General features: G+C 52.3%; 7 protein-coding genes across 17 annotated transcripts; 4 read left to right on the top strand and 3 right to left on the bottom strand.

The window, feature by feature from the left end:
• Window positions 1-28,278: 28,278 nt before the first annotated feature.
• On the top strand, window positions 28,279-29,626 carry LOC114509640 (microseminoprotein, prostate associated). Its single transcript, XM_028528076.2, has 3 exons — window positions 28,279-28,644; window positions 28,867-28,975; window positions 29,350-29,626. Exons 1-3 carry the CDS (start codon window positions 28,515-28,517, stop codon window positions 29,528-29,530), a joined length of 420 nt encoding a protein of 139 aa, XP_028383877.1. The 5' UTR covers window positions 28,279-28,514; the 3' UTR covers window positions 29,531-29,626.
• RGP1 (RGP1 homolog, RAB6A GEF complex partner 1) lies at window positions 29,202-33,873 on the bottom strand. 2 transcript variants are annotated; one of them, XM_036021905.1, is made up of 9 exons: window positions 33,643-33,725; window positions 32,946-33,080; window positions 32,225-32,361; window positions 31,859-31,942; window positions 31,619-31,768; window positions 31,196-31,342; window positions 30,858-30,985; window positions 30,463-30,652; window positions 29,202-29,976 (listed from the first exon to the last, which is right to left on the bottom strand). In XM_036021905.1, exons 2-9 carry the CDS (start codon window positions 33,059-33,061, stop codon window positions 29,753-29,755), a joined length of 1,176 nt encoding a protein of 391 aa, XP_035877798.1. In that variant the 5' UTR covers window positions 33,062-33,080; window positions 33,643-33,725; the 3' UTR covers window positions 29,202-29,752. The 2 variants fall into 2 exon arrangements, with proteins under 2 accessions (XP_035877798.1, XP_028383843.2); XM_028528042.2 differs by having other exon boundaries at window positions 29,208-29,976; window positions 33,474-33,873.
• On the top strand, window positions 33,823-46,068 carry GBA2 (glucosylceramidase beta 2). The gene is made up of 17 exons (XM_028528029.2): window positions 33,823-34,472; window positions 37,904-37,995; window positions 38,241-38,356; window positions 40,483-40,701; window positions 41,011-41,250; window positions 41,477-41,579; window positions 41,736-41,889; window positions 41,981-42,106; window positions 42,277-42,449; window positions 42,672-42,776; window positions 42,973-43,080; window positions 43,181-43,332; window positions 43,442-43,548; window positions 43,682-43,824; window positions 43,903-44,018; window positions 44,114-44,305; window positions 44,588-46,068. Exons 1-17 carry the CDS (start codon window positions 34,138-34,140, stop codon window positions 44,861-44,863), a joined length of 2,757 nt encoding a protein of 918 aa, XP_028383830.2. The 5' UTR covers window positions 33,823-34,137; the 3' UTR covers window positions 44,864-46,068.
• CREB3 (cAMP responsive element binding protein 3) lies at window positions 45,021-49,931 on the bottom strand. Of its 3 annotated transcripts, XM_028528063.2 has the most exons (10): window positions 49,298-49,931; window positions 49,061-49,198; window positions 48,841-48,988; window positions 48,691-48,758; window positions 48,491-48,580; window positions 46,770-46,876; window positions 46,593-46,661; window positions 45,848-45,932; window positions 45,675-45,759; window positions 45,021-45,594 (listed from the first exon to the last, which is right to left on the bottom strand). In XM_028528063.2, the coding sequence occupies exons 2-10, from the start codon at window positions 49,196-49,198 to the stop codon at window positions 45,290-45,292; spliced, it is 1,095 nt and encodes a 364-aa protein (XP_028383864.1). In that variant the 5' UTR covers window positions 49,298-49,931; the 3' UTR covers window positions 45,021-45,289. The 3 variants fall into 3 exon arrangements, with proteins under 3 accessions (XP_028383864.1, XP_035877799.1, XP_035877800.1); XM_036021906.1 differs by having other exon boundaries at window positions 45,026-45,594; window positions 48,491-48,586; window positions 48,841-49,198; window positions 49,298-49,572; XM_036021907.1 differs by having other exon boundaries at window positions 45,026-45,594; window positions 48,841-49,198; window positions 49,298-49,566.
• Window positions 49,932-49,949: 18 nt separating this feature from the next.
• Window positions 49,950-81,407, top strand: TLN1 (talin 1). 3 transcript variants are annotated; one of them, XM_036021903.1, is made up of 58 exons: window positions 50,019-50,137; window positions 56,141-56,303; window positions 56,520-56,617; window positions 56,863-56,992; window positions 57,089-57,241; window positions 57,511-57,653; window positions 57,758-57,885; window positions 58,624-58,684; window positions 59,304-59,408; window positions 59,743-59,898; window positions 60,650-60,751; window positions 60,922-60,998; window positions 61,234-61,414; window positions 61,589-61,702; window positions 61,812-61,920; window positions 62,164-62,372; window positions 62,538-62,636; window positions 63,041-63,091; window positions 63,640-63,807; window positions 63,997-64,291; window positions 64,740-64,906; window positions 65,775-65,903; window positions 66,084-66,200; window positions 66,299-66,412; window positions 66,615-66,749; window positions 66,905-67,033; window positions 67,459-67,561; window positions 67,715-67,923; window positions 68,314-68,433; window positions 68,634-68,831; window positions 69,016-69,155; window positions 69,338-69,431; window positions 69,518-69,607; window positions 69,722-69,844; window positions 70,942-71,085; window positions 71,562-71,723; window positions 71,958-72,098; window positions 72,195-72,376; window positions 72,573-72,705; window positions 72,910-73,011; window positions 73,103-73,273; window positions 73,370-73,519; window positions 73,631-73,732; window positions 73,812-73,931; window positions 74,642-74,788; window positions 74,962-75,128; window positions 75,224-75,407; window positions 75,490-75,615; window positions 75,715-75,831; window positions 78,341-78,526; window positions 78,647-78,754; window positions 79,258-79,363; window positions 79,604-79,728; window positions 79,837-79,962; window positions 80,080-80,142; window positions 80,253-80,435; window positions 80,573-80,701; window positions 80,831-81,402. In XM_036021903.1, exons 2-58 carry the CDS (start codon window positions 56,174-56,176, stop codon window positions 80,954-80,956), a joined length of 7,677 nt encoding a protein of 2,558 aa, XP_035877796.1. In that variant the 5' UTR covers window positions 50,019-50,137; window positions 56,141-56,173; the 3' UTR covers window positions 80,957-81,402. The 3 variants fall into 3 exon arrangements, with proteins under 3 accessions (XP_028383897.1, XP_035877796.1, XP_028383887.1); XM_028528096.2 differs by lacking the exon at window positions 63,041-63,091 and having other exon boundaries at window positions 49,950-50,137; window positions 80,831-81,405; XM_028528086.2 differs by lacking the exon at window positions 50,019-50,137 and having other exon boundaries at window positions 56,174-56,303; window positions 80,831-81,407.
• Window positions 81,408-86,475: 5,068 nt separating this feature from the next.
• TPM2 (tropomyosin 2) lies at window positions 86,476-94,774 on the top strand. 4 transcript variants are annotated; one of them, XM_028518547.2, is made up of 9 exons: window positions 86,476-87,464; window positions 87,890-88,015; window positions 91,055-91,188; window positions 91,284-91,401; window positions 91,499-91,569; window positions 92,034-92,109; window positions 92,288-92,350; window positions 92,517-92,586; window positions 93,533-93,868. In XM_028518547.2, the coding sequence occupies exons 1-9, from the start codon at window positions 87,351-87,353 to the stop codon at window positions 93,613-93,615; spliced, it is 855 nt and encodes a 284-aa protein (XP_028374348.1). In that variant the 5' UTR covers window positions 86,476-87,350; the 3' UTR covers window positions 93,616-93,868. The 4 variants fall into 4 exon arrangements, with proteins under 4 accessions (XP_028374348.1, XP_028374340.1, XP_028374335.1 ...); XM_028518539.2 differs by lacking the exon at window positions 93,533-93,868 and adding an exon at window positions 94,626-94,774 and having other exon boundaries at window positions 87,200-87,464; XM_028518534.2 differs by lacking the exon at window positions 92,034-92,109 and adding an exon at window positions 91,710-91,785 and having other exon boundaries at window positions 87,201-87,464.
• A 1,041-nt stretch (window positions 94,775-95,815) lies between these two features.
• CA9 (carbonic anhydrase 9) lies at window positions 95,816-101,522 on the bottom strand. Of its 3 annotated transcripts, none has more exons than XM_036021899.1 (11): window positions 100,938-101,500; window positions 100,032-100,061; window positions 99,584-99,754; window positions 99,259-99,401; window positions 99,082-99,174; window positions 98,032-98,098; window positions 97,019-97,176; window positions 96,776-96,926; window positions 96,638-96,664; window positions 96,138-96,219; window positions 95,816-96,003 (listed from the first exon to the last, which is right to left on the bottom strand). In XM_036021899.1, exons 1-11 carry the CDS (start codon window positions 101,287-101,289, stop codon window positions 95,937-95,939), a joined length of 1,341 nt encoding a protein of 446 aa, XP_035877792.1. In that variant the 5' UTR covers window positions 101,290-101,500; the 3' UTR covers window positions 95,816-95,936. The 3 variants fall into 3 exon arrangements, with proteins under 3 accessions (XP_035877792.1, XP_035877793.1, XP_035877794.1); XM_036021900.1 differs by having other exon boundaries at window positions 96,791-96,926; window positions 100,938-101,491; XM_036021901.1 differs by lacking the exons at window positions 96,776-96,926; window positions 97,019-97,176 and having other exon boundaries at window positions 100,938-101,522.
• Window positions 101,523-106,628: the final 5,106 nt, after the last annotated feature.

Here is a 106,628-nt window from a genome sequence, read left to right as displayed (position 1 = left end):
AGCCCCCGTCCCCTTTGTCTGCCACACAGCACAGGCTAGCAGCCCCTGATAAAGCTCCCGGACTGGCTAAGCAGAATGTGCCCCCAGCAACAGAAGTCCATTGTGTCCCCCTTGGGTTCAGCCCACACCCAGGCTTCCAACCTGGAAGGCTCACCCCAGGCACCCCGTATCTGGAGTGCGGATCTGAATCTGAGGAACGGCTTGTGAGGGATGATACCATGATTGCTGGGAGAGACTGCTACGGGACCTTGGGGAGTTTTTCTCAGTTGTCATAAAAGATGCACATACACCCATTCTTCCCGCTGCGAAGAGCCACGGTTGGTCTCGCCCTTCAAGCCACTTCTCCAGCAGTCACAGTGCCAAGAAGCTCAGAGAGCTCCCGGGTAGTGAGTGGGAGGGTAGGGGGTGGGAGTGCTGGGAGAGAGGAGGGGGCGTAGTTTCTTTGAGATGAAGGCGACACCTAGTGGTCGTGGGGGGAAATTTAAGGACAAAGCTATTTTATTAAGTACGATGTTTATTGAACCCTGGCTGCCATGTACAAGCCATAGAGGGTGAATTAAAAAAAAAAAAAAAAGCTGAATGATACAGCCCTTACTTTTGAGGAGCACGTAATTGAATCGTTGAGGCCCCGAGACCAAAGGCAAGGCCCTCCAAAACTCTCTTGCTCCAAGCCCAGTAGAAATGGCAGTAAGACACTTCTTTTTTTTTTTAAGATTTCATTTTATTTATTTTTAGAGAAGGAAAGGAGGGAGGAAGAGAGAGAGAGAAAAACATCAATGTGTGGTTGCTAGGGGTCATGGCCTGCAACCCAGGCATGTACCCAGACTGGGAATCGAACCTGTGACACTTTGGTTTGCAGTCCTCGCTCAATCCCCTGAGCTATGCCAGCCAGGGCTAGACAGTTCCTTTTTTAACAAGGAGGGTGGTAACTGCAGTTCCAGCTTCCCACACTGGTAGTGAAAGGAATTTCGTTTTATCTGAGCAAGGAAAAGAAGGATAAAATAATCAAAAGGGTGACGGGAAACCTGAAAAAGACATGGTTTTAACTTCAGACCCAGTCAACGAGGTGATACTTTGAAGCAACTACACACAGTTTAATGAGAGAAGCAAATCCAAAATGACAGAATCTCTACCAGCATCACAGACTTTCAGGACTAGGAGCGATCTTATAAATGTATTGTCCAATCCTCCCACTTAAAGATAATTGAAACTGAGTCCCAGAGGGAGAAGTCACACAACTTCCTCTTCCAACCCTACTTGACTTTTCACTGAAGAGCAGAGACTAGAATCAGGTTCGCTGGTCTCCAAGGTGGGCATCTGCACGGATATCCTCTGACTCGTGGACCTCACCACAGGAGCTATGCTTACAGGGTCATTGCCCCCAAAGACCCACACAGGTCTCTCTGGAACACCCGCAGACCCAAGTGAGGACCAGGCACCACTGTTGCCCAGACTCCCAAACAAGTTCAAGTGTGTGCTATGTCATTTCAAGCATCTCTTCCCCTCCCTCTTCCTTCTAGCTGGCCGCTAATACTAGAAAGTGGAAAAGGGCAGAGAAATAAAAGTTAATTGTTCAATGTGTGAAAGGCAGTGAGAGGTTTTTGTTGTATTTTTCATTTGGGGGGAGGGGCTGAACATGTAAGATAAATGAGAACACCAGTTACCTATGAATTCCAGCCACCCAAGCGGCCAGCGCTCTCACTGGTGTGGACAGTAGGACTTCCACTATGTACGGTGACTCCACTGCAACTCACGCAAAGCTTGGAAAATCTAAAGGTCCTGCCGGCCTGAGCAGCTCTCAGTTAGGACCTGACTCTCTCTCTGCAGGGTTCATAGTGCCTCCCTCACGGACCCCACCTATAATTTCTTCTGGAACAGGGCCAGTCCAAGCCCCTCATTTCTGACCCAGGACTAAACTGTGGAGCACAGATCAACCAGTTGCTAGAAGTTGCTGTGTTTTCCATGCTCCCCTGTTCCTTAGTGGCAAGAAATCCTGACCCAGTCACACTTAGGCCAAAGGAACCTCAAGACCCTTGCTCAGTCCTAGAACCACTGAAGGATTTGGGCTCACGCTGATCTGCATGATAAGCCTTGATGCCACAAACTGCCTCCCAGTTCAACACCGAGTGGTTCTGTAATTTACCTGATTTCTGGACCCTCAGGTTTGCTATACACCAGACCATGCCTCTGGGTCTACAGGATTCCAGAGAAGAAAAACACCTCCCAGACTCCCCTCTCCCCTCTGCTTGACTAACCTGATGTGCAGGACAAGGCTCTGATTATCTGTGATTGTCTCCTGCACACCAGACAGACAGGTCCAAGAGAACCTGTCAACAGAGGGCAGAGCATAGCCATGGAAAATAAGATTAAATGGGGCAGAAAAAAATACATTTCAAGTGCAGCGTTTCAGTAAGGAAGAGGAGAAAGCAGTGTAAAAAGAGAAACAGTGAAACGTATTGAAGACAAAGAAAGACTTTACTAAAATTCTGCATTACTTCTTTTAGCTCCAGCCACAGCCAAATAGAATCCTAAAAATAGGCCAAACCCCCATTATTGCTCATGTAGCCCACTCCACACCCCCAACTTCCCTCTCTCCAAGTAGCAGAGCACAGTCTGGTTCTAGACCTGAAGTCCAGTTCCCCTTTTCATAATGTATAACCCGAAGGAGCTGCTGTTATTGCTTAAAGAGTCAAGGGTTTTTACTCTGAATTCACATATTGCTTTCTTTTATGAGTTAAAAAGTTTTTAAATTTAAAATATTGTCAAATCGGATCTCAGCCGATCAGACAGCTCCTAACTTATCTGTCTAGCTAGATACGTATTCTAAAAGTTGAACTGGTACCATACTCTAAGGGCCAGAAATACAAGTTTTGTGAGAAGACAGTCCAGAAAAATAGTTTTTCTATGGAAAATCCTTCATAGAGAGCCAGTGATTCCTAAGAAGGAATTTCAGAATCATCAGGAGAATTTATCTTCAAGATGATTCACGCTCCAGGCAAACCTATTTTTACCCACCTGCTGCATCCGAGCTTGGACCAGCCCCTCTGGAGTGTCCAGGAAGGTCCCAGTGGCTTCCACAGCTCTCCCACATGGGGCCTGTTTCCCCAGATGCATACGCAGCTTCCCTACGTTCCTTTCACCGCCCTGCACCATTATTACCAACCCCAGTAATTACTTACCACCCCTGAGGAGCATCTGATAGCATAAAGTCTCAAATATAATATTCTCTATTACAGTTTCTTCTCTGCTCCATTTAAAATTCTACCATCTTCACAAACTCTTCCACTGAGAAAAAGTGGCAGGTGTTCCCCCACCTCTGAAGTCCTGCGCAGTTTACAAATATCTCTCACATAACGAAGCAAAGGCAGCACGATCACGACAGAAATGTATGCATCAGTATTTCATTCTGCTCTGCTTCAGATTTTCCAGAGAATCCGAAGACTGGGAGAGGAGGGGAAATCTGAAGCCAGATTCGACAAAACTGTACTCTTTTGCGTGACAGCAATATGTCGATACAAACAAAAAGAGGTAGTTAGCCGTGGCAGACGGACTGAAAGCAGGAAGGCCAGTGAAGAGGCTCCCAGAGAAATCTAACCATGAACTGCTAGGTGCCTGGCCTAGGAGGACGGACTAGTAACGAAGAGAAACAAATTTGAGATAATTTGCAGGAAGAAACAACAGGACTTGGTGGCAGTCTCCTGGATCTACTGGATGAAGAGGAAAGATTGCTCTAAGACAGGGGTCCCAGAGGCCAAGGCCGGGCAGGAGATGGAAATGTGAGAAGCAGCTGGGTGAAGAGTTGCAAACCGGGAAGCTCCTGCTCCATCGTAAGTGGATGGAGCCCAGAGTTGTCATTTCTCACATTTCCCCCTTTGGACAGTGTCAACAGCCTCTGTGACAAACCCCTGGGCCTTCCTCTCACCTCCCCCCAATTCATCCTCCAGCCCGTGTTCAGATACAAAAACCTAATTATGTCACTTCCCAGCTGAAAATCCTTAAATGGTTCCCCGTGAAAACTGCGTTTTTCAAGCTGTTATTTTTAGCTGCAAAACCCTTCCTTCAAACAACAGTTTAAGCATAAAACGGAAAAGAAGCCCAGCTCTGCAGGCTGACGGGGCAGTGGTGGGCCCAGAAACTGGGGACCCCTGCCCTCAGGACCTGCTGAGCCCCTGAGCCTCTGGGTGGTACCCTTCAAACAGGGGGAGCACAGAGAGATTTTCCAAGGGGTATGTACGTGCAGTTTCAAGAGAACTCATTTCCAGACCCTCCTCTTCTATATGTTCTCCTCCCTAAAACGGGTCTGCCCGAGGATGGGCCTGTGCGCACAGTCCTTCTCCCTCTTCACACAGGGAAGACATGGGCCCTGCCCGTGCCCAATAATACCACGATGCCCTGCCCTGGGGTATGGAAACGACTAGGACACCGAGCAAACGATATATAAGTGAAGATATTGGTCTAGGGAAACTTGAAGATGCATCAATGAATTTACAGGTAAAGGAATATTTCCTCTGAGACTGTAGGGAAAGATGGAACAATGGATTCAAGGATGGAATTAGTGATTAATAAATTTAACTGATCTGTTGAGCACTGAACTCAGGTTACTCAGGTGAGTGAAAACACAACCTCCCGCCCCATCACAGTCTTCTTCATCTATGCCACGACCAATGTCTCCTCCCAACCATGACAACAAGAACAGATTCCCTAACTCTCCACTCCCTTTTGGTTGTGAGAAAACTCAGCCCAACCCCATTGGTTTAAAACTCCAATGTCAGTTCCAATGTAGAACTCACCTCCTCCCCGCTGCCATCCCAAGCTTGACACATGGCTTAAGGAACCTGAAGTGGGAGGAGACTATGGTCTCTTCTATGGTTTCTCTTCTTCCTCTTCTAGTTCTCCAGAATGTTCTCTAAGAAAGCCCAGCTCTTCAGGGATTGGGCGCCAGGAGGAAAACAGAGAAGAAAAAAGGTAACTGTCTCCTCAGTGAACAGGGAAGTTATTGCAAACCATGCTGGCCATGGATGGCAACAGGCCATTCCAGTCTGTTTCCTGGCAGACATCAAAATGCCAGATCTCCTATGGGGCACTTGCGTGTGTTCTTCAGGAAGTCCCGCGAGGCCTCTCCACTGAGTTGCACCCTAATGTAGACACCCCTGCTCCAAGTCATCTCTTTCAACCCATCTGCCTTCTGTCCGGCAGACAGCCTCTTGGACGGGCTACCAGCAAGATGGCGCAAGTCCAGCTATCTTTCTCATCTAATTTCCTTTCCTCTTCTTAGATAATGCAGAGCTGACTAAGTCCACCATCCAAACACAGAGTCTAACCAGGAGATGAGAAATCAGCCTCTCTTTCATGCGGACTCTCTTTGACACCCTCTTGTTTGGTTTGGGGGAGGGAGGGGAGAGTACTCCCTCTGGGCCCGTGACTCCCGCCCTTGACTCACCCTACATCTCTGCCAGACTGGGAATGAGGTGGGATGATGAGGGAGGGGTGCAGTTAGTGGTTGGAGCTATCAGGGCCAGTTCTGCTACCTCTTTGTAAGCCCTGGAGAGAGGATTTGACACTAATTATTAACAACTCTCTGTAGAGTATGTGGTAATAAGTGCTTCTTTGTCCCCGTTTTTGAACCCCAGTAACCAATTCTGGGGAAATAGAAAAACATTAACTTAATATCTTCTACAGTATATGGAAGCAAAGGAAAGATTAAGTGAAATAAGGAGCTCAGCTGCATTTCTACGTGAAGAGGCAAGGTCGCCTTCTGAGGGAGAGAAAGAAGCTGGAGCCGAAGGGTCGGCAGTACGAAGAAAGATGATAGAGGCAGACTTGGGATGAAAGCCCTGGACACTTTCTTTCTAATATATAATAATTTTTAAAAAGGCACAAATGCACCAAAAAATGTTTTGCATATCATTTCAGGGATGATTATTAACATGCATACATGCATATGTATTTGGATGAGAAGCAGGGGTCAAAAACAACAGGTATGCTATACATGGCTTCAAAGTCTCCGTGTAAATAGTTGAGTCCGTCATTGTCCTCAAACACCTGCTAGGTCCCTAAGGGAGAACAATGGAGTGGAAATGTGATGCCAGCTGCTTCCACCAAATGACAGCTGAGAACATCTTTCATCGACTATTGAAAGCAACTGAACTGCCTAACAAATAGGGCAGAGAAGGTTGCCCCAAATCTGAAAGAACCCTAATATGTTTCTTTCCAATATAAGCTGTATACGAACTTGACAGAGGTCAATAAACAGGTCCCGAGATCCCCAGATTAAAACCAGTTTACAATGAAAATAAAAGTAAAAGTACTTTGTTAATTTGTAAAGCATTATATAAGTACTAATTATTATGGCAATTATTAGGACTACTTTCTACCACAAAAGTGAAGTAGACCATACCATCAGTAGTGTGAGGTCATATTCCCAAAAGGTGAAGTATTCTAAAAGAATAGTTTGCCTATTTTTCTAACACTGTGCAAAGGTTTTCAATTTTTTTGTCTCTTCACTGAAAAGTCTAAGAAGGGGAGACAGTCTGAAAGAGAGGTCATGTGTTTGCTGAGGGCCTGCAGAAGACACGAAGATAAGTCAGAATTTGATTCCTTGCCCCGCACACCCTTAGGAAATCTACTACCATGTTTTGCCATGTATAGTGCGCACCCATGTTTTATGCACATTATACTTGGGATCGCCCACTATTATATCCATGGTATGTAATCGTTATTCCCATGTATAATTCTCATCCTTATTTTCCCTTTAAAAATTGGGCAAAAAAACCACACATTATGCACAGCAAAATACGGAAGAGACGAGTCAGTTTATGGGACAGAGTGATTAGGTGTCTGTGTGAAGCAGCGAACCCACGACGTGCTCCTTCCCACCACCACCGGCTGTTCCTGCCCATCCCCCCTTCAGTCCTTGGCCTGTTTCTGATCAGATCCACTCCTCACCCTCTCCTGTGAGGCTGCACTAGAAGACTGAGTCCTCAGTTCTCTGAGTCCCTGCTCAGTCCAGTCAATGAGAGGCACTGGCCAAAGACTGGAAAGTCAGAAGGAAGCCAGGAGCCAGATTATTTCTTCTGCTTCTCCCTCTGCCTTAGCCAGCATCTCCAACAGAAGCTGGGGGTCCCCTGGGGCTCCAGCTCCCCTAAGGTAGGCCCCCCAGAGATCCAGCTTCTAACTTATCCCGGCTTCCTTCAGCCTGGGAGTGTCAGAAAAGTCCTGCTGTTGCTAATCTCTGGATCACCTCTCCTACCCTTTGAATGGCTTCCCAGCTCTTTCTTTGCTTTCATAGTTAATTCTCTGGATAAGGTTCCCCATGGCTTAGATACTTAGACTGATTTATGGTCTTCCTGGCTGGACTCTAGGTGTGGCTTCTAAACCAAAAATGAATTTACCAATATTGAGAGCAAAGACCTGATTCCAAAATTGCTAAATTCAAAGTTCAGTGCTGTTGGTGTGAGTCCAGACTGAGTTATACAGAGGAGTGAATTGATTTTCCTCTTCTACCAAAAGAACACAGGAGAGAAAAAGAATTCGGGCAAAAGACAGAGAAAGGAGTATTATGGATTCCCAGTCCCCCCAGGATAATATGGGGGGAGGGGGAGGCACTGCTGACAAGGATGACATGGACCTGATCGAAGACCCCTTAAAATTTAGGATGAGTCAAAGAGGATCCTGGACCTGCACAGGACCGGATTAAGGACTTTTGAAACCCAAAACACTGAAAGGTTACGGTACTCCACCACCCCCTCCAAAATAAATAAAATAAAACCAGTCCTTTACATGTACAATGCATGCATAAAGAAGTATAATAAATTCAGATTGCTTTCCATGGTAACTACTTTCACATTTTAAAAATACATTGTCCTGGCTGGTGTAGCTCAGTGGATTAAGCACCGGCCTGCAAACCAAAGGGTCGTTGGTTCAATTCCCAGTCAGGGCACATGCCTGGGTTGCGGGCCAGGTCCCAAGTTGGGGGCACTGGAGGGGCGACCACACATTGATGCTTCTCTCTCTCTCTTTCTCCCTCCTTTCCCTTCTCTCTACAAATTAATAAATAAAATTATATACAATATATGTATATATTCATAGTCTCAAAACCTTTTCCTTCAAATGTGTTTAGTGGTCTTGTTTTGCTGGTTCTGTAAGCACACACTTTGTATGCCCATTGGGTCATCCACTGACAGGCCCTTGAAGCCCGCCTCTCCAGATCTCTAGTGGTCAGCTTCCCACAGATGGTGCATGTGCTTCTCTGAGGGTGGGGGTTGCTGGAGGCTGAGTCTCCTGAGGACCCAGGAGTGATGAGAAGGGATTCTTAAGTTTACGTGGCCCCAGAGGGAGCTGTAGGCTTTAGAGGGGAAGGTGAGCTGGTGTACCAACCCCAAGAGGCCTTTCTGGAAGAGCAAGAGGATTGTGCAGGGTACCCATGCTGGGAGTGAGGTATGCAATGGATGTGTCTTCCACACGTTATCCACCTGTGGAAGAAGCTAATGCACCATCTATCAAAACCACCACTAGCCATCATCTTCTTTGAACTAATTGTGGGGAAGGAGAGAACAAGACGAGCTGTTGCAGAGAGAGGAAATGACCAAGATGAGACCAATGACAAGGACACTAGCCTCTTCTACAAGTGCCTGGCTATGTACAAATCACGAAAGATGGAACCAAACAGGGAACAGGCAGAAAGCCCAGAGAAGGAGCCTCGAATTAGACTGGGAGTTGTGCATCTTAGTTTACACACACCCCCACTGGACTGAGCCAAGTACACCTGAAAGATACAGTATTGCCATGGGGAAAATGTCAGTTCTAAAAACAAGAGTTAAAATTTCTGTGCTTCCAGCTCTGACTGTGCGATCTGTACCAATCGCATGTTTATGGTTTTAGCTGGTGCCAGAGGTTGATAAGGCCCACATTTCCATCTCCAGCTGTACTGGCCTTCACATGATTCCAGCTGCCGCCTTGAATGCCCACAGCCCCCTATTTTGCATATTCAAGTCTTAACCACTCTGCAAGGCCTGGTTCCAATGCTGCCTTCTGTGAGAGAATTGTCTTTCACCGGAACCCTCACGGTGTTTTATCTTCGGTGGAGGCGTTCACTTCCTGCCTGCATTAGGGTAACGTGGGTGCTTCTCATCCCTTCTGCCAGGCCCTTGAAAACAGCTACTGACAGCTACTTGAAAACAGAAGACACGTTTTATTCGTCTTTGGATCCCCTTAGCACCTACAGCATTTGTTGATGGAAAGAAAGAACAAGATCTTTCAGAGTCTAGGTGACTACTCTCCCAAAATGATACGTTTGAAAAACTCCTTGTGAATTCTGCTTTGCCGACGACTGTGCCGTGAGCGTTGCGTCTCGTATGTTATTTATCTGCCTGACAACGCTCTAAGACGGGTACTCTTCTAGTCCCCATTTGGCAAAGACACTGAGACCCACGGCAGTTAACCAACTACCCCGAACTACCCACTCAGTGCGTGACAGGGCAGGGAGGGATGCGGCCACCCCTGAGTCACCTCTACACCCAGTTAAAGACGGCGGCACCCAGATGACCGTTCACTTCATCAAACCAATGTGGAATGATTTTCAGCTCTTTTGATCATATCTATCTTCAGAGAATCATTATTTACCACATGTGTATACATACATAATTTTAGAGTGGCTATAAAGTTAAAATGAAGAACTATTTTTTACCTTGAAAGATGTTTTAGAAATAATAATACCTCGTGCTAGCAAGTGTGCAGGAAAATAATGCTCTCTCACACACTGCTAGTGAGGTGCAATCTGGTACTGCTTTAGAAAGCGACTTGGCAATCTCCACCAAAAGCCTTTAAAATATTTTTACCATTAAAATAAATAAATAAATAAATAAATAAATAAATATTTTTACCATTAACCCATCGATTCTACTTCAGTAATTTGGCTAAATAAAATCATAGAGTTAGCCTCAAAGATACCAAAAACAGTGTTGTTTTTAATAATGAAAAATTTAAAAAGATCTAAATTTCTAATTTTGGGCATTGTATAATTAAATTATATTACCCTTACACATTAAAACCCAAGCAGCTCACTAAACATTATTTCAGAGGTGAATGAAATCAAAGACTATTCACTATATACCATTAAGTGAAAATAAAAGGTGGAAAGATGTGTGGAATGAACAGTTTCATTAAAAATACACACACAGCCCTGGCTGGTATGGCTCAGTGGTTGAGTGCTGGCCTGAGAACCAAGGGGTTGCTGGTTCGATTCCCAGTCGGGGCACATGCCTGGGAGTGTAGGCTGGGTCCCCAGTGGGGGGCACGCAAGAGGTAACCACACATTGATGTTTCCCTCCCTCTCTTCCTCCCTCCCTTCCCCTCTAAAAATAAATAAAATCTTTTCAAAAATAATTAAATAATTTAGTGTGAAATTTTTATAAACAATCTAGACAAGCAAGAACACAGCAGAGTTCCTAGTTTACAGATGACAGTGAGGTCCTCCATTATACCTCAGTCACATTGGACACTGTTGACCATCACCTCCTTTTGTGTGTGCTTGTGTGTGTGTGGACTATTAAATGGATTTATTTTATTTTATTTTTTATTTTTATTGTTGTTCAAGTACTGTCATCTTCTTCTTAAAGCTCTTACCATGGCTTCTGCCACAGCTCATTCTCCTAGTCATCCTTCCGTCTCATTGTCCAGTGATCTCTCACTCTAGCCCAGACCCTCCTCCTCCTCCGAACTGTAGGCTTCCCACCCCTGTGCTGCAATTTTCACCTGTCTGCATTGTTCTCCCCATACTCACTTCCTCACTGAGTTCATCCACAGTCACAGCATCACCTCTCACCTCACGGACACCATCCCAGGAACATGACCTTGTTTCGCTGGGTGTGGACATGAGTGCTGTCGTTGCTGCACACAGAAGGTATTTGATATTGCACAACGGCAGTGAGTAGACCTTTACAGTACAGCTCACAAGGGGAAAGATTGCTCGGAGGAGGGAGGAAGACTTGTCTGGATCAATGGCAGTGAACTCCTTCCCCCTCCCCATAAAGTAAACCAAATAAAAACATATAAATAGAAAAAAGTCAGCAAAGCATGTGTTTAAAATGGTCAGGTTAGCCCGGCTAGTGTTGCTCAGTGCTTTGAGCGCTGGCCTGTGAACCAAAGGGTTGCTGGTTTGATTCCCAGTCAGGGCACATGCCTGGGTTGTGGGCCAGGTCCCCATTAGGGGGTGCATGAGAGACAACCACACATTGATGTTTCTCTCCCTCTCATTCCCCTTCCCTTCCTCTCTCTAAAAATATATAAATAAAATCTTCAAAAAAATAAAAAATGGTCAGGTTAAGGGTATCATCCTTGTGTCACCCTTGGTGATGGAAGAACCTAAGTAAATGAAATACCATAATTAGCTAACAGAAGATTTTTTAAAAAGTCCTACATTCTATATACACTTACAAAACTCACTTATATAAACTAAGCACACATTTATATATATTTTTTTTCTTTTTTTTATTTCAATCATTGTTCAAGTACAGTTTTCTCCCCCCTACTCCCGTTCCAACCCCTCCACCCAACCCTCCCCCCTTCCCCCCATTACCCCCCACCCTTAGTTTTTGTCCATGTGTCCTCCAAATTTGTTCCTGTAATCCCTACCCATTCCCCCCTGAAATTCCCTCTTCTCTCCCCTCTGGCCACTGTCAGACTATCCCCTATTTCAGTGTCTTTGGTTATATTTTGCTAGTTTTTTGTTTTGTTTTGTTTTGTTGTTTAGATCCCTGTTAAAGGTGATATCATGTGGTATTTGTCTTTCACTGCCTGGCTTGTTTCACTTAGCATAATGCTTTCCAGCTCCATCCATGCTGTTGCAAAGGGTATGAGCTCCTTCTTTCTTTCTGCTGTATAGAATATATATTTTTTAATATTTTTATTTATCTATTTTTAGAGAGAAGGGAAGGGAGGCAGAGAGGGAAACATCAATGTGTGGTTGCCTCTCACATGCTCCCCACTGGGGACCTGGCCTGCAACCCAGGCATGTGCCCTGACTGGGAATCAAACCAGCAACCCTTTGGTCCATAGGCCCATGCTCAAGCCACTGAGCTATGCCAGCCAGGGCTACATATTTATATCAATCACAGCTTTTTAATTTTTCTGGTGGTCAGTCCTAGTCAGCAAATCACATTAATCTGTGGACTCAGATTTAAGACAAATCTTCAACTGCTTCCCTCCACTTCCAATCAGATTTCCACCCTTAAGCTTCTCCCATACAGGAATGGCAAGACACCTCTAGGCTTGCAAATTTATTATTTATACTCAGGGTATGGTAATCATGTGTCCTGAAATAAGCTAAGCTCTATAGGCATCCCTTGTACCCAGTACCTGGAACATAAAGGTTACAGACTTTTGGAATAGGAAGAGGAAGACAGCAATTTTTGGCTAATTTCTGACTAATCCTGGAAGAAAAAAAAAAAAAGCATACGGCAGAAAGCTCCATAGACTATTACTGGGAAAGTACAGGAGTTAGGAGGGATAAAAGGTGAGTACTGAGAGCAAGAGCAGACCGGAAGAATCTGACCTCACAGGTTTGAGAGGGTCAGGTGTGGTGGATGTGTTTCAACCACACGGTTCTTCCTTGGCAATGGCGGCAGCCATGCCGGGACACTGGTGGTGCTGAGGCAGGTCCACGTGGCTAGGCAGTCCCCTGCTGCTGAGTGCTACCTGGGCAGCTAGACCACATGCCTCTGGCATCTATCCCAGCTTACTCAGATGACCCAATCAGCCACTTTTGGACACAGGTACACAGGCCTACATCACTCCACTTTCAGTCCTGGCTTGCTTGTCAAAGGTGGTATGAGCTGACTGGTACCCTCCACTCAGTTCTTCCCCATCTTCCCCATTGGTGATGCCACATCTTTCAGAAGTCCCCAAACCAGTTTAACACAGTCTGACCCAATCAGTTCAGCAGTCTTTGCCCTGGCCGGTGTGGCTCAGTTGTTTGTGTGTCATCCTGCAAATTGAAGGGTCTCAGGTTCAATTCCCAGTGCGGGCGCATGCCTGGACTGCAGACTCAGTCCCCAGTCAGGGTGAGTATGAGAGGCAAGCGATACATGTTTCTCTCCCTCCCTCTCTCCTTCCTTTCCCCTCTCTCTAGAATCAATAGAAGATTACACACACACACACACACACACACACACACACACACAGTCTTTCAGGCGCTGCTCAGACTCTTGAATAAAAATTGCTTGGTCTCCAAAACAGAGACAGACTCATAGATGGAGAGCAGAGGACAGCTAGTTGCAGGGTGGTGGGTGGCGGGGGGGGGGGGGGGGGGGGGGGGGGGGAACAGGGAAATGAGAGGGTGGAGGGACTGAGCAAAAAGGAAAAAGGACTTAAGGACACGGGAAACAGTGTGGTGACTGCTGGAGGAGAGTGTGGATAAGGGGACTAAATGGTAATGGAAAAAATACAATAAAGATTTAAATTAAAAAATGAAATGATAAAAGACAGTGAAAAAAATTGCTTGGTCTCGCAGATAGCCACTCTGCCCTGCTTCTCTACCTGAGATGAATCTGCGTGTACAAAGGGAAGGAAACTGACTCTGTCGCAGCAGGAAAGAGTGGGACCTGAGCAAGTGGTTCTCTGGATTCCTACATCCCCAGGCCAGTGCTTCTTTGCCCTGTTTGCTGCTTACCCTGCCGGCAATCGTGGCCCAACTCTGTAGCTGCTTTAACTCTAGGATCCCTCTCTGCCTAAAAATAGCCTGAGTGGTGCCCTCTGGCAGAGTACCTTGCACTCTCTTCCCCTGGCATTATTTTTCTGAGTCTGGCTGTGATGCCCGGCACACCCTTGAGATGCCTGCGTGCTGGCGACGGGAACCCTGCACGCAGCCTCTGCACCCAGGCTTCCCTGCTGCGCGGGGCAACTGCCCCGCATCCTGACCTCCAGGGTCATTTTCGAGAAGTCTCACTGAGGCCTCTTTCAAACCACCCCCTTAATGTCTCCATTTCTTTTCTTACTATCTCCTTGTAGTCTTGCCAGACTGTGCCACGCCCAGGAAGAGTGAGTGCCGTGATCAATTAATATATTATCTGCTGTGGCTAGATGATTAGGGGGGCCACCCCATGAATAATCCTTTCTCTTCTTCCTCAGATCCATCGATCCAAATTAATCTGCCCTCTTTGGATCAGCCAAAATCCTACTCATCTTTCGGAATTAGTTCAAGCTTTATTTCTTTTATAAAGGCCAAGGCTCTAGTGTCTTACCCTGCTCTGAACTGACAGCATTCATCTGTTTATTGAATATTAGTGCTAGCTTATAAATATTCATACTAAACAGCACTTACAACTGATACTTGATGTGGTTTGAGGAATAGTGGTATCATTAACACAAAGTACGACTGGTTTTAAGGAATGGATGAATGGTTAGTTATAGAAGATACCAGAAAAGAGAGTTGGGTTTCTCAAGATACTTGTCATGATGTCTTTTGGCAAAAGGATATCAAAAAAATGGCACTGGGACAAAAGCAGACTGGTTTGCTCGGCCGCAGGAGAGAGCATGTGGTCTGGTCACCGCAGGGCCACAGAGGCAGAGCAGGAACTCCCTGATTCCCACCCTGCGCTGCGGTGACACTGCCCACATGGCAGTGCAGCTGGCTGTGCGCAGCCTGCGCTTCCCTTTTCTCAGCAGATCAGTGACCCTTTGTGGGAAAAGGTTCTTCCTGCTCTATCACACAGGAAGATTAAGTAGATTGCCAAAGAACTGAAATTCCTCCTTCAACTTAGGAATCACAGATCCAGACAATAACATTTTCTTAGCTTTGCCAGACAGAGGATGGGGTGTTCACTAAACCACCACCTCCCCCAGAAGATGTGCACTCCAAGGAGCAAGGACACTGTCTAGTATTTCCATCACCATGTCTCCAGCACCAGATTCAATAGGTGACTGATATATATTTTACTAATGAATAGTTAATGCTTAATGAATAGTAGATGAAGACAATACACTGAAAAAGTTATTTCTACTGTACGATGTCTGTTTTTGAGAGAGGTATTCTTTATTTCAGATTCTTTTTCTATTGAATCTGTTGTGTATTGAGGACAAAGTTAAGTGATCAAAATGAATCATACTCATAAACATAAAAAGACCTACACATAGCCCTGACTGGTATGGCTCAGTGGATTGAGCACAGGCCTGCACACCAAGGGGTTGCTGGTTCGGTTCCTGGTCAGGGCACATGCCTGGGTTGTGGGCCAGGTCCCCAGTTGGGGACACATGAGGGGTAGCCACACATTGATGTTTTTTTTCCTCTCTTTCTCCTCTTCCCCTCTCTCTAAATAAACAAACAAAATCTTTAAAAAAAGAGACCTAAACATAAAAGCTAAAACTTCTAGATTTAGAAGAAAACACAGAAAATCTTTGTCACTTTGGTGTAAGCAAAGATTTCTTATGTAGAGCACAAAAAGCACTAACCCTACAAGAAAACAAAGGGAAAAAATAGATTTCACAAAAATTTAAGACTTCTGTTCTTCAAAAGACACCATAATGAAAATAAAAAGTCGATACACAAGAAGCCACATTAAGACTGAAATGTTGATTTAAAAAAATCATTTAAAATAAAAAGCCAAGCCACAGACTGGGCAGAAATATTTTTAATTGATATACTCACAAAGGACTGTACCCAGAATATATAAAGAACTCTTACAATGCAATAACAAGAAGCCAAACATTCCCATTTTTTAAATGGACAAAAGGTTAAACAGACTCAACCAAACATGAAACCCTGCTGGAAGTAAGCACATGAACACACGTTCCACCTTACTACTCACTGAGGAAATGCAAGTTAAAACCACAGTGAGACCCCGACACACACTGAGCAGGACGATGAAAACCCTGGCAGTCCCGGGTGCGAGGAGGACGCAGGGAGCTGGAAGGGGCTGGCGTGCAGTGCTGCAGAGACAAGGACTCGCACAGCCACTCGGGAAAACGGGTCGGCAGTTCTGTTCTTTTTCGAATGAAACATTCACTTACCATCAATCCTAAGATTTCACTCCTATGTATTTATCCAAGAAAAATGCAAATATAAGTCCACAAAAAAAAGGTGCATGTGAAAGTTCACAGCAGATTCTAAAAAATGGAAGACAACCTAAATTTCCACCAGCGGATGAATGGATAAACTGATTGTGGTATAGCCAACAATGGAAAACTATTCAGCAATAAAAAGGGATGAATTATTGATATACACAAAACATGGATGCGTATAAAAAATATGCTGAACGAAAGAAGCCAAACACTGAATCCATACTCTATGATTCCATTTCTATGAGGCTCTGTAATGGGCAAAACTAATCTACGGTGATAGGAATCTGACCAGTGAATGTCTGGGGTGGGTGTGGGGAGGCTGATTGCAAAGGACGGCAGGGAGTTTAGGGGTGACAGAAATGTACTTCTACACATTGACTGGGAAGGTGGTCACTCAGATCTAAACATCTGCCGAAACTCACTGAATTATACACTTAAAATGGTTGCATTGCATTGCCTTGCAGGTAAATTATATTTCAAAGATAATTATTTTGCGAGAATTAAAGAGTAATTTAAGTCCTTTTTGTTATCAGTGGTGGCTGGCCAGCAAATCATCACAGAGGTTCAGCAGTTCATCTCTGAAGAGGATCCTCCTCAAACCACCGACCTGCAGACACATCCCAGAGGAATGGGTTCTCTGTCCGGTGGGATTGCAGAGCAGGGAATGTGTTTATTCACAGAAGTTACAGAGTGAATTAGCACACTCTCTCGCTATCAACCCAATTAATTTTTTAAAAATCAGGTCTAAGCTATAATGAGTTTGTAACACAGCTGCTCCTAACCGGGGAGCTGCTTGCATATTCGTAATATTCTGAAAAAAACCACCCAGAGGACTAGTCGATGTGGACATGCCGCTTATACTCACTTTCCAGGGGAGTGCACCCACAGCAGTGGGGTGGTGCGAGAGGGACCGCCCCTCCTCCAGTCTGAGGCTCACGATAAGGGGTCCCAGACGGAGGCAGCACCCAGACGGAGGCAGCACCGGCCCAGGTTGCACGACCCTACATTGATTGCCTCAGTGTGTCTGTGCAGAAGGAAGGGGTCCAGAAGCAGTCGCAGGACAGGAAGCCACTCCCAAAAGGGGTTAAGGAGGGAATGACAATCCATTTCCAAAACAATGCATTCCTTCTGGCCAGGGGCCCCCTGATCAGCCCTCAGTCATGGGAGGGGGAAGGGTTGTGTCCACTCACCCCACAGAGTTGAAGAAAGCTAATTTTTTCAGAAAGTGAATGCTTCAAAAGTGAGAAACTCCCACTGTGAGAAAACAGAACACTTCTGGTACACACTCTGATTGGAGCCTGGACCTTCCAAAGAGGACAATCACCCGGCATGAATGCTGGCAGGCACCGGTGAATGCACACACACAGACACACGAGGGCGGAGGTGCGCCTGGCCACACTCTCTGGGGTGCAGGGGGAGACCGGCACCGCCAACAAGGAACAGGTAGAATAGCCAGGTGTTTCTATCAGGATTCGATTTGCGAAACTCAACTTGCAAATGTTTGTTACGATCAATTTTAAAACCATCAGGCTTTCTGTGTAAGCACACGAGGGGGAGGAAGTAAAGTAAAACCTGCTGCCTGCCCCCTACCTGCCTGCCCTACCTTACACTCCCCCCCGCCCCCCCCCCCCCTGCCAGTGAGTGGTGAAGTCATACTTGAGAGCTCGGGTTGGGCCACAAGTAAAGGAAGGCCTAGAACGAAGCTATAGATAAGAAGTAGGGGCCCAGGCGATGAATTCAATGGACAGTTGCCATTTGTAGTTTCCAGCATCCACGCCTCCTTCTAAGAGTACTCCGATGTCCTGGTTCAGGCGACTAACTCTCCCACTCTGGGTACAACCTGTTGGGAGGGTAAACTCAAATGCTCGCCCTCCCTTGACAGAAACCAAGGCTTTTCCCTCAGGGCTCCTTCCCCCAGATCCTTTCTTCCCATATCAAGACAATCAAGACAGCCATCTACGGCACTTGACTCAAGCTCGACCAATCAAATGATCTCCTGGGACTTGACTTCTTCAGCTGAGTGACTGGAGAGGCAAAGAAATGTTTTGCCGCGGAGCCAGACAAGACAGTTGAGCAGTTCCTTCTCTGTCAGTTCCAATCCTGGTTCCTTAGGTTTCCTTTCCATCCTCTGAGGCTCTCCTAAGTGGAGAAATAAATATTTTAAGTCCTCTCCTTCCTCCCCTATCCTCTTTCCTTTCTCAATCTCCTTCATCGGAGTGAATATCTGTTACCTGTTTGTTGTGTTTTCTTCCAGACAATTTCTATACATCTCATTCTTTAAAAAAAAAATGCATGTATGTGTACTACAAATAGGATTATATTAAACATATTGCTATGCAACTTCTGTTCATAAGATGTGATCTCCTATTTTTGTATCTTCTCATCATCCCTGACTAAAACTGTACACACAAAAAATCCTGCCAAAGTCGAAGTCTAGGGGTAGGGTGGGACTCAGTGAACCTCATTATTATATAGCCGGCTAATTACCAATAATAGGATGATCTGAACTCAAGTTCAGCTGAACAATGAAGATCCTAAAGAATGTTAACAATGTGTCAGGCCGAAAAGTTCTTTAGGCAATACCGGCAACGTTCTTGAGCAGAGAGGCTCACGATGAAGACAATGTTGCTGGAAGAGTAACATGGCAACAGTGTACGTGATACACACCAGCAGGAGAGCCTGGACCGCAGGGGGACCAGTTCCGCAGCAACAGGGAATCGGAGGGCTGAAGAAATAAACTTTGGACTGCAGTCATGGCCAGGGGAATGGAGAGAAACTTTTACTGAATGATAAGGAGGTAGACTAGTAGACTGGAAAGCAAATGATTGGAACCAGAAGAGCTTGATCTGAATTCCAACTCTGAAATTAATTAGCTATGTGACCTTTAGGCAAGGCATGTCCCTGCCCCACATACATGTCGTTTGCATGTCGATTAAAATGAAGAACTTGGAATATCGGGGTCTCGAAGATTATTTTTCAAAAGAATACCTTTTCTTTCCTGAAAAACATTTTTAAAAAGCAAGATTATTCTGGATGAAGCATGGCTAACAGGCTCGGAACACCAGCTATCCTTAATTTCACCTCATAGCCACCGGGCATTCTTGGGGAATCTCCAGAGGATTAGGGAACATTTGAGAAATTTCTAAAGACTCTGCTACCAACTCTGATATTCAATGACTCAAGGGGGTAAAACGGGCAGAGGTGCCTAGGAAAATAGCAATGACTCTAATAGTTGCCACGAAATCATATAATAGAAAGGATGAATTGACTTCCAATAAATTTGCCTGCTTCTTATAGACCAAACCCAAGTTAATGTCCAAAACATCGCCCAAACCTTGTGCAAATAGTAATCTAGCCTCTGTATAAACGACTCAGTCACAAATAACCCACTGCCCAACAATTCAACTCATCCCAATTTGAGGTCCTCTAACTATTCAAACATTCCTCCTTATCAAGCCAAAATCTGTCCCCGACCACTGTCATCTGAAAAAAAGGCCCACATTCCACCTCTGGAACTAGACCGAGAAAACCTAACCACTCTTCCACAGGACAGTCTTTCCTTCAGCTGTTTGGAAAAGTGACCAGTCTGCCTTATCACCCTTTGTTCTCTCTTGCTCCGGCTTGCCACGAACATCCCGCGGAGGCGGCCTGCTCTGGGTTTGAAGTGATCCAACATCTCCTAAGCATCTAAGTAGGTTTTCCTTTATTCGTGGCTTTAAAGACTTCATCAAACCAGATGATCTTCCTTAAGGTAAATGTCTAGCTTTGCAATGAAATGTACATAGAACCCAAATTCATTATATGTTAGTTATTCTTTTCATGCTGAATGTGAGCTACTCCCAGTGAATCAGAAGTAGATTGCTAGATCTTTTGATCCAAAGCAAACTAACACATTCTAACCCGGCATCCAAAGAGACTCAAGATCCAAGGAAGCCAGATAAATGATGCTCATAATCTTATGAGCTCTCAGGGGAATACAATTCTCACCAGTACAAAATATTCAGTTACCTCAGAGGTAACATGGAATATCGGTGTAAGAAAGCTTCGTTCACCATTCCTCACCCCACCCACTCCATATTCCACTCCCAGGTCTGCACAACCAGGGTCCGAGCCTTGGGTCTAGGCAGCTGCCACTCTGGGTGGTTTGAGAATGGGCAGTAGGAAGCGTGACTGTGTCCCTGAAGAGAAAGCAGGCTGGCAGAGCCGCGGCCTGTGATGCCTTGTGGGAGCGCGGAGCCTTTACGGTTTCCTGTGCTCCAGTCGTCCTGGTAACCTGAGGCCTCCCTATTTGTGTTGGCATCATGAGGCCGAGAGCGGAAGCAAAGCCGGAGCACCAGGAAGACTCGCAGGGAAAAAATGTGGGCAATGCAGCACTTATGCCACAGGGGGGTCAAGCCCAGGGCATAAAAATTACCTGTTTGGGGAGGGGCTGGGGGTACCATCTTGTAAAAATTTGATTCTCAGATTCCAGTTCCAGCATTTCTGATTCAGTAGGTCTAGGATGAAATCAGGAACCTGTAATTTTAAGAGGCTACCTCCTACCAAGTAAGACAAAGACCACACTTTTGGAAATCCAGGCTAAGCAAACAAATCAATAACTGGGGAGAAAAGTATACCCATGCATCAATTGTAGAAAGGTGACATTCTAGAGCAGTAGTTTCCCACAAGGGGTGAGCGCGGGAAAATGTTGCCCTCCAGGGCTCATCTGGCAGTGCCTGGAGATATTCTGGTTTGTCAAAACTGAAAAGGTCCCACTGAAACCTAGTGGGTGGAGGCCAGGGAGGCTGCTAAACATCCTACAGCGCACGGGACAGCTCCCCCCACCCAACAAAACACTCCCTGGCCCACAGCGTGAGTGCGGTGGTTGAGAGGTCACTCCGCCCCTCAAACCCCACCCCCAATCCACAGAAACCAATGCTACATACACAGTCATATGTCACAGCGCAGAGGCTTACAAGAGATCCCCTGAGGAAAAAAAATGAGACCCCCCAAAGTAATTTTCTTTAAAAATAGTGAACGTTGTTGAAGATACGGATACGCAGATGAAAAGCGACAACAAAGGGAGCTGGGCCTGGACAACGACGGTGAGCAGGAAGGCCACACGAGAGAGGATGCAGCCCTGGGCGGCGCCCGTGGGGGATGCGGGCTGCTCCCCCAGCGGACACAGCCTGTTCGTATGCAGAAGACCGGCAAGGGGACGGTAAACTTGTTGAAAAGAACATACAAGCAGGAAGAAAAGACAAACAAAATGGAAAGACAAGGAGAGAAAGAGACGATGAAGAAGCAGCTTTAGGGTTTGCCAGCCGTAGATCTGGAATGAAAAGATGGTAGAGAAACTTCTGCCAAAGAGTGCCAGAGACTCTGCAGCAATAATAAGAGAAAATGCGGGGACTCCTAGAAGAAGGTTAAGAATTGTATGAGGAAGGGGGGAAAGTGATTTATGACTTTCTAGCTGCAGCACCCCCAAGAAAGATGGGTCCAGAAAAAGGTCCCTGGTTTTCCTGGGCAGAGATAATGAAAGGGAAGGGGTGTTGGAGAGACAGGAGCACCTAGGAACTCTGGGGGTGGGGTGGAGGAGCGGAAGTGGTGCTCAAAGAGGAGGAAAGTTGTTTGTGAAAAAGAAGAGAAAGGGCGGGGGCAGCCACTGTAAGGAGAGAGACTTTAGGGACTCTGTCTCTTAGGGAAAGAGAAAGATATTGAATGAGGAATTTTTTTGTAAGTTTTGAGTTATGGGAGCTAAAATCTTCATCTTCTACCCCTTCTAAGAAAACTTCAATAAAACCGGACATTACTGTCAGGACCCTGGAGGTTGGGTTGGGTTTTTTTCTCAGTTGTGACAACTAAGACCGGCCTTCAAAGAGACTGAGGGCCCCCGTTGTGTGTGGTTTTACTGTGTTTGAGGTGACTGTGTTTTTTGGGAACAGCCAGAAGACAGCCACGTCTTGAGGTACTAAGTCCCAGAGTTTTTAGAGCTGGCTAACACAAGAGTCACTCATCTCATCTGGGTGTTTAAATTTAAATTAATTAAAATTAAATAAAATTAGAATTCTGTTTCTCAGTCACACAAGCCATATTTCCAGTGCTCAATAGCCCCAAGTGGCTGGGGGCTGATGGCTAAACAGGACAGATACAGAACATTCCCATCACTGCAGAAAGTTCTGTTGGAAGGTGCTGGAGAAAACAAACAGCTTAGACAAATAAGCTAACAAAAGGCAAACACTTGCCAAGTCTTTAAAGAGCTGTTACACTGAAAAAGCAGTAGATCTCTTCCATACTGTTTCAAAGAGCAAAACTAAGGGAAAATATGAGATGTTACAGCAAGACAGACACCAGCTTAATGACTCTAATAACTAAAGCTACAGGACAGCAGGATCGGCGACCTCCACTGGGAGCAGAAGCAGCCCATCCCAGTCCAGAGACAGCCCAGCAACACCCGCTTGGCCGTGCTTCGGAGCAACTAGATGCCTTCTCCTGTCTATAGCAGGCAGTTTTGGGTCTCCATTTTTAAGAAAAGAGCAATTTACAAATGCAATACAGTGAGAGTCTCATCAATAGAATTTTAAAAGTCACTACTACAATAAGTAGATTGTGGAGCAGGCAGGAAAAATAAAAGCAAATAAACAGATAGGGAATTTAGTCAAAATTGGGAGGGGGGCGTTAATTATTGGTGGTGAGTGGTAAGGCCCTCGGGAATAATGATTTGTAAGCAGAAAAGAGAAGTTTGGTGAGAGTTGTTCCAGGGGCACTGAGACGGAGTAGGAAAGCTGCAACATGGGTTTTCAATGGACACTTGACTACAGTTGAAATCAGGGCTACACCCATGGAACCTTTTATATTCTCTGCCACGGACAACGTGGGGCTGTTCGGGTCCAGCGACTGTGTGGTCTTGAAACCCTGGCCCCTCCATCCCATCCACCTGCCGTTCGCCGCAGCCTCGTCTCCCTCGGCTCCTGGGACTCCGCCTCTTTCATGAGGTCTCTTCGTCTTCAGAGGAGTGACTCGCCTCCATCCTTCTCCGGTCTGAATACAGAACGCCCAACTTCTACCCGAGCTACAAATCTGCCTTATCTTCTCCTCCAAAGTGTATTTGGCCTAATTTGAACGTAATGTAGTAAACACATATTCATACTCATTCATACTCATATTCACTCATATTCATATAAACTTACGGTTGTATGATCTGTGCATTTTAGTCTGTGTGTGTGTGTATGTGAGAACATTCATGCACACGCACGTGATAACACTACTGCTGGCGAGCATTCAGGAATCTGACACTACGATTATGAAATTCACCCTTCAGGGCCTGGTCCACCACCAAGCTTGAGTGGTCACTCAATGGACTTTACAACGATGGCCATATCATGCTTCTGGATGCAGAATGTGGGAAGAAGAGACTCAGTGGATGCGAACTTGAAAGCATTTCTTCTTGTAGGAAAAATAATGAAAACATAAGCATCTTTTGCTATATTTACAGGAAGGCTGTTTAATCCCAAAGGGAAGGCTGAGGCTTTGCTGAAAGCAAGCATAACGGAATTCACAAACAGTCGGGAATACGCAGAAGTGGATAGAAGAGGAAAGAAGGTGGAAGTGGATCGTGCAGAATAAATAAAGCATAACCTTTTTAAAATCTGAGGTCTTCCCAAAAGAGAAAGGAGAGAGAAAAAAAAAAGATTTCAACAAGAGAGTGTTAGAGATGGAAAAGAGCCAGGAAGGGCTGTGAGCTTTAAAAAAAAAAAAAAATCAGTGAAGAAGCAGTGGTGTATGTTGGCAAAGAGAAGTGCAGAGCTGAGGGCAGGGAGGATTTATGGTGGAGGAAGTCGGTGTGAAGTTTTCCTCTGAAGACGCCCAGCAGTGCGAAGGAGGAATGAAGGCAAAGGCCACCGGGAACGAGGCAGGGCTGGAGCTGCCGCAGCACAGCAGAGAGCAGTGGGGCCCAAAGCAGTCGTTTTTTTTTTTAATTAACTGACCCAGATTTTCTTGTTTGGGGCCAAAGGCAAGTGCAGGGTTTAAGGATCTTTAAAATAAATTATAAAGATACTAATCCTTGTCATTGCCGTTGGCCCAAGATGACATAAATGATAAAAATCACAATAGAATTAGACTGAGTTTCTGAGACACGTACCAAACACCATTTTAGAGTTGATTTTAGAAGAGAAATTAGACTTAGAAATTGCTGTGTTGTAGAAATACTGGATATTATGTGGATAAATATCGCAGCGTTAGCTTTCTCTCTTTGTGAGACACAGGGTAAATACAGAAACTTTGTAGCTACATACAAACCCACAGAAGATAGTAAGTAGCCTAACACGCAGGGTGAAACTGAATTACTTGTCTTTGTACACTGGAGCCCAGTGCCCCCATCCCGAAAGACGTGTTACTTAGTTTAGGATACATAGGGCAGGTGAAAGGGCTGCACAGAAGGAAATTAACAAAGACCATCACGTGAGGAAGCGGGAAGCTGGAAGTGCAGGCTGCTGACACAGTCAACGGAGACACCAAGGACACAGAGCCCCGTCCAATCAGTGAGGGGGAAATGGAGGCGAGAGGAAGGAAAAGACGACGCTATGTAGCTCATCTCAATAGCCTCACTTTGGTTTTTAAATCAGATATGGAATCGGATTTTTTCAATTTGTCTTCTTAAAAATCCAACAGAATTAAATTGTTAGATAAATGTGGTCATGCAATTTTAAATGATTATAAACATTAGCACATCAACATCTCGTTTTCTGGACAAAGACTGCGTGGCAGGCAGTAATGCTGGACACAGGTAACCTGGCCCTTGAGCCACTTACTCCTCCTGCTCAGAGACCAGATCCGATTCCTCTTACCGTTATTCAAAGCCTTTAATGACCTCGCCACAACTGTACCCAAATAATCCTAACTCCCCTGCTCCCTAAACATACTCTTTGCTCTCCCCGCGCACAGGCCTCTGGACTGACCTTATCTCGAGGGGCTGGCCATCCCCACTTCCCTGCCTGACCGGAAAGTCTCCTGGCACCTACAGGCTCCAGCTGGCCAAGGCCTGCACGGGCCAGGGGCCGTCCCGCGGGCCGCCCGTCCTCGCGGTGCTGTCTCCGCAGCCCCGCAGCCCACCCTCCCCTTCCTGGGCCTCCTGGGCTCGCACCCCGTTTTGCTCGGGCCCCTTGCCCTCCCCACGCGAGGGCCTTCTCTCAGTTCCACGATGTTCTCCCAGGGTCTCGCGTCTGCCTCCTACATTCAAGGCGCAAGCCCAGCGTTCGGCCTCTAGATTTTCCCCACCTGGGGCGGAACCCGCACCTGGACCGCTCAGTCCCTTCACCTCTAACTCTCTCGGGGGCTTCCGCCACCCTCCCGGTGTTCCCCGCAGCCCGCCCGACTCCTCCTCTGGGAGCTCCAGCCCTCCAAATCTCCCCGTGACCGCAGCCAATCCTTCCTATCCGGCCACGGCGGTGGGAGTCAGCGGTGACTCACCGGAGGGCGGGTCGGCGGCTGGGGGCCGGAATGCGCTCACTTCCTCGCCGCGCGCACCTGCCCGGCGCTCGCTGCTGGAGCGCTGCCCGGCCGGGCCTCCGGCGGATGTTTTCTGTCCCCGCGCGGGCGGCGCGCGCCAACCGCCTCTGCGCCAAACGATGCAGCCCCCACAACTGGCATCTCCGAGGCCCCAGAAATCGTGGGGTTGAGCCCTAGGCACTGACATCCCACCCCAAACACACACTCAGAACCTGGGCCTCCAGCCCCCAAAAGCTGCCTAGATTCGCGCACACCCACCGACAGGCAGGGAAGTGGGTTCAAGCAATACCTACCTCCATGCTGCTCCCCAACTTCTGGGAGAGGGAGCTCGGCTCAGCCCCAGCCTTTCTTCCCAGGAGACCCCCTGCTCCCACCTCACCATCGTCACAGACAGCTGTCACTTCTGTCCCCATTACCTCGCACCAACCCCAGTCTCCACTGGGCCCCGTTTGCCTTGCAGCGTCACCACCACCAGCCTCGTGCTCTCCAGCTCCCCACTACGGCCCGGACTTCAGGCTGCAGGAGCAGAAGGCGGTCTGTGGCCCAGACTTCCAGGTTGCCGGCGAGCGTCCCTCCCGCAGAAATGCAGCTGCAGAGCTACTGACCGCCCGACAAGGCTTCTGGGCCCGCGTGTGGTCTCCAGGCCTTCCCACCACCTGCTCCAGCCAGGAGAGCAGTGCAGGTCCCTGCCCCCCCCCCCCCCCCATGCCGGCTGACATCGGGCACCCTGCCGCCGCCGTGGTTTTTTCCCTTCCGACACTTCCTTAAAGTAGAAAGGGCAGCAGACCCCAGTAGGGTGAACGTGTGGGAGTCTGCAGCTCCTTCCGCCTGAGCTGTCCCCTTGGAAGAGAAAAGACAGGGAGTTTGAGGAGGACTGAGGAGCTGTTTCGGAGGCAGGGTGGCACCACCAGTCAGGGCTCTCAGAGTGGTTGTGTCCCATCCACTAGGTGACCGGGAGTATTACTATTACTCTGAGTATTACTATCCCACAGGGAGTGGAAGTCTTGGAGGAAATGGATTTTTAAAAAATCCTTACCCAAGGATTTTTTTCTCATTGCTTTTGAGAGAGAGAATTGCTTTTGAGAGAGAGATGTGCGAGAGAGACACCGAGAAGGCTGCCTTCTCACATGTGCCCTAACTGAGGATCAAATCCACAACCGGGGTGCCTCATCCATGCCCTGACCGGGAACTGAACCCGCCACCTTTTGGTCTCCAGGACCTCGTGCCACCCAACTGGGCCACACCAGCCAGGACTTGGAGGAAATGGGACTGGAGACCTAGAAGGAAAATAAACTGCACGCCAAAGTGATTGGCCTTGTAGGTAGGAGGGGAATACCTGGAACAGAGGTCTCTTGGAGTGTGGAAAAATGAAGAAAAACACAAACAAAACAAAACCCAGTTTAGCCCAGGTCCATTGGTGCCAAAGAGGTGGCCAGCATCAGAGTCATCAGAAAGGAGAACTGAAGAGTTTGCATGAGTGAGGATGGGAAGAACCAGATCAAAATCCATGAGAAAAAGCAGGAGTCCTCAAGTAAGCCAGAAGGATGGTAAGAAAATGCTAACCTCTTCCCAGGGTATAGAGGTGACGGTACTGGCTTAGGGGAAGTACTTTTATCAGCAACAGTTTTCTCAAACTGAGCATTTAGAATTCCAAGGATATAAGAACCGAAACCAAGATGCTCCAGGAGATAGTTTCCGAAGGAGGCGGCAGAGACAACATGGAGCTTAAGTGTGAAAGGGGCAGAAGCCTGTGCCAGGAGGTAGCAGGACCTCAGTGTGGTCACACGGGGTGTCTACCCGTTCTCTGAGCTCTAACACTAACCACAGCACCTGGTACTTTTTCAGGGCTCTGTGCTGGGGACGGGTGACGTGCATTATCTAATTTAATCCTCTTAACAACCCTTTGAGTATGACCATCCCAACTTACAGATAAGGAAACAGGTTTAGAGAGATGAAGCAACTTGCCCCAAGTCACACAGCTCTTAAGGATTTGAATCCAAGTAGTCTGACTCTGCAACCTCTGCTCTTAATCACCCATCTTGGGGTTCTCCAGAACCTGCAGGAAACCCAAAAGGAGGTCAAAGGATCAATTTCTAAATCTTCATTCCATAGCGTACAGGAAAGAGGGGTACTTCTGGGAAACCAGAGTATCTCATACCGTTAGAGCATTTAGAGATGCTCCTCTTTAAAAGAACCATCCCCAGATACAGGGCGATTGTGGATGTGCTGTATGTTTTGGGCGAACCCGTTCTGGGTGGCTGTGGGAGAGACATCCCACCCCACATCTCCAGGGGGCAGCCATGGGTCTGAGGCACTGCCAGGAGGCCCTGCCCTCGGGTCGGAGGGACACGTTCTCCACTCCAGGTGCCTGTTCGCTCTCCTGGAGCCTCTGGCCGTGGCACCCGACAGCAGCTCCTTGGTTTGGCTGGGGCGCAGGATTAGCCATCCCCAGGAAATGCCTCCCTCCGGTCCCGGCAAGGATCCCAGCATATCCACCCCTGGAGAGAGTGTGTGTGGTGTTGTGCGGTGGGGGCGGGGAAGGTGGAATGCTTCCTCCTCTCCAGGTCAGAGAAGAGATCTGGGGACCACCTGGGGCCCTCCCCCCTCCCACCTCCTTGCTGGGGAAGTGCCCAGTCCAGTGCCCCTTCCATACCCACCTCCCTCCCCCTAGCTGTGCAGGAGCATGAATCAGCTCTCACAGCTTGTTAAAGTCGGACCTCTTGTTTTCATGCCCTCACCCCAGGAAACAGAGTTACAGCTTTTCCAGCTCTACTCAGCAGGGGGCCAGGGTCCTCACTTTATAAGCATCTCCAAGCCCGTGAGAGCAGAGGGCAGGAGATGGTGTGAGACAGGAGCCCAGGGGAAAAGACAGAAACTTACACTCAACGACAGAACAAAGAGAAGCCAGGGAGACAAGACCCAAGTAGCCTGGACAGAAGCTGAGAAGGGTCTGCAAAGGCCGTGCGACAGGAATGGCCCTAAGAATGCTCTGGGCTGGACAGACTAAGGGGATCCTGAGAGGCTGGGGGATCATCTGCTTGGTGGTATCTCTGCTCCTCCAGCACCCAGGAGTCTACAGCAAGTGCTACTTCCAAGCTCAAGGTAAAGCTGGGTGAGGCATTCGGAAAGTGCAAGGAGCAGAGGGCATTCACTGGGAGGAGGGGGCCTTAAGATGATCCTATGTCCGAATACCCACTCCCACTGGCTCAGAACCAGGAGAGACTAAGTATGGGGGCAGTGTGCACTTGATTCTCTCCTATGCCAGGGTGATTCCGTCTGCTGCCACCACTCCCCTGCAAATTAACGTTTCCTGTTCTTCCCCAGCCCCCTGCCACTATGAAGGGAAGTATTTTACCCTGGGTGAGTCTTGGCTCCGCAAGGACTGTTTCCACTGCACCTGCCTGCATCCTGTCGGTGTGGGCTGCTGTGACACGTGAGTGACCAAAAATGGCCCAGAGAGAATGGTTTGGATGTGAGTGACTGAGAGATGGCCCAGGCAGGACTAGGCTGCTGCCCCCTTAGAACAGAACAGCATGGCAGTGTGAGGCCGGCCAGACCTGAAGGTGCCAGCAAGTGTGAGGGAGAAGGCCCAGGCTACAGAGTGAGGGCGGCAGGGGTGGGTCTAGAGAAAAAATATTCCTGCTGTGAAATGAAGAAAATCCATCTTGGTAGGTGAGAATTTACTCAGGGGGACCAAGGGAGCACTAACAGAGATATGAGAGGAAGGCCGGGAAAGAGGGAATGTGTGTGTGGGATAACGACGGCCCTTCACCGTGCTGACTCCTTCCCCATCCTTTGGTTCCCCAGGTCCCAGCATCCCATCGACTTCCCCGCTGAGTGTGAGGTGCGACAGGAGGCAGGAACCTGCCAGTTCTCCCTGGTGCAAAAATCTGACCCTCGGCTGCCCTGCAAAGGGGGAGGGCCTGACCCAGAGTGGGGCTCCGCTAATACCCCTGTTCCCGGGGCTCCTGCTCCCCACTCCAGCTAAACCTGATTGCCCTTCTGCTGACTGCCACTGCTGCCGCCACTTCCAGGGAAACCACTAGCAGCTGCCAATTTATTCTGAATAAATAAATTAATGCTATTGCTGAAAGCCTGCTTCTCATTGTCCACGCCACCGGGCCCCAGGCGGAAGCAGGCTGGGCCCCAGTCCGGCCCAGGTGCCAAGTCCTCAGTGTCCTGAAGGGAGCAGTGCTGCGGGGAACCCGCTTCAGATGGTGATGGTGCTGGTGCTGGGGCCTGGGGCTGCGTACGAGGCCAGGGTCGGGCTTGTAGGCAGCACCTTGATGGGGAGGTCCCAGCTGAAGGTGTCCACAGGCACTTGCTCGGGCCCTGTCCAGGTGACAGGCTCGGGCTGTTCCATAGGAGGCAGGAGCACCAAACCGGGTTCTCGGGATGTTACAAATTCAAAATGCAACCGCCACTTCAGGGACACTGTGGAAAGAAAAGACATAGGCAGAAGCATTAGAAGCCAGAATTAAAGCCTGACAGGATGTGGTTGGCAAATGAGCAAAACCCTGTATTCGGGAAGAGGCAGAGAAGTCTTGGGACAGGGAACTAGGATCAAGGGCTTCTCTGAAGAAATCTAGTGTGTTAACTGGAAAAGTGACAAGAAGAATGGCAGCGTCAAGAACATGACCCAAGCAGGGACAGTCGAGACTTGGCAGCCGGAAGTAAAGGTGCTGGGGAATCCTAGATCGGCGGATTACAGGGTCACCGTGGGAAGGGGCAGGGAAGGCGATCTACAAAGCTCTTCCGAGTTCCGGACTCAGTGCATCTAGGAAGTAGGTTGAAGATCTGAGAAAGTGTTCATGGTCAGTGAGTGTGTTAGGAATCAGGACTGATTACACTCTACCTCAGCACCATATTCTACTTCTCGCCCCCACACCCCTCCCCCACCAATAGCGGTCCAAGTCTTACCAATGGCTGTGCAGAAGCCTGGGGTGGAGCTGAGAGGGATGGGGAGCGAGAAGCTGGTTCTGGTTGTATGTAGGCAGGACTCCTGGTGTCGGGCGTGAGTCACATGGGACACAGAGGGGGCACCCCCTGCCCCTCGGCGCCGCTGGTACTCAGGCTGTACACGCTCCTCAGTCTGTAAGCTTACTGAAAACTGGGAGCAAGAAAAGTGTGTGCTAGCAGGCACTGGGGAGTGCTGACTCTAAGTGAGAAGGCAGCCCAACCTCCACCTGCCTTACCAAAGAAAGAGACTCCCAGGGACCCCGACCCACTTCTGCACACCACCCTCCTTCACGCAGGCCCTTCTGCGAGTCCAGCCCTTCAGGCCCAGCATCCCCAACGCCCCTCTCCCTTCTCACCTGTAAACAAGCTACAGTTCCTTCCCCTAAGTTTAAGGTCCCCACCACGTCCTCGCCAAGTCTGTATACAGATTTGAAGATGCCAAACGTCCCGACTTTCCCTCGGCCGTCACTGATGTTGTACAGATCTGGGGAAAACGGGACACTGTAAACCTGGAGTCCACACTGAAGACTGTCTGGGGCTGGGAGCAGGGGGCCAAAGGTGGGGCTTTTCTTTGCACTCGGGGGTGAGGTGTCAGCAGGTCCTCAGAAGCACGTGGCAGTTAGGAGAACCTGCCTTTGAAACAGGAATACTATGACAAGAGGATGGAGTAGGACAATTTTGAAAGGATTCTCACGGAGGCTGCGGCAGGACGTGGCAGCCATGAGGCGCTCCCCAGCCAGCTCAGCTAGCCACGAGTCCTTCTTCCCACCTTCGTCCTCCTCCAAGAATGGACTGGATGGGGCTACAGCCTCATCCTGGGGAAACCGGACATCTTGAAGGCCTAGAGAGAGATTAAGTAGAGAAGTAGTGCTGGGAGGGAACAGAGGGAAGAGCAGAGGTTAGGTCTTAGGCTCCAACCCCAGAGGGCTGTAGGTACGGGAAGCCACAGCTGAGGTGCACACCTCCACCTGTCTCCAGGACCCTCACCCCACTGCTCCCTCGCACCTTCACTGAGACTGGGAAGCTTCCCCCAGCCCCTCTCACAAGATCTCTAAGGATCATTTCTGCTTTGGTTAAGGTTCTTCCTTAGCCCTTCCCTCCAGGAACCCTTACTTACCGGTCAGCACAAGAACCCTCAGGGGGACCCTGAGTAAAGTGATGGGCGAGTTGACACGCTGGCAGCCAATGGTCAGTTTGTAGACATACTTGACTGACTGACCTCGAAAGGAGGGTGGTCCCTCTATGGGCAGCACTTCGCTGTAGGAGTCTGGTCGGGAAGTAGTAGTCAGGGAGGCCAGAGGCAGCCAGAGAAGTCCTCCCTCCAGGAATCTTAGAAGGGTGGGCGACCGTCACTCACATGATTTGGACTCTCCGGGGTCCAGCCTCAGGTCACAGAATAGGATTTTCGGTGGGGTGGAAAGGATACACTGACCCCTCTCACCTAAAAAAGATGAAGACTGCAGTTTGATGACAGCATTATCCAGCACTGGAAGAGGCTAGCACAGCAAGTGGGGCCATGAGCCCTGGTAACAAGCAGCAGCCTGCAGTAAATTACCCCTCCTTTCTTGGTGTGAGAGCAACACTCTTACAGCCCCAAAGCAACAGACACATCCTCCCATATCCCCAGGTTGCAGAGGCTATGAAAACCCTCAGGAACAATTCAAGTTTCATCCTTCCGAGACAACACTCCATTCCCACCAAAGGCAAGGGTCTCATCTCTAACCTCGGTGTGGGAGAAAGACGGTCTGGCTCTCAGGTTGAACATCTGGCTGGTTGGAGTCTGGGGGAGGCAGTGCTACTCGAGTCTCGCTGGCATGGAACTGGCAGTGGATTTGGGCACTGGCCCAGGCCAGAGCCTCACTGTGGGAGGAAGTAAAGATGGCATCAGAAGGGAGCTCCTGACCTCATCAATGCTCTTCCAAACTCCCTACCACATGTCTAGGAGCCAACATGGTTAAGTGGCTGTCTTAAGGATCAGGAAATCCAGAACCCCCCAAAGAAACCATTTTTTACCAGAGGGAAAGGGGGCGGGGGAAGGTAGGAGAGGGTAAGGGGGATAAAGGGTGACGGAAGGAGACTTGACTTTGCGTGGTGAACACACAATGCAATACACAGATGATGGGTACAGAGTTTTACACTTGAAACCTATATGCTTTTATTAACCAACATCATCCCAATAAATCAATAAAAAGAAAAAGACGATGGTTAAACTAAGACAAGTATACTGTGGGTACAAAGGGGAATGGGGGGGAGGGAGGAAAGGAGAGTGGAGGGTTGTTCATCAGATGTGGGCCACATCTGTCAAACGGCCCCTTCCTACAATGACAACACAATGCACAGGAAGGTGGTGGTGTAGCTACAGGACAACCTGAGCTCTGGCTTAGCACTAGAGACACCAGGCTCCCGCCTAGGAGGGCCACCTTCTTCAGGACCAGCACTCCCACCTGGATGCAGAAGTGGCCGTGGGGGGCAGGGGGTTGGTGACAGTCACCACACACTCCAGCGCCTCCCCCGCCAGAAACACAGGACCTCGGCTCAGCTCTGCTACCACTTCAATCATGGCAGCCCCGGAGCCGGACCTAGGAGAAAACAAAGGGAGTCAGAAGTCAGTACCCCGGCAGGGCGGGGGTCTGCGTGGGGCCTGGGGGTGAGGCCCAGAGAGACCCGTGGTCCGCACCTGGTGCCCGAGGGACGCGCCAGGGTGTGGGTGCAGGGGGGCGCGGGGGAGTGCGGGGTGGGGGCAGCTGGCTCCGCGCTGCCTAGGGGAGGGCGTCGTTCTGGGTCCCAGGCTCCCGCCCTTCCCCGTGCCGGATTAGCCCCCTACCCCCCTGAACCCCCAGTCCGGCCTCTGCCCCCATTCCCTCCTGGCTCCACGGCCCCGCCCAAGGCCATGGAGACCGGCCCCTCCGCGTCCCCAGCCCGGGCACTTCGCCAGGTGGAGCCCGAGGGTCTCGGCGCACCGAGGCCCTCACCTGTCCGCCCCTCGGACCGGCCCAGCGCTCGGCGGCGCCGCGGCAGAGGCGGGACTTCCCTTCCACCCCCGCCCCCGACGGAGCCCCTTCCGGCCGGAAGCGCCGGGCCAGCCGGGCCGGAAGGGACTCGCGTCCCGCCGCCTTGGGTCACCTTCCCACGGCCTGGCACCTGGGCGCGGGCGCTGCCCCGGACACCGGCCGGCGGGACCCGGCGCCCAGCCCTGGGGGACCTGGTGCCGCGACCAGGGGACGCGGCTGACGCCGCCGCGAGCTCCCAGGCCGGTCCCGGGGGCGGTGCCTTGCGGGGCGGCCCCCCGGGCTCCTCCCCTCTCCGCTGGCCCAGTAGTCGCCCTTTGGCCGGGCAGGCTCATCATCGCGGCCCAATGACTACGAGGCCCGACCCTTCCCGCCCAGGGCCCAGAGAGAAGACCGAGAGGGAGCCCGAGGCGGCTTCATTGCTGTCGCCTCTGCCGCAGCTGCAGCAACAGCTCCCGGGGTCCACAGAGACACCTGCCCACCGCAGCTTTCCCCAGCGCCCGGCCCTCCAGGACGGCACCTAACAACCAGCGGCATCCGCATCTGGACTTGGCTGGTGAGACACTTTGTACCAGAAGGCTCGAGACCTGGGGCCATCGAGGTCGTGGGGACCCAGGATCCAGGGAACATGGGAACCGGAGTCCCAGCCTCGGAGCAGACCAGCTGTGCCAAAGGGGATCCACAGGTTTATTGCCCCGAAGATACTGGAGGCACTGAGGATGTGCAAGTTACTGACTGCGAGACCCCTGAGAACAATCGACCCCAAAATGAGTTGGGCTACAGCAATCCGGAGTACTCTGGGCAGCTGATGGCTTCCTACGAAGGTAAAGCTGAGGGCTACCAGGTGCCTTCCTTTGGCTGGCGCATCTGTTTGGCTCATGAGTTTTCAGAGAAGAGGAAACCCTTTAATGCCAATAACATCTCCCTAAGCAACCTGATAAAGCATCTGGGCATGGGCTTGAGGTGAGTAGATCCCGTCGCCTAGAGTACCACAGAGTTCACTTTGTTGCCACACAGGACGTCCAGCAGGTGTGCAAAGGGTGTGAAAGCAGATATATGCCTTCTGCCAATCAAGTGGCCCCTATGCCCAACATGCTAAGCCTTGATATTGGAGCGTGAGACCAGGTCACACCTTTCTGCAACCCTTTACTCCCAGTAACTCGTCTTTTTAGCAGGAAAGAGCAGAAACATCTAGACCTGCAGTAGGCCTTTCCCATTTAGTGTCTTTCTCTTCACTCCTCCTTTCCCAAAGACAGCTCTTTGGGATTAGCTATATTTTGTGGCAGCGTAGGAAATGGTGCTGATACAATGTTGTTTTATGTGGGAGGGGGTGGTTCTCAGATTCTCCTGAGCAGCTGGAGTATTCCCAGGCACATCCCATTTCAGACCAACGCCCATCCCACTTTAGTTCCAGGGAGTGGGTGAGAGCCTGCCTGCTCTCTTAACCCTAAGGAGAGGGCGATGTAAGGGCTCTCCACTCTCCTCTGAGAGAGGCAGGCCCTGACAGAAAAAGCAGAGAAGACCTCTGATCAGAGAGGCACCACTCTAGGTGTCCCCAGAGCTCTTAGCAAGAGTCTGCCCTGGTGTCCACCTCCCTCTGCACTCCCTCCGCAGGGATTGTAGACACCCAAAGAGCTCGTTCTGGGCTGTGGAACTCCTCTAGATCCCTCCAGATCCCCATCAAGTTCAAAAACTAGTGACGAGGAGCTGAAACCTACTAACAACAAGACCAGGTGGATGTGAGGACAAAAAGCATCACTCTGATGTCATTCTGAATCAGTCCACACAGTAAATACAGAGCCAGGAAGGGAGGCATACAGGTTGGGAAACTCAGCCTTGATAGTCTCTAAAGGGATCCTTACCTGTCCCAGTCAGTGCTGTGGGACTAGGGTACCAGATCCATTTACCTAACCTCAGCCCTAGGCAGTGGGAAGAGCCTGGTGCTGTCTAGGTATCCTACACCTTTGCTAGTACTTGTGGGTGGCCGGTACCAGAGAACAATCATGCCTCCAAGCTGCTTCTGAAACTGACCCAGCCCAGTCTTGACCCCCAAAGCCTTTGGGTCGAAATAGGATCTAGGGCTAGAGTGCCGAGAGAAGCACAACAGGGTGCGTGTGATGGGGGCATCGAGGTCAAGAACAGGTGGGTAACCTAGTCCCTCTGTCCCTATGTATGAGCTGAGTCATAGAGGCCTGAACCCCTACTCAGCCCCCTGGACCTCAGCTTCCCATACCAGGATAGGGTGGGGGCCACTGACATGGGGCTTTTGGAATGGGATGAGGTCTTGAGGAAAAAGCAGGGGTGAGCCAAGAAAGAATTCTGAATGATAATTCTTAAGTTGGGGCTGAAATTATGGAGATGGCCAAATAGGTCAAGGATGGCCAGCTGCTAAGTTACGGGAGTGGGAGAAAGGCAGACCCTGAGAGAGGTGAACTGAGGGTGCTGTAACCAGGGGCTCCAGGAAGTCAGTTCTCTTGGCCTCAGTGTGGTAAGAACTCAATTTTGATAGCTGTGCCTTTCAGGCAGTCCATTCATTCAATAAAATTTATTGAGAAAATTTGTGGCGAGATCTTCCATTTCCTACAAGCAGCAACAAAGTAGCTGAAATTACATTCTGTATACTGCTTTCTAAAAAAAAAAAAATAATAATAATAAAATTTACCGAGTGCCAGTTCTGCACTAGATGCTCCTTTGTTCTGCCTGTCCTCACATCTGGCATTTCTCGCTCGTTGCCCTAATTCCCACTGCACTCTCCTTGCTTTCACCAATCCTTCTGGCCTCTGATTTCAAAGTCCAGTTTCCCTTAAAGTGGCAGGGAGGATCTTCTGCCTTCCCATTATCTCATCCTTTGTCTTCCCTCCCTTTCCTTCTGCCCGGAAGGTACCCTCCCTGTTCTTTAAGCGCATTTCTCCTGCCCTTGCTCCCATCCTAGTTCATCTCTCTGGTGCCCCACGGCACGCTCCCGGCAAACACAGCGACCGTGTATCAACTGCAGGCTGTGTGCCGTGCCCTGTGCTTGAGGCTGTGGGTAATAATCACCTGGTCTTCCTCACTGTCCCTTTCCAAAAAGGACTTAAAACTTTGTCAGACTCACGTGAGGAACACTGAAATTACAAGACAGCGTCTGATTGGGAATGGAGATAGTGTGTGTAGAGGTGACGGGCATAGCTGACCCAGGTATGCCACTTTATGGCTTTCCTGTCTATTATGTCATTTGCTTTTTCAACCATACCATGCGGCATGTAAGTAGGTAGGTAGGGCAGGGAGTGTCCCCCCATTTTGCAGGTAACTGAGGAAACTGAGGTTCAGAAGGGTCACTTACACAGTTATAGGGTTATTGGTATTGTGCTTGAACAGTGGTATAGAATGTCTGGGTAGGGAGGAGAGTAGAACTGGGAGAGAGTCTGGCAGGGCAGGGGGTGCTTAGTGAGGACCCACCCTGAGCGGGAAATTGTAGAAGAGTGGAAGGTGGTCTAGGAGAGATGTCAGAGCCTTGAATCCCACACAGAATAATTTGCCTATGGGACATATTGTGACAAGCCCAGGGAAATGTTGAGATTTTTTTTTTATAGAGAGGGGAAGGGAGGGAGATAGGGAGGGAGGGAAGCATCGATGTACGAGAGATACATCGATCAGTTGCCTCTCAAAAACCCCCAACTGGAGACCTGGCCAGCAACCCAGGCATGTGCCCTGACTGGGAATCAAACTAGTGACCTTTCGATTTGAAGGCTGGCACTCAACCCACTGAGCCACACCAGCCAGGGCGGAAATGTTGAGATTTTTTTGACGTCTTTACTGGGATATTATAAGAGAGCAGAATCATAAAGCTTACAGTTTCAATCCTGAATTTTAAATCAATCAATCAATCAAAGGAAATGCCCCAAAATATAAACACTGGTTGTCTATGGGTAGCATTTCCCCCCTCCCAGCTGCTGTATTTCTACACATTTTCACCCGTTATCATCAGGAAGAAAAATAATTGTTTTGAAAAGAAGAAAATTATCCCAGCAACCCATGCCTGGGGGGGCAGGTTGGTGGTGGGTGTTGTAGGTCAGGAAACCATAATCAGACCTTTCAACACCTCAGACAAAAGCGTCTGGGGTAAGCTAAAGCAGTGGTAGTGGAGTTCGAGGTGAGGAAAGAGCAGAAAGCTCCTGAGGAGAAGAGAGAGGAGAAACAGAGGCAGTCCCACACTGTGTGCGCCGGGACGACTGGGAAGCTAAGGGGAGCCTGAACTGCAGAGGAGTTGAGAGGAGGAAGAGGTCCGGAAGCGATGGTATTGGGTCCCGACCGTTTAATGGGAAATCACAGATGGGCTGAGAAAGAGGTAGGTGACTGCACCCGGGAGGCACCACCCACAGCCTCTTTCATTCACACTGCGTCTTGCTCCGTAGGTACTTGCAGTGGTGGTACCAGAAGACTCAGGTGGAGAAAAAGAAACCTTTCATAGACCTCATCAACTCTGTGCCCCTGAGACAGATCTACGGTGAGCCTCCCCCCAGCTCTGCCCTGTGCAGTGAGGGCCCAGCTTCCCTGACCCCATCCCCTCGGGGCTTTTCCCCCAGCTTTATTGATATAATTGATCTATAGCTTCTTTTAAGTGAAGGTGTACAACGTGTTGATTTCATATTCCCATGGTTTTTTAGGGGATCCCTTATAGTCTAGAAAGTGAGCAGCTGACTTGTTTCCCAGTCCCCGTATCCCCAGTAACGATCCTGATTCTCTCTCTAGGTTGCCCTTTGGGTGGCATCGGGGGAGGCACCATCACCCGAGGCTGGAGAGGCCAGTTTTGTCGTTGGCAGCTTACTCCTGGAATGTACCAGCACCGCACGGTCATGGCTGACCAAGTAAGAGCCAGGCGGTGGAGGAGAGGTCCAAGACCCCTCCCCAGGCCAGGGAGGGCCTCTCGGCTGGTGTGGGATGTGGCAGTTAGGTGTGTACATGATTCAGTCCATTAAGTCCTTTCGAGAAGCTTTCTGTGCACCTGGCCCCATGTACTCCAGGAATGAGACACAGAGCACATCATCCTTGAAAGAATGATCAGCCCTGGCACCTGGGGGCCCTACGTTTCTCTAGTAAATGCTCCCTACCTACTTGCTGCCCCACCTCCACGAGCTGAGCCAGTCACAGAGTACTGGCTAGTCCTCAGTCACACAGAGTGCAGAGAATTCCTGATCACTTAACCTGGTTGAAAGAACATGTGGTAGGACCAGGAGAACAAAACCAGAAGTCTGCAAATGGGTAGGGGGCAAATGCACATAGAGCACCCACTGCTCACCCTGATTTGCCAGCCCTCAGCCAGAGGTCAGCTCTCTGCTGGTGGGCACTCTTCTGGAGGTCTCTCTGGCTGAGGGCCAGGGAGCCCCTCCTCTCCCAGGCACGGATCTCTAGCCCTCTTCTCTTTTCCGAAGTTTGGCCTCTTTCCCTTCTGTTCCGTCATCACACCTGCACCTCAGACTGCCAGAGGCACGGGATCTACCTTTCATCATCTCTCTCTAGTGACCTCCCATTTGAGTTGTCCTCCGAGTTCCTGTTTCCTGTCTGAGGGATGACTCCAGCTTTCAGCCCGTCTTCAAAGGAGAAGTGACTAGCAGACGTCCGGTCTATTCATGAAGCGCCCTTCCTAGTTAGGTTTACCAGCCCAAGGTCCCGGGCTTCCTCTCTGGCTCATCCCTTAGGTATCCAAGGGGAATGCCTTCCAGAATCGTGACTCTACAGTCAAAGTAATTACTGCATGTGTAACACGTGCTGAGACTTTTACATCATATTTAATGCTTTAAGACAGCCCCACAAGGTATCATTATTGTGCCCTTTTATAGAGGAAGAAACTAAGATCTGAGGAGGGTTCGTGACGTGCCCAGGATCACATGGCTGGTCAGTGGAAGCGCTGGGATTCAGCGCCAGTTCTCTGTGCTTAAAGACCCATGGTCTTAAGCATTATCTACTGTTCAAAAAGCAAAAAACTATATATATGTATATATACATATATATATATATACACACACACACATATATATATTCATTTTTTATTTAAAAATATCAGGCATACTTTGACCCAAGGGAAGAAATACCAACCCCTTGTAGCCCCTAACCTCCAGAAGCCCACATTTCTGTTAGGGGAACAGGACTTTGAGACACTGGAGGCTGTGAGACCGTGTCAGTGCCAAAACGAGAGGCACAGATGATACACTGAGAAGGAAGGGGCACTGCTGTAGGCTCTGCCTGTCCTCTCCCTACACATGCCAGCTCCACCTGACGGACGGGCACTCCCAGCTGAAGGGAGTGAAGGGGGACCTCAGTGAACTAGAGAAGGTCCCTGCCCTCAACCCATGGAGCAGGCAGGGAGTCAGAATGTGAATAAACACACTGTAACATGCTACACTAGAAGCATAGGGGATACCCAGGAGAATGACTCCTTGCTTACAGAGGAGATGGCATTTGGCTTAGGCCTTAAAGGATGGGGGCAGGGTGATCACCAGATGGTGAATGAGCATGCGCTAAGGCAGGGGGGGAGAAATACAGTGTGCTCAAGGAATAGTGAGTATTTGATGTGAACGGAATATAGGAGTTTCAGCAGGTAATGAGTCTAATGGGCAGGGACAGGCCAGACCAAGAAGGTCTTGAAAGCCAGGGAGAGAGTTTAGACTCTAGTCTGAGGGCCATGGGGAGTCGCTGGAACATAAACCCAGACCAACATCTCTTGATGTCTGTAACAAAGATCATTGTGCTATCCACATGTGTGAGGGCAGAGGGTTAGAGCAGAGGTGGTGAGGGCCTGGGTTAGGGCAGTAAGACCACATTAGCGCGAAGGGAGAGGAGGTGGGACTTGCTGGCCACTCACTGAGCTCAGGAGGAAAGGACTGAGTGAGGCTGTGATGCAGTGGTAACCACTGCAGGCTCTGGAAGGGGAAGAGCTACTCTGGGGGAGGGAGACCAATTACCCAGTTCCAGCCTGTCTCCTCTCCTGGTTTAGTTCACAGTGTGCTTGCGGCGGGAAGGGCAGACGGTGTACCAGCAAGTCCTGTCCGTGGAGCGCCCAAGTGTCCTGCGCAGCTGGAACTGGGGCCTGTGCGGGTACTTCGCGTTCTACCACGCCCTCTATCCCCGAGCCTGGACCGTCTATCAGCTTCCTGGCCAGAATGTCACCCTGACCTGCCGCCAGATCACACCCATCTTGCCCCATGACTACCAGGTGAAATTCCCCCTCTGTTTCTTCCATTGTCTCCCCTTCCCTGGGTTCTGTCTCTGCTGGAAATTCCATGCCCTGGGAAAGAAGGGGTTGGAATGCGAACATCATGCTGGTTTCCCAGGACCACCGCCTGCCCGGCCAGTCTGCTCTCTCCTGGTAGACAGCCCGTGTGGGAATATGGGGAGACACAAGTGGAAGACAAGAGAGTATGTTGGGAGTATCTGAGTCAGGTCCTTGCTCGGAGGCTTGATCTTTGGAGGGGCCCAGGAGGGGCTACACTGGGACCATCTGAGTCTGATCTTTCGTACCCAGGACAGCAGTCTGCCTGTAGGAGTCTTTGTGTGGGATGTGGAAAATGAAGGGGACGAAGCCCTGGAGGTGTCCATCATGTTCTCCATGCGGAACGGACTGGGAGGTGGCGACGATGCCCCAGGGGGTTTGTGGAACGAACCCTTCTCTCTGGAGCGTGATGGGGAGACTGTACGAGGGCTGCTGTTGCACCACCCAACCCTTCCGAATCCCTACACGATGGCTGTGGCTGCACGACTCACGGTACGGAGCAGCCTGCCCTGTGACATACCTGAACCCCTGAGCCCCTGAGCTCACCCCACTCCACCACGGTCTCCTCATTTCCTAAACTCTAGTGAGTCCCACTCTCCCTACAGCCCTTAAGCCTCTGGAACTTGGAGGAGGTTGGAATATGTAATAAGAGTGAGAGCATTTCCTAGAAGCCAACATACCTGAGAGCTTCCCCTCACAATCTTTGGCCCCTTAACAGGCAGATACGACGGTAACCTACATCACAGCTTTTGACCCTGACGGCACTGGGCAGCAGGTGTGGCAGGATCTACTGCAGGATGGACAGCTGGACTCCCCCGCCGGTGATGGGGGGTCTCACAGGGAGGTGGTGGGAAGAGAGGCTGTCCCTGTCTGGGGAGCGGGTGGGAGGCCTGGTAATGAGTGGGCCTCGTTCCTAAGTTACGGATCCCTAGGGCTGAAGGGGAGGCCTGTGCTGACTCCTCTTGTGTTCCTCTCAGGCCCAAGCACCCCCTCGCAGAAAGGGGTAGGCATCGCTGGGGCCGTGTGCGTTACAGGTAAGCTGCCACCTCGAGGCCGGTGCTGCCTGGAGTTCTCCCTGGCATGGGACATGCCCAGAATCATGTTTGGAGCCAAGGGCCAGGTCTACTGCAGGTGAGGGGACCGAGAGAGTCCAGGGATCCAAGGTGCTAGGGCTCTGACCTGGCGCCCGTGTGTCTATCTTTCCCCCTTCCTTCCACCCCAGGCGTTACACAAGGTTCTTTGGCTCAGATGGCGACGCAGCACCTGCCCTCAGCCACTACGCGCTGTGCCAATACACAGACTGGGAGGAGAGGATCTCAGCTTGGCAGAGCTCGGTATTGGATGACAGGTGCCAGCGGGGCCCACCTCCTGCCCTTCTCCCAGGCACTCACTCTCCCCCACCAAAGTCAGCAGACTCGAGCTGGGATTCACTGGGTGCCCCCATTCTACTGAACACGAGCCCTTTCTTTCCTGGGAGGTCCACACTTGCTAGACCATTCTCTCCTCCTGGTTCCCCAGGTCCTTGCCTGCCTGGTACAAATCTGCCCTCTTCAACGAACTCTACTTCCTGGCTGATGGAGGCACAATATGGCTTGAAGTTCCTGAGGACTCCCTGCCAGAGGAGCTGGCGGGAAGCATGTGTCAGCTCCACCCCACCCTGACGGAGTATGGTCGATTTGGCTACCTTGAAGGTACAGCTGCTGGTGGGCTATGGTGTGGCAGGCTGTATCTGAGGCCCATTAGTGCCTTACCATTAGGCAGGATGGTAAGTCTGTTGGTTGGGATGAGGAGTAACTGGCAAGGATGGAGTGTGACAGTGCCCCACACCCACTCCTAGAGGACAAGCTGGGTGGGATGGGGAACTTGAAGGGGAAGCAGGAATGCTGGCAACAGTGTCTCCCTCATTCTTCCAGGTCAGGAATATCGCATGTACAACACATACGATGTCCACTTCTATGCCTCCTTTGCCCTCATCATGCTCTGGCCCAAACTCGAGCTCAGCCTGCAGTATGACATGGGTGAGGGTCTCTTTTGTGCCTCTTCTGCCCTCTTTAGCTCCCCACACTCCTGAACCTTTCTGGTCCCTGAGCTTACCTACCCCCCAAACATATCTACATCCTGTTTATCGGTTCCCTTCTGGGGTCATACACACTGCCCTGTGCCATCCCCAGCCTGCCCATTCCCTGCCCTGCCTCTACTTGTCTGCTCCTCCAGCTCTGGCCACACTCAGGGAAGACCTGACAGGACGCCGGTACCTGATGAGTGGGGTAATGGCACCTGTGAAAAGGAGGAACGTCATCCCCCATGATATAGGGGACCCAGGTAAAAGTCCTTCCACCTCAAGGTCCGCTTCCCCCTCAGCTTTTGCAACCCCTGCCCTACCCACCAATGCAAATGAACCAGGCCCACTTCCCTCCCACAGACGACGAGCCGTGGCTCCGAGTCAATGCATACGTGATCCACGACACTGCTGACTGGAAGGACCTGAATCTGAAGTTTGTGCTGCAGGTGTATCGGGACTATTACCTGACGGGTGACCAGGGCTTCCTGAGGGACATGTGGCCTGTGTGTCTGGTAAGGGATGCATGTACAGTGGCCAGTGCATGGCTGGTATTTGGGGAGAGCTAGCTGGCTATTGTCTTTACTTAGAATCTAAGTCTTTGGTATCTTGGTCCCTTCCTAGGCTGTGATGGAGTCTGAAATGAGGTTTGACAAGGACCAAGATGGACTCATTGAAAATGGAGGCTATGCAGACCAGACCTATGATGCGTGGGTCACCACAGGCCCCAGGTTAGCAGGGTAGGGATTTCCAGGGGGCCCGAGGTGGGGAACTAAACACCAAGGGGCTGTAGGCTCAAGGAAGAGAGATTCATGGCTTGTTTGGATCTGCCAGTCTGACCACTAAACCCATCATTACCCTCAGTGCTTACTGTGGAGGACTGTGGCTGGCAGCTGTGGCTGTGATGGTCCAGATGGCTGCTCTGTGTGGGACACAGGACGTCCAAGATAAGTTTGCTTCCATCCTTAGCCGGGGCAAAGAAGCCTATGAGAGACTGCTGTGGAATGGTGAGTTGCGGGATTCCCAGGAGTCTTAGAGCAGCTGTGCGGACACAGGAGCCTTACTTCACCCTTCCTGTGCTGCAGGCCGCTATTACAACTATGACTGCAGCTCTCAGCCTCAGTCCTGTAGCATCATGTCGGACCAGTGTGCTGGCCAGTGGTTCCTGAGGGCCAGCGGCCTAGGAGACGGAGACACTGAGGTGAGAGAGACTAGACGGAAGAGCCAGACAGGTGGGTTTTTCTTGGTGGTACAAAGTAAGTTTAGGCGATTATGTTTCTGCCTTTGCCCCTCTAGGTATTTCCTACCCCACACGTGGTCCGTGCTCTCCAAACGATCTTCGAGTTCAATGTCCAGGCCTTTGCAGGAGGGGCCATGGGGGCTGTGAATGGGATGCAGCCCCATGGTATCCCCGATAGGTCCAGTGTCCAGTCTGATGAAGTCTGGGTGGGCGTGGTCTATGGGCTGGCAGCCACCATGATCCAGGAGGTAATGCACCGCCTTCCCCAAGCACACTGGCCCAGCACACTTCCTCATCCCTCAAGCATTTGTACTGTCTAACCCAGTGCCATCTTAGCCGAGAAAGCCTCCCTCTTTTCCCTGGCTTGCATTCCATTTCCTTTTGTCTTCAGTCTTTTGTCTGAGGGTTAAATTTATCTTTTCCATTAGCTGGGAACTGCCTGGGGGTAGGGACCTTATTACCCCCATCTGTCCAGCTGAAGAGGCCATTCAGGAGTTGCCAACTAACGTGACTACCATCTCTCCCTACAGGGCCTGACTTGGGAGGGCTTCCAGACAGCTGAAGGCTGCTACCGTACTGTGTGGGAGCGCCTGGGCCTGGCCTTCCAGACCCCTGAGGCATACTGCCAACAGCAAGTGTTTCGCTCTCTGGCCTACATGCGGCCACTGAGCATCTGGGCCATGCAGCTGGCCCTGCAGCAGCAGCATAAAAAGTTCTCCAGACCAATAGCCAAACAGGGCAAAGGACTAAGTACAGGATCTAAATTGGGACCAAAGGAAGCCATGGCAAACCCAAGCCCAGAGTAAGCCCTCCGAACTATGGGAGGGAGGCGCTAACAGCCCAGCCTGGCCTTTGCTCCTTCTTCCACACCCCCAGTCTTCTGCAGCCCTGAGCCATGGGGACAATCATGCCTCTCCCCTTCACCCCACCCAACCATGCCAGTAAAGGGGTTGAGGGTGATCCAAGCATCAGAATCACTTATTTATTTCTTTCCTCACCCCACCCCCTCACTGCATGAAATTTTCAAGATCAGTTGATTCCCCCAGGCCCATCATTCATGGGGTGATGGACACATAGGGGTACAAATAAAAGACCCAGAAAGCCAGTAAGTGTGGTGTTTGAGCCCTTGGGGTTCCTGAGCCCTCAGGCTTCTGACAGGGCACAGAGGCTAAGACCAGCCCCCTCTCACTCCTTTGCACTGGGACACCAACTGTAGGCCCCAGGCCTCCACCCTAGCCTGAGTATCTGTCCTGCAAGATAATGGATATGGGTTGGTGGGCAGGGAGCCACCCCCCCTCTCTTGTGAGATTTGCATGCAGAGGAAAGAGGGGACTTGGGCAGGGGAAATGTGAGAAAGGGTCGGGGAGCGGCAACTTCAGGGGAGGCTCTGTGCCAGGAGCCTGAAGCATGTGGAAGAGCAGGCAGCAAAAGTTGCCAGGAGCCTGGAGCTCATGGTCTGAGCTGTCCTTTGGTGCCTCTGACTGCAGGGCAGACAGCTCTGGCTGGTGAGGGAGGGCACGAAGCTGGCGGTAAAACACTGAGGAGACAAAGACTTTTCAGAGGCTGGCCAGGCTGCTCCCCCCAGTCCACCCTTAATAGTATTCTCAAGCCTCTCACCTCTATGCTCAGCCTGCAGGCTCCCCCTTGTGTCAGAGGAGTACATAGCAGGTACAAAGACGAGGCAGAGGGAGAACAGGAGGACCTGGAGCACAGGAAAAGGAAATGACAAAGAGCTCTGGATTGCACCCATGCCCGTGCGTGAGAGAATGCTCTTTGATCACCATCCTCACCAAGACACAGGTGCTGCTGCTGGTGGTTTTGTTTGCTATCCGAATGACCATGGCCTGCAGCCGCCTCAACTGATCCAGGAGGGACCTAGAAGAAGAGGGGACAGTGAACAGCCCCTGGCCTGGCACCCTGAGCTACAATGAAATCTTCCTTTTAAGGCCAGCTCTCTATCTGTGCACTAGGTCCTCTCAAAATAATATTAATAATAAAGCTGAATAACATGTATTTCTCCTATATACATGAGAGACACAAACACTGAGTAACTTACTTTTTGTCCTACTTTTGCAAATGACTTTCTTCCCCTCTGTGGACAAAATGCCCAAAGTTCCTCCTTAAAACAAATACACACCCCTCTGCTCTGCTCTGCCTTAACGTCCTTTGCAAACAGTGGTTCTGCACTGCCGTAATAGCTACGCACATAATCCTTACTTGCCAGTCTATGTTCTCTACCTTTGGGCCCAACTCACCTGTGTTAGGGTTCCAGCCAGACTGGACTATGCTGTGCTCTCTCTCCTTAGAACACTCCCCATCCCTGCTCCCCCACCTCCAGAATGCTATCTACTATCAAATGTCATCTGCCCCATGAGGTCTTTCTTACTCCCTCTGTCTTTCTTGATACTTACCTTATCCTCAGTTACTTGTGAATGTATTCCCCATTATTGTGAGCTTTTTAGAATCAGAAACCCACTAAAGGCCAAGCACCAGACCTTGCATGTTTGAGAAGGCAGTGATGTTGGAGTTGCTTACAGATTTTGTTTCTCCAGGAGCTGTACTTTGTTCTGTAGTTCCTGATTCTGGGCTGTGTATTTCAAGACCCTGAGGGAATAACAGGGACGTGGGGATATGGCCTATATCCTCCCTTCAAAGACCTACTGCTTCCAGCTACTTCTGTTCCCCCACCCCAGAGTCCTTCTCCCAGCATACCTGCTCTCTAAAACCCCCACATACACCTTCTTCTTCCTGCGGCTCTCTTGAGCTGACTTCTTATTTCGAATCTTCCTCCGCACTCGTTTCAAAACTTGTTCCTCCATCTGACAGAACACAAGGAAAAGGTGTATCAGAAGAATGCTGGACCAGGCAGCAGGGAGGTAACCGAGCTCAATCACCTTGTCAATGCGGGGACCCCCTGTACAGCTCCCCTGACCAACAGACAGTTGGCTTCTGGCTGGATGCCTCCCAGGACCAGGTGTTAATGCCCTCACGAGCCAGACCACCTTCAACAATTTTATTAATTAAAAACCTTCCATATCTTGAGCCAGTATCTGCTTCTACAATTTCTATCCATTAGACTTACCTAGTACCTAATCTCTGGGGCCATACAGAACAAATTAAATGGTTCTTCACTATTTTAAGGCACTCAACATTTCATCTGTTAATCTGGGCAAAAATTTTAACTCATCTCCTCGGGATGGACTGCATCCTTTTAATACCTGTCAAAAATCTGGGCTCAAAACTGGACAACCAGATGTGGTCTGGCTAACACAGAGGGGGAGATGACAGTCACTGCTCTCTCTCAACCTCTGTTGATAAAGCCTCCAAACCCCATTCACTTTCTTAGTAGCCACACCACACTGCCAACTCATACTTTTAAGAAATTGAAATTCCTTTAATCTTCTGTCAGTGAACAGTGATTTCATCACTGGATCACAATATTATGCTTATAAAGTTGCCACTCATAGCTCGCACCTTAAAACTGGGGAATTTATGCTTATATTACACTAAGTAGTCTCACACTAAGACTACTTAGTCCAGCGTAAACACTTAATTCTACCTTCCGGCTATAGGGGGATTACCACGAACCGGTGAAGTCTAAGTGTCGGCGCCCCTTGCTCCCAGTGGTCTTTTTCCGTGTCCCTATACTGATGTGCCGATAGTTCTGAATTCTAAAGCGAACATCGAAATCCATGTAAGCCCCACAAAACTAGGATCTGCCCCTGCATCTAGAATATTAACCACACCCCTCAGCTTCCTAGGAGCAGCAAATTTGCTACATTTCTCACTTCAGTCCTTTTCAAGTTAATAAAATTAACGAAACTGGTGATCAACAAGACAGCAGAGCAGCCTCCCCCGCAGGCGCAGGTGTATAGATCTTTGTGAAGACCCTGAATGGCAAGACCATCACCCTTGAGGTTCAGCCCAGCGACACCACTGAGAAGGTCAAAGCTAAAACCCAAAACAAGGACGGGATCCCACCTGACCAACAGCGTCTGATTTTTTGCAGGAAAACAGCCAGAGGATGGCCACACTGTCTCAGGCTACAACATTCAGAAAGAGTCTGCGCTGCACTTAGCACTTCATCTGAGGGTTGGCATTATCGAGCCCTCCCTCAACCAGTTTACCCAGAAGTACAACTGATGACAAGATGAAGTGCTCCAAGTGTTACACCACCTGCACCTCTGCACTGTCAACTGCCACAAGAAGTGTGGCCACACCAACAGCCTGTGTCCCAAGGTTAAATGAAGCCCCTTCACCACCCCCTCGGCCAGAGGGCGGCCTTCTGGCTGAACTCTGTGACCCTGGGGCCTCAATAAAGTTTCCCTTTCATTGACTAGAACGGTAAAACAAAACAAAACAGAAAAATAGAAAAGGCCTACTTGGGACTCACAACCCCCCACTAACCTTTGCTCAAGCAATGGAAGTCTTACCTTAGTGAGAGGAAGTGTTCCAGGCAGAGTAAGCCCCTCCTGCTCCAACAGCCTCTTCTCCTCATCTGTCAGTGTAAGCCTAACAATCTCCTGGGGTTACAAAAGGTGGGCAGCAAAGTTTCAAGGGGATGTTAGAGAGGAAGGAGGAATCTAGCCCCCACTCCTGCAATGTGGGAATAATCCTCCCATAAATCAAGTACCTGCTCTGCTGGCTTCTCCTCATGCAGTGGAGTCATCTGGGTCTCCCCTTTTCCACAGATCCCACCATCTGCAAAAGGGAAAGTGAATATCCATGCCCGTGAATATCCATGCCCTCTCCTTCCCCTCAAACTTCTCTATTTCCTACTCACCTAGATCTATGGAAACATGTTCTTGCGGGAGAGAGTAGGTGTGATCATGGTGGACAAGACGGGGGTTAGAGCTGCTGAGAATGTTCACCGATGCTGGAGGACTTGGCAGGGAGCTCAGGAAATCCTCTATGTCCCAATCGCTCAGGGCCTTCCCAGGATTCAAATTAGCACTCCTTGACCAGTCACCACCCCTCGCCTCCCCGACTGAGACCCCACCCACCTCGGAAAGTGGCAACTCCCAGTCCAGTGGAGCCTCCAAGACCTCGTCCGGCACCGCCCCCAAACCTCCGCTTTCCTCTAGCAGGAAGCCCAGCAGGTCCTCATCACCGGGGTCCAACGCCAACTCCATATAGGACATCTACGGAAAGAATGGGCAGAAACACAGGAATTCACCCCTCCATCAGGCCCCAACCCCGAATCCCATGCACGACCCCCACCGACTGTCAGTCAAACCCACCTATCCGCCAGTCCCTCTTCAGCCGGCTTTCCCTGTAGCTACTAGTCGTCGCTCTCAAACCTGGACCTGCCTCTCAGACTCGACTCTCTGCGACTTCCAACACAACGGAAGTGACGCACACGTACCCCAAAGCGTTCCGGGACTTGGAGTTCGCTATAGTGCGGAAGTGGCCTTGGTGCTGCGCCACGTCCCGGGAGCTATGCAAATGAAGGGGACGTCCCTGCTGAGTCCTTACACCCTAGGGCGGTCATTCTGGGGAACCGGCTCCGCCTTCGCCCCAAGCTAGAAAAAAGAATCAGAGACTAAAAAGGAATTCCAGCCCTGGCTGTTGTGGCTCAGTGGATTGAGCGCCGGCCTGCGAGTTAAAGCGTCACGGATTTGAATCCCAGTCAGGGCACATGCCTGGGTTGCCGGCCAGGTCCCCAGTAGGGGGCCCACTAGAGACAACCACACAGATGTTTCTCTCCCTCTCCTTCTCCCTCCCTTCTCTCTAAAAGTAAATAAAATCTTTTTTAAATAAATAAATTTAATCTTTCTTTTAAAAGGGAACTCGAGCACAGTTCCAGCCTTTTCGCCAGATTGCGCCCCACCTCCGCTTCCGGCTAGGGGCGCCCGGTTTTCGGCTGTCTCGTGAGCAACGAGAGCTGAGGCCAGAGCAGCTTCCGGCGGTCCCCGCAACCATAGAACGCCGGCCCAGGGCACCGCCCACGGGTGGGGGAAGTTCCGGGGACGGAAGTGGCCGAGTGTCGCCGAAGGGAGGGCGAGGCCGGATCCCGAGAGCCACCGGGAGAACTAGCCGGCTAACGGGCCGGCGGGCGGGGCACTAGCAGGGCTGCGCAGGTAGGTCGGACCGGGGGATCCGGAGCCTTAGGGTGTGGCTGCGAGGACAGGCCCGGGAGGCGGGCGGGCGGGGCCCCGGACTTTTCCTGTGCCTCCTGCTTCAGGTGTTGTTGGAGAGATTTCAGCTTCTGTCCGTCTCGGCTTGGGCTCACGGTTAAAGTAGATCCTTTTGCTGGAGCCAGGGCCTTCCTGGGAGCAGTCCTCTGTCTCGGATAGGTTTTGGGGAGGGTGAGGAGTGGGGTGGCAGTGAGATGCGGGACGGGGATCGGTTTTGAGATTCGCTGATAGCGGGTATGTGGGTAGGAAAGCTTTGGGTGAGTTTGGGATTCAAGATTAGCTTTAGGAATTACAGAGCCACAGTTAAGATTTAGAGTTATTAATGTGAGTCGGGTCATTATTTTGTTTTCTAGGATGGCCAACATAAGTCAAAGTTAGAGTTCAGGATCAACAACAGGAATTAGGTTAGAAATTGAGTTTTAGGGAGTAGAGAACCATGGCATAGTCAGTATTAGGACTAAACAGTGAAGGGGTGAGTCAGGAAAGGGATGAATGTATTAGGAAACAGGAAACAAGTTAGGGTCAAGGTTAACGTTAGGAATTAGGAGTGGTTCTAGAGATTGTGGTTGAGGTGAGGGTAGTTGACCTCAGGCAGGTAAAATGTAAGAGATTGACAGTAGGTAGATGCCAGTGTTTTGCAGGAGGTCTCTTTCCTGTGTAGTCTCAGGGGCTTTTTTTGACCCAGAATAAATGACAAACTAACTTCAGGCCATGGCTCTGGACTTCAGCTGGAATTGCAGGCATGTAGGTTTTCAGCTTTTTTTTATTATACTCTTGAAGTCCAAGACTCTTCCAGTGGCCACCAAGTTGAGGGGCAGGGGTTTCTGGACTATGCTGTTTACAAGATAGGAGGTGGGAAACGGAGAGGGACCCAGGAGGTATACAAAGCTTAGTCATAAATGGAGGACTGCATAGGGAAGAGGGGACTGGTGACTAAGTGGGAAATGGACCAAGGACACACTGTTGCCAAGGGAGAAAAGGATAACTGAGTCCTCTGAAAGTTCAGCCCCACTGCCTCCCATCTTTTCATTCCCCTGATACTAAGCCTTCCTGTCCAACTCGCATCCGTGACCCTGCATGTCAATCACACCCTTCCTGCATATCCCCTTGCAGAATACTTCCCTTGCCCTCTCCCATGTTCATCTTACCATCCGTTCCTAGCCTCAGTTCACCATCCCCTCCCACCTCTTACTTTACACATCCTACCTTAATTTACCCTCACCCAACCTGAGCTTTCACATCGTTCTGTAGCACTCTCCCACCACTTTTACCCACTCATTTACCCGCATGCCTTTTAGTCATCTGCTGAACACCCCACTCCCAGCCCAACACAACTGGCAAGTAACCCTGGTCCCTGCTGTGGGCCATCCCTGATTCTAAGCCTCCTTAATTTCTTGGTCCACTTGTAGATCCCCTTCCCCCACTCCCCAAACAGAAAAGAGGAAATGAGACCCAAAGAGGAAACTGGGTCTTGCAGATCCCACGCCCAGGGAGGCCACTGACCACACCCCCATTTCACTCCCAGCCTGACCCTGCCACTGACCATAGCGCTGTCCCCTACTCAGTGTGACCCAGGCACTCACTGGCTGCATCCCGTGCCCCCAGCCCCTACAGCCACAGCTTTGCTTAGACACTACCAGTCCCTTCACTCTCCTCCATCCCCAGCCTCATTTAGCAGTGACCACAGGCCTATCTCCTCTCAGCCTCCCGTAGCCTGACCTCACCTCTGACCTCACTTCATCATCCCCTGTCTGAGCCACTGTCCACGTCATTCTTCCCCTTCTCCCAGCCTGAGCCAGTGACTGCTCACATACATTGTTCTCCCACTGCCACCCTCCCCGGCCTTCCCCTACACCTTGTCTTCCCCATTTCCAGCCCAGTACAGTCACTAACCCCATTCCTTCGTTTGTTTTTTAATTTTAGAAGGTATGTATGTGCATTTTATTTTTTTTAATTACAGTTGACATACAATGTTATATTAATTCCAGGTGTGCAAACTAGTGTTTGGGCATTCATACACCTTACAAAGTGATCACACCGATAATTCTAGTACCCATCAGACGTAGTACACTAACTCTGTTTCCTCCGCCACTACCTGGTGCTAAGCACATCCCCGCCCCCCTTTCCCCACAGACTAACCACATTCCCTAACCACAGCCTCATCGTCACATTCCCAGCTCAACCCGATCCTTCCTTTTCCCTTTCCCAATTTTTTACCTACACTCAAGCTGCCCCAGCCACTGGGTGGCTGCCAATGATAAGAAGCTGCGGAACCCCAGCCTGATTTTGGGTCCTGGTCCCTGACAGTTGACAGGACAGACTGTCATCAGGTCCCATCAGTTCTACTCTTAAACGTTCTAATGAGTGACATCCTTCTCTCCACTATTCTATCTCTAGTTTTATTATCTTTCCCTCGTACTAATGCAGTGTCTAACTAATCTCCAAGGTAACTGTCAGAGTTATTTTCCTAAAATCCGGTTATGGTTATGTCCCTTCTCTACTCACTGCCTCCCCTGGCCTCTTGTTACCCTGCAGTAGGTAAAAATCCCTCGTACTTCCCGCTAATCCTCCCTTGCTTTTTTTTTTTTTTTTTTTTTTCATCCTAACCCTGACTTCCCCATCACTGCTCCCTTGCAGGTACCCTACGCTTCAGCCAGCCTGTCTGCTCACTTCCCTCAGTGCTCCTCCGTGATTTCCTGCTTATCCACCTTTGCTTATGCTATTCTCTCTGCCTGGAATGCTACCCCGACTCATCTCTGGCTGATGTGGTGGAGACCTTGGGCTCTGGAGTCAGAGAGACCTGGGTTCGGATCCTGGCTTCACAACTTAGATGTGTAACTTTGGACAAGTACTTGGAATGAATGTTTACTTTCTTTGAACCTCAGCTTTATAATCTGTAAAAATGGAAGTAATGATACCTACCTTGCAGGGTTGTTGTAAGGATTAAATGAAATTATGTACACAAAACGATGGACACATAGTTAATAAAAAGATAGATCGCTATTATTTTTTATACTTATTTATGTTTAATCCTTGCCTCAAAGGACACTTTTCATGGAGACTTTTTGGTCCCTCTTCCTTTACCTGAAGGGATCCTCCCCTGACCACATACCTCTGGGCTCTTACCACATCCTGCCCTCTGGTATAATTCTGTTTTTAACTGATGTGCTTGGCTGACTGGGAGCCCCTGGAGGTCAAAGGCTAAGTAGGGCTTACCCTGGGTTCCCAGGCACTGCGAGAGTCTGTCCCAGTCTCCTCCCCATAACAGGTCTTCAGAAAAGTGCACTGCGCGGATGGAGGGAAAGTACCCACGTGAGGGGGATGGCTGCGCTTGCTGACAGCATCATGTTTGTGGGAGGCTGTGCGTGTGGGCTGAAGTCTTCGAGGCACGATAACGTGGTTGTGGGGGGATCTGGGCAGGGGCTGTGTGCCTGAGATAACATGCCTGTAGAGGCAGCGCACGTAGCTTTGTGGAAAAGAGCTCTGTGCAGGGGCCGGGGTGCGTGTGGGGAGGAGGAATAGGCTCCGTTAAGGGTGTAGGTGAGCAGGGGCTGTGTTGAGGGAAGGTCAGGTCCAGACCTCCTGCTGCCCAGTCCAACCCTAAATGAGCCTCCAGCAACTCGAGGCCGGATATGTCAGTCTCACCCACAACCCTCACCACCCCTCCTCCTCGCGGTTGCGGACTCAGAGGCCAAATTTGGTAACAGACTGAGTGTTATTCCCCCAGCCCTCTTCCATTCTGACTCTGTGTGCAGCTTTCTCTCTCCCTTGGTCCCTCTCTGTAAACTCCCTGTCTTTCTGCAGCTCCCTTTGTGGGTATCTGCTCTGACTACATTGTCCATGTGCCCCAAATTCCTTACCTCCAGTACACTTACATTCCATTCCTTGCTGGGATTTGACCTCCTGTCCTCCTTTCCCCCATCCCCCTCCCATTGCCCAACTCCTCTGGAATGTATCTCAGGAATGTCTTGAAGGAGGAGGAGTTCCCTGGGAGGGGGACATAGTGGGGGGGGGGGTGTTGCTGCTCCATAAAACATGGAAAGGGTAACAAAATTCTCAGGCCAGAGCAGGACCTGGGTAACTTCTCCCTGTACTTCTAGGGGCCTTGTTCTATGCCCTCGTCACCCTCAGGTCACTTCTCACTTCCCTTTTCTCGCTCACCCTCCTGTAGCTATGTGGACGTACACTTAGGACCAGGCTGAGAGTAAGGGTGGGCATGACTCAACTCCCTTATCGGGGTCTCACCAGAGGTTTCCGTACTTGAGGAAGAAGGGGGTGTCCATGTGTCCGGAGGAAGTGGGGGGAGATGTACAATTTCAGCGTAGGGTGCTAGGTCCTTTCAGTCCTGCCCTCAGCTCCTCCGTCTCCTCCAGCTTTGCTCCAGCCCTCCAGACACCCCACATCCAGGTCTGTCCAAATGCTGGGAGAAGGGCCCAAGAAATGGGGAGGTGGGCAGAGAGCTAGAAGTGGGGACACTGGGAGGGTCCTCTCTTGTTGGGAGTAAAGATAGAGAGCGTGCTGTGGTTTTTCTGTTGACCCTCTGGACTGTCAAGAAGGTCAAAAATGGTCCATCAGGCCCTGGTCCAGAGCCTTGCCACATCTGCCTCCTGTCCCTCCCTAGATTGTCAGTTCCTCTCACCCCATCCTTTCCAACCTCTTTACCCGCCCCCCCAAATCATACCCCTTCCCAACTTTCCTGGTTCTCAGCTGCCTTCTGTATCTCAACACTCCTACTACTGCTTCCAACCTTCCCCCAGTCCTGCTTTTCTCCTTGGATGTGCTCACTCTCTTAGTTAAGAAGCACCAATCCCCTTACAGAGCTGGGTCACATCATCGGATGCCAGGCAGACTTGTCCTCTTTTGCACTGTGAGCCACCTGCCACTTCCAGTGGCTCCTTCAGCGTACGAAGAGATGGTGCCAGGAGGGCAAGGGAGGGCAGGTTAGGACTAGTTTCCTGTGAGGCACTAAAAATACCATCACAGGAGGCAGCTGAGGTGGAAGGCAGAGTCTGAGAAGGACTTACTGAAGAGGAACAAGCGTAGGAGGAGTTGGGAGGATTTGATCACTTAGGAGCAGGGACTGAGTTAGAAGGACCAGGCTCTTTCTCTGACCTGCTTTGGAACCCCCTCCCCCCCGCCCGCCCCCTCGTGCCCCATCTTCCACAGGGTTTGATTCCCCTTCTGCAAAATGGAAGAGTTGACTAGATGATTTCTGAGATCCCTTTGGATTAGAGGGTCACAGTCCTAGTTTGACTGCCAAGGAAGGCAGACGTGGGGCCCAAGCACCTTGGGGAGGCCCCCAGCCTCTCAGGTTAGAGGAAAGCTGGGACAGGAGCGGGCCCGGATAGCTTGCACGCCCAGGTTTGGTTTCCCTGCTAGACCAGCTAGTCAGTGTTTGCAGGCTTCAAAGCCCTTGGGAATTGTCTAATGTAATGTCTTCATTTTGTAGAGAAGGAAGCTGAAGCTGCAAGAGGGAAGGTCACGTGGCAGGTCAGGACAGAGCTCTGAAACTCCCAGCTAGCGAAAAGCCAGCAGAATTTAGTGGCGGACAGAGAGAAAGACCGAACCAGGAAAAGATAAAAACGAGGCAGAGGCAGGGCTGGAAAAGGAGCAGGGGCAGGGGGAAGGGAGAGACAGTTGAAAGAAAGAAGGGAGGCACAGATTTCAGTGGTGAGGACAGGGCACCATCCCCAGGTGACATTGAATTTCAGACCTGCTCTTGCACCTTGCACGCTGGCCTCTCCTCCAGATGTCTTAGATGGTTAGGACTGGTCCTTTCGATATAGCTAATCTTTCACTCTTCGAAATTATTAAATAAAACAAAAAAGACCTCATTACTATGTGCTTTGGCGAGTCCCTTTCAAAAGCACCCCTCCCTGGGACGCCCTGTGGGGGACTTCCTCTCCTCCGGTGAGGGTGTGCTAATGCCCCGATGCCGTGGGCCAGGTGTAGCCAGGCTGGAGAAAAGAAGCTGCCACCATGGTTGCGCTTTCGCTGAAGATCAGCATTGGGAATGTGGTGAAGACGATGCAGTTTGAGCCGTCCACCATGGTGTATGACGCTTGTCGCATCATTCGTGAACGTATCCCAGAAGCCCCAGCTGGCCCTCGTGAGTCTGATTACCCATGTGGCTGGGGCGGGGGTCCTCAGTCCCTTCTGCTAGGGATGACCTTGTTGTCACCCAAGGCTACGCATACCTCAGGTCTATTGGTTCCCTCCCTCCCCTTTCCGCCCAGAGTCCCTGGGGAAATAGTAAGGGCAGTGGTGCAGCCATTCAGCCATCTGGAGTCCTCATAAGTCTGAGATGATCTATCCTCTCCTTTAGCCAGCGACTTTGGGCTGTTTCTGTCAGATGATGACCCCAAAAAGGGTATATGGCTGGAGGCTGGGAAAGCTCTGGATTACTATATGCTCCGAAATGGGGTGAGTATCACTTCATCAAGGATCACCAACATTCTCTTCCGTTAACTTCCGGGTTCCTCCGCCTATTTTTAGTGCCTGCATCTGTTGTCCCTGGTCCCTCCCATGCTGTCTATTCCAGGCAGTCATAATAGCCTGCTTTCGAGCGAGCCATTGTAGTCTTTTAGTAATGTCCTTTCCCACTCTGGCTGCATTAAAAGGAAGTATAGCTTAAAGTGGGCCCCTACTTCCTATTCCTGCCCCAACAGGACACCATGGAGTACAGGAAGAAGCAGAGACCCCTGAAGATCCGCATGCTAGATGGAACCGTGAAGACCATCATGGTGGATGACTCTAAGACTGTCACCGACATGCTGATGACCATCTGTGCCCGCATTGGTAAGGGGTCTTGGTGTGGCTGAGGGCTCAGGCAGAGGGGCTCCAACTCTGGCAAAAGATGCTGGTGCCAATCCTTCCCCCCCTCTCTCCCCCCAGGTATCACCAACCATGATGAATATTCTCTGGTTCGAGAGCTGATGGAAGAGAAGAAGGAGGAGGTGACGGGCACCTTACGAAAAGACAAGACACTGCTGCGAGATGAGAAGAAGATGGAGAAACTAAAGCAGAAATTGCACACAGATGACGAGTGTAAGCAGAAGTGGAAAAAGAGGGCGCTGGAAATGGTCAGGGAGGCCGGGGGCAGCCGTTTTCTCGTTCCTTACTGAGCACCTGCTTTGGCAAGGCACAGCTTTAGACACCGGGGACGCATCCATAATAAAACAAAGTCCCACACTCACAGAACTTAACCTAATAGTGAGAGAAGGTAGGAAGTGAAGAAGTGAACAAACGAAAAGCCAGGCACCAGACAGCACAGGAGCCACGGAGGCTTGGGATTGAGCCGACTCTCTGTGTCCCAGTGAACTGGCTGGACCACGGCCGCACACTGAGGGAGCAGGGAGTGGAGGAGAACGAGACGCTTCTGCTGCGGAGGAAGTTCTTCTACTCAGACCAGAACGTGGACTCCCGGGACCCTGTGCAGCTGAACCTTCTCTACGTGCAGGTGTGCAGAGGCCTCGCCCGGGGCCGTGGGGGTAGGGAGAGGGGACGGGGAGCCGCATCGCTTTGCCAACACTCAAGTTTGCCTCCTTTCCCTGTGTTCTCCAGGCACGAGATGATATCCTGAACGGCTCCCACCCTGTCTCCTTTGACAAGGCCTGTGAGTTTGCCGGCTTCCAATGCCAGATCCAGTTCGGGCCCCACAATGAGCAGAAGCACAAAGCCGGCTTCCTCGAGTGAGTGACTCACAGCTCACAGCCCCCCCCACCCCCCCACCCCCGCCCCGAGCCCAAGACCGGCTGCCTTTGTGGCCCCAGCAGTCCTGTCTCCACCCCAGGCCTCTCACCTCGTGTCCCCTCCGGAGGCACCAGGGTTTGACTGACATGGGTACCTTTTTAGCTCCCATCAGCCGTTTATCTCCTTACCGGCCCCATGTGGGGTATAAAATAGTCCAAAGCTCTGCCCCTGCTACCTGCATCTGAAGCAAGCGTAAAATATTTTTGAGATTCCCTGAAGAATTTTGCTGCAGTAGCCGGAGGGAAATAGCGTACATTTTTATGCAGAGGGAACATTGGATTTAGAAAGTCTCAAGTCTCCATCCCCTGGCATTTCTCAGAACATAGAGTGTGGCGTGGCTTTCTCAGCTTCCCATGGTCACGGTCATCCTGCTAGTGAGCTTTTCCTGCTCCCGGTTCCCCGAAGTAATGCTCCCGACCCTCTTTCTCTAGGGGACTGAGTAACTCAAGTTCCCTCAGTCCCTTCCCCTGCAGTGAGAGACATGGGCTGCATTCGTAAGCTGGCATTGTCACCTCTATTTCAGGCACAGTTCAGACCCTGTTCCCTCAGAGCCTCCCTTCTCCCCAAAGATAACACTGTCCCAGACATGTCCCCACGCCCCCAGGCCCACAGTCCATGGCCCATATGCCCCTGCTGCTGCTGCCCACTCCACGCTGACCCTCCCTTTTCTGGTGTAGCCTGAAGGACTTCCTGCCCAAGGAGTATGTGAAGCAGAAGGGAGAGCGTAAGATCTTCCAGGTGAATGGGGACAGGGAACAGTGTTTGGGATGACCTGGGAGCTTTGCTGCTTAATCCTCCTGACTGAATGGACCCGCCCCTTCCCGCCTGCTTCCACTTTGCTTCCACCCACCTCTCCCGCGCCAAGAAAGTAGAAGACCTGGGCTTTTAGTCACAGCGCCATCGCTGCGTTTGCCGTGGAGTTCGATATTATTTTCTTTCGTTGACCTCTAACACGGAATAAGAGCACCTGCCCTGTCTCTGGTTGATAGGAGGATCGAGTGAGATAGTATGTCTGAAGTTACTGTGAAAAATGTGTCTTTGTACAAATGTAAGCTGTTATCCCCACTCTGGGTATTCAGCCCAAAGGCTTTCTATTGGACCTTCTGCCTCCTCACTGTCCGTTCACATTTCCGGAATGTCTGCAAGTCCCCTAACTGCACCCCTGGAACCTTCGCTTCCGCAGAGCCTTTGTCAGCCCCCAGCTCGTCACCCTCTCGATTCCCATACCCTGCGCTCCCTAACCTTTCCTGTGTCCCCACGATGCTCTTCAACCACAGCCAACATCCCACCTGAACTCCTGGTCTGTGATACTATCCTCCCCGTGTTTTACTAAACCTGCCCTCGTTTCATGCTCTAGGCACACAAGAATTGTGGGCAGATGAGTGAGATTGAGGCCAAGGTACGCTACGTGAAGCTAGCCCGTTCTCTCAAAACATATGGAGTCTCCTTCTTCCTGGTCAAGGTGGGTTACGGACCCTTCTTACTGCCCTCCTTATTTCCACTTCTACTCTTCCCTGTTTGAAAGGCCAACCCTGCCCTCAGTCACGTTTCCTAGCATCCCCCAAGCGTCCAGTTCTCTGCCTTGTGAAAAGTGGCCCGCTGTCAGTTCTCGACCACCGCTTCCCTCCCTGCTCTGTACTCCCCCCACTTCCCTTTCCCTGAACTAGCACCGGGGACCCCCGTGTGCAGTGAGTGCTCCTGCCCTCAGCACCCCCTCGTGGTCTTGATCTGCTTTGACCATTCACTTCTCATTCGAGCTCTGACCTATAACCCCAGCGATAACCTCTGCCTCACAGGAAAAGATGAAAGGAAAGAACAAGCTGGTGCCCAGGCTGCTGGGCATCACTAAGGAGTGTGTGATGCGAGTGGATGAGAAGACCAAGGAGGTGATCCAGGAATGGAACCTCACCAACATCAAACGCTGGGCTGCCTCTCCCAAGAGCTTCACCCTGGTGAGCCTGGGGGCTCAGAGGAAAAGTGCTTGGGGTTTTCAGAGGAGGGGCAGCTGCAGAAGCCTTTGCGCCTCCCTCGGGCCAGGCGCACAACCGCGACTCCAGAGAACAGGGAGCACTCGGGAACCGTTGCAGGATCGTGGAGGTTAGAGGAGAAGCTCCTGGGGAGCTGAGTGATGTGTAAATGAGACTTATTCTTTCAAACCAGTAGAACAAAACTGTAAATGTTAAGCTAAGATCACAGAGAACTCGAGGAGAGGGAGGGAAAGGTAACAGGAAAACGTGCCTCCCCTATTCCAGCAGCAACTACACCCTGCAATCGTCCCCTCTGGCTTTATGTTTTGGTGTGGAGCATTAAAGCCGATACCAGCTCGGTGAGGTACCCCAGTGACAGAAGTTAGTAAACGCTGGTTTTCCCTTTTCAATGCTGGTGCTGACCTTCAGGTGTGGTCATTTAATGGGAAACGTTAGTGTCCTCCTGATTTTATTACCCTGAGAGAAGAGAGATTTCCCAAATGGCACGTGCAGCATGAAGACCACTCCTCAGAAATAAAATATTTCCCTCATAGGAGGGACATAGAGGAATGGGAGATGGGTGAAAACAGAGGAACAGGATGAGGCCGGAGTGCCCTGGAGGGCTGTCGGCATGGGAGGAAACCCTCATCGCCCCAACCCTGGGGCTCCTGTCCCGCCCCTTTCCACCCCGTATAGATTTAAGCTTCTCCTCTAAGCTGCCACCTTGTCACCCTAGGACTTCGGGGACTACCAAGATGGCTACTACTCGGTGCAGACGACAGAGGGCGAGCAGATTGCTCAGCTCATTGCTGGCTACATCGACATCATCCTTAAGAAGGTGAACACCGCCTGCCCCCTACTCCCCGGCTCCACGCCTGCTCTCTCCCTCCCCTCCCCTGCTCCCCAAGCTAGTCCTTCAGAAATGGGGACCCAGGTCCTGGAAAGCAGCTGATCGGGGAAAGAGGAGGCTGCCTTTTCCTCACTCTTGTTCTTTTTTCCTTTCTACAGAAAAAAAGCAAAGACCACTTTGGGCTGGAGGGAGACGAGGAGTCTACTATGCTCGAGGACTCGGTGTCCCCCAAAAAGTACGAAGGGAACAGGGCTGATCTCACGGTTCAGGGGCAGGGAAGGCGAGCCCTGCCTCCAAAGACTGTTGGGGGGTGTGGAGCCCTCAGAATTGTCCTCCAACGCGTCGAAGGCTGTAATGAGACCTCAGACCCCCTCCCTCCGAGACCCCAGGACCTGCGAAGGCGGAAGAGCTGGTGGGAGGAGGGTGAGAGGAAGATGACCAGAGTGCTCTTTCATGTGTCCCCTCTCTAGGTCCACAGTCCTTCAGCAGCAGTACAACCGGGTGGGGAAGGTGGAGCATGGCTCGGTGGCCCTGCCTGCCATCATGCGCTCCGGAGCCTCAGGTCCTGAGAATTTCCAGATGGGCAGCATGCCCCCTGCCCAGCAGCAGATCACCAGTGGCCAGATGCACCGAGGACACATGCCTCCGCTGGTAAGGGTGCCCCCTCAGCCCCCACAGTACTGGGCCTCCCCCCCCCGCCCGCCTCCACTCAGCCAGAGTTAGGCAGGCTTCTCCCTGTCCCTGTCTGTACACCTCTCCCCAGCCCCAGGTGCTCCTTTACCTCCTCCTTCCTCTAAATGTTCCCTCTTACTCCTCTCCTCGTAGACTTCAGCCCAGCAGGCACTCACGGGGACCATCAACTCCAGCATGCAGGCTGTGCAGGCTGCTCAGGCCACGCTGGACGACTTCGACACGCTGCCCCCTCTGGGCCAGGACGCCGTGAGTGTGGGATGGAGGAGGGGCAGCGGTGCTGTGGCTGGGACTCCAAGGAGCGCGGTTGGGGCTCCCCAGAACAGCAGACCTTGAGGTTGGTTTCTCCTCCTTTCAGGCCTCCAAGGCCTGGCGGAAGAACAAGATGGACGAATCGAAGCACGAGATCCACTCCCAGGTGGACGCCATCACAGCCGGGACTGCCTCCGTGGTGAACCTGACCGCAGGTGGGCTGGACGCCGAGCTCACGTGTGTGTGGTGGGATGGGGGGAGGGCGAGCACGTGCAAGCACGCGTGTGACTGGCTTGGGTGTGACCGCACCCTGACTCATGGAAGGGACTGTGTGTGTGTGTGTGTGTGTGTTTCTCGGGCTGTCTGCGTGACTAACCGCCTGTGATCGCCCTCCTCCCAGTCCGTCGTCTAGTCTGCCCTGTGCCTCACGCACGCTCCGCTCCTCTTCCTGCCCCCAGGGGACCCCGCAGAGACGGACTACACCGCGGTGGGCTGTGCAGTCACCACCATCTCCTCCAACCTGACGGAGATGTCCCGCGGCGTGAAGCTGCTCGCTGCCCTGCTGGAGGATGAGGGCGGCAGTGGCCGTCCCCTGCTGCAGGCGGCGAAGGGCCTGGCGGGGGCAGTGTCCGAACTGCTGCGCAGTGCCCAGCCCGCCAGTGCTGAGGTCGGGGGCCACGGGGGTGGCACTAGGGAGGACAGAGGGTTCGAGCCCAAGGAAAAGGGGGCAGTCCCAGCCTCAGGGTGGAAGTGTGGGACCCGTGGGCACGTAGGACCCTTGGGCTTGTGGGCAGGGATTGGGCAGCTTCTGACTGGTGTTCACTCTCCACAGCCCCGTCAGAACCTGCTGCAAGCAGCTGGGAACGTGGGCCAGGCCAGTGGGGAGCTGTTGCAGCAAATTGGGGAAAGTGATACTGACCCCCACTTCCAGGTTGGTGACTTACCCAACCCCCAGAACCCCGACTTTTAGGAGGTGACTTCTGATCCTGCATCTAGCTTCTGGTCCTACCATGAATTGAGCGCTCCCAGCCTACGTGAACCTGTTTCCAAGAACGATACTGGGAACCTCCACTTCATTTTTAGGGGATGAGAATTCAGAACCTCTGATTCCAAACTTAACCTACTAGTTCACTTTGGGCCAAACTAATACGTTTTAGCCACCTGTCATCGTTTCCCTGCCTTTCCCATACGTAGCCCTGGCCCTAACTCCAGGACATCTTAAGCCGCCTCCAGTCCTTTAAACCTCCCCACCCCGGGGGCACTGTTCCTCTAGCTTCCCCTCCCCACCCCGTGCCACTTTCCTCACTGACTTGTCATCCTGGATTTCCCATGCAGATATGTGCACCCAGAGGGTCTGGGGTTCGGTCTCACCCCGATCCCCCCACGGTAACGGCCTCTGGCCTGGGCCTTCCCAGCTTTGTCCTCTGAGCCGCATACACTCGTTTCTGCACCTCTCCCCCGGCCTCCTGTCTGGGGGAGCAGAACAGGATGGGAGGCGGGGCTCGAGAAATGGGAGCAGGGAGGGCAGTGCAGGGACGGGTTCCCCAGACTCCAGGGTAACTGCTCCCAACCAAGATTGAGAGGAAATGGAGAAAAGAAGCTGGAGATGGGAGGGGGCCCCAAAGGACCCCCTCTCTCTGCCATACTGTGACAGCACTGCCCTCCCTCCCGTGGCCGGCCGAGTGTATCCGCCTCGCACACCTGCCCCTTTGGTGTAGGCTCTGTTTCTCTCGGTGTCGGTGTGGGTCTGCTCTGTGGTGGGGTGCTGTCCTCCCAGGTGCGCAAGGCAAGGGTTTGGGGTAGTTCTGGTTGCTTCTGCATACACTGTCCTGTGATTGGAATCAGTGGGAATAATGAACCAGCTTACGCCTCTGAGGAGGGTCCAGGGATCCCAAGCCTGGTCTCAGGCCATGCTGACTGCCCCTTTCTCACAGGAGGTGCTGATGCAACTAGCCAAGGCCGTGGCAAGTGCTGCGGCTGCCCTGGTCCTCAAGGCCAAGAGTGTGGCCCAGCGGACAGAGGACTCAGGGCTTCAGACCCAGGTTATCGCTGCAGCAACACAGTGCGCCCTGTCTACCTCCCAGCTAGTGGCCTGTACCAAGGTGAGTCCCAAAGGCGGTTCTAGCCTGTGCTGAGGGGTGGTGCTGCCACCCTCACAGGAGCCTCTCATCCTATATCCGTGGCTCCTGCAGCCTCATCCCCTAACCCAGCGACTGCTGTGAATGCCAGTGACACCTCACCTCATGACTCTGTTCCCTCGCCTACGTCTCTGACACTCAGTTTGCCCACAGGTGGTGGCACCTACGATCAGCTCACCTGTCTGCCAGGAGCAATTGGTTGAGGCCGGACGACTCGTAGCCAAAGCTGTGGAGGGCTGTGTGTCCGCCTCCCAGGCAGCGACAGAGGACGGGCAGCTGTTGCGGGGGGTGGGAGCCGCAGCCACAGCTGTCACGCAGGCCCTGAACGAGCTGCTGCAGCATGTGCGGGCCCACGCCACTGGGGCTGGGCCTGCTGGCCGTTACGACCAGGCCACCGACACCATCCTTACAGTCACTGAGAACATCTTCAGCTCCATGGGTGATGCCGGTAAGGACACCACCCCTGGGAAGGCAGCAAACCCCAGTGAGGCTCGCCAAGCCCATTGGACATTTCCTTGCAGGCCCACCCCCTCCCCCTAAGGACTCAGCAAAGGAGACGGGGCCCCTGTCTGTAACATAGGAACATACCCCTGCTCTGCCTTCTGGGGCACACTGCAAGACTATATCAGTGTATAGAAAAACGGGTGGGAAGTGGTCTTAGTAGGAGATAACTATCCCCACTCTACTCCACCCCGTCACCCCCCAAAGCCTTTACAAAACGTGTCTCACCCTCTCAAGACTTCATTGAAAATACCTGTCAAAGCCCACCAAGAAATCTTATTTCTCTCCACTGTCACGGAAGGCCTCACCTCTACCTCGTCTGTGCCATTTCCTGCGCCCCTAGCACCCTCTCGGTGACTCTGGCTTCCTCACCTGATTGTGCCCTGTCCCCTCAGGTGAGATGGTGCGACAGGCCCGCATCCTGGCCCAAGCCACCTCTGACCTGGTCAACGCCATCAAGGCCGACGCCGAAGGGGAGAGTGACCTGGAGAACTCCCGCAAGCTATTAAGTGCTGCCAAGATCCTGGCTGATGCCACGGCCAAGATGGTGGAGGCCGCCAAGGTACAGAGACTGGTGTGCAGCCTCCCAGACTAGGCCCCGAAGGGAAGTAGACTAGCCCGGATGGTCACCCTCAGACAGGGGAGATGCGGGGAAAGCGGACAATACAAGAGAACAAGTACAGGAGCACTTAGGAAGTAACTGTGTCCCTAAGTTGCCAGTGGACAGTGGCCCGGGCTTCCCGCCAGCATGATTCCCGGAGTCCTCATGGACTGACTGGCAGCCGTACCCTTTTCCTTCCTCTGAGTCCACGGTCTGCTGTTCTTTCTTTTCCCCACTTCCTGCCACCACCAGCCTGGGGTCCCTCTGCTTCCCGGTCTCTCCTATGAATGTACCTGAGCCTTCAGTCCCAGGGCCTCCGCCACTGGTACTGCAGGGACGAGGCAGTAGGACACAGGGACAGGGTGCAGAGGACTGTCAGGAAGAAGCCGAAAAATCTCCCAGGTCCCCTGGACTCTGGGGTATTTTTGTTTGCAGGAGCAGTCAGGTTTCCTGCTTTGTGGGAACCCTGAAATCCCTGCTCTAAACTGCATCCTCCTTGTTCCAGAGAGTCCAGCTCACCCTCTGTTTGCCAGTGGTATTTTGTGGGGAGCTGGGGGAGAAACATGGCCTCTTCCCCAAAGAGGACCAGAAACCGACCCACCTAAAGAAGGGATTTTAGCATCCCAAAGGGGAGCCAGGGTCCACCCACCGTTTCCCATTCACCTGCCTGAGGTGCCCGTGTCAGTGGTCATTGTCTGTTGGCCAGTGGTCAGTGGGGATATTAGAAGTGACTCTGGGAGACAGGCCTGAGTCTGGAGAGGTCAGAGCAGAGCTTATGGAGGGTCCGCAGGGGTGCTGGTCCGTGACTGTCTGTCTCCCCACCTCTCAGGGGGCAGCCGCCCACCCTGACAGCGAAGAGCAGCAGCAGCGGCTGCGCGAGGCAGCCGAGGGCCTGCGCATGGCGACTAATGTGGCCGCGCAGAATGCCATCAAGAAAAAGCTGGTGCAGCGCCTGGAGGTGAGGCTGAGGGACAAACCAGGAGCAAGAGGGTGTGGGTGCTGTGGGGGGACTGAAACTCGGAGGGACGTGTGGAGAGAGGGTCCCTCACTGTTTCCCAGGAGGATGGCATGGGCAGGGTCAGCCTGGGACTGGGTTCGGGAATGCCCGGGGCTTGTCCTGACTACTCTGTCCTCATAGCACGCAGCCAAGCAGGCCGCGGCCTCCGCTACGCAGACCATCGCTGCGGCCCAACATGCAGCCTCCACCCCCAAGGTCTCTGCTGGCCCCCAGCCCCTGCTGGTGCAGAGCTGCAAGGTGAGAACGGGGGAAGTGTGTGGGAGGAGGCGTGGGAGGAGAGGGACTTTCCCCCAGCCCGTTCGGAGGAGTGACGCTCATGACATTTTCATCTGCAGGCTGTGGCAGAGCAGATTCCACTGCTGGTGCAGGGCGTCCGAGGGAGCCAAGCTCAGCCGGATAGTCCCAGTGCCCAGCTAGCCCTCATTGCTGCCAGCCAGAGCTTCCTTCAGGCAAGACACCCTTCCCCACCTCTCAGACCAGACTCTTCCTGGCCTCCCAAGTCCCCTAGAGCTCCCAGCATGTAAATCTCCACCAAGAGCCTCTGTCCCAGTCCTGAGCCCCAGTGCTCACCACGTCCTGACTGTCCTTAGTCCCTGCATGAAGCCCAGAGTGAGGATGACGCCCTTCATCTGCCTGCCTATTCCCCAACAGCCAGGTGGGAAGATGGTGGCAGCTGCGAAGGCCTCCGTGCCCACGATTCAGGACCAGGCTTCGGCCATGCAGCTGAGCCAGTGTGCTAAAAACCTGGGCACCGCACTGGCCGAGCTCCGCACTGCTGCCCAGAAGGTATGGGGGCTGCCTTTCTTTTTGGAAGGTGCGGGTGGAGTCCTGGGATAATGGGGAATCTGCAGGATAACCTGAAACAGGGATGATCCCCTAACCCAAGACATCAGTAGGACGTAGCAGTGCCTCCTACACCCCAAATTCCCGTATCACTGCAGGCTCAGGAAGCATGTGGGCCTCTGGAGATGGATTCTGCCCTGAGTGTGGTGCAGAGCCTAGAGAGAGACCTGCAGGAGGTGAAGGCCGCAGCTCGAGATGGCAAGCTTAAACCCTTACCTGGCGAGACGGTAAGTATTCTTAAGACCTCATTCTTTTTTTTAAATCCACAACTCAGCACATGCTTACTGATTGTAGAAATAGGGGAAGGGAGGGAGAAAGAGGGAGAAAAACATCCATGTGTTGCCCGTCATCGATTGGTTGCCTTTCATACATGACCAGAGACCCAACCCACAATCTAGGCATGTGCCCTGACTGGAAATTGAACCCATGACCTTTCAGTTTATAGAACGGAGCTCCAACCAACTGAGCCACACCAGCCAGGGCAAGACCTCATTCTTACTTAAACCCTGAAGTCCTTCTTCCCACCTATGCCCCAGAGCTGCCCAACACCTCATTTAAAACTGCCGGCTGTCCCCAAGCAGCTTCTCAAGTTCCCTTTTCCCAGTTTCTCCTGTACCTGAGCCCCACCCTGAAACTCCCCCTGTATCCCCAGATGGAGAAATGTGCCCAGGACCTAGGCAACAGCACCAAAGCAGTGAGCTCCGCCATCGCCCAGCTGCTGGGGGAGGTTGCCCAGGGCAATGAGAATTATGCAGGTATGTCTGCATACCTGCATATGGTGGGTATGGTGAGGTGGATGGAGGAACAGGAGCTGGATGAGGGACAGGGCCTGACAGGAAACCACTGGGATCAGGGCCACTGGTGACGAAAGTGCCTTTTCCCCTTTCCTTCCTCTCCTGCCTCCCCAGGTATTGCAGCACGGGACGTGGCAGGCGGGCTTCGGTCGCTGGCCCAGGCCGCTAGGGGCGTAGCTGCCCTGACGTCAGACCCTGCAGTGCAGGCCATTGTGCTCGACACAGCCAGTGATGTGCTAGACAAGGCCAGCAGCCTCATCGAGGAGGCTAAAAAGGCAACCAGCCATCCAGGGGACCCTGAGAGCCAGCAGCGGCTCGCCCAGGTCAGGTATTGGGGAGGGGCCCGTTCCGCCCTCTCCCCCAGATCCCATCAGAAGGCCCACTCCGGTGTGGGCAAATCCTCATGGGCACTGACGGAGGCGTAGTTTCTCAGGTCGCTCTCCAGCTCTCCTCCCCGGGCTCCACCCTTTCTCTCCGTCCCAGCAACAGTGTCTCAGTTAGATGGCGGCAGAGGCCCAGCCAAACACCGGGTTTGGGGAAGTTTGATCACTGTCACTGGACACCCTGACTTCAGCCCGCTCAGCTACAACACCCCCATTCCCATTTCCCTTTAAGGGGGCAGTGGAACAGTGGTCTCTCGTGCCTGTGCGTGGAGGAGGGAATCTCCCAAATTGTTTTCCATTTTGGCAACATCACATCTGCTTCTACCTCAGGTGGCTAAAGCAGTGACCCAGGCCCTGAACCGCTGTGTCAGCTGCCTGCCTGGCCAGCGAGATGTGGATAACGCCCTGAGAGCGGTGGGAGATGCCAGCAAGCGCCTCCTCAGCGACTCGGTAGGAGGACTGGGGGCGAGGGGGGAACGTAGGGGCCGGAGAACGCCAAGCTTCTCCCTGCGTCTCCACACCTCTCCCTGAGCCTGACTTCCCAGACGTGTTCCCTTTCGTCGCTTCCGGGCTCCGGGCCCTTGTCCCAGCGCTGCTTTACCACGCCCCTCCTCACGTTCCCGCACCTGACTTTCTCACTGACCCCGCAGCTTCCCCCCAGCACCGGCACATTTCAAGAAGCTCAGAGTCGGCTGAATGAAGCTGCTGCTGGGCTGAATCAGGCGGCCACAGAACTGGTGCAGGCCTCTCGGGGGACGCCTCAGGACCTGGCTCGAGCTTCAGGTCGATTTGGACAGGACTTCAGCACCTTTCTGGAGGCCGGCGTGGAGATGGCAGGACAGGCTCCGGTATGCAGAGGCACAGGGCCTGGGTCAAGGTCTGGATAGGAGGCACCTTTGTGACCGTGGAGCTCTGCTCCCGGCGTCCCCCTCTGCCCGGTCTCCAGCAGTACTTGAGTGTCCGGGCAGAAGACCCCCTTAGAGACAGGTAAGAAGGGACCGGACAATGTGTTGACTTCGCCACCTTTGACAGAGCCAGGAGGACCGGGCCCAGGTTGTGTCCAACTTGAAGGGCATCTCCATGTCCTCAAGCAAACTTCTTCTGGCTGCCAAGGCCCTGTCCACGGACCCAGCTTCCCCCAACCTCAAGAGTCAGCTGGCTGCAGCTGCCCGGTGAGTAGGGGCTGGGAAGCCCAGCCCAGTACACTGGAGAGACTAGGGAAGGGGCATTTCATGAGGTGTCCTGGCTTGCAGGTGGTTCCATACAAAGGGAAATAGCTAGAGACTCCCCATGTACATAGGGCCTGGGAATGATGACCTGTGCACCCATTCTCTCAACTCCCTGTCCTTCCCAGGGCGGTGACGGACAGCATCAACCAGCTCATCACCATGTGCACCCAGCAGGCGCCAGGCCAGAAAGAGTGTGACAACGCCCTGCGAGAACTGGAGGTGGGCACTTCACACGGCTGAGTGTGAGGGAGGCATTCTGGGTTGGGAGTGAGGGAGGTGTCTTACTTTGCTCTCCACCCACACAGACGGTCCGGGAACTCCTGGAGAACCCAGTCCAGCCCATCAATGACATGTCCTACTTTGGCTGCCTGGACAGTGTCATGGAGAACTCAAAGGCGAGTGCAGCCGGGAACCTGGGAGGGCAGAGGGCAGGACGATGGAGCTGACCAGGGGCTGCTCCGCCCCAGGGATGGCAGGACCTGACCCTCCTGACCCCCTCTGTTCCTTAGGTCCTGGGCGAGGCCATGACTGGCATCTCCCAAAATGCCAAGAACGGGAACCTGCCGGAGTTCGGAGAGGCCATCGCCACAGCTTCCAAGGCTCTCTGTGGCTTCACCGAGGCGGCAGCCCAGGTTATTCCCCGTGGTTCCTGGAATGCCCTGCTTCCCCGTCTCCACCTCCTGTCAGCCTGACACTCACGTTCTGTTTGCAAAGCCAGCTACGTGGACACGGGGTTCTTCATTTCCCTGGTGTACAGATATGTATCAGTGATTAGGAATGCCAGCGGTTCCGGTCACTTCACCCCAGACCCTGGCACTGACCCTGGCACTTCGGGTCATGCTTATACCATCCAGGCTGTGGCCCTTTTCTAGCCCTGGCTTCCTTGGTGTAGGCTAATTTTTTTCATATAATTATTACTTATTAACATAGTACCAGTGGCTACATTTCCAGTTACTCGAGTTACCACTTAACTTTGCTTTCTTGTACATTATAGAATATAAAACAATCATTAGCTCTGAGAGTATTTTGCTTTAGTATACAAAGTTTAGTATACATAGTATATAATATTGGCTTGAATTCTTAATACTGGCTTAATACTGAGTTTATCATCTCAGACTGTTCTCTGAAAGCCTGCCATCTAGCTCCCTTAGTCCCCCCTCCCTCCATTGTCCTTTCCTGTTTGGTGGCCTGCTCTGTGTGGCTTGACTTGTTTCTGGAAGAGCAAAACGAGGAAAAAGCAAAGCCATCATGTGGTGAAGTATGAATCAAACCTTATGGTGGTCTTCCAGGCATAGAAAAAAATTGGCAACCATTACACACATTCCCCTTTCCTCTTTCCAAATCTCTGAAGCTTGGGAGTGTTGCGAATGTTAATTAGCCTAACAGCCACCATGGTTTTAGAGCTGTGTCATTAGGAGAGGCTTTGCGTACCTGGGGTAGGGGTGGGGAGCTTTCCGTAGTGCCACTGTAGTTTGTTGATACCTTTAACTTAATTTGTTAATAACTTATCAGAGATGGTTTAATTGGTTGATAATTAATCATTGTTAATATTGTTCGATAACTTCTTTAATTTGTTAATACCTAGTCTGTATAGTTCATTAATGCCTCCACTGTCATAGACCCCTGGTCCCTAAACTTACCCCTACTCTCCTTTGTCCCCACTACCACTATTTGATTCCTACCGGAGGGATATTCTTTATTCCTCACCCCCAAATTTCTCTCTCCCCAGGCTGCATACCTGGTTGGTGTCTCTGACCCCAACAGCCAAGCAGGACAACAAGGGCTGGTGGAGCCCACGCAGTTTGCCCGTGCAAACCAGGCGATCCAGATGGCCTGCCAGAGCTTGGGGGAGCCTGGCTGTACCCAGGCCCAGGTAACTCCAGGGAACGGGTGCTGTGGGCACATCTGGGGAAGGGTCCCGGGCCAGGAGGACTGGCCCTGTGGGGAAGGAGGGAGACGCAGGCCTCGGGGGAGGTGAGGGCGAGAGCCATCTCTCACCTGCCACCCACGGCTTCTCTTTGGTAATTGTCTCTTCTCGGCATGTTTCTCGTCATTCTTTCAGCTACTCCCGAGTTCACGACATAGCTGTAGATGTTTGAGCTTACTCTCCTACTGACAGCGTTAGAATGCCTCCATTAGTGTATCCGTCTTTCATCCCCCCGCCCCACACCCTGCTCATCTTTGCGTCTCTCTGTCTCCCAAATCTTGACATTTCAGGCAGCCCTGTCTTTCCTAATTAGACTTCCAAAGATATCGCTCTCCATCCCCCAACCTAACACGGACCCCTCGCCGGGTGTGTGTACTCCCCTCCTGCCCACCTCATGCCTGTTCACTCGTCCATCTCTCCAGGTGCTCTCCGCGGCCACCATTGTGGCCAAACACACCTCCGCGCTGTGCAACAGCTGCCGCCTGGCCTCTGCTCGCACTGCCAATCCCACCGCCAAGCGCCAGTTTGTACAGTCGGCCAAGGAGGTGGCCAACAGCACAGCCAATCTTGTCAAGACCATCAAGGTTCCCAGCGTTTGAATCTCAGCCTTTCCCTGACCTGTCCAGCCTTCTCTCCCCTGAGACCCCCCACTATTCCCTGAGACCTTCTACCAAATCCCTCCCTGAGCCTGAGACCTTTCCCATCCATGCTGGTCATCACCAGCCTGTCCCCCACACCTTCAAGCCCAGGAGGGAGACCCGGGCTTCACCTGCTTTGCCCACAGTCCATCCTGAGGGCCCCTCTGTCACCCTCCGCAGGCGCTGGATGGGGCCTTCACCGAGGAGAACCGTGCCCAGTGCCAAGCAGCCACGGCCCCGCTGCTGGAGGCGGTGGACAACCTGAGTGCCTTTGCATCCAACCCTGAGTTCGCCAGCATTCCTGCCCAGATCAGCCCTGAGGTGAGGTGGCAAATGCGAAGGGAGGAGTGACGGGCCAACTGCCACCCCATCTCCTTGGGAGCCGTGAGACCCACCTCCCTCTGCCCCCCTCCCCAGGGCCGGGCTGCCATGGAGCCCATCGTGAGCTCTGCCAAGACGATGCTGGAGAGCGCCGGGGGGCTGATCCAGACGGCCCGAGCCCTGGCGGTCAATCCCCGGGACCCGCCACGCTGGTCGGTGCTGGCCGGCCACTCCCGCACTGTCTCAGACTCCATTAAGAAGCTTATCACAAGCATGAGGTACTGAGGGGATGTGGAGAACCGGGGTAATGGGGGACATACCCTGTGGCAGAATGGAGGGGGGAGCACCTAGGTGCTAGTACATGGGATGGTGTGGGAGGACCCTGTTGTCCAAGATTTGGGGCACACGAGAGAGATGGGCTGGCTCTGATTCAAGGGGATATTCTTGGTGTTGGAGCCTGTGATGTATGTGCAGGGACAAGGCTCCAGGCCAGCTGGAGTGTGAGACGGCCATCGCAGCTCTGAACAGCTGTCTACGGGACCTAGACCAGGCCTCTCTTGCTGCAGTCAGCCAGCAGCTCGCTCCCCGGGAAGGAATCTCTCAAGAGGTAAGGGGGAGGGAGGCTACGTGAAAGGTTGTGTCTGGAAAGAGAGAGGGCAGTCTTGAAGACGGGATTCAGGAATGGGCTTCAGAGGGACTTCTGGAACGTGCCAAGGGGGTTCGTTAGTCTGCTGCGGAAGGAGGTGTGGGGTCCTGTGGGAGTGGAGGGTCTTATTCCAGGTCACAGGGCTAACGTCCGCTTCTTCCTCAGGCCTTGCACACTCAGATGCTCACTGCAGTGCAGGAAATCTCCCATCTTATTGAGCCTCTGGCCAGTGCTGCCCGGGCTGAGGCCTCCCAGCTGGGACACAAGGTATCTGGAGATAAGAGGGGAGCCCTGGGGGTAGGGCGGGAGAGGGTACCCAGCCCAGCTGACCCCCACCCATTCCGACGCTTTGCCTCAGGTGTCCCAGATGGCCCAGTACTTTGAGCCACTCACCCTGGCTGCAGTGGGCGCTGCCTCCAAGACCCTGAGCCACCCACAGCAGATGGCACTCCTGGACCAGACGAAAACCTTGGCGGAGTCTGCCCTGCAGTTGCTGTACACAGCCAAGGAGGCTGGTGGCAACCCCAAGGTATCAAGGGCTGGGAGGGAGGGGCCGCTACTAGACAGGGGTGTGAGTAGCAGGAACAGGACCCCCACACAAACACTCACTCGCTCCAACCCACAGCAAGCAGCTAACACCCAGGAAGCCCTGGAAGAGGCTGTGCAGATGATGACAGAGGCCGTAGAGGACCTGACAACAACCCTCAATGAGGCAGCCAGTGCTGCTGGGGTGGTCGGTGGCATGGTGGACTCCATCACCCAGGCCATCAACCAGGTGAGAGTCGTGGGGTGCCTGTGGATGCCGAGGCTGCCCTGGGCCAGGGTTCCTGAGCACCGTGGCAGAGACCGTGACGATCTTTCCCCTTTCCTTACTCTCCCCCCTCAGCTAGATGAAGGACCCATGGGTGAACCAGAAGGTTCCTTCGTGGATTACCAGACTACTATGGTGCGGACAGCCAAGGCCATTGCTGTCACCGTTCAGGAGATGGTGAGTTCGGGAGAGTATAAGAGGACTGCCCTTGGGGAGCTGAGTTTGGACAGAACTTCACCTTTTCCGTTATTACCAGGTAACCAAGTCAAACACGAGCCCGGAGGAGCTGGGCCCTCTCGCTAACCAGCTGACCAGCGACTACGGACGGCTGGCCTCAGAGGCCAAGCCTGCGGCTGTGGCTGCTGAGAATGAAGAGGTGAGCATGGAGGCGGCTCTGACCTCCCCCTGCTCCTCACAGAGACCCCAGCGCCCGTCAGCCTCTGGGCTCCCCACCCGCAGCTCCCTCTGGTCTTTCGTAGATGTGGACACACCCGCAGGCCCCTCCACTGAAGAGTGATCAGAGCTCCGTGTAGGGATGGGTTCAAAGCCTTCAGTTACGGGGACAAAGGGGGCAGCCTGGGATCTAGGATTCCCTAGTCCACTGCTCCGGCCTCTGCCAAGTCTCCTCTGGGCCCGGGGCTGCGGCTCTGTTCCGCTGCAAGTCTGTATCCCCCCTTAGTTCCTCCTTGTTGCAGAGCTGGGAAGCTCTCCCTTCCCCAAGCTCCCGGCTTTCCAAGAAAGCAAGTAACTGGATCTCAACGAGATACACCCAATCCCCATCCTAAAACCCTTCACAACCACATAGAGGCCAAATTGTAATCCCCGGCCGGCCCTCTGATTCAAATACTCCGGCATAAGGTGCTTCTCCCCCCTCCTCCTCACTGTGCTTAACACAGTCCGCACCAGCTGATGCCCGCATGCTATTATTATCCCTGTGTGGGGGTGACCTCCTGCCGCAAGGGTACGAAACAGGAAAAGTCTGTGTGCTACAACGCATGTTTTTAGGTACTTACTGACTCTTCCAAGCCCGGTGGAACTGTCCGAGTGCCTCTGCTAAAATCTGTGTCTTCTCCCATCTGCTCACAGATAGGCGCCCACATCAAGCATCGGGTGCAGGAGCTGGGACACGGCTGTTCTGCTCTGGTCACCAAGGCCGGCGCCCTGCAGTGCAGCCCCAGTGACTCCTACACCAAGAAGGAGCTCATAGAGTGCGCCCGGAGAGTCTCCGAAAAGGTGACTGACTGTGCTTCTCCCTGCGGACTGGGGGACTGGCTCTCCAGCCTTGCAGACCTTCCCATCCCCCTCCAGCTGTCCCAGCGCTGTCCTCTGTCCCTTCTCCCAGGTACCCGGTGACCTTTGCATTTCACATGGCACCTGCCAGTCATTGTGTGACTTCCCTCTCCCAGGTCTCCCACGTGCTGGCTGCACTCCAAGCTGGGAATCGTGGCACCCAGGCCTGCATCACGGCGGCCAGTGCTGTGTCCGGCATCATTGCTGACCTGGACACCACCATCATGTTTGCCACTGCCGGCACGCTCAACCGCGAGGGTGCCGAAACTTTTGCTGACCACAGGTGAGGAGGAAATGGGGCCTCAGGGAGGCAGGGTGGGGTGAGGCCAGAAGAGGCTGGAGGAATGGGGTACCTGACTAAGCTGGGCCCTCCCTCAGGGAGGGAATCCTGAAGACTGCAAAGGTGCTGGTGGAAGACACCAAGGTCCTGGTGCAGAATGCAGCTGGGAGCCAGGAGAAGTTGGCACAGGCCGCCCAGTCGTCTGTGGCCACCATCACCCGCCTCGCCGACGTGGTGAAGCTGGGTGCAGCCAGCCTGGGATCCGAGGACCCGGAGACGCAGGTATCTACCTCACAGCCCTAATTCTAGCCAGAGCCACTTCCTGTTCCCCCTGTAACTCCCACGAGCTGCTGCCGTCCCACAGGTGGTGCTGATCAACGCAGTGAAAGATGTGGCCAAGGCCCTGGGAGACCTCATCAGTGCAACAAAGGCCGCAGCTGGCAAAGTCGGGGATGACCCTGCTGTGTGGCAGCTCAAGAACTCCGCCAAGGTTCGAGGGATGAGAGCAACCTCAGGGAAGGGGGCGGGTCGGCGTGCCTCCTCCTGTTCCTTAACATGACCCCCTCCCCTGCCCCTCTGACACCCCTAGGTGATGGTGACCAATGTGACATCATTGCTCAAGACTGTGAAAGCTGTGGAAGACGAGGCTACCAAAGGCACACGGGCTCTGGAGGCAACCACAGAACACATACGGCAGGAGCTGGCGGTGAGCATGAGTCGGCACCAGGCCCTCGAGTCAGAGAGAGGGGTCGTGCTAGACTAGGAGGCTGTACCTCATGGGTATTCACAGAACTGCACACAGGCCCACACATTCTTCTCGCTCGCGGCCAGACTTCCTAAGTGAGCTGCACTTGGGTCCTCCCTCCTCAACCTTTTTACCACTCGACAGCCATCTCCTTTCGCCACCGCACTCCCTCTTCCTCCCGTCACCATTGGCCTGTTAGTTGTCACATTTAGTGGCCTCTTGGCCTTCATCCTCTGCAAACATTTCCAGAGCATTTGAGTGTGGTATAAGCCTCTCTGAGATTTTTTCTTTGGCTTTTTTCTTTTTTGAGAGAGAGGGAGAGGGAGAGAAAGGAAGGAAGTAGCGAAGAGACAAACCCACAACCTTGGCATGTCGGGATGACGCTCTAACCAGATGAACTTCCTGGCCGGGGCCTTCTTTTGGTTTTCTTTCTTTTATTTTTTAATTTTTTTTATCGTTCAATTACAATTGTCCACATTTTTCCCCCATTGCTCTCTCCTGCCCTGCCCACCGCCCCCTCTCCCCCCGTTGGCTTTCTTGACCCTGGTGTTTCTCTCGCCTGTCTAACATTTCTTCCAGAGTTGTCATCGAATCAGCTTCCACAGAGTAAACTAGGCCTTCCCAAATGGTACAGATAGCCCTCTTTCTGTGTTCTCTTTGCAAATTCAGCCACTTGCATTATTGTTCTCTAAGAAGTTGACTTCCAGTTCTGAGTTGAGTTATTTTCAATGGCATACTTGACTTTACCAACGAGATTCAGTGCTTTCCAACCAGCTGTTCTTCCTGACACACTACTTCCTGTTAATGGTGGTAGCAGCCTCCCAGTCATAGAGATGCCCCTTGGTCATCTTTGACTTCCTTGCCCTACTCAACATATCCAGGCTATTGCTGAGGCCTTCCAACTACCCTTCTCCACTCACTTTTCCTCGCACTCCTCCTGTCCAGTCCCAGCCAGCACTCCAGTTCAGGTTTTCATTCGGCCTCCCGCCCCCCAGGACTGTGGTACCTGTTTTCTGACCAGTCTCCCTGCCATTAGTCTCCGTCAGCCTCATCTTTCCTGCTTAATCTTTCTCACCTCTGAATTCATCTTTCCCCTACTCTGTTTTCACCTCTCCTTGGAGATGTCCACACTGGAGCTTTCAACTTTCTGCCTCCCAAACCTGGCCATTCCCTTGTCCTTCCCATCTCAGTAAACATCACTTTTCAGTGACTCCATTCCAGCTGTAACGTTTTCTCTCGCTCCCCACATCTCGGCCCGTCAGCAGTTCTTGCTGGTGCTGCCTCCTGACCTTACCTTCTCCTCTCCCCGCTCTGCCGCCCCCGCCTGCCCAGACTGTCAGTCCATAGTTGTGTGTATGCCATAGCCTTGATCTTGCCTCCCTGCTTCTGCTCTCACCCCCTCCCCAATACGTTTTCTCTACAAAGCAGCCAGAATATCTTATTAAAATATAAGTTATGTCATTTCACTGCCTAAAACCTTTTAGTGATAGCCCTGGCTGCTGCAGTAGAATTCACACTCTCTACCATTGCCTCCCTATTCCCGTAGCCCCTGCTGGCTTCCTCAAACCCATCCTACCCCTCTCTTCCTTTTCTGCCCCCCAGGCCCGTCACACTCTGTCAGTTCTTGCCCACTCGAGGTCCTTGCACTGGCTTTTCTCCAGCTTTTTGAATATTTGGCTCCTTCCAATCCTTCAGGCTGCGGCTTAAACGTCTGCCTCAGAGAGGCCTTCCCTGACCACCTATCTGGAACAGGACCTCGTCTTTCTCTCTCTGCACAGCACCCCCTTTATGTTCCTTCATAGCTCGAATAATAGTCTTTAGTTTTTCTGCTTGTTTGCTTGCCTTCTGCCTGCATCCAAAACCAGAGTGTAAGCGCCTTGTCTGCCTTTTTCCCCATTACATCCCTAGCACCCCACACTGAATCTGCCACTGGCTGGTCTTTAACAATTTGTCGCAGGGACACATACGTGGAAGTATTTTTATCACTTTTGTGTATTATGTAAAGTCCTAAGTTCCTTGGTCTGATAGTCAAGGCCCCAACAGCCTTTTCTCCACCATCCCCTCAGACGCCCCCACCTGAATCCTGCTTGTGCCCGCCCTACCGTTTCCCTGAAATCCTCTGCTGCTACCTAGACCTCTGAAGACCCAGTTCTTTCCTGCCTCACCTCAGCCACTGATTCAGGGCTTCTCTATAGTTTAGTTTAGTTTTAAGATAGAATGAAAAATCCATCTCAAAAGCTGCTGCTGTAATTTCACACAAACCCTCCCCAGTCCTTTCAGTCAGAAATGATGACCAGCTGCCTGCTATTATATCAGCTGTGAATGTGTGAACTTCTCCAAGGACTTGACCTACAAGAAGTGCTTGGTGACTGCCTGCTGAGGGAACACGTGGATGGATGAACCAGATGACCTGAGCACCGCCTTGTGTTGGTCTCACTGTGAAACCTTTCCTCTCGTTCTGCCCCAACAGGTCTTCTGTTCGGCGGAGCCACCTGCCAAGACTTCCACCCCAGAAGATTTCATCCGAATGACCAAGGGAATCACCATGGCAACAGCCAAAGCCGTTGCTGCTGGCAACTCCTGTCGCCAGGAAGATGTCATTGCCACAGCCAACCTGAGTCGTCGTGCCATTGCAGACATGCTCCGGGCTTGCAAGGTAGAAACCCTGAGAGCAAGGCAACTTGAGGACAGAACACGGAAGTAGAGAAACTGGAGGGGTTCGGGGCACCTGGAGCTCTTCCAGACCCTAAAGTTAACGTGTTACTCTGTGGTGTAGGAAGCTGCTTACCACCCAGAAGTGGCCCCTGATGTGCGGCTTCGAGCCCTGCACTACGGCCGGGAGTGCGCCAATGGCTACCTGGAGCTGCTGGACCACGTGCTCCTGGTAAGGAGGGAGCTGTCTGCTCCTCACACCGGCCTCCCCGAGTGCACGGTCCTCGTCCCACGTGCCTCAGACACAGCTCTGTAATATTTTGTTCAAATCTCCTCCCCTCCTCACCATCTTATTTCCCAAATCTGTTCTCATTTCCAAGCCTCCCTTCCACTGGGGCCCCGTCATTCTTAGCATCTTTGGTTCTCCCACTTACCTCTTCCTCTCCTTTTTCTTATTTCCTCTCTTCCCACCTGATCTCCTCCTTCTCTCTACCTTCGTCATCTCTTCTTCTCATTTCATGATTCTCCCTGCTCCTTGTCAGCCGGTGAGTGACACGCAGTCCTGCTGTCTTTACCACGTGTGCAGAGTGCACCTGGACGGGCAGCGCGGTGTTGGCGGGCTGTGGCGTAGAGAGGCTGTGGGATGGTGTTGGTGGCCCATGGTCTGCCCTGATTTGAGGTCAGGGTAGAAGCTAAGGTCTGATACTCTCTGCTCCCTGCCCCTTTCTTCCCCAGACCCTGCAGAAACCAAGCCCGGAATTGAAGCAGCAATTGACAGGACACTCAAAGCGTGTTGCTGGTTCAGTCACTGAGCTCATCCAGGCTGCTGAGGCCATGAAGGGTGAGGATTGACCAGGGGCAGGGAGGAAAGGGACACTTTTGTCATGGGGAGGTCCCTGCTTTCCAGTCGGACTATTCTGAGCCAGCCTCTGTCCATAGTCCTCACAGGTGCTGTGGGCCAGGTGATACTAACCATGCTGCCCAGAGCATGGGCCAGGTGATACTAACCAACCATGGTGCCCAGAGCTCCTGACCTCCCTGCTCTGGCTCAGCCCCTTCCTTACCCCCTTCGTCCCACCAGGAACAGAGTGGGTAGACCCAGAGGACCCCACAGTCATTGCTGAGAATGAGCTCCTGGGAGCTGCAGCCGCCATTGAGGCCGCAGCCAAAAAGCTAGAGCAGCTGAAGCCCCGGGCCAAACCCAAGGTCAGTCCTGCTTCTTCCCTTTTCCATACCCTCCTACTGGCAGAAAGTCCCCACCTTCAGCCCTCTCTTACTTTGCGTCTCTCTCTGCAACCTTTGCTTCCATTGCAGGAGGCGGATGAGTCCTTGAACTTTGAGGAGCAGATACTGGAAGCTGCCAAGTCCATTGCAGCAGCTACCAGTGCCCTGGTCAAGGCTGCATCAGCTGCCCAGAGGGAACTGGTAGCCCAAGGGAAGGTAAGTCCTTGGATACCCAGAAGCACGGCGACCAGCAGCCGCTTTGTAACTAACGGGAGGCCTTTATATACACGTGGAGAGCACAGATCCGAACGGACCCTCCGCCTTCCTCCACAGGTGGGCGCCATTCCAGCCAACGCACTGGATGATGGGCAGTGGTCTCAGGGCCTCATTTCTGCTGTGAGTGCACAACACCCCCTTGGTCTCTCTGAACTGGAGTGACCGGAGAGGACTAGTGAGGGCATGGGCCAGGGCAAAAGGCATATTTTAATTTCGTCTCCTCACTTCAGGCCCGGATGGTGGCTGCAGCCACCAACAATCTGTGTGAGGCCGCCAATGCAGCTGTGCAAGGCCATGCCAGCCAGGAGAAGCTCATCTCATCAGCCAAGCAGGTAGCTGCCTCCACAGCCCAGCTCCTTGTGGCCTGCAAGGTCAAGGCTGACCAGGATTCTGAGGCAATGAAACGGCTTCAGGTGAGGAACCCTAACCCATCCCACTGTACCTTGGGCTGTGCTGCATTAAATTGTCACCCCCAAGACATGCTTTTCTGTGTGGGAACTCTCCCAGCTGGGACGCTACCTGAATTCTCTCATGCCTTCTCTCTGCCCAGGTTGCTGGCAATGCCGTGAAGCGAGCCTCGGACAACCTGGTGAAGGCGGCACAGAAGGCAGCAGCTTTTGAAGACGAGGAGAACGAGACAGTAGTGGTGAAGGAGAAGATGGTCGGCGGCATTGCCCAGGTGAGCTTTGTCTCAGGCACTCTGAGGGACAGCAGCCACAGGGCAGTCACGTTGCCTGTGCTGGTCCCACCTGCCCTGTGCCCTGGTGCACACACTTGCTGAACTGAGCCCCTGGTCCCCGTCCCTCAGATCATTGCTGCACAGGAAGAGATGCTCCGGAAGGAACGAGAGCTGGAAGAGGCGCGGAAGAAGCTAGCCCAGATCCGACAGCAACAGTACAAGTTTCTGCCTTCAGAGCTTCGAGACGAGCACTAGGGCCTCCGCTTCTATTTAAAGCAGACCCAGCCCAGAGACTGTGCCTGCCACTACCAAAGCCTCCTGGGCTGTCGGGCCCAACCCGCCCAACCCCAGCACTCTCCAAAGTGGCTGCCAAACCCTGGGCCTGGCTCCGCCCAGTCCCGCTGCACATCCCCTGTCCCTTCCCTGCTCCAAGTGCCTTTATGCCCTAGGGCCCCCTAAGTGCCTGCCCCTCCCCAGAGTATTAACGCTCCAAGAGTATTATTAACGCTGCTGTACCTCAATCTGAACCTGCCAGGGCCCCGGCCCGTTCCACCCTGCCAGCAGCTTCTGGCAAGTCCCCACAGCCTCAGCTCTACTCATCCTTTTTTGATACTCTTCCTCCTTGCACCCCCAGCTCCCTGTGGTTGGGCTGTGGGGTCGTAATCTCCAAACAAGTCACGCTCCAATAAAGGTGATTCTGCCTGCACCTCTGCCTGGCTCCACGAGGAGACGGGAGACTCCCGCAAGGCGGTGGGGGAGAGAATGGGACGGCGTTCTGTCACCAGCTTGCTCTGACTCAGGAATGGAGCGAGGACCCTTTCTCCTCCTCGCACCCAGACCCATGAGGGCATCCTCGCCAGAAAGCTGTCCCTGGGAAGTCATACCCCTGTTGTCCCCGATTTCACTGGCCAGCTCCTCTGCGCCACCAAGTATCATTCTTCTGTTGCAGGGACAGCCACTGCCACTGTGCTTTGTGGCTACAAGGGACACTCTGTTCTTCCTAACTGCTCAGTGTGTTATGAACAAATTCACTTCCTGACCAAATTCAAATTTGCAGAAGCAGCTTTGCTAAAAATAATAAGCCGATAAAATACAAGTGTCTGGGCCTAAGAGAACTGGTTGAGGCATTTAACAAGCAAAAAACCCAGCTGAGGCTGCCTCGGGTCGGTTCTACTGTTGACTGGGTTGGGGCACGTCTTGTCCCTCCAAGGCCTTGTCCCACTGCCTAGAACAGCACTAGAAGAAAAGGAACTGAGAGCCTGACCCAGATGTGAGACTGTGGAGGTAGGGGCAGAGCTCCCCTAGTGGCCAGGCGGGTGCTGGTAGCCCTGTTCAGCGGCCCTGCTAATCTGGAGATTGGAGGGGGGAGGGGGGAGGGGGGTGGGGTGCGCTTCCACTTCCTTCCACATTCACCCCTCTGCCCGCACTGCACAGACCATGTGGCAGACCCCTTAGGTCCGCCACTGTTTTCATGCACGATTCTTGAACCAGCCCCACTGCCCAGCTTGTTATTTCCTTGCTTCTCCAAGTGGAACACAAACACCAACCATCTGCCCCTACTCTGGGTTCCTTCCACCTCCTTGAAGCCGTGACATCTACTCCCACCCCGTCAGAGTCAGCGTAAAGTACACAGAATTACTTTATCCTCCCCAGGGTAGCCCGTGAAGGAAGGTGCCAACTTCCTGCCATTACTCCTGTCACTTGTGATTAATTCATTCAATATTTACTAAGCCATGCCTGTGCTAAGCACTGGAAAATAGAGATGTATTATCACCTCCCTGACGCAAAAGACTGGCAACTCCCATACACACTGCTGTTGCTCTCTAACCAGATTTAATGTCCCAGCATCGTGAGCTGAGGATCTTAGGGATCAAATCCCTTCTCCGGCCTCTCCAACAAGTGCTAGTCTAGACTGCCGAGCTCTAGCTCTGAGCTCTAGGCAGCTGTTCACTGCTGCTGCCACTTCCCTGCATGTCTCCACGTCCCCAGACACATACCTCTCACTAGTGATGCCTCAGGGAGCCTTCTGGGGAGAGACTTGAATGCCCACTGGACCAGCAGCTCTTAAAACATGGTCCTCGCGCACAGGGGTTCCCGAGACCCTTTCAGGGGTCCATAATGTCAAGATTATTTTCATAGTAACACTAAGACGTTGCTTTCCTTTTCCAGTGTCAGCATTTGTACTGATGGTGCAAAAATGTTGGTGGGTAAACTGCCTTAGCACAAATTGAGGCGGTGCACTAATAGTCATTGTATTCTTACCACCATGCACTAGCAATTTAAAGATAAATGCTAGTAGCTTCACTTAAGACTGCCCTTGATGAAGCAGTGAAACCGTATGAAACCTGTTCCTTGAATAACAAGTCTTTTCAGTATTCTGGGGAATGTACTGGGAAGTAAGCACTGAGCCCGTCCACTGGCTGTGCACAAGAGCATGACGGTGTCTTGAGGAAAACACTTAGTTGTTTTTTTATTTTGTGCTGTGAGCAGAACCAGCCGCCTTTTTCACAGAACTCCACACTGACTTGAAAGAATGATTGGCAGAGAGACCATGATTATCAGACCTGGGTAGCAGGCAGAACTTTTCTGAAAAAGGAACAGAATGAGTCTGTCAATTCAGAGAAAAACCTGGCAGTATTTATCGCCGATGATACAATGGAGCTTTCAAGCGAAAATCAGAATTTTGAAAACGTACCTGCCACCATGAGCTTCACAACTTAAACTTCCCAAAACTGAAAACAGTCTTACCTGTTAAAACCAGTCTTGATATTTAGGAATGTGATTTTTAAAAATAATGTATACTTAAATGTGCCAACATTTGGAACACCTGCATAGCTTGGTGACTCAGTATTTTCCAAATGACCATGATGTTACAAAATTATCCCTGGGTAAAAGAGCCAACCAAAGTGCAATACAGACCAAAGGAATTTAATGTAAAATAATAAAAAAGTTTATTGATAATGGTTTCAGGTTTCACATTGCAACTAACCCTTAAGAAACTACCAGAAACTATCTTTTCCCACATTTCCAAGTGAGACTAGATTTTCTTCATATATAGTACTTCAAACCAAAATATAGCAAAAGAAAGCCAAGTGGGTTCTGAAAATCCAGCTGTTATCTATTAAGTCAGATATTAAGGAGATTTGCAAAAATGTAAAATAACTTATCCTCACTAATTTAGGGAGGTGAATATATTGTTTTTCCTGAAAAACTTCTTGATATGATTGTGTATGGGCTTATTTCTATGAATATTTTTAAATTTTCTCAGTTCCCATTTAAATGTTAAGTATTGGTAGATATAACCCACTTGAAATGCCACTCTTTTTTTTTTAATTATTTATTTATTTTCAGAGAGGGAAGGGAGGGAGAGAGAGAGAGAGAGAGAGAGAGAGAGAGAGAGAGAAACATCAATGTGCGGTTGCTGGGGGTTATGGCCTGCAACCCAGGAATGTACCCTGGCTGGGAATCGAACTTGGGACACTTTGGTTCCCAGCCCGCGCTCAATCCACTGAGCTACGCCAGCCAGGGCGAAATGCCACTCTTAATTTCTAAGAGTGTAAGGGGTTTTCAGACCAAAAAGTTTCATAGCTGCCACACGAGACCATGAGTTCCTCTAGATCCGCATGGTGTTGGTGTCTTTGCACACCTGGAAATCGGTGCCTAAAAACTCACCGGTGAACACTTAGCAAGTGCCGCTTCTATGCATGATGCCACTCTAGGCATTGGGGACTCATAATTGAAAAAGTCCCTGTTCTGGAGGAGACAGACCAGTGGGTAGAAGAACAGTTAGACAAGGGCTCTGACGAGAGTGACGGGAGCCTGCCCCGAGAGCACACATGGATCAGATGGAGAGGGTGGGAGAGGAGGTAGCCAGGGAATACTTCCTAGAACAGGCACTTGATCTAAATCTTTAAAACCTGTACTTGAACAACAATTAAAAAACAAAACAAAACACCTTTAAGGCCATCAGATTTCAGCTAAGGGAAGAGCATGTTAGGGAACAGAGACAATGCATAAAAGTAGAAGAAGCTTTAAGAAAAGTATGGCTAGCCCTGGAGTGGTAGCTCAGTTGGTTAGAGTATCACCAATGTCCAGTCAGGGCACACATGAGAAGCAGCCAATGCATGCACGAATAAGTGGAACAACAAGTCTCTCTTCTTCTAAAATCAATAGATACATTTTAAAAACTTTTTAAAAGCATGGCTCTTCTCAGTGCCTCCTTCAAACAGTATGAACACAGCATGAAGTACAAGCCTGTGTATCGCCAGTGGGGCTGGGAGTGAAAGGTGAGGCTAGAATAAAGTCGAGACTGTAAAATGAATGCATTTAAAAACAAGAGATGAAATAAAAACAAAAGATTTTTTAAAAAGAGGCTAGAGAGGTAGGCAGGGGCCGAAACAAAGGGCCTTCAATACCATATTAAGAAATGTGGACTTCTATCCTCAAGGGAGGGAGAAGGGAGGAGTTAGAGAGGGTTTTAGGATCGCATTCATACCAAATTTTAAAAAGAACTTTGGGCCCTGGTGGCTCAGTTGGTTGGAGCGTGGGGGCACTGTCCTGTACACCAAAAAGTTCTGGGTTTATTCCTGTTCAGGTCATACCCAGGTTTCGGGTTTGATCCCCTGCTTTGGGTGCCTATGGAAGGCATCAGATTGATCTCTCTCTCTCTCTCTCTCATTTATGGGCATATCCTCGGGTGAGGGATAATAAAACAAAACTGTTGGTTAAGGGACTCCTCCATTAAAAATCGTTTTGGTAGCAATGCAGAGGACTATTTGAATGAAGGAATGGGTTGGAGAACTAGGAGTAAGACCACAACAGACCCAGCTAGAAGGTAATAAAACGAGCTGCCTAAGGCAACCCTCGAGACCCTGGAGAGGAACCACATTTGTAGGAAGTACGATCTGCTATCTACGATCTACGGAATTACGTGGATGTGGAAAGTGAGGAACTGGGAGCGCTTGACCATGTCCAGGGGTCAAGCACTGGCTACAGGCGGATGGAGGTGTCTCTCCTGAGTTTTGGGAAAGCAGGGAGATGGACGGGAGTTAACAGTACGAAGTCGTGTATGTTCCATGTGTAGCAGCTGACAGCTGAGCAGATCTAAATACATTTACGAGTCCCTCCCCGCCTCCAGGCCGGGCTTCCACGGTCCCCACCCCCAACCAGCAAAAGCCAGGCCTCCCACCCCTCTGCCCCTGGGAAGCTGGGCAAAGCGCTCCCCCTGCCTGGTCTCCCTTACCTCCCCCGAGGCGGCCCCCCACTTCCTCTGCCCCGCCCCACCCCGAGGAAAAACCGGAGCAACCCCGCGCCCACGCTTCAGACTTTACGACCCTAGGACCCGGTTCTGGGGACTGTTTCTTGCGGTCTGGTTTGGAGGAGGCACCGCTCCCTCTGGTCCCGACGCGGCAGCTCAGCTCTCCCAGCCCGGCCCAGCCCAGCTCCGCCTCCCCACGGAGAAACATCCCAAAAAAGGGCAGAAAAGACATTTCGGCTTAAAGCTGGCCCACAAGGGACGAGAGGAGAGTCTGCAGAGGAAAAGGGAGCAGGGAGGGCGCGCAGGGCAACGAGGGAGAGGGGAAAGCGGGGGCGACGTAGGGGCGACTGGAGGCTGGACAGGCGGTCGAACTCCGAGGGCTGGGTGCGGGCGAGAAGGGGTGGACAGGGACGCGTCCCGGGTGGGGTTGAGGGCGGCCGGCGTGCGTGTACCGCCCAGCCGTAGCCGCGTGGAAAATATGCGGGGCACGTGGGGGCGGGGCAGGAGGAGCGCGGAGTTGGGTTCCCAGCCGCCGGGCGACTGCAGAGGAGGGGCCCTGGCTCCAGGGACCGGGGCTGGAAGGGGGAAGCGAGGGGAGGAGAGGTCAAGCCCAAGCTCGGGGGCACAACCCGGACCGTGTTCTGCATTGCGACCGGGGCTGCCTCTGGGCTCCGCCCCTGCCTCAGTTTCCCCAAGTCCCTGGTGAGGCTTTCCGTTATCACTACCACATCGGTAACGCAAATCCAGAGTCTGGGACTCAGGGTAAACTGAGGCACTGGAACCAAGGAGGAGCCCCGCCTCCCAAGAGACATTTAATCTGGGGGGATTTACAGGAAACTTCTAAATTAAGGGCAGCGGCTGCTGCAGCTGAGGGGGGTGAGGGAGCACTCCGGTCCCTGTGCCGGCGCAGCTGCCGTGAGCTCACGCCCCGAAATAGCCCTAGGGGCCCCAGCCGCAGCTGCCACGGGACCAAGCTGTCACTCAGAGTCAACGCGGAGCCCCCCAGCCCGAGGGTCCCCTCCCCTCCCCAACGCTGTGTTAGGGTTTTTTAGCAGACAGTCCCGGCTCCTTTCCCTTCCGACGGCTAGGGGGAGGGGAGGTAAAGGAGAGGCGGGGCCTTGAGGAGGCGGTCCCGAGGGGATGGACGCAGGGGGCGACCGCGCCCCCCGTCCAGGCTGTGCTTCTGCCCCTACAAGGTTTTGGCCACGGTGGGGGAGGGTCCCGGCCCCCGGCTCCGCCCGGTCCCTCCCCGCCTTTTAGACGCTCCAGCGGCTGGAACAACCCAGTCCAGCTTGGTCCTCCTCGCTCGCCACCCGTGCGCCCAATCCGCGCAGCCAAGCCCATTTCTCCCGGTCCGCACCGCCGCCAGCCGGCCCGTCCCCCACCGCAGCCATGGACGCCATCAAGAAGAAGATGCAGATGCTAAAGCTGGACAAGGAGAATGCCATCGACCGCGCTGAGCAGGCCGAGGCCGACAAGAAGCAAGCTGAGGACCGCTGCAAGCAGGTGGGGGCCCAGGGCCTAGTGTAGCCCTTGACCCACCCCACCCTCAACGAGTGGGGTAGGCCCTGCTCTGTGTCCCCCGTCCTAGGGCCTGCTCTCCAAGGCTCTCTCCCGTCCAGTGTGGGCACTGGACCTTCACACCACCCCCAGGGACCTAGCCAGAACCACAGTTCCTAGCACCCCGTGGCCTGGGGAGCCACAGTCCTCCAATTCCACTCCTGACCTTGCAGAGCAATGATGGGCCCTGCATCTGGGGGTGGAAACTCTCCACCCCCACCAGATCCCTCCAACACCCTGGCTGCACTGTGCCTCCTCTGCTATCCCTCTTCCTCCCTGACATCCTCTAAATATCTCTTAGTACCCCTTCACACACACCCTTGTCTCCTCCCTGAGCCTGGGCCTGGCTGACGGAGGGTTCTCTCTCCCAGCTGGAGGAGGAGCAGCAGGGCCTCCAGAAGAAGCTGAAAGGGACAGAAGATGAGGTGGAAAAATATTCAGAAGCAGTGAAGGACGCCCAGGAGAAACTGGAGCTGGCCGAGAAGAAGGCCACCGACGTGAGTGTGCACCTGGGGGATGGCGGGAGAGTCAGCGCGCTGGGACGGGCCCTGGACATGGGGACGAAGGGAGAAGGGGAGCTAGATATCCCAACACCAGGACAGAAATGTCTTCCTCCCGGGAGCCCGGGCCAGTGCAAGCTTGCACAAATAATCCGAGTTAGTGGGTAAATCAAAACCACCTACCGCTTTCCCCAGAGGACATGGATTTGTAATTCCATTTGGCTCCAGCTCTCTGAATGTACAGTGATCCAACAGTGAGTCATCATGGGGGTGGGTAGTGGGATTTACCATCCACCTCAATTAATCCTCCAGCTGAAAATGGAGAGGAGACTACAGCTACATTTGCAGGGTGTGGGGTGTGGGTGTTGTTAGGCAGGAGGAGAGAGAGGAATCTGAACATGGGCCCTGACTTGAGTTACACTCCTGGGGGGGCATTAGAAATTCCCTGGCTTTGACCTCTGGCTCCAGTGGCCTTGCCGTGCACTGGGGCCCCAGCTCAGGTTCTAACAGCCCCTCATTTACCCTCATTAAGCTGTCAGCCTCGAGACCATGCCAGGCCACAGGGCAAAGGGACAGGGCCACAAATGCCAGGGCAGCCACTTTGGCAGGTTCTGCTCACTCAGATTTCTCTGCGCAGCTCACACCCCCTAACCAGACTCCTGTCATTCCCAACCCCCACCTTGAGGTAAGGGAATGGTCATATGACTTTGGACATTGTTACTTGTACCATTCTCTGCCTTAGTTTCCCCATTGGCCTTGAACTCAGGATTGTTTTAAGTTTAAGAGGACCCTAGTGTTGTGTTGAGGGGATGGGGGGGTGGTTAGCATGAGCGTGGTCTGACTGTGAAATCAGAAACAGCATTGCTGTTTGTGTTCCGTTATCCATGTTCCCCGTCCCCTCCCCCCATTCCCACCCTGGGCCAATTTCTCTGACCTCCAACTTTTGGTTTTGGTTCTCTACCAGCCCTGGCACTTGGGAGGGAACTGACCTGCAGCTGCTAGCAAAGACAGCCCTGGGCATCTGATACTCTATAAATAACCAAGGCCCAGTGCAGCTGGAGGCACGACTGGAAACCCAAGGAGTTAGTGGGTGGGGGCTGGAGGGAAGGAGGGTGGACAGGGACAGAGCTGGGGAAGCAGGATAGCAGTGCCAGAGGTAGAGAGGAAACTGCCCAAAGTTATTTTGTGACCTTTGGATGCAGCATTTACACAGTCCCTTCCTCCATTTCTCCCTTCTCTCCTGCTTCCCATTTGTCCCATGGGCACAGTACTGCCTGTCTCAGGCTAGAGACCAGCGTCCATACCTGGGAAGAGCTTGAAAAGCAGAAAGTGGTAAATGTCAGCCCTGTCACAAGGACCCCAGGACTTCCTAGAGTGATACTGAGTCTCATCTCTCTGTAGAGTAGATACCTCCAACGTCCCCATGTCATTGTTCCCAACCCCCAGTGCTGTTCCCAGAGTCCTTCCAGACTGAGTCATCTGGCCCTGTGCCCGTGATGGGCTCTTGTCACTGTAGGTGGCCTTCAGCACCTGGAGGACAAGCTACTACTTTCTATATATGGTGCTGTGTTTCCTCCACCCTATAGTACCACCCAGGATGTGCTTTCTACCCCCTCTGCCCTCAGTGCTGCCACCCAGCTCTTTCCTCTCACTCACTCCTCCCCCTACACTGATCCTTTCTCCTTTCCAGTCTTAAGTCTCAGGGTCTCTCTGTCTTTGTCTCTGAGGAAGAGCAGGGATAACCTAACTTTATGGGTGTGGACTCTGTAGGCAATGTGCTCAAGTACTCTTTGCATATAATTTTATTTCCCAAAATCATCAGAATCACATGAGATCTTTAAAAAATATTTTCTAAGTTTCTGCCCTGGAGATCTCAGTTCAGTGGATCTAGCAAGGAGCTAGGCCCCTGGCTGTGTGGCTCAGTTGGGTGGAGCATCGTCCTGTACACCAAAAGGTTGCAGGTTTGATCCCCGGTCGGGGTGCATATGGGAGGCAACCGATTGATGTTTCTCTCTGCCTCTCTCTCTCCCTTCCTCTCTCAAATCAATGAACATATCCTTGGGGAAGATTAAAAATAAAAAAAGAAGCTAGAGAACCTGTTATATAATCCTCCTAGATGGTGATTAATCAAGTATTAGAAGTACTGCACTGTTTCAGAACAGACTATGAAGAAGGCACTGCTGTTGTCAACTCAGATTAAAAAGAAGGAACCTGAGGCTTAGAGAGACTAAAGAAGTTGCCCAAGGTCACACAAGTGTTGAGTGGCTGACGGTGGCTCAAACACAACCGTCTGACTCAGAGCCCGAACTGTCCTGCTTTTCTCATTTTCCTTTGTTGGGGCCCATCCTTCTTGGTCTGCCCTCTCTTTTTCTCGAGGTATCATCAGTTTCTGTGGCACTTTTCCAAAACCTCCATGGTTTTGCCTCTCTATTTTAGGATCGGTGTCTGAGTATCCATCACTCACGCTGCTCTTGCACCGCCCCAGTTGCCTCTCCTCCTTGGCAGGGAACCCCTTGCTATAGCCATGGATGTCCCATGCAGGTCTGGCTTGCCTCCAGAGCCCCTAGCTGGGAGTCTGCCTGACAACCGGTGATGTCATTTGAGCTTGATTATATGATTGGCTATTTTTAACAGCATTGCAGCTCTGGTTGGCCTGGTTCTTCCCCACCCCCTTACCTGCGCCTCGCTCTGCTGTGGAGTCAGAGCGGCCTCAGACTTGGTCCGAGCACTTCAGGTGTTCTCTGACTGGACAGAGGGGCCTGCATGTAGATAACTGTTGGGAGCCTAACTATGCCCAGTGTCTGAATTGGCCCTGTAGCAGGGAAGTGGAGCTTGTCGAGGAATGGATGCTATTTGGGGCTGGAGCATCGTCTGGGCAGAAGATAGGTGATTGGCTAGGGGGTAAAAAGTAGGTTTAAATCTGGAAGACAGGAAGCGTAGGGTCTTTCTAATAAGATTCTTACCATCCTCTGGAGCCTCGCTGATCCTCTTCCAAGGTAGATGAAGCCTTTCTGATCTCTAACCTTTGACCCACAGGCCGAGGCAGATGTGGCCTCCCTGAACCGCCGCATCCAGCTGGTAGAGGAAGAGCTGGACCGGGCGCAGGAGCGTCTGGCCACAGCCCTGCAAAAGCTGGAGGAGGCTGAGAAGGCAGCTGATGAGAGTGAGAGGTGGGTCGGGGGCCTTCAGGGGTGGAGCCGGGGAGGCGGGGGAGGCTGTCTCCGCTGGCCCTGACCCCGCCCCCACCCCTCTTCCTGCCTCTCAGAGGAATGAAGGTCATTGAAAACCGAGCCATGAAGGATGAGGAAAAGATGGAGCTGCAGGAGATGCAGCTGAAGGAGGCCAAGCACATCGCTGAGGATTCAGATCGCAAATATGAGGAGGTGACAGCCCTGCTCCACTTCCTTCCCACTCCCCAGCCCCAAACACCCCCAGTCTTTCACCGTGGATCTGTTCCTTCTCTCTCCCCCCTCCCTCCAGGTGGCCAGGAAGCTGGTGATCCTGGAAGGCGAGCTGGAGCGCTCAGAAGAGAGGGCTGAGGTGGCTGAGAGGTAAGGATACCCCGGGGTGGCAAGTGAAACTCAGCTGGAGCCTGTGGCTGTGGGGCACTCTGCACGGTGGGGAGGCAGTTCCTCAGACTTGGGGCCATAGGGACAGGTCCTGTCCTCTGATCCCTACCCGCCGCCCCCAGCCGAGCCAGGCAGCTGGAGGAGGAACTTCGAACCATGGACCAGGCCCTCAAGTCCCTGATGGCCTCAGAGGAGGAGGTAGTGACCTCTCTGGACCTTTCTGGGCGATGGCATCTTCTCCAGTCTCACTTTCCCCTCCTTCTCAGGCTGCGCTCTCTCATCTGTGGGGGTTGAGAAGGGCCTGGGGCTTCCAAGCTCTGCCTGCTGTCACTCTCACAACTTTGCTCTTCTCTTCTCTCCTCCACCCCTCCCGCACTGTGCCATCATCTCCACTGTCTCCCCGCACTGTGCCTTCACACCCCATCCTGCCACACACCCCACTGCAGTAAATGTGGGGACCTAGAGGAGGAGCTGAAAATTGTTACCAACAACTTGAAATCTCTGGAAGCCCAAGCGGACAAGGTAGAGGGGGGCAGAAGGGCAGTGAGGATGGGGTCATGCAGGGGAGGGAGGCGACAGGCTCAGGCAGGGAGGGGCTGGGTGCTCCATGGAGACAAGGTCATGAGTGGCCGGTGGGGCTCAGGAGAAATGAAGGATTTGTGGAGGCGATCTACTAATGACATGTATGTGTTCCTAAAAGTATTCCACCAAAGAAGATAAATATGAAGAGGAGATCAAACTGCTGGAGGAGAAGCTAAAGGAGGTGAGGGTCCTTCCAGTCCCCACCTTCCCCCAAGGCCCCAGTCCCTACCAGAGACTGCCTGTGGTGGGGAACTTGGAGACAGAGATAGGAGAGAGGGTTAACTTCAGTGAAAGTGTATCCGAGGGCCTCACTTCCTGTCATTTCCACACTTTGCTTTTACTCCCAGGCTGAGACCCGAGCAGAGTTTGCCGAAAGGTCTGTGGCAAAGTTGGAGAAAACCATTGATGATCTGGAAGGTAAAAGGGATCTCCCCTGTACCCCCAAACTGCATCCCCCATGACTACTGGTCTGTCCCTTATCTTCACACCCCATTATATATGCCCCTGAGAAATTGGGTTCGGACCCCCTAGGACTCCACAGACTGGTGGTCAGTGCCTACTGTTTCAGCACTTGTAACCGGCTACAACTCCAGTGCTCCTCAAACTTGAGCGTGCTTGAGAATCCCTGAGAGGTTTAAAAATGCAGATTCCTGGGCCCTGCTCCGAAAGGATTGCTGACTTTGGGCTGGAGAATTTGCATATCTAACGAGCTCTCTGGCAAAGCTGATGTTGCTGGTGGTCACACCACACTTCAGGTAGCACTGGCTTAGTCCTGTCTCCAAGTGCGACCCGGCAGAGCTATGTCACAGAGACTTCTTCATTACACAGAGAGCTATTTGGTTTAATGCCTACGTTTGCAAGACAACGTTAATGAAAAGTCCTATTTTGAGCTAGATTTGGTGAAAACAGTCATCCAGGTATTTGCTAGTCTACAACTGTTTCTCACCACCATCAACACTGTCCCTAAAACTGTCTTTCCTTTCCGCCGTACAATAACCCTTCACTTTCATAGTTCCAATTTCTCTCGCTTCCAGCCTTCTCTGGCAAGCCTCAATTTTATCTCCAACTTTATAGGCTTTTAGACCTTTCTGGCTTGAGCACCTTTCCCCTGAAGCAAGCACTCCTGCTTACCCAAAGCACTGTGCCCCTAGAGGAGGTGGGATCTTAGGGTACAGAGAAGGACAAAAGAGACAGGGGTACAGGGTGGGGGAGGGAGCCTGACAACAGTCTAGCCTGCTCTCTCACTCATCTTCATCCACCTCTCTCTGACTCTTGTTCTCTCTTGCCATTACCCACCTCCATCCTTTCCTCTTTCCTTCTACTCCCTCTCCCCACACTCCCACCCACCCCTGGACCCCTGCAGACGAAGTCTATGCGCAGAAGATGAAGTACAAGGCCATCAGCGAGGAACTGGACAACGCACTCAATGACATCACCTCTCTCTAAGCTGCTCACCAATGTGGCCCCCTCGGCCCCTCTGTCCTCTCCTTTTCGCTCTCTCTCTGAGGAGGGGTCAGGCAGGAGGAGCAAAAACTGCCAGCACTATACAGCCAGGCTGGGCGTAGCCTAGGAAAGCGCCGGCCACACGTGCTGCCCGCCCTGGCACTTGCTTCTTCCTTCCGGCGATCCACTCCCCCCTCCGCCCACCAGCCTCTACCTCTCTCTGCTGCTTAATAAACTCAACTTGGCCTCCACGCTGTTTCCTGCCCTCCAGAGAGCACTTCCTTCACCCCTGCAGTAGCACTGCTGAGACCTCGGCTCTTACAGACACCCCCAATCTTGGGACACCCACAGAACCCTGTGGCCCACACCAAAATCCCCTCTGCATGGGCACGCCCAGTCTGTCACTCTGTCACTGCTGCATGTGGACACGATATGACCCTTCCAGTCACCATGGGCCCCCTGGTGTCTCTGCAAACCTAGGCCTGGCACTGACCTTGTAGCACCAAGCTGAGGGTCCAGGATCTCAAGGAATGATGGGAAGGGAAGTGGGGTGGTGAGGGGCAGGGGAGGGGTGAGAAGGCTGTGAAAGGTCTGAACGAAAGCCTGGGAGAACACTGGATGCCAGCATCGTGGGGTTTTCACTGCAGGTCTGTTTTCTGCCTCACGTCTGTCTGTCTGCCCTTCCCTTTCCTGGCTCAGTCTTTGTCCTTCCCTCTGTTTCCGACTCTCTTAAACCTTCTAAAGAAGGAGGGTGAATGAGTTTACGAGTCAGGCTTTCCCTCCCACCTCCGTGACCCCAAAGCCTTGAGTGTAGGCTCAAGGTTTTGAGGTAGCCACGCCTGTCCTCGATCCATCCATTTGCCCCACCGCAGGGACCTCAGATCCGTGGATGCTTGTCTTCGTGCACCTCCAGCCCGCTCCGTGTCCGTTTGTCTCGTCCCCTGTCCGTGCCTCCCCACGTGTCTCCCCTCTTGTGTCCCCTCCCCCTCCTCACGTGCTGCTTCCTCTCACAGAGACCTTGGCCAGTGCCAAGGAGGAGAACGTGGAGATTCACCAGACCCTGGACCAGACCCTGCTGGAACTCAACAACCTGTGAGGGGTGGCCCTGCCTCCAGCGAGGCTGTAGTTGCTGCCCAATAAAACTAATGTTCCTGGCATCACAGGGCCCTTTAAGCCTTTCTTTGGTGTTGGCAATGGTGGTGGTAGTTTTCCAAAGTGGAAAAGGCTGAGAGGATGCCTGAGGGGAGTAAATGAAGGTGGAAAGACCCTTGAGTGGGCAGGGCCTGGTTCCATGCCCTGTGACAAGACTTCCTTTTCTATGGTAGCCGAGGGGTGGGGGTGCTGTGCTCCTTTGGGAGGGTTTGTGAACAGGCTGTGTGAAGCAGAGGGGCTGGGGGTGCATCCTGGCCCCTAACCCTCCAAAGGGCAAAGGAGCTGCCGTCAGTACCGCCGCCCCATTCTAGCATGTGGCTGAGCCAGATGCCACCCCCTGAAGGCAACGCTGCAGAGCTACAGGGATTTTACTTGCCCAGGGTGAGAGCCCAAACGCCTCAATGTGATTTTAAGCCTAGAGACTGAGCCTGCTCTACTCCCAGACACATAGTGTATCTACATACACACACACACACACACACACACACACCACTAGGCCTTTTCAACAATCTCAGTCATTTCTGCCCCCTTCCTGAGAGCAGAATGCGCCCTCCCTACCCAAGACCGTACACCCTAACCCTGCAAAATGTTACCTTGCATCGGAAAGGGACCTTGTGATTAAGCCAAGGGTTTTGAATTGGGGAGATGACCCTAGGTTATCTGGATCAGCCAGTGTAACCACAGTGGTCTTTCTCAGAGGGGCAAACATGTCAAAAGCAGTTGCAGGAGGTGTGGCAATGGACGTGAGAGGTTGGAGTGATGGGAGGCAAGGGGGCGCAAGCTGAGGGAGGCTTGGCTTCTAGAAGCTGGAAAAGGCAAGGAAACATTCTCCCCTCAGTGTCCAGAAGGAGCCAGCCCCTGATGACACCTCAACTTCAGCCCATATGATTCATTTTGGACTTCTGACCTCCCGAAATCTAAGAGAATAAATTTGCATTACTATTAAGTTTGTGATAAGTTGTTACAGCATCAGTAGGAAATAAATACACCACCCTGACTCGGGGAACAAAGGTACCTTCCACATATTGTATTAGAAACATTTATTTAGAAAAAATATATTTGGTGATTAAAAGGGCTGTGGTGTAATGAGCAGGCTAGAACAGTCTCCAGCACCCCGCCCTCCAGATTCCTCTGGCTGGCTCCTCACTGCACGTGCTCCAAGTTCCAGGCCTCTAGGCACCCGTCTCAGCGGCCTCGGCTGGGTGGTAGCTGGCAGGCCCTTTGGTGCCCCTTGGATGTCTGCATGACAAGGGAGCCTCATCAGAACGCCGGCCTAGGGTGAGCCCATCTGCGTGTGACTGGCATGAAGCTGCTCTGGACTCCACGCAGGAAGTGGGGGCTGTGCCTGAGGGAGGGGTGGGTACAATACATACCTTTGCCACCTTCTCATTTGCACAAGGAAGGCGACACTGGTGATGGCAAAGAGAATGCCGAACACTAGGGCCAGGATGTCACCTGTAGGGTGAGGAGGGGCTGCCTCAGGGAGTGGAGAGGGGGCAGTGGGGCTCCTACCCTGTGTATCTCCCCATGGCCCCGGGTTCTCTAGCATATCTAGCAGACGCCAGCAGAGGGGTGGAGAGGGATACCCAAGAAGGGGTAAGACAGCCACCTTTTTCCCCCCTGAAAAATGAAGTAAAAGGGGTTGTTTGGGAAGGAGGATACTAGGAGATTTCTGGAGGTTCGTTCTGACCAACTCTTGCCCTGGGGACAATAAGGCAACGCCCCTCCTTGATCAGACACCCTCCTCACGGGGCTGGAGGTCTGTTCTGCAGAAAAGGAGAGGCAGTAGATGTGGTCCCGCCTAGCCCCCGGGACTGAGCTGTGCCTAGCGTTGTCCCCACCATCAGGAGCCAGGGAAGGGACACAGACTCACCAGCAGCGAGGCAGGAATTCAGGTGGACTGCAGAGAAAAGGAGACATTAGAGCCGGGGCTGTGACCACCAGTGAGAAAAATGAGGACACGTGGGAAGATGAGGGACTTGTGCCTGGGGGACATGGGAATACAGGACACCAGACGAACCTGCACCTGGCTCGATGGTCTGCTGCGCTTCGGCAGGGAAGGAGGCCTCAATAATCCGCCCATTCAACGGCTGCGTGGCTCGGAAGTTGAGCTGTAGCCGCAAGTCCTCAGGTCCCCACAGGGAGCCAGAGAGGGTGTGGAGCTAGGGAGGTCATTAGACAGTGGAAGGAGGGCTCACCTCATTCTATGCCCCTTTCCCCACAACCCCCACCTCCCCACATGTGCCAGCCCCACCTGCTTAGCACTCAGCCTCACTGTCTGGTTGAACACAGTCCAGATGACCCCTTGGGCACAGGGGGGTGTGGTCAGAGACCCCTCATATCGGAAGTAGCGGCTGAGGTCGGAGGGCAGCAGTGCGGACACATCCAGTCCTGGGACCCAAGTCTCTGAGTCTGCAGAAAGGACCCGTGCTAGAATCTCCTCTAGGTATCTCCCCTCCCAAGCTTTGGCGTGCAGGGATACAGTTTCATATCCCAGAAGCCAAACGGGCTCACTTCCCTGAGACCACCTCTTCACTAAATGTATCACTTCCCACAACTTCCCACAAGGCAACACAGAAGTGAAAGGCTTTGGAGCCTCATAGAGTGAGAGAATTGGTCCTTAGTTCCTCCCTCTGAGTCTTCACTCTTGGTTTGCACAGTATGATAACATGCCGGATCACAGATATAAGTTCAGAGTAAATAAAAAAAGAAAATGAGCTGAGCCCTAGCTGGTGTGGCTCAGTGGATTGAGTGCCAGCCTGTGAACCAAAGGGCCACCAGTTTGATTCCTGGTCAGGGCACATGCCTGGGTTGCAGGCCAGGTCCCCAGGAGGAGATGCATGAGAGGCAACCACACATTGATGTTTCTCTCCCTCTCTTTCTCTTTCCCTTCCTCTCTCTCTACAAATAAATAAATAAATAACAAAAGGTCCAGTAGGTGAGATTTAAAATGACCCAGAGTGACTGGGAAGGAAAAGATTTCAAAAATAAATATTTACAAATTTAAAACATTTGACACTTACAAAGAATAGACAGTTCTCAGAAAAACTTTAGCTCTCTAGACTCAACCCCTAAGTTCCAAATACTATTTCTTTTGGTCTTATTTGTTTTTTGTCTTATATTTTCTGTTTAGTTTTTGGTTTTAAACCACACAACCTGTGGGCAGAAGTTTGCCTTCTGTTCAGCTTCCTAGTTATTATCAAGATCAGAGCCACCCAGGTCGCACATCAACCGTCTCCCTGAGTGGGAGAGACCGCACCTTCATACCTTCCTCTGCAATTTCTCCCAGATGTGACACTAACTGCTCGTAGGCGCTGTTTTCCTCGGGGCCTTCCTAGGAGATGACAGGTAACATGTGTATCTAGGGCTACGTCTAGAGGCCTGAAGGTGAGGTGGGGTTCCCACAGTCCCCCCTCACTCCTCAGCTCTGACAATGCTGGGGGAACACAAAATCGTATGTATTATTATTCAAAGTCCATTTACTCTTACTCTGTGAACTAACCTAACAAGTTCACGGGCTTGTATTCAATGGCCAGTTGGAGGAGGCGGAAGGCGGGCCGCTGGGGTACAAGGCCCCCACGGCCTGGGCCCCGCTCCAGAAAGCCGTAATGACTGTTGTATTCATGTTACCTCCGCATCCACCTTAATAATCCGTGTGTTTGCCTTTGGGAGCAAGGACATGTTATTTCCAAGGCACTTCTCTGAACTTTGTGCTTTGAGACTGGCATTACGGAGTCAGGTCAAGAGCGAGCCCAGCAGGTGTCCCGTCATTCCTCCACTTACTGGCGTCCTTTGATCAGTGTGTGTAGCCTTGATCATTACAGGTCCGAAGAGGACTCTAAGTGTTTCTCTAGACTTTATTCCATTTCACAAAGGGGATGTTATTGTTACAGGACCATGCAAGAAATGACTCTTCCTCATAGCCCCTTTATCACACCCGTCATTCCTTCCCTGAGTGGGCGGAGTTCTGTGTCTCGCGCATACCATCTCTCTGCCCCGAGCACCTCCTTTTCTTCCCCACTGGTGACGTCTTCAGGTTTCACCTCCTCTGAGAAGACCTCCCTGATCACCTCTTCTCCTCTGTCTGTATGTCTACCCTATCAGACTCCTTCACAGGCTGTGGGCTCCTCAGAGACCAGGAGCCACGGTTTCTGAATCCCCTTTGAGGCCCAGTGCTGCCCTCACAGGGGGTGTTGAATGAATTAACTGATGAGTGAATGAGGATGAGCAGGTGCCAGGGTGAGTGTGCTGGGACAGGTCTCTGGGGGCAAGACACACTGAGCCCCGGGGCGGTGGGGGAATGTCCAGGGCGGGTACCTCCAGGAAGGCAGCCAACACCGCCAGGCCTCCTGGGCGCCTCAAGGCCTCGTCAACTTCGGCAAATGCAGTGCTGAGGTGAACCACGTGTATCTGGAGAGAACAGGGGAGTAGAAATGAGCAAGATCCCCTCCTCCTGAGCCCCCTTGGCCCCTCTGTGGACAGCTGCGCACTCACCTCGCCAGGGAAACGGTGGCCGCCAATCGTGTGTTCCGAGCCTGGCCGACCCGCAGACCCCCAGTGCAGATGCAACTGCATGGCCCGGTACTCCCGCCCGGGACCCAGGGCCGTCACCAGCCCGGGAGGCAGAGTCAACTGCACTGCAGTGGAGGGAGGGGGGGGGGGGATTGGGGTGAGCCAGGGAGGCGGATCCCGCCCTGCCGCGCCCCTGGAGCCAAACTACCTCCAAGCATCTCCGGGACAGTCCCGCCTCCCAAGGCCCCTTCGGGTCTGCAGGGAGCATCCACCCCTTCCTTGGTGCTGCGCCCTGAGACCGCCTCACCCGTGTGGCCGTTGTTGCGGAGGCGCAGGTTTGGAAGTGGCGGGAGCTCAAAGCCAAGGAGTTCTAGGGGTCGCAGGGCCGGGCAAAATGCAGTGAGCTCGGGGCGGATATCCACTGGGGACTGGTAGCGGTCTGCGCAGGCTGGGGACACCTGGGGCCAGGGCGGGCCGCCTGTGGTGTGACAGCCCGGACAGGAAGGTGATCAGATCCGGAACTTTAAGGGATGCAGGATAGAAAAGGTGAAGAGGTGGAGTCTGAGGGCACTGGGCAGGAAATAAAACCAGGAAAGTGCACACAGAGATACGTAGCTGGCCACGTTGGGGGACTGGCAGACGTGGATGTGTTGGGGGGGGGGCGGGGGGCGGAGGGGAGTGGGGATGCCTAGGGTTCAGGGATGGTTGGGGACAGAGGAGCAGAGCTGGGTGCCCAGACTGGATGGTTGTCTCACCTCCATAGCGCCAATGACTGTGGCCATCCCCTGCACAAATGAGAAGGATTAGGATCTGGTCGTTGAGCCCAGGCCCTCCCGGGTGGTCAGAACGAGGTGGGCGCTCCCCTCACTGTCAGGGCTTCACAAACTCGGATGCCCCACGGGGCATCGCAGATAGCAGAAACGCCTGACGCTGGCCAGGTGCACGGCACAACAGAATGCAGCCAAACACACCACCACAGCGTGGTGGGCCACGCAGAGGCCCCACTGACTGTGGAGACAGCAGTTTGCATCCACTGTGTTAGTAAACAGGTGACAGCCTCAGCTCCTGGCCCAATCAGTAAAGCATCCTTCCTTTCTCCCTTGCCTGTCCCTCCTCTCCACTCATCCCTCTTCCATTTCTGGTTTCCAAACTCTTCCCCAGAGTTCCTGGTTTGGAAGTCAGGACACCGGGGCCCCCCTCCTGGCTGTCTCCTCCTTCCTGGGTCTGTTTTTTTCACCTGTAAACTGACGAAGAGGTGAACTCCTCCTCAGCTGAGCAGGTGAGCCCTTCCTGCTCTCCCTCTGGTGCCCCATCTTTCCTCTTCTCGTCCGTCACACTCTTACTTCTGCCCATGTTTGTGCTCCACATTCCTGATCTCTTTCTCCTCTCCAACCTTCCTCTTTCTTTCCCGCCTCTTCCCACCTCTTCCAACTCATCTCTCTCCATCATGCCCCATTGTTGTGTCCCCATCCATCCCTTTCCAGCTCCGAAGGAGGGGAAGGATCTAGTAGCACAAAAGCCCCTAGGGGTGGGAAAGGCTGCTGTCAGAGTTCCGTCCGTCTCCTTTCCCTCCCCAGATAACCCCTGCCTGGGCTGGGGATTTAGTGAAAGGAGACACAAACCTCCTGGAGCCTCGACGTGGAGGGCTGCTGACCACTTACCTTTGTGGTTCCGTTCAGCATTGTTCTGGGGCACGTGAGTGTCACCGGGAGCCTTAGGGGTGGGTAGATCCTCTATCTTCAGAGAGTCCTCCTCCTCCTCCGTTTCAGTCTTCATTCCAGGTGAGTCCTCCTCTGCAGCGGGATCCTCTTCACTGGGCAGGTCCTCCTCGCCCAGTGGATCCTCTTCTGCAGATGAATCTCCTCCCACGGAGGGAGTCCCCTGCATCCGGGATAGGCTCTGGGGATGGGCAGGCACCAAGAGCAGCAGTAACAGCAGCAGCTGCACACTGGGACCTGGAGCAGGGGCTGAGATCAACGGGGGGAGCCAGGGGCTGGGGCACAGGAGAGCCATGTGGCTGACTGTACAGTGTCCCGGACACAGTGTGTACGGGCTGTACGTGCATTGGAAACAGGAGCTGAGTGGGGGAGGAGCGAACCTGGAGGGGAACAGGCTGACTCACAAAGTGCTTTTTTGTAGAGATGGAGCCAAAGTCCCTCGGGTCTCTCTGGCCCTTTGCCACCTCCCTGATACCAGGGTGGCGTGGGGGCCGGTTTGTGTGCAGGCACAAGGTTATCGGGGTCATGGGCTCAGCCTGGAACCCAAAGCACCACCTGGCACTGCACAGGTTTTCCCTGGCACCCGCCGGCTGCCTGCCAGCCAGTCTCAGCTAACCTGGCCTGCTTCCCAGCCCCAGGCAGGGAAGGGGAAAGACGGGGAGCTGAGGCCCCATGTCCTCTGGCTGAGAGGGGAGCAGGCAGCCCATGTGTTGCACCCCGTGCCCAGTCAGGGGTAGGGCAAGCCACTGCAGGAGCTTGGGGAGAGGGGTGTGTGGGTAGGTGGGAGGTGAATTCGAGTATGAATAGAAAACTGAGTATATGTATGTGAGGGGCTCTGATGGGTTCAAAGTAAATTAACTTTTCATCATATTATACGTCTGCTCAAAAACCTTCGCTGACTCCCCACTGCCCACCAGAGTGTCTTTCAGCTGCCCACCTTCTCCCTCTAGTTGGCTTCCACGTCCCTTCAAAATCTTGCCCAAGAGACCTTCCCCTCTTATCTCTTCCTACTGCCCCTCATGCTCCAGCCAGATTAAACCATTCCTTTCCCCCAAACCTCTGCCCATCTTCATTCATCTAGTTCTCACTGCTGGGAATGCGTTCACTCTAATAGGCCACAAATATCTATTTGGGATCTACCGTACACCAGGCACCAGGCTAGAGGTACAGCTGCTGCTCTGGGGAGCTCGTGGTCTAGGGAGCAAGGGCCAACACTGCCATAAGATTTCGGAGAGACAGATGAACTCTGTCTCAGAGAGTAATACAGACGTAGGCGAATTTGGCCGGGGCTGTGAAAAGTAGCAGTTCAACTTGGTAAAAACAATGGGGAGAATGGTATTTTGGGCAAAGGGGAGGCATCAAATATTTTGAGCAGGAGAATGACAGAATCCAGTTCCCATATTAGTTCATCCTGAGGGCTGGTGTGGAGCATGGATTGGAGGGGGGAGAACGGGTGCTAGGAGATGAGTGAGGGGGCCCCAAGTATAGGCTTGGGGTTCCCAGTCTCTGCCTATTCACTTAATGAACATTTATTGAACCTCCTCCAATCCTCTAGGTGTGGTTCTAGGCCCTCGGGATACAGCACTGGACTGGAGGACACCACACATTGTAGTAAGTAAGGCCCCTGTGGCTTTGACAAACCAGGACAGAGTAAGACCATCTCAGGAGGCTGGTGTCCGGAACTAACATTCAGTAGGTACACATCTGTATGGTTGTATGTGTTCATTAAATATATGGATATATTTCACCCTGATTGGATAGCTCAGTTGATTAGAGCATCATCCCCATATGCCAAGGTTGCAGGTTTGATCCCTGATCAGAGCACATAAAAGAATCAACAATTGAATGCATAACTGTTATGAACTAAATATATCTTTCTCTCTCCCTGCCCCCTCCCTCTCTCTCTAAAGATCAATAAATAAAAAATTTTAAATATGTACGAGGCCTACCCAGAAAGTATCCAGCCATGTACTATGAAAAGTTGAAACATTTATTGAAAAAGATACAAGAAACATTGTATATAGGACAATGACACCTCAGTCCCCTTCAAAGTAGACAGACACCCTGGGACCTCACGTAATTCTCCCAATAGCCATCAGCTCCCTGGCATATTTTCCTAATTCTCATTAACATTCTGAAATCTCTTCCCTTTCAAAGGCGATTTTAGTTTTGGAAGAGGAACAAAGTCACAGGGCACCAAATCTGGGCTGTAGGGGGGCTGAGTCACCTGGGTGACTTGATGTTTTGCCAAAAACTCTGAACAAGATGTGATGCATGAGTGGGCACATTGTAATGAAGCTCTCAATCGCCAGTTGCCCATAACTGTGGCCTTCTGAATCATCCAAATAGTTTCTGCAGAGCAATGTTCAAGCTTAATGCAAAATTTGATGCAGATTCGTTGCTCTACTTACTCAGTCGTTTTGAATGCAGTAGCCACACAGTACCACCCCCACTGACCAGTACAGTGAAGTCATCATTGTTCATACATGCACATTCCAGTCCACTCTCCTTGGCTGCCAAGTTACATAGATGTCATGCAAACATTTCTCATTATATTAACAATGGTTGGACTTTTTCCATACAGACTTTGTATATTGAAATATTCTTAATTCTGTTGGTAACTAGCCCCTCACTCCAGGGTGCTCTTGCTCCCCCAGCTCCTTCCTGAGGACTCTCCCTACCTCCTCCTGACCTCTTACCCAAAGAGGTAAAGAGGCACAGCAGGGGCCCCGGAGCACAACTTGAATGCCTCAGCCAGCTTTCACTCTGGTGGATCAGTGCTTTGTGTGCCCACTACCATGTTAAATAGTTTTACTACATTCCCTGTCTAAATCCTCTCTATTATTTAAGACTCAGCTCAAACGCCACTTCATCCAGGAAGTCCTTCTTGACTAACGCTGCACCATAGGAAGAGATGGCTGGCGTCTCAGCCACCACAGTGCTTTGCCTGCCCTTACTAGTAACCTTGCCTACCATCTAATCCATATTAGGATGATTTATGACATTTTATCTGTTCCAATAGCCTTGAGCTCCATAAGGACAGGGTCCAGGATTTGATCGATTGAGTCATTCTTTTATTCAACAGCCATTACTAAACATTTTCTCTCTGCAGATCACCTTGCCTGGACTTGAGAAAAACCAAATTGACTAAGCTAACTTCCTTGCTCTCAGGGAACTTTGTCAATGACCTGTGCATGCTGGACCATGTTCTGGGAGCCTGACATCACATTTTTATTGTACCCCAAAATACCTTCCTTGTTAGTGACTACCATACTGTAAACCAAAATTTATATGGCTGAACAACAGCTGTCCTCAAAACAGTCATTTAGAAGGTCATTAGCCTAACCATCTAGGTTGCCATTTCTGAAGCCAAATTAAGAGCCATCTGTCCATAGCAATCTGACTCAGTGTGTGCCCTGGGTGGCCAGCTCATTGACTTGGTCCACTGTGTTGTCAGCATGTTGGTAGGACCCTGGCACATGGAAGGCCCACAGTAATATCTAAATTGGATGGACCTGGACAAGACAGAATGTGTTAACAAGTAATCTAGTTGAGGTAGAAGGGGTTATGGGAAGTGCGGGAGGCAGAAGCACCATGCTAACTGGAGCCTGGGGTCCTTATGTCTGCACATCTTCCTCCAACACCAGTCCCAGCTTTATGTCCTTTTCCCTTTTTCCAAATATCCTGACTGTTTCCATCTTTGTCCTTTTTAAGTCTCTGTCAGGATCTCTTTGTACACTTCGCTGTGTCCCTCTGTATGTCCACCCATCCCCCTACCCTGCTGTTTCCTCTCAGCATTTCAGAGTCCGGGTTGGCATCCGGGTGCAGGTCTCTCTTTGTTCCAGCTCCCTAACTTTCCACATACCATTCTGGCGGTGCTGCCTCTTTCTCGAGCTCTCTGTCTCTGCGCATGCCTGTGCGTTTGGTCTGGGTGGGGAATGTGGACTCTGACCCTGACACACCTTTGCAGCTGGGAGTCTGCCAAACCCCAAAACAGGTTTGAGCTTCAGAGTCTTGTTCCTTAGCCTCTCCAGGTGGGGACAGAGTGTACTCAGGAGTGACTGACAGGGCACTGCCATCTGGGGCACGACCTTAACACCAAAGTCTTTGGTTATTAGGGTCTCTTTCTTTTCCAGGGTTGCAGAGTAGGCATCTATTTGATGTACTTGCTCATGGGTGGGAGGAGAAATAGCCCCCTACTCCCCAGCCATTGATTGGAAGCACAGACAGATCAAAGTTCTTCTGGGGCCTGGAGGCTGACCTGTAGCTCTGGCACACCTCCCCACCTGTGTTGGTTTCCTAGGACTTCTGTGACAAATACCACAGACTGAGCAGCTTAGAGCAACAGAATTTTTTCTCTCACAATTCTGGTGTCTAGGAATCTGAAATCAAGGTGTTGGCAGGGCTCTGCCCCTCCTAAAGGCTTTTGAGCCTCTTCTGGCCTCTGCTGGCTCCAGGAATACCTTGGCTTCTGGCTGCATAACTCCAGTCTCTGCCTCCAACTTCACATGGCCTTTTCCTCTTGCCCCTGTCTCTCCACTGAGTCTGTCTCTCTCTCCCTCCCTCCTGCTCTCTTTTATTATAAGGGAGGGTTAGGGTTGGGAAGGGAGGGAGAAAGAAAGGGAGAGAAACATTATTGTGTGAGAGAGACATGCATCGGTTGCCTCTCACATGCTCCCAACGAGGGACCTACCCTGACTGGGAATCAAACCGGTAACCTTTAGATTTGCAGGTTGGCAGTCAGCCCACTGAGCCACAACAGCCAGGTCTCCACTGGGTGTTGTTTTCAACTGCCGTGCCTGGTGTCAGAAGCTGTAACCCCCATGGCTAAGGCTGAGTAAAAAGACCTTGGGACCATAAGCCACTGAAGAGATAAAGCTTATCTTCCTGGAAGGATTGTCACCTCTGCTCCCTTTTACTTCACCCTGCTTGACCCCAGGTGGATGACTGATTAGCCAATGATGGGTAAGTTTCTTCAAGGGAGGGACAATCTAAGACAGGCACGGTCATGAAGGGGCCCTCAGGGAAGGACTTGGGGGGGCTATAGAAAAAGGGGGTGATGGACCCTCACCCCTCAGCTTTGACATAGCCTGAGTCCTCATTCTGTCTGCAAGAAGTCTCCTAACCTCTTGGCTGCCTTACTTTCCCTGCCTGACTTAAGCCTGAAACAATGCCGGAGGACAGTGCAGCCCTAGGCAGGAACAGGCAGTTCACTGGGGGCAATCAGGCCTAGGAAAGTGCATAAAATCCTGTGAAACCTGCTTTGCTAAGAATGTCCTCAATTTTCTGATAAGGGTCCAAGCATGAAATGAGTTTGTTTCCCAAAATTTTATGGCCCTTTAGCTAACTGACCCTGACTCAGAAGAAGCCCTCATAGTTCTTTGAATGTTATCTATTGTTTAATCATTGCTGCCTGACAGTGATGAATGAGGACCTTCCTTGATGTAATGCTCCCAGAAAGCAATGAACGCCTGTCCAGGCAAGGGTCGGGGTGCTCTCTCACTCAGAGAGTGGCCATGCTGTCCCTTTTCTCCACCGAACTTCCACAGTCCATGTGAATTTGTTCATCGCATCCACAACATCACAGACACCGCTGGCCAGAGTCCGTATCAGGGTGTCTCATTGAGAAACATG

The sequence above is a fragment of the Phyllostomus discolor genome, chromosome 3 (genome assembly GCF_004126475.2).
Source record: "Phyllostomus discolor isolate MPI-MPIP mPhyDis1 chromosome 3, mPhyDis1.pri.v3, whole genome shotgun sequence".
NCBI lineage: Eukaryota > Metazoa > Chordata > Mammalia > Chiroptera > Phyllostomidae > Phyllostomus > Phyllostomus discolor.
Note: the sequence above shows the minus strand (reverse complement) of the source record. Positions and strands in the feature narration are given on the sequence as shown.

Bases quoted from the DNA above. Each gene is read 5' to 3' on its own strand.
- LOC114509640 (XM_028528076.2), top strand. From the start codon at position 28,515: ATGGCCCTAAGAATGCTCTGGGCTGGACAGACTAAGGGGATCCTGAGA. The intron at 28,645-28,866 runs GTAAAGCTGGGT...GTTCTTCCCCAG, and splicing joins GTGCTACTTCCAAGCTCAAG to CCCCCTGCCACTATGAAGGG. The intron at 28,976-29,349 runs GTGAGTGACCAA...TTGGTTCCCCAG, and splicing joins GGTGTGGGCTGCTGTGACAC to GTCCCAGCATCCCATCGACT.
- RGP1 (XM_028528042.2), bottom strand. From the start codon at position 33,847: ATGATGAGCCTGCCCGGCCAAAGGGCGACTACTGGGCCAGCGGAGAGG. The intron at 31,769-31,858 runs GTGAGTGACGGT...CTTCCCGACCAG, and splicing joins CCCCGGAGAGTCCAAATCAT to ACTCCTACAGCGAAGTGCTG. The intron at 31,343-31,618 runs GTAAGTAAGGGT...ATCTCTCTCTAG, and splicing joins GAGGGTTCTTGTGCTGACCG to GCCTTCAAGATGTCCGGTTT.
- GBA2 (XM_028528029.2), top strand. From the start codon at position 34,138: ATGGGAACCGGAGTCCCAGCCTCGGAGCAGACCAGCTGTGCCAAAGGG. The intron at 42,777-42,972 runs GTGAGGGTCTCT...CTGCTCCTCCAG, and splicing joins CAGCCTGCAGTATGACATGG to CTCTGGCCACACTCAGGGAA. The intron at 44,306-44,587 runs GTAATGCACCGC...CTCTCCCTACAG, and splicing joins CAGCCACCATGATCCAGGAG to GGCCTGACTTGGGAGGGCTT.
- CREB3 (XM_036021906.1), bottom strand. From the start codon at position 49,198: ATGTCCTATATGGAGTTGGCGTTGGACCCCGGTGATGAGGACCTGCTG. The intron at 48,587-48,690 runs GTACTTGATTTA...CACCTTTTGTAA, and splicing joins AGGAGAAGCCAGCAGAGCAG to CCCCAGGAGATTGTTAGGCT. The intron at 46,662-46,769 runs GTATGCTGGGAG...TTATTCCCTCAG, and splicing joins GTGGGGGTTTTAGAGAGCAG to GGTCTTGAAATACACAGCCC.
- TLN1 (XM_028528086.2), top strand. From the start codon at position 56,174: ATGGTTGCGCTTTCGCTGAAGATCAGCATTGGGAATGTGGTGAAGACG. The intron at 67,562-67,714 runs GTATGTCTGCAT...CTGCCTCCCCAG, and splicing joins GGGCAATGAGAATTATGCAG to GTATTGCAGCACGGGACGTG. The intron at 79,963-80,079 runs GTAAGTCCTTGG...CTTCCTCCACAG, and splicing joins AACTGGTAGCCCAAGGGAAG to GTGGGCGCCATTCCAGCCAA.
- TPM2 (XM_028518539.2), top strand. From the start codon at position 87,351: ATGGACGCCATCAAGAAGAAGATGCAGATGCTAAAGCTGGACAAGGAG. The intron at 91,570-92,033 runs GTAAGGATACCC...ACCCCACTGCAG, and splicing joins AGGGCTGAGGTGGCTGAGAG to TAAATGTGGGGACCTAGAGG. The intron at 92,587-94,625 runs GTAAAAGGGATC...TTCCTCTCACAG, and splicing joins AACCATTGATGATCTGGAAG to AGACCTTGGCCAGTGCCAAG.
- CA9 (XM_036021899.1), bottom strand. From the start codon at position 101,289: ATGGCTCTCCTGTGCCCCAGCCCCTGGCTCCCCCCGTTGATCTCAGCC. The intron at 99,402-99,583 runs GTGAGGCGGTCT...CCTCCACTGCAG, and splicing joins CCGCAACAACGGCCACACGG to TGCAGTTGACTCTGCCTCCC. The intron at 99,175-99,258 runs GTGAGTGCGCAG...TGTTCTCTCCAG, and splicing joins GCCACCGTTTCCCTGGCGAG to ATACACGTGGTTCACCTCAG.